Below are 121,896 nucleotides of genomic sequence, written 5' to 3'. Positions count from 1 at the left end.
ATTTAGCAAATGATATTAAAATTTCAAAAACACTGTTTTGTTCACAAAACAATATGGTAATACATATAAGTATCTCTTTAACCTCCCCTTTTTAGAGGGAAGACATTTTATTACCTCCCCCTGTATTGTGTTACATAAGGACCAGACAATTTCTGATAGTTAATCAAAGCCTAGGGTACAACAAATAAATTGTGTTTTGTCTTGGTGAAAAACTTCAATCATCATAAACAGCTCCATTAGGACATCAACCAAGATAAGCACTATATCCGTCTTTTGATCATCTGTCACTCAGGATACAGGACCTAGTATTTCACCTTTACAGAGACAATACAAGTTAAAACCCCACAGCAGGTTTCAACATAAATAATATTTTCAATTCATTTCAGTATTCTGACATTATCTTTGGAAGTCACATTTCTCATAAATTATTTGATTAATCAAAATATGCCACTTTTTCTAATTGAGGTCAATGCACCAAGAACTCCACCCCCTGAAGCTCCTCCAAATATGGAAGAAGATGACTTAGATTTGGAAGCCTCAGCTCCACCTTCTGATGCAGCAGCAATTGTCACAAGATTATCCACAGAAGATGATTGTGTTGGACCTGAACAAACAGACACTTTAGGAATCGCACCTTGCTGTGAATGTGAAGTGTTTGTATTCTCATGCAGTGTTGGCAAAGACACCACTGAGTCTGACCTTTGCTGACCTATTTTCCCAAGATAACCATACAAGGAAAAACCTGTGTTTTTGATACGATTGAGGAGGTTTGCCTCCTGATAATCTGCACCAGACAATGAGTTTGGTCTCTCCGGTGACGTTTTCGTTGGTGAACTCGTAGTCAAGGAAACCCCCGACCCGGGTGATGAGGTCACAGTATGGGCTTTTGACTTGGCTAGATCAAAATGAGACTCGGATACCAAACAACTAGACATTCTTGAGGGGTTGTTGGCCCCTGATGTTTGGGGTTTCTTGTCTGAGGGGCTGAGCAAGTCACGCTCATTCAAAATGGCTGCCAGTCCCAGAGACATGCTATATGTTGTAGTTCCGCTTGACTGAACCATAGAAGTAAGTCGAGGTGTTGAAGACTTTGTCGATGTTGATCTGCAAATACACAAAACAAACGGATACAATGCTATGTTTGCTATAAAGATACTTATCAGCATATCAGAACTAAGTTTCAAAAAGATCAAGACATCAGCTGTATTTCAAATAATTTTTTTTCTTTTAGTGAAAATCTGTGATTTGACCAGGACCAATTTTTCAACATTATAACCAGACAACCAATTATAGATTCACCACAGTACAATTTTTATTATTTCAAAGTTTCACTAACAGACAACAATGTAGCAGTATTAATATTTCATCTTTACATTTTGTAAATATTTGTAATTTCTTATTGAGAGATATCTCCACCAGCTAAGCTTCTTCATGCTGAAGCAAAGTTAAATCTCTGAGGATAGTAAATATGTATTATTTACCAGATACTTATCAAAGATTGTTGTTGTCGACTCAGAAATATGACTTAATACATTATGAATTTTATAAAAACAAATAAACTTAATATGACATTATTAACAGGTGATCAAACAATTTGATTTTAATAGGAAGGGTTCAAACTATTCCAATAGATTTATTATTTTATCAAAAACATCACATGTTTGAAATACCTGCCAATTCAAAATGACCAGAGGTTCACTGGACATAAATATTAGAATTGTTTGTCCTTGACCATAAAAACAAGCTATCATTTTGTTAATAGATTCACTTTTCAAAAAATATTAACACTGAAGGAACTTGACTATAAGATTATCAGTGAAAGTGAGGGATGCTCCTGAAAACAAATTTATTGGATACAAAATTTTAACAAAGGGCAATAACTCTGTAATTAAGGAGTTGTAAGCCCTGAGTTTAGAACACTTCACATCCTCTTCATATGATGAGTATATCAATTAAAGCAAAGTCATGCTCCAATCATTAAATTTAAACAAGGGGCACAAACTCTATAATTAAGGTGTTGGAAGCCACAAATTCAGTACACATGACATCTTTTTTATTATGAACAAGGTATACACCATGCAGTTTCATTACCATAGCTTAAATGCAAGCAAAGTTATGCTCCAGACACAGAAGTTTTAATAAAGGGCAATAACTCTGTAATTCAGAGGTGGCAAGCCCTGAATATGGTTAACTGCACATTGTCTTCAAACCAGTATAGCCTGTGTATACACCAAGTTTCCTAATCTTTGCTTAACTGTGTACAAAGTTCTGCTCCCGACATGCAATGATGAAAGGAAAGATGGACACAGTACAATCTATATGCTCCCTTGAAAATTTTCGTTCAGCATAAAAATAAGAGCAATTTACAAACAGTTTTTGTGAGAGTAACGCTGCTGGTTTCCTTAAATTGTGGATTGACAAAGTTCAAATTCAGCGAACAAGGGGTCACTCCAAAAAACTTTACATGCAGTGTAAACTTGACATCAGGAAACATTCTATTTCTTTGTGTGTGCTCAAAATATGGAACAATCTTCCGGAGTATATCGTATCGGCACCAACAGTTAACTCTTTCAAAAATAGATTAGATGAACAATGGGCAAATCAAGAACTGGTATATAATTATAAAGCAGAAGTTCTGTAGTTCCTGGATCTGACGTCTCAAATGACAATAATTATAAACATTATCATTGTATTACTGAGACCGATATAGAGGATCGTAACCATCCTGCACTGGTAATAAACTAAACTAAACTAAACTAAAGAGCAAATCAATCTATCATCATCGGCTACAACTACTAATCTATGCTTTATTGATGACATAACTATCACTTGATGTCTCCTTCCCAGAAACCAATGTTCTAATTACCATACTCCATTGGAATGATCTTATGATGATTCTGTAGCACTGAGGGATAAATCCTCTCTTGTTAGGATCATTAAGTTGAAATTTTCAATGGGAAAATGACCAAGCCAATCATGTTCAAAGCACAAAAGTCTGGTACCATGCATGCATTACCGATAATGACAGAATCGGACAAGGTAAGGATGGAGAGGTTTTGCAGATATTTAAAACTGAATTTCAGTGAAATTGTGATTAGAAATAACACAAATCATGTCTTTTTTTCCTCCTTTGAAAATTAGACATCAATCACTAGTGCCAAACAAAAGATGTGCACTATGACATCAAAAAAAAAAACCTCAAATCATTTTACTTTTCAACATTACTATGTAAAATCTGTGCATGCACTAAACTACAGCAAAGGCAACCGCTGTTAAATCAACAACTGTTAGATAATCTCAGCCCTAGTCATGATACTCAAGCTCACAGCTGCAAGATCCTTCATATTCATTCTCAGATAATACTACTGTACACTAGTCAATTGTAACACTATAAAAACATGCTATTGTCTGTGGAAAATTAAAATGGAAAAACAAAATGTTAACATTGTACATGACCTATACAAGACATAAAAATTTTCAATCACATGCAGACATTCTTTTGGTTTTTATATGATTCCCTGTAGTAGTTAAATATAGTGAAATTCTAGTGAAGGAATATTGGTATAGGAAGTAGGGCTGGAAAGAGTGTGCAGTGATCAGGGCCAAAAGGGAATACGGATCAGGAGAGTTACAATTGACTAGTTTTTGTTCATAATTTGAAAATCCAACCTAGCGAAACATTTGTTGCCATAGTAAACTTACTCTGTACAATCTACGTCAGAGTCAAGTTCCGATCCATCCTCGCTGTAAACAAATTGTGGCACATTAACACAAACTGCAGTGCTGCCATCTAGCTATCTTATAGCATCGGAAAAAAGGGAGATAACTAACATCAAATGAAAATTGCACAGAAAATTTTTTAAATCAATCATGCATGAAAAACTAAACTGTAAACATAAAGCAGAATATTTGATGTCTGTATAACAGCAAACACTCAAATATACTGTGCTCATGCATATTCATTATGTTTAATTAAACTCAATGTGATTGCTGAAATTCTGAATTAAAAGAGTAATCAACACTGCATAACTCAACCCTAGGATACTATGGAAACATATATATATATATACTTTTAAATAGTGGGATCACAAAAATACAACATGAGGAAACAAACAGCACAAAAAACTGAATTGGAGCAACTAATAGGGAAGAAGGTAGACAACTGAAGGAAACTTACCCTACAAGCTGGGTTGGGTGTTTGACTGTAGAGTTTGTGTATGTGTTTATTGTTGAACTCTCCTGGAATCTCTTGTAGCACTCTGTGTTATCCTCGTAATCATCTGTAAAATATCCAAATGCTTTAAGTTACGTAATGAATTCCTCTAATGTAGCATATAAAACGATGTCAGATATAAAATTAAAGAAATACTGGTTCCTGTCAAAATATACTTTTGTTCAGTCCAATCTCACCTGTGCCACCTGTGACTACATGTCCCTCTGTTGAGAGACCACCTGTGACTACATGTACCTCTGTTGAGAGACCACCTGTAACTACATGTCCCTCCATTGAGAGACTACCTGTGACAACATGTCCCTCCATTGAGAGACCACCTGTGACATGTCCCTCTGTTGAGAGACCACCTGTGACTACATGTCCCTCTGTTGAGAGACCATCTCCAACTACATGTCCCTCTATTGAGAGACCACCTGTGACTACATGTCCCTCTGTTGAGAGACCACCTGTGACTACATGTACCTCTGTTGAGAGACCACCTGTAACTACATGTCCCTCCATTGAGAGACTACCTGTGACAACATGTCCCTCCATTGAGAGACCACCTGTGACTACATGTCCCTATGTTGTGAGACCACCTGTGACTACATGTCCCTCTGTTGAGAGACCACCTGCGACTACATGTCCCTCTGTTGAGAGACCACCTGCGACTACATGTCCCTCTGTTGAGAGACCACCTGCGACTACATGTCCCTCTGTTGAGAGACCACCTGTGACTACATGTCCCTCTGTTGAGAGACCACCTGTGACTACATGTCCCTCTGTTGAGAGACCATCTCCAACTACATGTCCCTCTGTTGAGAGACCACCTGTGACTACATGTACCTCTGTTGAGAGACCACCTGTGACTACATGTACCTCTGTTGAGAGACCACCTGTAACTACATGTCCCTCCATTGAGAGACTACCTGTGACTACATGTCCCTATGTTGTGACACCACCTGTGACTACATGTCCCTATGTTGTGAGACCACCTGTGACTACATGTCCCTCTGTTGAGAGACCACCTGCGACTGTTGAGAGACCACCTGTGACTACCTCTGTTGAGAGACCACCTGTGACTACATGTCCCTCTGTTGAGAGACCACCTGTGACTACATGTCCCTATGTTGTGACACCACCTGTGACTACATGTCCCTATATATAGTTCTCAAAAACTAGAGTGCATGTTGATGAAATTTCAGGTGCTTCTTGTTTAAGTGACAGTATTTTTACATTTAAAGCATTGAATATGTCAATGGTCAATTCTTGACAACTATAAATGATTTACCATCTTCCTCTAAGTCACTCAGGTTGTAAACCTCTTCACTCATGTCCAGTTTCCTTTCCCCTTTAATTTGAACACCTGGGCGAGATTCAAAGATGCCTCCCAGGTGTGGAGTAGCAAGCTGCTGCCAATGGCGTAGAGTAACAGAACCTGAGAATCAAATAGTTAATAACATTTATATAGGACTTTTTAATCTGGGGTGCTTCACCTACAATATTAAAGCTGAACAGTCTGGCCTACCAAAACAGGGCTTTTCTGGGACCTTCAAATTTATCAATTGTAAAGGTCCAGGAACTCACATCGTATATGAGATTGAGTAAAACTTTGAAGGTCAGGGAAAATTCTGCCAATATTGATTTGAAAACTGTGGGCAACTCACAGCTTAAATAACTTGATTTGATCTTGAAAACCATAAACAAAAGAATTCTTTTTAAGAGAGAGAAATTTATTTATTTCATCCACTTTTCATAAGTTTAAACAATTTGTCATTCTAAAAATGTATTTCTAATGCTGATAAAGACCTTAGAGTTTAATTTTTGTCTGGTACTTACAAAAGTTATTTCCAGGAGACTTTCAAAAGTACGAAAGTACAAAGTGTAATAGTTATATATGTATTATATATATGAAGTCTTACCCTCAAGAGGTTTGATGATTTTCAGTTTTTCTGGAAGTCGATAGTGGGGGTTGTTACTGCCTGGGAGAGACAGCTGAGAGAATCCTGATCGGAAACTTCCTGTAGAGAGTGTACTATCTGGAGTTGGACACATGCCAGGCGTATCTGTGGATTCCTGACCATCAGATCTACTGGTATCCGACCTGTGAACACAGAAACAGATATATTCCCTATAGCAAGTAGTTCTTTAATACTTCACAAAATTTCAAAGTCCCCCCAAGATACATTACAAACAATGTTTTTACAGTCTGTGCATATACCTGTTCATATCATCTATAATAAATGGCCTGATATGTCATTGTCACACAAGTAGGAATAAATTCTCTACCTGTGTCTCTGTCTTTTCCGATTTTCTTCATCCTCAAAAAAGTCCTCCTCGTTCAGTTCATTAGCACGGCGAATGGACAACTTTCTCAGTGCTGTTTCCAGATCGTTAGAGCCAGGTATTCCGGGCCGTCCCAAGCTGTGCTTCTTTACATCACTGCAGTAAAACACAAACATCTAATATATTTTTGAGACCTGTGAAAATCCTGGGCATAATCTTGGTAAATCTTCATAAAATTCCTACCGGAGTTGAGCTTAATTAGAATATTTATGTAAACAAAATTAAGTTTCAGAAATGAAATGGGAAAATATCAATATACCATTACTTTTGTAGATATCAAACTTTAACGCCCATTTAATTAGAAATGGAGAGGAGAGCACCTGTCCAAAACCAGTAGCATTTTTGTAACCTAGTTTTGTATAATACACTATATGCCAAAATAGTGATATTCTAACTTTACTCATCTTACTTCATCTTAGAAGGGTAGAAACTAAGCAGAATGCAAATAATATTTCAGGAAGATCCCCTCTTCTTATACTGCCAGAATTGACTAGGTTATGATTGGGTAACTTAAATACAACAATCTTATGATCAATTCGAACAAAGTAAAGCACTGACCCATAGAGGCTGTCCAGATCAGCATTGTATCCGTCACTCTGGACAGACTCTGACTCGGAGAAATACATGGAGCTCCGGTTGGACATTCCAGCAGACAGAGCTCCGGCCCTTCCAATAGATGAGGCTGTTCCAGACATTGCTGGTGAACGAGCTCCTGAATCCTGGCTGCCATCGAGACTAAGCAAGGAGAGTCCAGAAAGACCAGACATTCCTGAAATTCCAGACGTCTTCTCTGTCCCAAAACTGTTACTATTACTAATGCCATTGTGCTTGTTGCTTGCTTTCTTCGCAGCCTTTGCCGTCTCAAAAATTCTCCAGTTATGTACTCTGAAAAACAAAGTTCAGATAAATTCTGTTAAAGTTATCTCCCTTTCAGTACTTCAATTTTGGTCCAATGATAAATCAGAAGAAACTTTGACTCCTAAAATATTTCTTTAAAAAAATTAAGTGCCAAAGTGGTAAATTCGTCAGCTTACATCCGAAATTTATTTGCATATCGAATTTCTAGAAAAAGATGTTTAGACAAGTATATAGACAATTCGATCATGTATCAAAGATGTCAAAAATGATATGCAACAAAAAGTGGAATGTTTGATTTTAGATAATTACAAAAAGATTCATGAAGTTACATTGAAGAGTTTCTGAGATAACAGCATAATGCAGAAAGTCAAATTCCACAATAACCACAGATACAACTAGACTTAATGGACTTAAATGTTTATACAGGTAGTGGGAAGGCCGTTTCTGGCTTGAGTATGATCAATGCTCACTTTCTCTCTGCTGGTGAGTACCCAAGTGGGAAATCTATTTCTGACTTGAGAGATGTCTCAAGTTCGGAGGCAATAGAGTCACTGGGAACACTTAATAGTGATGTAGACAGATAACTGTGTTTAGCTACGTTGGGTTTCTGTTTTCTTCGTAGCCTTCGTAATTCCTCCTGATTCTCCTCAAGTAATTCAAGGACCTCATCATGCTTGTCTTTGTATTCACTTAACTATAACAAACCAATCAAATACAAGTTTAGAAGAGTGACTGACCAATCAGATACAAGTTTAGAAGAATGACTGACCAATCAGATAAAAGATAATTAAATCAGTACTTCAGACAAACTATCTGATACATTCATTGTCAGCTTAAAGATTTCAATTTGCCAGCTTTTCTATATATCACTGAATGAGTAGTTATCTTAAAAATGAACATAGAACAGAAAACAAATTCAGATAATTAACTTTTTTAAAAGGTCACAATGAACGTTTTTTTCTTATTACTGTAAAAGTTGGTAATTCTGCAGGGTTCAATTTTTTTCTCTATTTTCTATGATGGAATAAAATCACCAGAAACAAGATACCTCAAAAATAAACAAAGAAAAGAAACCATAGGTTGTATCATACCAACTGGGAAAATATCACCATAAACTAGATAGCTCTAAAATAAACAAAGAAAAGAAACCATAGGTTGTATCATACCAACTTTTAGATTCTAAAATAAACAAAGAAAAGAAACCATAGGTTGTTCATACCAACTGGGAAAATATCACCATAAACTAGATAGCTCTAAAATAAACAAAGAAAAGAAACCATAGGTTGTATCATACCAACTGGGAAAATATCACCATAAACTAGATAGCTCTAAAATAAACAAAGAAAAGAAACCATAGGTTGTATCATACCAACTGGAAAAATATCACCAGAAACTAGATAGCTCTAAAATAAACAAAGAAAAGAAACCATAGGTTGTATCATACCAACTGGAAAAATATCACCAGAAACTAGATACCTCAAAAATAAACAAAGAAAAGAAACCATAGGTTGTATCATACCAACTGGAAAAAAAAAATCCTGATCACAAACAAAGAGTACGGTTAGCTATGTTTCAGAAAAACAGAAATGAACATTTTTCCTATTTCTCAGGTTGGCTGTGAAAGGTTGACCCTGACCTTGTACCAAGCTAACATTCTTACCTCCTTAGTCAGGTGTTTCTGTGCTGACTGTGACGCCTCAAGATGTTTCTGGAGCTCTAGATTCTCCGCTGTTAACTGGAAACCAAGACAAAATGAATTATTGTATATATGAACTCTCAGGATTCTATCTAATAAATTTCCCAATTACTTTCATTTGTCCCTATTTCTAGGCTAATTCTTGTCATTATGTTTGTCCCTCGGTCTTTGCGCATCAATATCACTAAAGTTTTGGACCCTACTCCCAATATTGTATCACTCACTTGAAACTAAAACTTTAGCTCCAGCCATGACAAGTCTGTGCTATCATCCCTTTACTTTTCATTAATTTTTTTCTAGATTAATACTTACAACTTTGCATTTTCTCTGGAGATCAACTAGCTGTGCTAAAAGGTTGGTGATCTCCTCCTTCTGTGTATGAGTTTCTTCTGTCTTTCGAGCAAGTTCTTGTGAATAAACTGAGACCTGATCTTTAACTTCCGCTGTAAATCAAATAAATGAAAAATTTGAATTGGAACCATATCACACAAAAACCTATTAGGAATATTTAATCTTGTTTTTAAATAACACACTTCATAAATCTTTCAATAACAGAGGAATGATTCACAATTAACACTAGCTTATTCATCTTTGGGGGTGGGGTAGAGGTGGGGGTGGGGTAGAGGTGGGGGAGGGGTAGAGGTGGGGGAGGGGTAGAGGTGGGGGTGGGGTAGAGGTGGGGGAGGGGTAGAGGTGGGGGAGGGGTAGAGGTGGGGGAGGGGTAGAGGTGGGGGAGGGGTAGAGGTGGGGGTGGGGTAGAGGTTGGGGGTGGGGTAGAGGGGGGGGTGGGGTAGAGGTGGGGAGGGGGAGACGTAGAGGTGGGGGTGGGGTAGAGGTGGGGGTGGGGTAGAGGTGGGGGAGGGGTAGAGGTGGGGGTGGGGTAGAGGTGAGGGAGGGGTAGAGGTGGGGGAGGGGTAGAGGTGGGGGTGGGGTAGAGGTGGGGGAGGGGGAGAGGTGGGGGAGGGGTAGAGGTGGGGGAGGGGTAGAGGTGGGGGAGGGGTAGAGGTGGGGGTGGGGTAGAGGGGGGAGGGGTAGAGGTGGGGGAGGGGTAGAGGTGGGGGAGGGGTAGAGGTGGGGGAGGGGTAGAGGTGGGGGTGGGGTAGAGGTGGGGGTGGGGTAGAGGTGGGGGAGGGGGAGACCATAAACACATAAACTCCAATATAAAGGAAGAAATATCCATATTACAGGCCAATGATAGCAGTGGGAGGTTTTTCCACTGAATCTGAAATAGCTGTTAGTGGGCTTATTATGGTATACGGCATTTGTTGACATTACTACTGTCTGCAACAGATGGTCATGGGATTAAGTTAGATATACACAGTAAATGTATCTTACCAAGTTGTTCTAGGCAGTCAGACACAAGTTTTTGTTCCTTTTCTTCAAAATCTGATGTTTCAGCGCTTAATTGTACTGTCTAAAATTATAAAAACAAAAACAATGTATAGAGATATGATTATATGACTTCTGGTTTTCCTTGATTTTGTAATAATTTACCGCAAATCACAAATTTAACCACACTTAGTCAACCACTAAGCATTTACACTGCTAAATATGTAATTAATGTTAATTTTAAAGAATTAATTCTAATTCATTGAAAGCAAAGATTTTTCATGGTACAAAAATTTGTAGTTTTACCCAAACTTTTTCTCTATTCATTTTTGTTCCAAATATTGATGTTAAGTGATATATTCTAGGCTAAGAGATAGTGAAAGAGAGCTACATAAAAATAAAGACGCTTTGATTTACTAAACAGCACATTACAAATATCAAAATTTTTATCTATTAATTAAGATTTACTATCATTTACTGAAACGATATTAAAATGACCGACTTTTATTAAAGGGAGATAATTATCAAAATAAATATCTGATGCACCTTTTCTCAGAAAGAAAGACAAACACATACAAGTACATCTGACCCTACTTCTATATTGATAGATATTAAAGTCCATTGTGGTCTCAACACTTCAACAGTAATTACAGTTCTATGATAACACTGGCACATTTTTTGTCATTACCAGTTCACTTCAATATGAAGTTTTATTTTTTCATTGTAAAACTACACACTGTTGCTATGAAAAACTCATCAATACAAAGTCTGATGTTTCTATGCAAAACCAAATATTGGCTCTATGACAACTCCCAACCTCAATACAAAGTTCAATATTTTCAAGGTAACACCACATATTAGCATTATGACAAATTCCCCTCAATACAAAGTGATGTTTTCATGGTAATACCACATATTGGCAATATGACAATCCCCATCTCAGTAAGAAGTTAGACGTTTTCATGGTAAGACCATATATAGCATTATGATAAAACTCACCTCAATACGGAGTTTGATGTTTTCCTCTTCCAAGGATTTAACTTTTTTCTGTAGACTTGCAGCCCCCAGGGCATAAAGACCCTCTGGGTTTCCACTGTAGAATTAAACACAACATTCTATTATAGGTATTTACAGGAGAACAAAAAGCCAAAATACACTGAACTCTCACAAAAGACTCTTCATAATGCTTCTTAATCATACATATCAAATAATGTAATATATCACCGAGATGCATTAACTTTCAAAGTCCATGCAGTATTTTCATTTGACAGACATGTCAATCATAATTCTGATGATGTTATGGACAACTTTTATCATCAGGGTGATGTTAAATAATATGTAACGCTAAAAGTGAAACAAGGGGAGATAATTCATGTATTTAGGATCTCACATGAATTTCCAAGAGTTTATGAATATTCCATCATACCAAGATTAAATACCTTGCTTCTGGTTAAATAAAAAAAATGTGACCTGTTTGTCTGTTACACTGGATCAGATAAACCCATGTATGGAACCTCATATATTACACAACCCAATAAACATGCAAAGTTATGAGCCCTTACTTTGGAGAGTCATCTGTTGGTGTGCTGTCAGACTCGGAGTGGGTCAAAGCTTGGAGAAGCTCATCCTTGCGTAGAATTTCATGTTTAAATTGGTTGAGCTGTTGGACACAACACAAAATAGAAACATGTACATCTGTATTTAGTAATTATATCTTTAATATTACGTAAGACAAAGAAATCTTTAACATTACATAAGACAAAGAAATCTTTAACATTACATAAGACAAAGAAATCTTTAACATTACATAAGACAAAGAAATCTTTAACATTACATAAGACAAAGGAATCTTTAACATTACATAAGACAAAGGAATCTTTAACATTACATAAGACAAAGGAATCTTTAACATTACATAAGACAAAGAAATCTTTAACATTACATAAGACAAAGAAATCTTTAACATTACATAAGACAAAGAAATCTTTAACATTACATAAGACAAAGGAATCTTTAACATTACATAAGACAAAGGAATCTTTAACATTACATAAGACAAAGGAATCTTTAACATTACATAAGACAAAGAAATCTTTAACATTACATAAGACAAAGAAATCTTTAACATTACATAAGACAAAGAAATCTTTAACATTACATAAGACAAAGAAATCTTTAACATTACATAAGACAAAGGAATCTTTAACATTACATAAGACAAAGGAATCTTTAACATTACATAAGACAAAGGAATCTTTAACATTACATAAGACAAAGAAATCTTTAACATTACGTAAGACAAAGAAATCTTTAACATTACATAAGACAAAGAAATCTTTAACATTACATAAGACAAAGGAATCTTTAACATTACATAAGATATTGAAATCTGTAAGTTTACATAGGACAAAGAAATCTTAACATTATGTAAGACAAAGAAATCTTTAAAATTACGTAAGACAAAGAAACCTTTAAGATTACATAGGACAAAGAAGAAAACATGAATTTACTTTACAGACCGATAACTTACAAAATAGTTTCACAATAATTGGCACCTAAACAGAAACCGGTTAATTATCAATATTTCTCATTGTATAATTTATTAGTATACAAGTGATATTATATCAAAGACACAACTTACCTTTTCTGTTGCCTGGGAAACTTGTTCCTCTAATGATTCATTTTTGTCTGTTAAGTCTTGATTTTTCTGGAGAAGTGTTTGACCGATACGAGCAGCAAGTTCAAGGTCACGTTCTTTCTGTAAACAGAACAAATATGGCTAGTACCAGTTGGAGACTGTAATCTTAATGGACTAGAACTGTTTTAACCAACTTTTGGAAGGACTAATTACCAAACTGATACATCAATGTACTTGGCAGTGTAGATTATCTTGACGTTAATGTAAAGGAATGAGTATTCTTATACAATTAATCCAGACATCTTCATTTAAAATGTCCAAGAAAAAGCAGGTTTTCTAGAAAATATGGGGTGTCAAATTTAATAATCGTTCAGTGTCCGATCAACCCTTGTAACAGAAAGTGGTTTTAATTTCTGTTCTGCAGTCATCATTTACTTTAATTATCTTACTTGAGAATCAATTACTGCTGGAGGATCAAAGTAATAAAGCAGAATATGCAAAGAGCCATTGTTACAATCCAAGGGTTTTATATACTCAATATACTTAACCTTCTCTGCACCTTTTTATAAATATGTCCAGAAAACATTAAAGGCTACTTAAACAGACAGTATGATTGGTTCCCATTAAGAACATTAAGTAATCACTTTAACCTTCCCAACTTCAAGAATAACACCCAAAGTTCAATCAAGCACAATGCTTTTGTCAGACAGGAAGCTAAAAATGTTCTGTGGACTAAACCAAGCATACCTAGAATCCTCAGCCATGTGTAAAAGTTTGGTAGATATGACAATTAAGGTGACCAGAAAGCTGTAGCCTGAGTGATATATCTCATAATTATCAAACAGATACAGTACAAGATTTCTGGTAACGATTACAGACACATTGAACATTGACCACATGACTTTGACCATTTTTCTGTCAACTTTTTGTTGAATTCCAATCTAATTAGCTTAAATTTAAGTCATAACAAAATGCATACCAGTTAAAAGTAAAGGAAATGAAATTTGACCATGAACTTTATGTCCTGTGTGTAAATTTGACCTTGAGCATTATGTCCTTTGTGTAAATCTGACCTTGAACATGATGTCCTTAATACCATTTTGAAGTTAATTTTAGGACCAATCAAATACATTAACTTTAATCCAATTCATCTATTACACCTTGTTAGTAACAGGATATTGGATTTGTCAATCAGCCTTATCATAATCTATTTCAGAACATTTTCGCAAATAAAGATCTGTTGAAAAATTCACAAGATTGAAATAGATATAGATTATAAAACAGAGTCAGAGAAGTTTAGCTGTTTGGTTCCTTTTTACAGGCTCCAGGTGTCTGCCTTATAAAGTAGATATTGGTTCCTTAATCTCAGTCCTGAATGCCCTAGAAACCATCTTATTACACAACTCTATATATTGATTTTCCTTCACCGCAGAAATTTTACCTGAAATAGTTTTGTTACTAGTGTCATGGAATTAGAAGTCAACGCTGTAATTATTTTTCTTATTAAAATCTAAATTGACTAATAGAATCTTCCTCATTATATCTATAAAGAAAATAAAAAAAAAAGATAAAAAATATTCATCTCAATTATTTTATGTACTATTTAAACAGTTAGCTACCACAGCATACGTGCAAAACCCAATATTGACAATGGCGACAAGTCAAGATAAATATGTGTTCCAAAAGCCGGATTTATGTTCTAGGGCAACCACAAGTACCTTGAAATTGTGCTAGCTGCTTCAAAAATACATTATAGACTAGGTTACAAAAAAGTTTGGGCTGATTTGCCTGGCAATACAACTACGAGACGTTCAAAATGTCAAAAATAAATTACCAAGTTATTGAGGTATGTTATGCAATATCTAACTATTAGGTAGGAGAAATAAAAAACAAAAAACAAAAACAAGTCTGTTTGGTTTTTAGGTAGATTTTAGGTAGATATATGAAATGTGCATAAAGACACACAAGATTATTCAAACAAAACAAAAGTGTTTTTTAGTTGTAGGATCAGAACAGCAATGCCAACAAGCAGGGCAAAAGTTAAAAAAAAAAAAACCCAGATTACTGGTATTGATCATTTTTTAAATGTTCTGTTTGTTTATTTTCCGAAGCAAGTTCTAGAAAATGACATTTACCTTGAAATACTTTAAGCCTCAAATTTCTTCAACAATTATACTACCATAATGAGACCTAGCTGTGACTACAGGTATCCTAAAATGATTTTGTTTATTGTCTTTGTGAGCCTGATTGAAGTATTTATTGTAAATTAGAACTAAAGCGATAATCATGTCTTGATTTACACTACACTGTCTTTATATTCCAAAACCTAGTGGTCTCCTCAAATTAGGAGAGCTTGGCTAGGGTGTCAGATAAATATTCTACATACACCTGATTGCTTCAACCAAAAACTCATATACAGTGTAGTAATTATCACAAAAGTAACAAGTACAAGCCAGTTTTCAGACTATATCTAGTCTTCTCCCAAATCATGTATTGTACAAATAATCACAAATTGGTATGGATTTACCAGTATGGCATTTACTTTTCAAAACATGACTACAAAGGTCAGAATGGCTTGTTGAGAATGCTGTTTTGATCCTGAGATTTTTAATGGATTCTTTACCTCTTCAAGTAATCTATTAACAGCCTCTATGTCATTGTATGTCCTAGTCATCTGTGTCACACGCTCAGCACATAGGACTGAAAAAGAAGTTTTACATTCAGCACATGTGACTGAAAAATAAATCAGGTTTTACACTAAGCACATGTGACTGAAAAACAATTTTTTTTCTTACAACTGAAATAGTAAATAGCTGTACCTACAATGGAAAACATTGCCTTTTTTAATCAATGGGCACTTGTACAACTGATACTGATTATGAAGAGAAAGACCTTGGATTAGGAGTGATCTGTCAGAAATTATTGTTAACATGTCAACATATAACTTATTGAAAAATAAAGTGTCAAGATAATGTAAAATATCTAAAATATATGTGTGTGTATTTGAATGGAATTGTCCTCCGCCATCTTGTGCACAACAAATACGAATTTTGATAATTTAATTACGTATACAATGTACTTGTAACTGTCGATTGTACAGCTAGTTCTGGTCTGACGATTGCTCAACAGTAACACAACAAGTTTTAATTATAACAAATCTAAATAACAAGCAACATATAAACAAGGTAATTAAGACAATGTTTCATTAACTCATTGTCAACCAATTGGTTTTCATGAAAATAAATAGAGCTTTCAGACTTGTTTTCAACTGAAATTTAAAAAATAGAACTGAAATTTAAAAATAGAAAGTCTGTAAGTATGCACAAAACCCTGGTACATGGTTGGTCCAATACTACCACCATCACCACTGCTTCAACTTAAAAGTGAATTACTTAATTGTAAACAGGCATAGTATCTTGAGAACGAGGGGGGGGGGGTGAAATGAACCTCGGTTCACTTAACCATGGGCTTTATTTTATCATACTTCACCAGTACAGACTAAATTCGATCACATGAATCTGCCACAAAAGTGTTTAATATATTGATAATACAGTATACACCGATAGTAAAATCAAAGTCTGATATAGTCGTATGTATACATAGTCTGTATCTATTAACACACAAACAAAGAGAATAATGAAATGAAAAAAAATTCACTTAATGAAGGACAATTAAATTGAAAATCATCTGAATATATATTTGAGAGGACATTTGTAAAAGCACTGTGTTTCTAATTAGCTATGTAGGTACTCCTAGATATTTAACCACTGACCATCATCAGGAACTGAAATAATGAAACATGAAACTTGTATTGATCTTAAACAAAAAATCATTTCTGTGGCAGTTTTATTCAATACTAAAGAGCTATTGATTAACTACGCTTTCTGTACAACTCTATGTAATTAATACCACAATATTTAATCAATAATGAATAAAGGCTTCGTGGAAATTATCCAGTCACTGAACTCATATTTACTGTAAAATATAGCAAGTAAATTTAAAAATCAAAATAAATCATACGCTAACTTGATTAGGATTTGTTTAGGCATCACCATCACCATCACCATCACCATTATCATCTCTTTTATTTTTTAATTTTTTTTTTCTTTTGCAACAATTTGAAACAAAAAGACACAACTCAAAACACTTCCAATTAAGTATACAAAAAACAAATTGAGATTAAAATATCAGAAATCAGTACAAATTGATCAACAAATTTCTAGCAAAAGAAATCATGAGCTGACACTGAGCTTAATGGAACCCTGAATTGATAAGTGGTCTCATATGTGATGACTTTGTGTGAAGTCTTTTTTATTCAAAACCTTCTCTAGACTGATGACATTGATTCACAAGGTGATACAAGCTGACGCTATTATAACCAACATAGGCACACCCACATATAAGGCACTGGCATAAAAGATATATAATATATAATGTAATAATATGAAAACAGAAAGGTCACCAGGCTGTAAAATTTCAATTTAGAATTTAAAATTCCCTTTTTTTTTGTTTTGGGAATTTCCAAAGTGATAAAGACTTACTTTTCTTCAAGACCTCATCAATATCGTCTATACTGAATTGTTCCAGACCCAAATGCCTACAATTGAAATATGGAGACCCATTGCACGGAGTCTGAATACCTGGCATCATCACCAATGAACCAGATACTGGACCCTCTAGAAGGTCGTCTTGTCCAAAATCACCAACACTTTCAAAATTTTTGTCCCTAGTACTCATCTCCTGACCAGACCCAGTCGGCTTAGACTTTGATTGCCTTTTTGATGAAGATAATGGAGATCCATTCTTTTGTCTGGAACCAGTTCTATATTTTCTTTTATTACTACTACAGAGGTAGTTAGAATTCTTGTTTCCATGAGACATTTCATACAATTTTGATCCAATGCTTGGTTTCCAGCGTCTTGCTGGTTTGTCTTGAATCATAAGGTTTAATTCAAACCGGTCATAGCACAACCGTTTCTGAATTTCCATTCGTTCGCTTGTATTTTTTCTGTTTCTACTTCTCTTTGAACGACAAACCAACCTGCGCCTTTTTCCTCGAAGAATAATGTCACTAGTATCGCAAACATATTGATTATCATTCACCATTTTGTCATTGCATTTCAACTCCATATTATGTTCTTGTGCTTCACAAAATTTTCTGTCTTTTTGATCAACACTGTCAAAGTCATTTTTATTATCAGTGATATTTAAAGCTTTATTGAAACTGGAGATATCAGAAATTTCAGACTGATTGTGCTCAGAATCCACAGCAGATACACTTTCACCCACAAGATCCCAGTCATCTGTCCTATCTAAAGATTGTTCTTTAAAGCCAGCTAAATGTGTACCTTCATTTTGTGTTTCCTCAATCAGTTTGCTGTGTGTACTTTGTACAATATCTGGCACCGGCAGAATGATGTTCCGATTTTCATCCATCTCTAACAAAAGTCAGCGAAAATTCCCAAAAGTCAGAACAATAGAAATCCAACACTATCAGGAAAGCAACACAGAGGATGCAATAACATTGAATTCCAAATTTCTATCTCAGACAGCTATCTGCATGCTTATCCATTGAGAGACTAAGGTGATATGAAACTATCTTGCAAAGCTCTTTAAAATCAAACAACATTGATTCCTCGATATTGTATTTCTGGTTCCATGCATATTCAATGCAGCACAGCAGTGAAAATTTCTGAAACCCTACCACATGTGTATATAAGTATACATACAGTTTCCACACTAGTTTTGCACACTGGAACACTGTTATATTACAAATGTGTTGATTATTTCACTGATGAATTATAGATAACAACAAGAAATGAAACGTAACCAGCCAAGTAGACCTTGTACATATACTTTTACCAACTCTACCGCTGCAGTAAGTACCTGTTCTCCAACTATACAAATATCAACACCAAGAATTCGGTAACAAATATCCATAGATACCACAGCACAAAAGATGTTTTTGAATATTTTTAAAGGACAGAAAATAAAATGACGATGTTACCACTTCCTGTAAAATCAATTTAAGAGTGCCTTTATCCACAGGTAGCTTCAGTACGGGTGATCAATACCTGTTTCAAACATTTTGTAAAAACAAACTGCTTGTTGGTGTTGTTTCACATTCATCAACCAGTAGTAATAGATTATCTGGATTGAGCACTGTCGTTTGTGTTGATGGTAACACGGATTCATACACAGTCTCCAATATATTGCCTAGAACAATGTAAACACTTAAAAAGTACTCCTGTTTATTACTGTTCACAGGAAATACTAAAACTGTATAGATTGTCAGTAAACACGATTTTTTTCCCCAAACTCAAATGACAGTTGATAATTTGCCATTGTCTGATTCTCTGTAAAAAAATTAACTGATCCAGTAAGTTTTATTTGTAGTTGGCCTGGAGGGAACTTTCTTCACCAAATACCAGATCATTTCTGGCGCGAATCGCAGTGAAAGCAGAAGTTACCAGCATGTATTTATATACACACTTTCTGCGGATAAGTAGTTTGCTTATAGGTCAATATGATGCCTCCGTTGTCATATCATGCACCTTTTCCCACTGTAAACAGTTACTGCACAAACACCAGATCAGCAGAACTGTAAGAGGTCTACACTTAATCACACAACTAAAACTCATCGCCTCCTTGTCTTTACTCAACTTTAAAACTATTTTGATATCTCTCCTTTCTCTGGATCATTCCATTTTTTTCCTCCATAAGGAAAACTTTCATAATACAAATATAAAATCTCTTCTGGGTGAATTTTGTTTCAATGGTTTAGAAAAATACTGTGTCAGTTCTGCAAGAGCGATAAAACTGTTACATAAAACAGTAGCCTGGTCAATAATTTATAGTCATTGTTTAAAGTAGGCAAATTTTTATTCAGGCCACATGTTTGTGCAAATTAATTTTTTTCAGAATTTGTTTGTTTTTTTTTTTTTTTGTCACATGAAACCACTGAATCCTCTAATCTTCCCTTAACATGGATATATAAATCCTTATATCGAATCGCACTTCAAAGAGTTTTCTTTCCTATGATAGACACAATAATAAATCTTCTGTGTTGACAAATATTTAAAATTAAAATCCTTGACAAATTATATCCAAGAATTTCCAATGGTAAAGTCAACATCAATAGTAATCCAACGAAATCAGCATGCACTACACGAGATGTTTGCAAACAGTTTTCATCTCTTCCTTAAGCACGCCCTACTGATAAGTCAATCCACACAATCGTCTAGAGATCAAAACAATGGTAAGGCTCTTATGTTCAATCACCACCATTCTACTTCTAAAAATCAACAGGCTCAGCTGTGCCCGTTACCAATACTCAGATCATCCATTACAGAAGTTCCAGGAACCAGCTGACTTGGATATAGAGCTGATAATACATGTATAGCTGATACACCAACAGAAATGACTGCGCAATTATAAACAAAACATTTCAGGTCGCATGCTCTAAAGTCAGCACATTCTGTCAATCATCCGACGTGTTCACCAATCAGCATAAAGTGTTGCTCTCCAAAAACGTATTTATACCGAGAGGCTTGATCAATACTCAATAAATTATCACTATGAGACCTCTTTAAGAGCTTGGAGGTCTCTGTCTGGTAAAAACCAGATCAGTTGTAAAATAAACTATATGGATGTCCTGTGGGAAATATCATTTCAGTTACAAATAGGAGCATGCTAAAACAGCAAATGTTCAACACAAGGACTTTACAACTTTGAGACAGACATCAGGAAAATCACATTACTAAAAAGTTTTCATAAGCAGAGTTGTTTTATGACCTTTTATAACAAATCAAAAAAAAAAAAAAAAAAACAAGAAGTGTTTATTAAACACTGTCCCTCCAGTTGCGACAAAATTCTGAAGTGGGACATTAAAACTATACTGTGTAAGACTAATTGCATGCACACCTTGTGAAACGCTTATGTCTTCATTTTGGTAATGACTTTTTATAAACCATCAAATGTAGGTCAAAGGTCACGGTCAAGATGACATGGTGAAAAGTTTTGGTACCAACAGAAAGGTCTTGTCACAAGAAACACACATGCCAAATATGACGGCCCTGCCACTTATGATGTAATAATTAAGGTAGATGTTGTAACTTTTCAAATGTAGGTCAAAGGACACAGTCAAGGTCACATGGTAAAAAATGTTGGTACCACTGGAAAGGTCTTGTCAAAAGGAACATGCACGCCACATATGGTGCAATAGTTATTGGCAAGGCTAAAGTTTACAACAGACAAAAAAACTGCACAAAAACAACTTGCCCCAGATTTTTCAACCCGAGGGCATAAGAAAAATACGTTCACAGCAATGATATTATTGATTCCGATTAGAGCCTTGATTTGATGTAATGGCTGCAGACAATTCACAGGTAATCCTATTTTTAGGTTCCACCCTCCCTCTGCCCTCCCTTGATCATCCAAACAGAAGGGGGATAAAAATGTCATCAAAATGTGGAGGTTAAAATTGTATTCTGAGAGAGTGAACACATCATTCATGTCCTGATTCTAATCATAATTTCATTATACAGTATGAATTTGATAAAGTTTGAAATGACATCATATTAACAACTTGCAATAAAAATTCATAAAAAATGACACATCCCTGCAGCTAATATAATCCTCAAATCATTTTCAAGAAGTAGGGATTTTGAGAAACAATATTTCATACTGTATGAAGTATTCAGTTTAAACTCTAAATTTGGACATAACACTCCTTGACATTAATTTACATTTACAAATCAATCAATATCTTGTTATCAGTAATGATGCAAACACGCCTAGAAACAGAATTTGTCATCATACCCCAGCTGTGACAAGTTGGATCACTTTCAACAGGTGGAATCCCAGTACATACAGCACTCCTAAACAAGAATGTCCCGTAATATTCACAACAAACTGCCTGGAGTATAAACCTGATCACTCTATATAATGCAAATCACCTAATCAGGATGATATTTGACAATATATATACCAGGGGTAACCTTACCTAAGTATCTTTCCTGCAATAAGCCTGCGTGGGAGCCATATGACATAAACTTTCTTTGAGGCAGGTGTCACACTTATTGCTGGACAAATACATATGTATCAGCAACATCAAGTGGACTTATTATATTAATACCAGGCATGAGCTTATTTATGATAATATAGTAATCTATCTAAGGGAGATAACTCTAAGGAAATAATCTCCAAGGATCAGTTACATGCTAAAATTGATTAATGGTAATTTGATATCAGATTAGTAGACATCCAAATCATGAAATAGCTTTACTGATATGTCTGGTAATCAGTTACAGTACAATTTGTAACTTCACTAAAGCTCACTGATAAGTTTGTAATCCTTGCTGAATATTATATATGTCCATCCATTTCATATCAGCAACCTAGCTAGGTCATGTACATATCATATGTAAAATATACCGTAAAAAGTACATAATTACATTTATTACATAATACCTACAGATCTTGTCCTTCATGATATACCAGTCTGTATCTTCCTAGTACTTCCTATGCTGCCAGAGTCATGTGAATCATTACACAAAATATTGATCTACAAGTCTATATCACGAGAACGTTTACATTGTGATATGTGTGTCTATTCAATGCTTATGATAATTGTATGTATCAACCTGTATACATGTGTAACATCTAGATAAACTGTAAACCTTGGCTTTAGGATGACATATAATTTACAATTTAACCTTCAGGATTCAGTTTTCCTATGGAGATAATTTCCTTTTATAACGTCTGACTTTTGAATTTAACATCACGTAATATAGTAATGCATTTGTAAAAGTTGAGTCACCTTATTAGACCTGATTAGAGGATTTTTCCCTTTAGTCAACAGCAGCATGTCCAACTATAGACCAAAGTCAAGTAGTAGATTGCCCAACTAGAGACCAAAGGGTCGCTAGTTCAAACCCCTGGGCCATGACAAGGTGGTTTCCATCACCCCTCCCTGTTACAGATTACATGAAGCCATGAAAGAATAATGAGAACCTGGGTTTTTGTTGTCTTCAGTTTCAAAGGCTTTGAGATAAAGAGAGTATAGTGTAAAAATTGCAAGTGCTGTACAGCAGGTCAACTGACCAGCCAAGACTAATGGGAAATTCCCTTCAATCAAGTAGTAGTGTCCATCCCCAGTGGTAGCATGCTTGTTTTCATTACTCCTTCTAATTACCCTACATTGATATACATATGAATGTCCAAAAATGGGTTTTGGAACAACTATCTATATAAAACAACATGTGTTTGTATATCTAAATAGGATTGCTTGTAATGTCAGTTACATCAATTAATAATGATTTAACAATATAGACTTTGTATCATGAAACTCTCTCTCTCCCCCCCCCCTCCCCCCCAAAAAAAAAAAAAAATTAAGTAGGCTTCTGTGTTAATCCTTTAAAGTGTGTCCCCAGCCCTCTCCCCTCTACTAATGCCACCCACTATTCACTGATCACAAATATTGGCACTTGTGCAGATCTAGGCCCTACAAAGCAATTCTCATATGCTGACCTTTGTAATCAATATGCAGTCTGCACAGTGTTTATTGTATATTGCCTAGGTGTATTATTATTATAATTCCAACATTTAATGTTGAACAAATGTAAACACATGATCTATCATAACCTCAGTGACTTGTTATCGACGATGAGATTATGATCTAAAACCAGTAAATCAAATACTCTTAATAACGAGATTAAATAAACTTCGTCATACACCTAAAAAAAAATCTCGTTTGAATAACTAACAAGGAACCAGGAACCATTAGAAAATGCCGGTCTATTGTATACATGATTATAATGTCTAGAATAAATTTCTTATCTGACAGATTAACTACATCGCTATAATCATTTATTGTTGGTTTTGTTTTCCTGAATTTTCTGCGCGGGATGAACTTCCGGTGGCGTTTCGGCCTCGTGGTTTCCATTGTGTCGACCTCTCTGTTTTGTTTCGATCCTCTTCAGATATCCGGGCGATCGATTGGTCAATAATCGCCAGAATATGGTCACCTATATCAGGTGATGTGTTTGAAGTGATTTTCCCTTTGACCAGTTCTATCTCACTCGCCAGACTGGTGATACGGTCCGACCAATAGTTCAATAGCAATTGTGTTAGTTTTACCCCAAAGTTGACATGACATGCATCCCATGCAATGCTAAATTCCATGTTTATGTTCGGAAGCTGCGGACTTACGTAGGTCTGTAATCCCTTTGGTACCACTCCGTCTTTAACACACTTCCTTAAGTACTCAGTGTGTTTCTGGCACTTATGTGCCTGTATTCTAAGTTTCCTAAGTGCTTTAAAATAGGGGACCACCGTCGCTGGGATGGTGATCCTATCCCTAGGTTCCTAGAAAACGCATAACAGTAACACCGAAAATACCATGTATCATTTGTGGTAAGACCTATGCTAGGCTGAAAGGTGTCAGGAGACACATGAGCACCGTACATGCGAGTGTAGCTACATGGTACCGTTGCAAGACTTGCAAGCGTACATACGGTAAAGAGGACAATTATGTGAGACACGTTAAAACCATACATCCAGGATATATAAAAAAAAAACCAGCAGGGAAGAGACCTTTTGAAGTTATGACTCAGTCACAACTTAAAAAAGCCAAATTCCGGGTCGTACCGGCTCAACGGGGAGCGGATGTGACCAAACCACAGGAACTGAGAACACTGGCAATCGATGAAGAGACCCTCCGCAAGGATCTAGCTCTCAGCGATAGTTCATCCAGCAATACATCACTACAGACTAACTATTTGGAACCCAGTAGCAGTACATTGGTGGATTATGAACAATTAGGATATGTGAGCATAGTTAGCTCAGGATCCACAATATGTATGGATGAACGCGTATAGACAATTTTATATAAATAACATAGACTTTAATTAATTATTTAACAATTACATACATTGTATATACTAGTAATGCCATGTCAATATGTCTATAATATATGTACAATCGCAAGGTAGTTATGCCACTTGAGCATACGTCATAATTGAATAATTGAAGAAGTCCCCTCATTTTATGTACTTTAGGTACCCAAAATTACTATTATGTTGTCCTGAAGAAGCCCCATAAAGGGGCGAAACCGGTCGACAATAAATTGATGAACCAAGCCTCTTCGCCTGTTGTGATTGACTACTACGCCCTTCAAGATAAACAATGTTTACATGATTACAATTTTGGATTTCTGATTCCTAATTACATTATCTGATAAAATGTGATGAAGAAAATCATATCCAAAATAATATTTTAACATGACAAATGTAAAATCTTTATATCTGATATGAAAGAAATTGATTAAAAGTCACATTTTTTACCTGCAAAATCATCCAGGATGGCCTCAACATTTGGCAGGGATAGAGATGACAGTGGGAATTTATCACCCATTTTCTAACTCCATTTTGTGAAATGCCATGTTAAGATTGTAATCCATTGCTAAAGGATTCACAAAAAATCATGAAGTTTGAACAAACGTCACAAAATAATTTCCATCTCTGTAATTTAAATGACAAAAAATCATAACTGAAATTTAATGTCAGATCGAACTTAAAATAGTTCTCTTTGTTGACCAAGCCAGCAATGATTATTCCAAGGTGTTTCCCTGTTGAATGTCCAGACAAGATGACAGTTGACTTAGAATTACTATATATATATTCTCATTACTTCGGCAAAATCATATCTGTCTTGTCTATAATCTCAGCACTAGAAACAAAACTTTTCAATTTTAAGATCCTGTGACTTGTAAGTGATAAATGATTCTTTAAAAGTTTAAATCAAAATTAAACCTTAAATAAGAATCTTTGAGTTCCACAAAGCTGAGATTTTGTGATCCTGTAACATGTAAACAATAAATAATTCTCTAAAAGTTAAAATCAAAATAAAACCTTTAAATGAAAATCTTTGAATTTCAAACACTTAATTCCATGTCATAGCAGATTACTGTTTCAACAAAGTATACAACTTCAACTATAAAAACACATGTACAATGTTATGAAGTCAGAACAAGAACAGGTCAAGTGACCCAATTTCAAGCGTAATTTAGAAAAAAAAAAACACAAACAGAATAATAACATATACATTTTAACAGTGAATACTTTCTAAAGATGATCAACATTTAATATTTGAGAAAGCTAGTACTTTCTGAAATCAGCATAAACTTTAACAGTCAAAATTAAGGATCACTGCCAACTTCACCCATGTTGCTTTTCTATTATAAGTCTGAAAATGACACATATTCAACTTTAGAAGTGGCAAGGGTAATTATGGATGAAACTTGAGAAGATCCATGCTGAGTGTTTTTTTTCAAAATTTTCTGAAACAGTCCAATGACCAACTGAATCTAAACCTAGTTTTTCAATATTTGTGAGAATGTAACATTTATTTAACAAGAGCAAACTTCTAAAAGCCTTCACAATTGCAGGATATTGGCAAAACATTCCACATTAATCTTAGCAATTACTTTTTTTAGATTTTCAAGTCAAAACAAGCTTATAAAACTGCTCACCTGACAATTTGAGTATTTGAATACGGCTGATCTGCAACCTAACATGACCATATATTATGTAAGTTTGTGAAAACTACTTCCTTGTATTTCACTGTTCAAACATTCTTCAGATAATAAATAGCTACAGTTACATAATGATAAACATGTATGTGCCTGCCATTTTGTCCGCAGAAGTCAGTTTTAGAAAATGTTTTCCAGTGTCCAAATAGACTTCGTTGTACCAAAATACAAAAAATACTTGCAAAAAATAATAGCTTATTACATGTTGTATATTTACCTTTTCTAAAGTCATTCATTTGTTTGAATAAGAAAATATCATGTATGATTTGGAGAATGTAACTGTCTGATTACACCTACTAGATATCAGCAAGACCATTTCTTTACATTTATTTTCAAATCTGTCACATATATCATTTCAACCTACACAGTTTGCTTTCAGCTTTTCTCATAATGTAATGAAATTGGTTAAAAACAAAATTCACGACACGGCTATCTTTATCACTTAAATCAATGTACTGAAATTATTGAAGGGCTTAACATGTTGATAACATTCATATTTGTAACTTTTAAATTCAAGATATAATCAATCACATGCAAAACAATCAAACACTTTTATACAAGATGACTATCCGGAGCCAAATTAAAAATTTTGGACACATTTTCCATTAAATCAGAAAAATTTGTGCGTTAAGGTAAAATCCACTGAAACAATATAAAGTTCCAAAACACGGAGATTTCCACTGAAATAGGTATTGGATATTTCACCTAGAATAACGTTAAAACTTTACAAAGATTATCAACGGTTTATCTAATTACGCCTTTTACTGTTGATTATTGCCACTTGTTGATCACTTTGATATACGATAATGAATAGGTATCAGAAATCCCATAATTCAATGGGTTCTGCCATCTTGTCCTGTCTCGGAGAATTAACTTCGAACCAAAACAAAGCTAGTCTGTGATTGATGTGATGTGATTATATAGTATTAAGAACAACTAGCAAGCCTGTCACTCGGAGTAAGTTTTTGAATTTTCTTTTGATCATTTTGGAGTTTTCTCAGTGGCCTCTTAGGCTTCAAATTTTAGGTCTTTAGCATCACGGACGAGTCTTAGAAGGACGAAACAGCTGTATGATGCAGTTTAATTATTTTTGTATCTACTGTACCTCACTCTATATTAAAAACTGGTGCTATTCACATGAGTGACTTTTGTAGAATCTTTTAGTGCAACATTTCCTTGTCTCATTGTGACTGTGCACATGCACAACTCTGATTTGAAACATGTTAGCATGCTGGAGGTTGCGGGAAACTCGTTGGAATACATGAACCAATCAGAAAGGTAACCCAGGTAATAACATATATTATACTTTCAGGGGCAGTTACAATAGGTTGAAACCCTCACTACATTACAATTAGTCTAATAACCTTTGACCCTTACACCACTTACTCCAGTAGAATTTGTGTTTCAGTCTTTGATATTTATATAAATGTAATATTTCAGATAATCTTCTCCAGGTATTGTTTTTTTCTAAGATTCTCTCTGAAATATTAGGATTGTCCACAATAATTCTAATTACTAAACACACAGTGGGAAATATTTGCATAGAGTTAAATAGCAAGTCCTAAAAGATGAAACAGATGTATGATGCAGTTTAATGCATGGATTGACTTTACTTCATCTAGCTCTAAATTTGTAGTAAAAGATGCTATGTACTAGTGTGTCTTTTGTAAATATTTAAATGATAATTCTAAGCAATTGAAGCGTATAACAGGATTTAAGACATTTCTACCTTATTTTTTTCCTATCAAATCATATAAAGGTGCCTTAATTATACTTACATATAAAATAGCACGAAGATGCCTTATTTAATTGACTTATCAAATATTTAAGACATTTCTACCTTATTTTTTTCCTATCAAATCATATAAAGGTGCCTTAATTATACTTACATATAAAATAGCACGAAGATGCCTTATTTAATTGACTTATCAAATATTTAAGACATTTCTACCTTATTTTTTTCCTATCAAATCATATAAAGGTGCCTTAATTATACTTACATATAAAATAGCACGAAGATGCCTTATTTAATTGACTTATCAAATATTTAAGACATTTCTACCTTATTTTTTTCCTATCAAATCATATAAAGGTGCCTTAATTATACTTACATATAAAATAGCACGAAGATGCCTTATTTAATTGACTTATCAAATATTTAAGACATTTCTACCTTATTTTTTTCCTATCAAATCATATAAAGGTGCCTTAATTATACTTACATATAAAATAGCACGAAGATGCCTTATTTAATTGACTTATCAAATATTTAAGACATTTCTACCTTATTTTTTTCCTATCAAATCATATAAAGGTGCCTTAATTATACTTACATATAAAATAGCACGAAGATGCATTATTTAATTGACTTATCAAATATCATATAGGTGCTTTATTATATTTTCCTAACAATTATTATAGGTGCCATAATTACACTTACATTTAAAATCAAGAGAAAACAATGTTGAAGAACCAACACATTATATATCTCAATTTGCAACTTTTAAAATTTAAAATATCATAATGATGCTGTAATTATACTTACATATCAAATATTACATTAAGTTACCTTGATTTTACTTATATATCAAATATTACATTAAGTTACCTTGATTTTGCTTATATATCAAATATTACATTAAGTTACCTTGATTTTACTTACATATCAAATATTACATTAAGTTACCTTGATTTTACTTACATATCAAATATTACATTAAGTTACCTTGATTTTACTTACATATCAAATATTACATTAAGTTACCTTGATTTTACTTACATATCAAATATTACATTAAGTTACCTTGATTTTACTTACATATCAAATATTACATTAAGTTACCTTGATTTTACTTACATATCAAATATTACATTAAGTTACCTTGATTTTACTTACATATCAAATATTACATTAAGTTACCTTGATTTTACTTACATAACAAATATTACATTAAGTTACCTTGATTTCACTTACATATCAAATATTACATTAAGTTACCTTGATTTCACTTATATATCAAATATTACATTAAGTTACCTTGATTTTACTTATATATCAAATATTACATTAAGTTACCTTGATTTTACTTACATATAAATATTACATTAAGTTACCTTGATTTCACTTACATATCAAATATTACATTAAGTTACCTTGATTTCACTTACATATCAAATATTACATTAAGTTACCTTGATTTCACTTACATATCAAATATTACATTAAGTTAGCTTGATTTCACTTATATATCAAATATTACATTAAGTTACCTTGATTTTACTTATATATCAAATATTACATTAAGTTACCTTGATTTTACTTACATATCAAATATTACAATGGGTCCTTCATTATAATCATATGGTTCCTTATATACATGTATATATTATGTTGCAGCAGTATTTAAGCTTAATAGACAGATTAAGTTTGAAGAATTCAATGTAGACTAAACTTTTATCTAAGCATATAAAAACAGGTATTTACATACATGTTTAGGTATAACTTCTGTCAATAACAAAAGATAGTTATGTCTATGTGACAAAATATATCTTAGATATTCAAATCCTTATACCATTTGATTCTTAATCATTTTTTAACCTGTGATCAATATAATCAATAACTCAGGTAAACACATATATTTATACCTGCCAGCTAATTAGGAATTGTAGAGTATAGTACTATTTATATATGAAGATCTATAAATACCATCTGCAAAACACACAGATAGGCCACACATTTGAATATACAAGATCAAACACACAAACAGGCCAAAAATTTGAAAACACAAAATCGAACAACAATGTGTACCTACTGTCTACCTGCTCTGTGGTAAATCTAGTTTCATTAGATGTTGACAATGTTTGTTCCTTAGAATTAGGTAAGTCAAGCCACTGAGCTATACAATAACCTGTCATGCTTAACTTTCATTATCATATCAGGCGAATCATCATCCAACTCCAATCCAAAAAACTCTGTTAAACTCCTCTCTGTTTGTCTCTTTACACCAATCCAATATCAGCCGGGAATAAATCCAATCTTCAAAATTTAATATTCCAGGGAGTAAAGTTGAATTCAATATGACTGCAGGTTATCCACTTCATAATAAAAGGTGAATGCGACCGGTCATTCTGATCAAACTATACCTGTCACTATAGAAACACCCAGAAATATAACTTAATTACAGAATACCTACAGAAGTGAATACATGCTCAGGTATCATCTTACATAATCCATGATAGTGCATGTATGATGATAAACAACATCACTAGCTTGTCTCCAATAATAATAAATTGCTTAAGCGTCTAGCTAATGAAAGAATATATACACATGCACAGTGTGTCAAATTCACAAATTCTCAGCCACATATGTATTACAGGTTGGTGCTCCTTAACTGGAATTTGAAATTCTACTGATGGAAACTCCAATACATGATGATGGTTATGTAATATAAACAGACACAAGATAACATCCATGAATAAACATGACGTTTTGATATGTCAGCTAATCTACATGAAGATTAGGAAAGATTTCAGACCAAGAATTGTTCCATACACGGTTAATGTCCTTATTTGCATACCCGAGTCACAGATATCGATGTTCCTCATTTATAGTAGTTTTGAAGCTCGTCCTGAAACACGGACAAATTTGTTTGCAATATTCTTCCACCATGGCCAGAGATAAAAGACAGAACCAAACTACATACATCCGAGCTTGTTGATGTTGACACAATATTGTACAGTAGTGACAGTGTGACAGTCTATGAAAGGCTGAGTCTGGTATTATCTGAACAATTTTCTGGAACCTGGGATGCATTGATTGTAACAGGCCATTGGCCTGGCACTTTATGTATATGGTTTGTTATGGTTGTCAGGACAACCAGGTGAGATGCTGGTGTGTAACAGGTATGACAATGATTGAGCTTACATCTATTAAGTATTTCCTAATACACATCATGGTCTCTATATATTAAGAGTATGATATCTGGGTCATTCGTCATTTGGTTTTAATGAAGGTTCTGTGTATGCTGATGTTCCAAATACCTTAAGTACAATACAGAAAGTTTGAAAATCCATTATGAAAAATTGTCAGATTACCTGTTTTCAGTAATGGCATTTCAACATCTATAGATCTAGATTGATTTGGATGAAACTAGAATTACAATTTAATGATGACAACATACCGGTAAATACAGTATAGATAAGGAATATTTTATCTCAGAAATTCTAACTCCAACCTTGACCATTGGACAATAGTAGTGATGTACAAGCAACTTATTTCTAAGAAATATTATATAAAGCTTCTTAATATACCAAACCTGTATCAACTGATGGTAAGCAAATCTGACCTCAAACAGTGACCTTGACCTGACTGATAAGAAAGTGGCATACAACATACTTTTTATAGATATGCAAAAAAATGTAATGCTTAATTCAAAGTCATATTTAACAAAAGGAGTTCAGTAGAAGTCTGTCTAATCTAAATAAAATTATATAATTACCAGCTGTGAAAAGGTCAGAGTTCAGGAAATTACCAGCTGTCAAAAGGTCAGAGCTCAGGAAAATTGGGATTCTTCATGCATGCAAACATCTTTCTCTATTCTGGTTAATGATCAGTCTATAATATGACATATCAACATAATGTTAAGTGAGGTCACCTGGTCTTACACAAGACAATGATTTCTATTGAATCTGGATAGATGTGGTCATGGCTTATTATTAACAGACATTATCTCAGTAATAAGATTAACATTAACCGGTAACATGGTCAGTATGAAGGCCTGCCAGACATTACCTAGGTAATATGATCAGTATGAAGGCCTGCCAGACATACCCAGGTAATATGGTCAGTATGAAGGCCTGCCAGACATTACCTAGGTAATATGGTCAGTATGAAGGCCTGTCAGACATTACCTAGGTAATATGGTCAGTATGAAGGCCTGCCAGACATAACCTAGGTCATATGGTCAGTATAAAGGCCTGTCAGACGTTACCCAGGTAATATGGTCAGTATGAAGGCCTGCCAGACATTACCCAGGTAATATGGTCAGTATGAAGGCCTGCCAGACATTACCTAGGTAATATGGTCGGTATGAAGGCCTGCCAGACATTACACAGGTAATATGGTCAGTATGAAGGCCTGCCAGACATAACCTAGGTAATATGGTCAGTATGAAGGCCTGCCAGACATTACACAGGTAATATGGTAAGTATGAAGGCCTGCCAGACATTACACAGGTAATATGGTAAGTATGAAGGCCTGCCAGACATTACCCAGGTAATATGGTCAGTATGAAGGCCTGCCAGACATTACACAGGTAATATGGTCAGTATGAAGGCCTGCCAGACATTACCTAGGTAATATGGTCAGTATGAAGGCCTGTCAGACATTAACCAGGTAATATGGTCAGTATGAAGGCCTGTCAGACATTACCCAGGTAATATGGTCAGTATGAAGGCCTGTCAGACATTACCCAGGTAATATGGTCAGTATGAAGGCCTGTCAGACATTACCTAGGTAATATGGTCAGTATGAAGGCCTGCCAGACATTACCTAGGTAATATGGTCAGTATGAAGGCCTGCCAGACATTACCTAGGTAATATGGTCAGTATGAAGGCCTGCCAGACATTACCCAGGTAATATGGTCAGTATGAAGGCCTGTCAGACATTACCCAGGTAATATGGTCAGTATGAAGGCCTGTCAGACATTACCTAGGTAATATGGTCAGTATGAAGGCCTGTCAGACATTACCCAGGTAATATGGTCAGTATGAAGGCCTGTAAGACATTACCAAGGTAATATGGTCAGTATGAAGGCCTGCCAGACATAACCTAGGTAATATGGTCAGTATGAAGGCCTGTCAGACATTACCTAGGTAATATGGTCAGTATGAAGGCCTGCCAGACATTACCTAGGTAATATGGTCAGTATGAAGGCCTGTCAGACATTACCTAGGTAATATGGTCAGTATGAAGGCCTGCCAGACATAACCTAGGTAATATGGTCAGTATGAAGGCCTGTCAGACATTACCCAGGTAATATGGTCAGTATGAAGGCCTGTCAGACATTACCTAGGTAATATGGTCAGTATGAAGGCCTGCCAGAAGTTACCCAGGGAATATGGTCAGTATGAAGGCCTGTCAGACGTTACCCAGGTAATATGGTAAGTATGAAGGCCTGCCAGACATTACCTAGGTAATATGGTCAGTATGAAGGCCTGCCAGACATTACCTAGGTAATATGGTCAGTATGAAGGCCTGCCAGAAGTTACCCAGGGAATATGGTCAGTATGAAGGCCTGCCAGACATTACCTAGGTAATTTGGTCAGTTTGAAGGCCTGTCAGACATTACCTAGGTAATATGGTCAGTATGAAGGCCTATCAGACATTACCTAGGTAACACGGTCAGTATGAAGGCCTGTCAGACATTACCTAGGTAATATGGTCAGTATGAAGGCCTGCCAGATATTACCTAGGTAACATGGTCAGTATGAAGGCCTGTCAGACATTACACAGGTAATATGGTCAGTATGAAGGCCTGTCAGACATTACCTAGGTAATATGGTCGGTATGAAGGACTGCCAGACATAAGCAGGAACTTATCTATAGTATCAGTATACGGAAATGATTGCCTTGTATATGTATTTATTCACAATATTGTTAAGCCTCTTAAAAACCATAATCCCTTGAAGTGCTATTTGATAACACCTAGTATAAAGGTACATATATGCCGATCATCACCTGTATCCAGGTATCACACAGATAACCTGTGATATTGACAAATAAGGTTATATAGAGATTAGATAATTGTTTTTAATCTCTATGACATTAACTAGTCTAACTTCAATGTACTGCCATCTTAATGTCAACCATAAAAGTCTTGTACAATTCACAGGAACCTTTATCATATCATAAACGCTCCTGATTAACAAAAAACAGTATAAATCATACCATATTTTGGATCAATATTTCATCAATGGCAGGTTATTTCAGGATAAGTATCTTAATCCCAGTTAAATTGAGAAGAGCATTTATATTCAGATATACAAGGAATTCATACATATATATCTTTAGATAGGAAATAGTCAAGTTGTCAAAATACCATTGCTGTGAATATGGTTTTGTTAATCATTTTCATATCACAATCATTTTTTTTATTAAATGCTACATCCCAAACTGTCACAAGATAATTTCTTCACAGACATATACAACCAATAACAGCTGTAGGTCAGGTGTTTTCATTACCTTCATCAATAAGGCACATAAGAAACATGTTTTGAGCAAATTTCCTTGATAAAGAACATGTAAATTGATAGTGTCACATATTTCTATCAATAAACTAGATATCTTAGTTTAATTCTTTGAGTACATGCAGCGTATTTAAAATATATATTGCAAGGACCCAGGGCATTAACTTATTAAAATCTTTATTAAAATATATAAGATTTTTTAAAACAGATAAACATGCATCAATGTTAATCTGGGATTAAATTTTGTAGAGAAACAAATTACTTGCACCTTTAAATCCTCCGAAAGTGTTACCCTTCATCCTACCCTACCCCTCACCCATTCAACATCACAATCTGTAGGTGTCACCCACCATTTTTTATCAAACCTATGTTGAAAAGAATTCAATCTTGTTTTGGACAAAAGACCTGAAGTCTATATGGCTTTGAATAATATGTAAATCAAGTGGATTAGATCATAAATATTTTGAGCATTTAAGATCTGTAACTAAATGGAAAGGAAAATATTGGTGAATATCATTTAAATCTTATATAATTTCAAATACAAGAGTCCATACTGGGTCTTTACATTCACCTGAATACACTCAGCTGAACTCAACTTACAAATGGACATGACTTTGAAAGTTACAATTGAATCTTCCCCATTGTAAAAATCCTCCGAAACCCTATAATAACACAAGGTTCCATGCTAAGTCTCATCAAATTCTGTTTATACAAAGTCGGGGAGGGCTTGCTGCGGTAGGTATTTCAAAACTAATTGGTTTGTAAATTTGCTAAACATTAATATACATGGGTGCAGGGCTAAAGTTACAATAAAATTATTCATTTCCTAGTTTCTAAATGGTGACTACCTCATATGCAAACATAAGGGAGGTCCAACACTGCAACTGTTGATTGAGTGTCTTGTATAACAACATACTAACATTGGGTCAGTATTGCAGCTTCCTGCAATGAACTACACAATACAGATCTCCACCTAAGGTCACTTAAGCCAAAGCTTTATCATCTCAACAATTGTGGCCGTTCTATTACAAGGAATGGTTATAAAACTGGTTTGTAATTTTACTTAGCAGCAATATAAATGAGTGAACTAATAAATTAATTGAATACTGTATACTGAACAGAGTTGACACAACAGAATTGTAACAACACTGAACAGAGTTGACACAACAGAATTGTAACAACACTGAACAGAGTTGACACAACAGAATTGTAACAACACTGAACAGAGTTGACACAACAGAATTGTAACGACACTGAACAGAGTTGACACAACAGAATTGTGACGATACTGAACAGAGTTGACACAACAGAATTGTAACAATACTGAACAGAGTTGACACAACAGAATTGTAACAATACTGAACAGAGCTGACACAACAGAATTGTGACAAACACTGAACAGATCAGCCACAACAGAATTGTAACAACACTGAACAGAGTTGACACAACAGAATTGTAACAACACTGAACAGATCAGCCACAACAGAATTGTAACAACACTGAACAGAGTTGACACAACAGAATTGTGACGATACTGAATTGTAACAATACTGAACAGAGTTGACACAACAGAATTGTAACAACACTGAACAGAGTTGACACAACAGAATTGTAACAACACTGAACAGAGTTGACACAACAGAATTGTGACGATACTGAACAGAGTTGACACAACAGAATTGTAACAACACTGAACAGAGTGGAAACAACAGAATTGTAACAATACTGAACAGAGTTGACACAACAGAATTGTAACAACACTGAACAGATCAGCCACAACAGAATTGTAACAATACTGAACAGAGTTGACACAACAGAATTGTAACAACACTGAACAGATCAGCCACAACAGAATTGTAACAACACTGAACAGAGTTGACACAACAGAATTGTGACGATACTGAATTGTAACAATACTGAACAGAGTTGACACAACAGAATTGTAACAACACTGAACAGAGTTGACACAACAGAATTGTAACAACACTGAACAGATCAGCCACAACAGAATTGTAACAACACTGAACAGAGTTGACACAACAGAATTGTAACAACACTGAACAGAGTTGACACAACAGAATTGTGACGATACTGAACAGAGTTGACACAACAGAATTGTAACAACACTGAACAGAGTGGAAACAACAGAATTGTAACAATACTGAACAGAGTTGACACAACAGAATTGTAACAACACTGAACAGATCAGCCACAACAGAATTGTAACAATACTGAACAGAGTTGACACAACAGAATTGTAACAACACTGAACAGATCAGCCACAACAGAATTGTAACAACACTGAACAGAGTTGACACAACAGAATTGTGACGATACTGAATTGTAACAATACTGAACAGAGTTGACACAACAGAATTGTAACAACACTGAACAGAGTTGACACAACAGAATTGTAACAACACTGAACAGAGTTGACACAACAGAATTGTAACAACACTGAACAGAGTTGACACAACAGAATTGTAACAACACTGAACAGAGTTGACACAACAGAATTGTGACGATACTGAACAGAGTTGACACAACAGAATTGTAACAACACTGAACAGAGTTGACACAACAGAATTGTAACAACACTGAACAGAGTTGACACAACAGAATTGTAACAACACTGAACAGAGTTGACACAACAGAATTGTAACAACACTGAACAGAGTTGACACAACAGAATTGTGACGATACTGAACAGAGTTGACACAACAGAATTGTGACGATACTGAACAGAGTTGACACAACAGAATTGTAACAATACTGAACAGAGTTGACACAACAGAATTGTAACAACACTGAACAGATCAGCCACAACAGAATTGTAACAACACTGAACAGAGTTGACACAACAGAATTGTGACGATACTGAATTGTAACAATACTGAACAGAGTTGACACAACAGAATTGTAACAACACTGAACAGAGTTGACACAACAGAATTGTAACAACACTGAACAGAGTTGACACAACAGAATTGTAACAACACTGAACAGAGTTGACACAACAGAATTGTGACGATACTGAATTGTAACAATACTGAACAGAGTTGACACAACAGAATTGTAACAACACTGAACAGAGTTGACACAACAGAATTGTAACAATACTGAACAGAGTTGACACAACAGAATTGTAACAATACTGAACAGAGTTGACACAACAGAATTGTAACAATACTGAACAGAGTTGACACAACAGAATTGTAACAACACTGAACAGAGTTGACACAACAGAATTGTGACGATACTGAACAGAGTTGACACAACAGAATTGTAACAACACTGAACAGAGTTGACACAACAGAATTGTAACAACACTGAACAGAGATGACACAACAGAATTGTAACAACACTGAACAGAGTTGACACAACAGAATTGTAACAACACTGAACAGAGTTGACACAACAGAATTGTAACAACACTGAACAGAGTTGACACAACAGAATTGTGACGATACTGAACAGAGTTGACACAACAGAATTGTAACAACACTGAACAGAGTGGAAACAACAGAATTGTAACAATACTGAACAGATCAGACACAACAGAATTGTCACAATACTGAACAGATCAGACACAACAGAATTGTGACAATACTGAACAGATCAGCCACAACAGAATTGTCACAATATTAGATATGTCCCCAGACAGATCTGTGGAGAAATTTCATTCCAAATATATGTATGACATTAATCAAACATCAAACAAGTTGACAAAATATACCTGGAAAATCCACCTTAGACATCAGATCTAATCCAACACTTCAAATCAGATCAGTTTGTCACTTATCCCTGGTTATTTCTCAATCTTCTAGGTGGCTTTTTGTGTCTCTTGAATCAATATTCATCTGCTGTGTGTCAGTTTTACTAACTATTGTCTGTGAATATTCACATCACAGGAGATCTGTCTCTGGAGAAATTATAACGTAGAGTTCCACTGGTGTTGAATAATAGCACTCTGAAGAAGTACTTATCCTCAATAATTTGCATAAATAATCACTATGGATAAAGTTACCAATGCAAGCGTAAAGAGATAATAAAAATATCTAAAATATGATAGAGGCTTTGGTTGACTCCACTTCTTATGCCAAACAATGCCTGCCTTCAGTTTGACTCAGTCAAAACATTTTCCTCTTGTCAACAAACACTGCCAGGTAAACATGCATGAGTTCTTCATGCATACTGTGTACATATGGCACCGATCAAGAAATACATGTTTGAATAGAGTTTGAAAATACGATATGGCCTTTTATTATTTGGATCACGGTTGAAATGAGGTTGCCCAGTCAGTGTACATGGTGTATTGGGTCAGCCGTATATACAATTTGTAAACTTTAGTCATAACGTGTACCCGTTAACATACCTGTATAACCAACATGACAGGCTTAACCTCTTACAACTTGTTAGCTTCAAATCTAAATTTATGATTTTTTAATCTATAATTTTACACAGTTTTATACAGTTTAAAACTTTTAAAAAAATTAACAATTTTTTTGCTTTATTTTATTTAATCTCTGATCTCTATAATTATGTTCACCTTGATATTTCTATAATTATGTCAGTGTATTAAGTGAACACTTTTAAAGCCAAGCAATCTTTGTCCCTTTGCTAAATATGTACAGAATACATGTATGCTACATCGTATCAGGGAATGACTAGCTGGCTTTGTGTGTTTTGGAAAATGAAAGATAACGATCAGTTTTGATACTTCATAAATCAAACTAGCTGTGATGTCACTACTTAATATTTTTTAGCTTTGGTAAGATATTGTTCTTAAATTAACCAATTCAATATTTTTTTTTCTCTGTGTATGTTTGCTTAACCCAAATTTTTATCGTAATGAAAACGTCACTATAACCGGTTACTGATAACAATGTCAGCAAGATATCGTGTATGAAAAGCTAAAGTCAGTGGAAGTGTCCAATCAAACAACCCATGGTAACAAAAATATTTCTGTTAAAACTATCTCGGTAAATTGTTTATCAAATTATACCATATAATAAAATGCTGATTCACCATTATCATTTAAATTGATAGAATCCAAAGTCCAATACCAATTTACTGACAGATCTAGTAAATGTTACAATAAATCCGACCTTCATTGGCTTCAGTCAAGGTCATAAAAGATTAAAGTCATTTCAAGGATCTTGATGCAGGTATGATGGAATATAATGGAAACTATTTTTTTCAATTAATAGCAGCTTTTTGTTTTTATCAGATCCTGAATAATAAATTTGTGTAGTTGGTTTTTCAATCATTACAACAAAGATGTATAGAATGAAAATTAAAACAAGACGCTCAAGGGCCTTAACAGTCATCTGACATAAAATAAAAGATTTCAAATTTTGAACTTGAGAAGAAGTCGAAAATGTGTTTTCAAGATGGTGGCCATGTTGGATTTCTGACCAACCCAAAATTAACAAACTTTGGTCAGGATCATGTCACGATCATTTCAGGTAAGTTTCAGCTCAATGAGACATGTAGAACTTGAGAAGAAGTTAAAAATGTTTACGATGTACGACGGACGGCGAATGACGAACGACGCCTGACAAAAGGTGATCGCAATAGGTCATCAGACCCTTTAGTTAGATGACCTAAAAAATCTGTTGGGTATTTTTAATTCACAGAAGGAAGTCGCTTTGCTTCTCATCAGTGAAAAGAAGACTATAATATCGGACCTTATACAAGAATAACATCAAATGGAAGAACAGTCTACTTACTGAAGTATTTGAGCGTCTCAGCAATTTGTTCTGTGGTCAATTCAATATCCTGATCAAGAGGGATCACTGGGGTCTGTATCCAGTCTTCATTCTCATAACCACAGAAATTTGTGATGGTATCAGCACGCAGACGATATTTAGGGATCTGTTCCTCGATCAAACTCAAGATCTCAACTTCTGGGAGATCGGCACTGTTACACACGTCTGAAATAAGATGTTATATTAACAATGAAATTCCAGATCTTGATTACTGTGTGATGTTACACACACCTGAAAAAAAATTTTCGTCACAAAATTGTAAAATTATGTTTAAATGTATCACAGAGAATTGAAAACCGACATACTTTGCTTTCTGTTAAGAAATTATTTACTTTTTTTCGTATATCAATAAAGACTGATAAATCAGTACAAACCTAGTTTTTGTCTCCCCTACCTGAGAAAAAGGGTTCTTCAGTGACATGTTTCACTTAAAACTTCAAATACCAACACTAAAACACCTAAAGTTAATCACATTCAAAGTAAGTTCTGCAAAACCTCTTAATTCTTTCTTCTGTTTTATTTTTATCCAAATCAATTCAAAAAACAATATATACAGTTCAAGCCCACTCCCCCACACAAAGACTACTTCCACCTTCAAATTTCAATGACAAATTTTAAAGGTCACAGATAGTGGAGGAAGATGTGGTCATGTTTCCTTTGTAGGCCTAGGTTTGTGATACATGTCCACAAAAAACATCCACAATGACAACAGTAAAAGTTGAGGCATGTTAAACTTGCAGACAGTTGACCTGAAGGATATGTACAGGACATGCAGCGCGAGTCTGAAAGTGTTACATCACTGTTTTGGTGTTATCAGTGACATTCCAGGTAACATAGGTAAATCATTAAGGTGTGTGAGGGTACAGTTATCTTTACGTAGTTGACTAATTCCTGAGGTAAACTGACGTGTACGTATATATATCTATGTCAACAGAGCTGAAAACCTACAGGTAACACGCTAAATCATCTAATTATCCGAAAAAAGATACTGAACAGAACTATCTACATATAACTAATTCACTTAAATACAACAAGCTAGATAATAAACATAAATCGGACAAAACATGATACACTACATGTGATACATGCCCTGTAATCATTTTTATGTATAAAAATTTTGAAAAGTCACTTTTTTAAAATATGTTATTATTGGAGTACCTCAGCAGATCTAAAGTTGGGAAATCATTTAAATCTTTTATTTCAAATATCAAAATAATAAAATATTCAAGATCCTTTCAAGTTTTAGCACGTAATCAAACAATTTTGCAGAAATCAAAACACGGACAGACACCTACACATATATATAAAGTTTGAAACATTAAAAATGATTTATAGTCAGAAGTGGGCGTCTATGTACCACTTGAAAACCCACCTGCCTAAATTAAATATTTAAATTGAATTTGTTTTTTTCAGTCTCTCTTGAATCTTGAAAATTAGTCAACAATCCTACAAGATATGCCAGTAAACAAGGGTGTACATGTAAATACTGATATCTATAGTATAGGTAGGGTGTTTACCTACAATAAATTCTCCAACCCCACACAAAATTACAGAGGAAGGGAAATAAATACAGAGACATAATAGACTATGCTCTGGACTACAGGATATGATTCCGTGAAAATTGATCTATGACAAATAATTTTTTTGTATTTGAAACTCTGTCTTTTAAAAATCAAACAGCTAGGTAAAACATACTCCCAACAGGTATAGATGTATACTATATAATTGTGATAGTCATTTTGTCTCATCTTGGCAGACTGATGAACTGGGAAGGAAATGTTCAGGAGTAATTCCTAATATTGGGAAATCAACTTGAATATGAAATAGTTTCAATTGGTAATGAGGCCCATTATAAGCCCCTAAAATCCTTCAAAAAGCCTTCATGAAAGCCCTGTTGGCATGAGAAATATTAATTTAGCTAACTGCCTGACTCTGACTTGAAAATGATACCCACAATAAACCTGTAAAGACTAGTAAGATTTTAATGTATGTTGTGCTCCGACTAGCTTCCCCTTCCGTCTTTTCTTATAAATTTGTAAGTATTTTTGGCTTTGAGTTATCTCCCCTACCAAAGTATCAAAGTATTTTAAGCTGTACTTTCAGTTTTCATTACAAATTTTAGTAATATAACTTAAGGACCCCATCTGCACATTTTGTGTTTTTTATAAGATTAAAAAAAAAAATTGCAACAATTAACAGGTACAACATATGGTTTTACGAATCATCTTGACTAGTTCAATGCAGGATGTTAATACTTGTCCATGTATATACGTACATGGAATATCTTTTCCTATAAAAACATTGACCAAAAATTTAGATCTTCCTCATCAATGTTTTAATGGTACAGCAACTAAAACTATGTACAAAATAGCCTAATATATAGCCATCTTTTGTTAAACAAATCTTTCAGTATCTGAGTAAAATTACAAACCTGTTTTCATTTCTTTTGTTACCTCCCCTTCCACCCTTTTCCTCTCCTTCTCCCACTTAGTCCTTAAATAACTCGTAGCTACTGTTCAGCTTGTCGTACAGCAAACATTAACTTTGAGTGATATATAGGTAAGACTTGTTTTTTGAAGTGTAGTTCTGAGTGGAAACGTAAACTTAAACAACATGTTGAAACTACGTCTGAATGATAGTTAAATATTTTTTGTTTGATTACAAAAAGGTATTGGATTGTAAATTTAATAAATAATCAATAGGATTATTAAAACATTTTTCCGTTGAGGTAATTATGACCTACTTCAGACCTGTTCATTCTAGACAAAAATTAGATGAGTAATATATGGCTAACTATCAATAATTCAATTGTAAGAAATGAGTTCTAGTATCTACAATATTGATGTGTAGATATGCTTTTGCCTGGTAATATCAGGAAATCAATGTTTACTGTTCAGTTCATACTGATCTACATGTCAGAGTTTTCTTCATTTCATCCCACCATCTTTGTCAATGTATTCTAAATATGATTTAAATAGTTAATCAGCTTCATATTATATAATCAAATCAGTCTGTATCTACTGTTACCACAGGTAATTAATCCTATATTTAATGGTTAATCAGTCTGTATCTACTGTTACCACAGGTAATTAATCCTATATTTAATGGTTAATCAGTCTGTATCTACTGTTACCACAGGTAATTAATCCTATATTTAATGGTTAATCAGTCTGTATCTACTGTTACCACAGGTAATTAATCCTATATTTAATGGTTAATCAGTCTGTATCTACTGTTACCACAGGTAATTAATCCTATATTTAATGGTTAATCAGTCTGTATCTACTGTTACCACAGGTAATTAATCCTATATTTAATGGTTAATCAGTCTGTATCTACTGTTACCACAGGTAATTAATCCTATATTTAATGGTTAATCAGTCTGTATCTACCGTTACCACAGGTAATTAATCCTATATTTAATGGTTAATCAGTCTGTATCTACCGTTACCACAGGTAATTAATCCTATATTTAATGGTTAATCAGTCTGTATCTACCGTTACCACAGGTAATTAATCCTATATTTAATGGTTAATCAGTCTGTATCTACTGTTACCACAGGTAATTAATCCTATATTTAATGGCTAATCAGTCTGTATCTACTGTTACCACAGGTAATTAATCCTATATTCAATGGTTAATTATTATACAAATTATCCTATTTCACAAGTATATATAATACTTATAAAACTTTTCATCAATATAAATTCTATATCCACCCATGTCGCATAATATCTCTCACAGTACCTTGCCAAAAATAACAAGGGTCTGACGAATGAGGTACTTCAATGACGAACAAGTAATTAGTAAAACTGTCGTGTGGATACATATAAACCTTCAATATAACTTGACTTTAAAAGTAGAATTACCAGAGATGCCTGTCATTCCCACATACTCCTTAATCCATCAGCAGAATTATAAAACACTGGTGTAATTATTTACAGTGACGCAATAGAATGGCAGTGTTGCACTAGCTGCTTCGGCTGCTGAGAAATACCCTGTGGATAACCAAACATTCATCTGACACAGAATCAGGAGAATCTGCATGTGTATAGCCTCTAGACTTCTAAACATTCATCTGACACAGAATCAGGAGAATCTGTGTGCATTCACCTGACACAGAATCAGAATAACATGTGTACAGCCTGTGGCTGGAACTGGTGGACTTCTAAACATTCAGGTGACATGGAATAACAATCCTGCGTTTAATAATGATTACGATAGGATTTCAATCAATACTCATTCATAATCATCGGAAAGCTTTATTAGAACTAAATGACTTGGACTTGACTCACGTGTGCTTCTTAACAACCAGCTAGGTGGATTTGTTGATCATCTCTAATAGTCTAACTGACAAAAAATGAAAGGATGTCAGGATTGACAAAAGGAGAGAGAGCGGGGAGTCATGAACACTGTTTATACACTACAGGTGTTGGCATCAGTTGGTGTATAATACACATGATGTTTGTAACTAACAAATCTTTACACATAAGTAATAAAGAGAAGCAGAAAATGTACAACTAGTACAAGCTAACAGAAAGGTCAATTCCAGGAATAAGGTTACCGTATGTACGGTCAACCATGGAAAAGGAAAAAATTTGAGTACCAAAAGAAAAGTGAAATTAAACCTCAGAACCACAAATACCAAAATAACAAAAGGAAAAAACCTGCTAACTTGTTACTACACAAATGCAGATAGTCTTATGAATAAACTGTATGAGCTGAAAACATGTACATAATTGGAATAACTGCAATGCTTCCAAAAAACTGTACGTACCCACCTAACAAAGCTGAATTTTGCATACCTGGTTATAGTCTGTTTATGACAGAGGAGACTAAAACAGTCACAGAGGTGTGGGACTGTATGACAAAGAGGAACAAAATGGACAGGAAGTCAGTGTGGGAAGCCAATTTAAAGACAGTATATAGGTAAAAATTAATCTGTCCAAAAGTAAGTGTCTGTTGATCAGACGCATTTACCAAAGCCCTAACTCTAATGGTGAAAACACTGAAGAACTTCACAAATTGATTTACAATATGGTATCTACTGCAGCACACAGTCAATTGTTGATTTTTGGTGATTTCAACCTCCAAAAGAATTGACTGGAATACTTGATCATCGAAAGGTGATAAAGAAAGTGATAATTTTATCAGATGTCTGATCATGAGAGACAATTACCTGTAATAAAAATGTATCAACATGTATTAAATCATACATGAGTAAAGAAAGGTAACGAGCCCAGTACCCTAGACTCTTCTAATGAAGGGGAGATAATAAAGAACATATAGTACAACAGCCAAGTTGGCAATAGTGATCATCTTCTGTTATGTGATTTTTATTGTCAAAAACTTTCTAAAGAAAATTCAATGCCTCGTTTAAGATATAATAAAGAAGATTATGCAAGGATAAAAGATGACTTTCTCGAGGACTGGACCGATTTGTTACCAGGCAGCATGGAAGAAATGTACAGTACATTCCCACAGATAAAAGAGATATCCATCATCAACAAAAAGAACAAAAATTACCATTGGAAGGTTCTGTCCGAATAAAAATATAAAAAAAGCACCGAGCATAGCAAAGTTATACGGAAACAAAAAGTAAAGAGAAGTATAGAGAGTATGCTAAAATAAGATACCAGCTGAAGAAGGAGATAAGGAAATCCAGACAGGAAAGAACAACACCAAAGATATAAAATCACAGCCAAAATGCTTTAAGAGAAGCACAAGAACAGGAATTTCTGACCTCATAGGAATAAACGGTGACAACCAGCAGCTGGCTGTAAACAATATCCATAACCAGAAGTTTTGGCATGCTTTTTCAGCAGTGTATTCACACAGGACCCAAAAAGGGATGGTAAATACACATGGTAAATCATCAGAAACATACACAGTATTGAGTGGAATTCCCAAAGGTAGTGTACTTGGCTCCATCCTCTTTGTAATATTTAATACTTGGCTCCATCCTCTTTGTAATATATATAAATGATCTACCAACTGCATATCAAACATACCTATTTGTGGATTATACTATACAGGCATATAAACATAAATGATACATTTATTCCAGGTTCTATTTTTAGTAACAGCAACCTTAGACCTTCACCTTCTGAACAGGTTTAACCCCTATTATACATCTGTAAACAACATAGTGAACCATATATAAACAAGTGCAATAGATAGATGTTTGGCCTTTTCGATTCTGAGAAAAGGAAAATCTTGATGGACAGATGAATGAACGGCCTCCGTGTTAACGGCACCTGTAATTCCATCTGGAGCCTTAATCAAACATCTTCAATATCCATGAATTGACTCATTTACTTGTGATCTATATAAATTTTTATCATCATAAATTTACATTACAGCTTGAATTAAATGATGGGAGTTTCATAATAAAAAAATTTAGAAATTAAATTATGTAATCTAAAAACTATCATTTCTATCAGTGATGCTTATGTTTTTTGATGTTTGAATGACACTTGAAGATTTATAATGTTGTAGTGAATATGACAATTAGTCACAATTGAAAACCAATGAATAATATTTTTTATGGTATTTTTCTAGGCATCAACTTCACTGAGATTTGGTAGAAAGTTCTCCCTTTCTTTAACAGTGAATATATAAACCTGTTAGTTAAGAACAGGACTTCAACTTTGTATCTGTCTAAAATTAACTTAGAGGAGTATGGGTAAAATGGTTTTTTTTTTAAAAAAATGACGGAAATAGATTATTGTAAATGGTGTCAAAAAAGGAAACGTGAAATAGATAATATGCAGGCCTGAGCTGATATTTCATTGCTTTTCCAGACAAAACTAAACAGGAACAATTATTGATCGTATAATTAGCGTAAGGTTACGTGCTGCAGTCTGAGGGGAGACTTAACTGTTGTAGATGTACATACTGAAGAGCTTAGAGTCTATAAGACTGACCTAACTGCTGTAAACTGATAGAGTTAGAGTACTACCGTAGTCTACTGCTATAAACAATGAGTACTATACAGCCTGGTACTATCCAGGAAATTTTACTCATTTGTGTCTGTCACGATCGGGATGACATCACCTCATATTACAGAATTAACCTGATATATACGTCTAATTGATTTCACAATTAATGAATTAATCAATCTAATAAACACCAGACCTACATAGTAATTAACTTATCATGAACACCGCTATATTGTCAATGATCCGACTTGTACTGTGACTATAAATCTACAATAGCTGTCCTTGGGAATCAGCCAAATTACTTACTGTATTATATACTGCACATATTGTGTTACATGCGTACAATGCACATGTCAACAGGTCTAGGCTTTCTGAATCTTCACATCTACATGTATATTACAATATAAGTATACATATACATGCAGAGTAATATATTTATATAAACATATATGTATGCAGGATATAGGTACCAGTTATGTAAGCAACAAATGTTAGGAAGTACTAGGCGATCATGAAAAAGTATAATATCCCAATAAGCAGATTACCCAAACAAAGATTCCAATAACAAGGTTGTATTCAATCATATCATTATTCATATTACTAATTTCTCTCATAGATTACATGTACATTAGTGTTGGAATCTGAATAAAAAAAAAAAAAAATAAGTCCTGGATTGCGAATGAAAAAGAAAAATGGATATATGTATACCAGTGAGTCTAGCCACAGTATGGCTGTGCTTGCTGCTGGTCCCTACTTAAGTTAGAAATTTATGGCTTTTTCAATAAATGAATCATTCTTATATCAAATATCCCAACTTAAATTTCAAGTACCACCTTAAAATGTAATGTGTAAAGTTATTTGTTTTTGTAAAGCAAATCTGTAAATGTAGTATAAATCGTCTGAAGTTCTTAACATGTACAATGTCCCTAAAGGTATTTAGGGGGTGTAATACAATATAATACTTTATTTCAATGAAGTTCAGAAGAGTTATTCCCCTTGTTTATTTCCAGACAATCTTTAAAATCCAGTTGTTAAAATACATTTTCATGTCCTGTTGTTTTCAATATCTTTTCAAATTATTACTCACTACTCCTTAAGTAACATATTCTCTTCAAGAAAGCAAAAGCATACGCTCATGATTTAGAATTTGGAAATCACGGACAGTCCTTAAGTTATCTATCAAACCTTGAACATATGATTTACAAAAACACTTTATTGTACAATATTTGAAAGTAAATTTTTGGTTAGCTGAAGCCAAATTTTCTGTCAAAATAAAGTGTTAATTACAAAACATTGTTAGCACTGATTATCTGATTAATTAATTAATCCAGATAAATTGCTCAAATTCTTAGTTTCAATAATCTAGTGTTATGTAAGATTTTCAGTACATGTTCAATCCCCTCCCAAAAAACTTAAAATCACTTCACCAATTTTACTGAATTCCTAGATTTCAAAAGAAGTTTCTAATGTAATTTAAACAGGGATAATGTTAAAAAACAGAACTGTATGTTTCATTGATCTTAGCAGATTAAATGACAAATTTTTCCACTGTTAGTAACATTAATCAGGTGTTACAGACAGGAGGTCTTGATAACCCTATTGTTAGACAGGAAATCTATACCCAACACCTATCAAAGCCTTAGGAAAAAGAGAATGTCCTAGCCTCTGTGTTGCCTCTAGTTTATATACCCAGTAAGGTTATAAATAAACCAGCTAGTGCATTTCCAGGAACTTTGCTATTTAATGTAAACACATGTTGTTAGTGTCTTGTAACAATGGAATATATTTCGACCAATATTATAAATCATTGTCGATTTTGCCTTCGTTGTCTGGATATAAGCCTGTACAGTGACTAGTAAGAAGCCCACACTGTGACGTTGAATCAGAGATAAAGTGAAGGCCACATAAGCTTTTCATCGTTTAATAATTTAGTACAATCTGACTTTTAATCAGAGGTAATAAGTTTGCCCCTGGGTGTTTATGCATGTAAAACCACCTCTACAGACCTGATTTTAAGTCAGAGGTAGTTAATGAGTTTGCCCCTGGGCTTTTATGCATGTAAACCAACCCCTCTACAGACCTGATTTTAAGTCAGAGGTAGTTAATGTGTTTGCCCCTGGGCTTTTATACATGTAAAACAACCCCTCTACAGACCTGATTTTAAGTCAGAGGTAGTTAATGTGTTTGTCCCCTGGTTATGTAAACCAACCCCTCTACAGGCCTGATTTTAAGTCAGAGGTAGTTAATGTGTTTGTCCCCTGGTTATGTAAACCAACCCCTCTACAAACCTGATTTTAAGTCAGAGGTAGTTAATGTGTTTGTCCCCTGTGCTTTTATGCATGTAAAACAACCCCTCTACAGACCTGATTTTAAGTCAGAGGTAGTTAATGTGTTTGTCCCCTGGTTATGTAAAACAACCCCTCTACAGACCTGATTTTAAGTCAGAGGTAGTTAATGTGTTTGTCCCCTGTGCTTTTATGCATGTAAAACAACCCCTCTACAGACCTGATTTTAAGTCAGAGGTAGTTAATGTGTTTGTCCCCTGGTTATGTAAAACAACCCCTCTACAAACCTGATTTTAAGTCAGAGGTAGTTAATGTGTTTGTCCCCTGGTTATGTAAAACAACCCCTCTACAGACCTGATTTTAAGTCAGAGGTAGTTAATGTGTTTGTCCCCTGGTTATGTAAAACAACCCCTCTACAGACCTGATTTTAAGTCAGAGGTAGTTAATGTGTTTGTCCCTGGGCTTTTATACATGTAAAACAACCCCTCTACAGACCTGATTTTAAGTCAGAGGTAGTTAATGTGTTTGTCCCCTGGTTATGTAAACCAACCCCTCTACAAACCTGATTTTAAGTCAGAGGTAGTTAATGTGTTTGTCCCTGGGCTTTTATACATGTAAAACAACCCCTCTACAGACCTGATTTTAAGTCAGAGGTAGTTAATGTGTTTGTCCCCTGGTTATGTAAAACAACCCCTCTACAGACCTGATTTTAAGTCAGAGGTAGTTAATGTGTCTGTCCCCTGTGCTTTTATACATGTAAAACAACCCCTCTACAGACCTGATTTTAAGTCAGAGGTAGTTAATGTGTTTGTACCCTGGGCTTTTATACATGTAAAACAACCCCTCTACAGACCTGATTTTAAGTCAGAGGTAGTTAATGTGTTTGTCCCCTGTGCTTTTATACATGTAAAACAACCCCTCTACAGACCTGATTTTAAGTCAGAGGTAGTTAATGTGTTTGTCCCTGGGCTTTTATGCATGTAAAACAACCCCTCTACAGACCTGATTTTAAGTCAGAGGTAGTTAATGTGTTTGTCCCCTGTGCTTTTATACATGTAAAACAACCCCTCTACAGACCTGATTTTAAGTCAGAGGTAGTTAATGTGTTTGTCCCTGGGCTTTTATGCATGTAAAACAACCCCTCTACAGACCTGATTTTAAGTCAGAGGTAGTTAATGTGTTTGTCCCCTGTGCTTTTATACATGTAAAACAACCCCTCTACAGACCTGATTTTAAGTCAGAGGTAGTTAATGTGTTTGTCCCCTGTGCTTTTATACATGTAAAACAACCCCTCTACAGACCTGATTTTAAGTCAGAGGTAGTTAATGTGTTTGTCCCTGGGCTTTTATGCATGTAAAACAACCCCTCTACAGACCTGATTTTAAGTCAGAGGTAGTTAATGTGTTTGTCCCCTGGTTATGTAAACCAACCCCTCTACAGACCTGATTTTAAGTCAGAGGTAGTTAATGTGTTTGTCCCCTGGTTATGTAAAACAACCCCTCTACAGACCTGATTTTAAGTCAGAGGTAGTTAATGTGTTTGTCCCCTGTGCTTTTATGCATGTAAAACAACCCCTCTACAGACCTGATTTTAAGTCAGAGGTAGTTAATGTGTTTGTTCCTGGGCTTTTATGCATGTAAAACAACCCCTCTACAGACCTGATTTTAAGTCAGAGGTAGTTAATGTGTTTGTCCCCTGTGCTTTTATACATGTAAAACAACCCCTCTACAAACCTGATTTTAAGTCAGAGGTAGTTAATGTGTCTGTCCCCTGTGCTTTTATACATGTAAAACAACCCCTCTACAGACCTGATTTTAAGTCAGAGGTAGTTAATGTGTCTGTCCCCTGTGCTTTTATACATGTAAAACAACCCCTCTACAGACCTGATTTTAAGTCAGAGGTAGTTAATGTGTTTGTCCCCTGTGCTTTTATGCATGTAAAACAACCCCTCTACAGACCTGATTTTAAGTCAGAGGTAGTTAATGTGTTTGTCCCCTGTGCTTTTATACATGTAAAACAACCCCTCTACAGACCTGATTTTAAGTCAGAGGTAGTTAATGTGTCTGTCCCCTGTGCTTTTATACATGTAAAACAACCCCTCTACAGACCTGATTTTAAGTCAGAGGTAGTTAATGTGTTTGTCCCCTGGTTATGTAAAACAACCCCTCTACAGACCTGATTTTAAGTCAGAGGTAGTTAATGTGTCTGTCCCCTGTGCTTTTATACATGTAAAACAACCCCTCTACAGACCTGATTTTAAGTCAGAGGTAGTTAATGTGTTTGTCCCCTGTGCTTTTATACATGTAAAACAACCCCTCTACAGACCTGATTTTAAGTCAGAGGTAGTTAATGTGTCTGTCCCCTGTGCTTTTATACATGTAAAACAACCCCTCTACAGACCTGATTTTAAGTCAGAGGTAGTTAATGTGTTTGTCCCCTGTGCTTTTATACATGTAAAACAACCCCTCTACAGACCTGATTTTAAGTCAGAGGTAGTTAATGTGTTTGTCCCCTGTGCTTATTTTCCTGTAAGAAGTCCATCCTCTGACTTCGAATTAGTGCAAATGTGTAGACCTCTTTGGATTATGGTCTTGTAAAAATCCCACAACTTGACTTTCAATTAGAGGTAATGTGTGTGGGCCTCCTTGTCTTACTTGGTGGTGAAAATGATACATTGTACTTATTGATGTCCATGTTACTGATTGTTTGATGGGATTTCCTCAGCTGAGTCAGTAGAAGGCTAGAGAGATTAAATATCCCTTGCCACTGATAACGGATTATATTTTCTATGACAATTCTCAAACTCTGGACCAAAAAAAGATAAATTAATTTATACAAGTACCTGTCAGAACACCTATTTCCTTCGTCTCTTCACTTTTTAACTCGTCACCATTTTCCTGGTTGCTGGTGGAGACAGGGTCACATGATAGTGATTGGTAGTGTGTCTCATCGCTTGGGTCCAGTTTGTCAGAGTGCTGGAAACATCTCACAACGTCCACACCCAGGACGTCACTCGCCACACGGAGTGGTGGAATGGTGACTGAGTCAATGGTCAAGGTCACATCAAAGCTTTTATCATATTCAATCCCACTACAAAACAAAGCAAAATGACCCATTTAAGATTAGCTTAGTCTTACTCAGACAAAACATAAAAATCATATCCGATAACTATGAAGCTAATATTTTTCGACAGTTTCTAATTTTCCTCATGAATGTTGAAATACAAATTGTAATAGAGAATCACATATGCTTTTAGTTTTTACTCTTTGATGGCAAAATATGACAAGGCTAAAATCAGAAATTTCAGTTTTGACACCAACTGAAGAAATTGGTACATAACCCTTTACACAGTATTATTAAGAAACATTTTTATGTTCTGTACCAGTTTCAAAGTGTAGTTACATTGGGGAAAATACAAACTGCTTGATGTACATTTAGTGTAGTGCTGATTATATCACAATCTTGTAATTGCACAAGCCTTATAATTTCCGTGCATCTGACAGATAAATACAAATATCAGGGTTTTCAGGTAGGTTCTGCATCGTTTGAATATTATTCCTGAGAAGCACTCAAATGTATTCTTCTGTTTTTTATGGCGTAGAGTGCAAGCCACCCCTGAACCATATATGGCATGTACTTCTTGGCAATATCTTTTTATTTTTGCAAGGATTTTTGTCAAGACTCTCCATTTAAAAAAAAAATCAAGTTTTTATTTCATCAATTATTATCAGGGCATAGATCCTTTGGTTGTGTTTTTTTTTCATTGTAATGCATGTATTACTAATACTAAAGTAGAAAAACTTCATTCTCCTGTTCCAGGGGAGACAATCCAATTAAATATGAAGTGAAGATAGGTACCAAGGTCCCATCTAAATGAACAATTGATTGTTATCGACAAAATTCTTTCAGACACTTTAAAGTTACGTAACATATCTACACGACTTAAATGGAAATATAGATTTGATTGGTTGCTCCGGGTTGTTGATCTAGCTATATAGTACGGTATATCAAATTGGAATATAGATCAGGAATTTTATATATACAGTTAAATCACATTTTCATCGGGCTTAAGGTTCAAAGTTTCAGGGACAATTGATTTTGTGGATAGATAGTGCTCAATAAATCTACTTTTACTTATTGTAAGAGCTTGTGGACATATGAATTCCTGGATTATGAGTGTCTATGATATGACTGAAAATAAATCCCCCATGTAAATTCATGATCTTAAAGTATCAATGAAGTTTTTAGGCAGGACCCAGATCAAACTAATATGTAAATATCTTAAATTAAAATATGAGACACAAACATGGAATTTGGACATTATACAATGAGATATTTGGCTCACTGTCATTACTTAACTGCTATATAACTGGACAATATATATAACTCTACTGATATATTTGTAATATATAACAGATCTACATACACTGAGGTATAATATTGTAGTATTAAAATTCAAATAGTATAGCTCCAGACTTAGGTATATTTTACTGTATTGTCTGAGAGAAATTTATATATAATATGCAAATTAGTGTGACTCAACACAGAGTTAATAGAAAATGATGACAGGTACAACGTGTTACTGTCCCCGTCATTCCTGTACAAACTAAAGCAGATGTATAAATTATAAAGTTGTCATATAGAAGAATACTTCTATACGTTATATAATTTGCAAACTCAAAGATTCTTAAAACTACAAGTACAACTACTGGCCAGATATATAGAGAATATAGGGTGTCTTAAAATATAAGCTGTATTTTGGAGACAACAAAAGTGGCCGTTCTTGTCTTTTTATCCTGAGCCAATTCAAAATGCAGCTTATATTTTAAGACACTGACCTTGCATGCTACTTATCCTGAAACATATATTGAAACTTCAATTTGTTGTTCAATCTTTGTTAAAGTGATGTTGACGTTACACTGAATAATGTTTGATGATGTGTACACTAAAATACTTTCTCTGCATGGAAACACACTCCCAAACTTCAACAGACATAGACAGCTACAAACTTAACAGACATACAACAAAACAGGAGTTTAAAGAATTTTCTAAAATAATTTTTTTGTAAAAATGAATAAAATCATTTATCAAAATGAAAAAGATATTTTCTTAAATTTTATACATGTATTTAAGCAATTGAAAAAAGTATATCTGTCAATCATGCACCTCAAAAATAAACCTGTTTGCTGTCATTGCAAATACAAGATAAATGGCAGGTCTAGTATAACAATGGCATTATCAGTAGTTGGATAAATACATGTAATGCACAGGAACACTAAATAACATAAATCTATTCACACTGGCACAAATATAATTGATAATTATCAGAAAATTTTGTGATGAAATCATCTGGTTCTTACTCAATAATATATATAACTGACAGGCAGGAGACTTTTATTTCGATGTTACAAAAACAAATTTTAGATAATCATTCAGTTTGCCAAATTATTTGAATGAGAAAACACCATAAATATTAGATAATCACTTTTAATAGTAATAACATTAATAATTTGAAAATCACTTAAATTTATATGTTATGTGACAAAATATATTCTGTAATGCGTTATCTGCTGAGATTTTTTAAAAGTTAAAGATATAAGTGCTTAATGTTCTAAATTTCACATCTGATTTTACAAATTATCATTAACTGTTGGCCTAAAACAATTTTTGTTAAATTCCCCATTAAATTATTCTAATAATAAGATTAAAGAATACCTACTTCTGTTGTGATTTTTTAAATTCTGGATGAAGCCCAGCAGCTGGAGCACCATGTACAATATCTGGAGTTTGTTGTATTTGAGGGCCATCTACCTCAATGTACATCAAATTACTAACGATATCGGGTGGTGGATCAACAGTAACAGAAAGACACTCCATATTGCTTTTATTGTCACCACAAAAATCACCCATAGTGTCTTTATAATATTGTCAGTGTCTTAAAATTCAGATATAAGATGTATCACATTTGTTACTTTTCAATTAGACTGAAATTTATATAAAATTTTCATTTTGTTATGATTATATTGTAATTACATCAAACATGGATATATTTCCATATATGGCTTGAATTTGAAATGTACAACCAATCATTAACATCACAAAAGCTACCTTCATACTCATGCATGTTTACTCTGTTTTTCATAAATGAAATATGAAATATGATGAATTCAATAATTTGTCAATTAATAGCTATTTTTGTCAACAGCCAATAATAATTGATTTTGAATCACAACAGTAAGTCCTTTCATTGCCACAACATGTATCAACAGAATTTGGATTTACACCATTGTTTTCTTCAAGATTAATTACAGATAAGACTTGGTATATATAACATTCCACAGAGAACCACTTCCTCGGAGACAGCTGTTCAGGATATGTCACAATATTTCAAATCTCCAGTGTATCCATTATCTTATCTTGCACACAAAAGAATAAAAGTCTTGAAATCTTTTGTTAAACTTTCATTTACAATTAATCCACCATTCACTCCAGGATCTTGCCAGTACAATGTAATGCAGGAGTACACAATATGTGTGTAAACCTATAATGAAGTCTATAATTAATGACATCAGCTGTACTTTCAATGTCAAACACTTGTGTCTATTAAAACTGGCTTGCTCCACTAATATTTCGTCAGCATATGAGATAAGTTACCTGTACAACGTGCTGCCTAGCATACATGTGGAAAATATCTATAAATAGGAACATTTCAGGTAATGTTGACCTACTGCAGACCAAGCTATAAATAAATCCTAACATACATATACATTGATTCTATCTTTAAAGTTGAGCAGATTTACCTCCCTTGAAACATGCAGAAGTAATTATAAAAACAAGACTATTTACATTCCTAATTTAAATATAAGTTGCTACAAAAGAATTCCTTGTGTTTCATTAAACATAACAATGAATCAGATGTAAGTCATATAAATAGCTTAACTAATGAAGTTTTTCTTTAATGTTTTTTTAATAAATCCTGGTATTTGGAAATCATGATGACTACATATGTTTAATTAGACTCTGTATATAAGTCAGAATCCAACGTCGTAATACATATATATATATATAGAAAAAACTTGATTTGACGAGATGCGAGTAAATTATAAATAAAAATGATTTTTGACAAAAGAAGAAAGAGTGCAAAATGTAACGTCTTTCTTCTTTTGTCAAAAATCATTTTTATTCATATATATATATATATATATATATATATGTTCACTCCTTTTAGATATATCTTCAAAAAAAGTTTCCCCAAAGAAACATCAATAAAATCAGGAGAAAGCTCCTAAAAACAAGGATATTTATATAACTACCAAAACAATCTATAACATTAAGAAATACTTACATGACAATTATTCTATTTCAACACTCAATTGGCATGCTATGCCATTTTGGTGTCCATAGTCAAGAGATGGTGTTTTCACAAGCAAAAACAACGTTGGCAAATTTGTTTTGTTCAATGATATGACACAAAGTGAATGGATTAAGATGGCAATAATTGATGAAATTTATTTACTTTACAGAAATGCACATCAAGTTACATTTACTTTTCGAAAAATTAGCACCTGGACATAACATTTCACGTCGTTTATTATACAGTGGAATTCTCCACACTGACCATACATGGGACATGAATATTTGGCCTGCTTAAAGAGAGTTCGGTTTGTAGAAGTGAAGCAAGTTGACTGGTACAACTCGGATACAATTAAACTGATTCCATACTGTAAGTTACATCAACATTCCTTTCCCTTTCAGCATTTACACTGCACATGTCCAACTGAATACAGTAAAAAGCTTTATAGAATGAAAATGTTTTGGTAAAGTGAAAAAAAAAAAAAAACAATAATACTTGTATACTATATCCGACTTTAGTCCAAAAGAAATATACACATTGCCCAGCGATCTGGAAAGTAATGTTATATATGGCCCAACGTTGACCTGGTCGCTTGATCAACTTGTCTGGAAGTGTTACCCACAATATATGTGATGAAAAGGTGTTGATAACTGTAAAAAAATTATCTTCTTAAACAACACTCAATTAATTTTCCCATCGTGTATGTATTAAAATAATATTATTTAATTACCCACGATTTGGATGTTAAACTGCAGCTTTCTAACTCTGCATCCATACCTATTTTCACTTTATTTGTAGCTTTTTCTTGCTTCCATGAAACAATGAACTTGTTTGATACGGTTTCCATCTGTCATTGGAGATAACTGTACATTATGTTTATTATAATCCTCTCAATCAGGGTATGTATGGTGTATAAAGCCAACAAGTGACAGGCGTATACACCAGGGGCAAAAAGCTTGCAACCGTAACTACAGCTGTTGATTTCATGGTCCCCTAATCAGAATTTGGGTCTTAAATCGTTCAGGTAAGGCCTGCTTTCAGAAATAATTTTTCAATATATAAATTAATCATATCGGAAATGAAATTAGTAAAGTATTCGAAATTGAGAGTGATCAGTATTGAGTTGGTTTTATTATAATAAAAAAGTGGATGTCATTCAGTACGGCACCTTTTTTTTGGTTTAAGAGGTGATCAGCTTCGAGAAGGATCCAGTTGGGGAAGATGTACTGAACTAAGAATGATGTTAATTTGTGTATTATTTCTGCCTTGTAGTCATTAATAAATGTAGTGAAAAAACATCTGAACATATGTCTTAAAGAAATAAAACCAGTAAGCAGTTGTGTAATTTGTGTCTTAATTTTACATCCCGGACATAATAACTACATGGCGATTTATCTCTTAGTATGCTGGCATATACGTTTTATGATATCATGACAGAGTCCCATACCTCTGATATGTGTCCAGCTGTTTGATGTGCATCTGCACTACCACAATGCTATATAGTGGAGTGGCTGTGATGCAAGACCAGTGTTACATCCCAAACATTAGATGTATATGTATTTCAACCATCAAAATTGTTTAAAATGACTGAATTCATCTGGAACAAATGTAATATTTCAAGTCATTGAATATTTGATATATCTTACTGCAAAATTGACAGATGAACATCGACCACCGCCAAAATATTGTGCAGTAATTTGACAAATTTTAGCAAAGTTTTACAGGATTGATTGATGCCATTTAGTGTCTAACATAACATCCTGGTGAATTACTCGCAAATGCAACTGATATGTTTGATTCTGAGCTGCCTATAAGACAAAAAAATTATACAAGAAAGACTATTTTATATTTACACACAGCGGGTAAGAAGCATGTAATGTATTTATATTGCCAGTTATTTTTAGGATGCACAGGACACAAAACACAATTTAATGTCTTTGTTACATTGAAATCCATAGAACATGTAATAAACTGAACATTCCTGCTTATATAACCTTTAACATTGGTGGGATTGTTAAGTTTTCTATCTGTCTATTTCATCCTCTTTTCCTTACTTGATTTTGTTAAAGGTAAAGTTGACTTACACATTGTAATTTGCTGAATAAAACATAATATTTTAACATTAAATTTCGTGAAAATTACGTTTACATAATACACCTTCAAAACGTTGGCCACTGATCATGATGAAAAGATTTCATAGAAAAGTAGCCACAGTTCCCTCTAGCCTCAACACATCTGACATCTATAGATCAAAATGTCTAACATCTGGTGTTAGAGACAGGGGAAACTCTGGCCTGGTGACTGATTAATCACCAGTAGAAACTTAACAGGGAAAGATGATCTGTTGAAAAATAAAGATTTGTTAATAGTTAACAATCCCGTAATAAAATGAAACTGAATTAAATATAAAATATTATTAATATTTTCCCAGCGAATACTGAGCTAAAATAGTTAATCACAGGAAGCAATCTGTCCAATGTTTTCAATGTAATCGAAGTCTGTTACGTAATTTTCTCTGCGGCCATGCATACCATATTTGGAACTCGTGTATGCGTAATACGTGATGTTTACATTTCTCTGTGACGAGTTTCCATTTGCACCGTCCATCGGAATATTCCATATTCATCGATCGCGAGCTAGGACAGCATTGAAGAAAGATTCGATCATGACTTAACAGAATTATTGGTCATCTGTTATGAAACTTTGGTGATATATTATTTGTTCAAGCATAGAGTTGCTATCGCGGAAAGCAGCTTGCACAGAGGTCAAAAGTGAGACACGAATTTCCTTGATTTCACTTCTAAACATGAATTAAAAGTCTCAATTATGAATACTGATAATCTATTTATAAATACTTACCTAACCGTTTAGTTGCTTCACTCAAATCACGATAAATTCAGAGAAATATTGTGATAACATTTGGTTAGTACTATATAAGACAAGTTATTTCCATCGGCTACGCCATGACACATGTCGTCTTCCTTTCACTGGCTACAAGCGTAATTTTCATTGGTTGAAAGGCCGTTTCCCGACAAATAGGATGCCATGTAACAAATTATGACCTATAACATTAAACGCTATATGTTGACTCACCCCTCGATCTGTTATTGGAGATCAAAAGCTTTAGCAACTCGGGTAGCAGTAGATGCATAGGATTTGTAGAAATCAGAATTCTTTGACAGAATTTCTGACGTCTATACATGTTGATTCATGAAAAATTTCCAAAACTATTAGAAATATCCTATATTTCTGCGTGTACATTTATTTTAGACTCGACAGATATGTTTGATTCTATGAAGCATTTTTATATATAATTTAATCAATAAGAATATGGTTATAGCACGATTTAAAATGTTTTAAGTACGTGAATATAGTGTTGAATTTCCGAAATTTTGAAAAAGGCAAGAGTTGGCTTTATCTATGATCTTTAGCACCCAGTTTAACACGTGTTCACGTTTTGCCAAAAACCATATTTCCTTTAAAAGGCCTATTGTCATATTTGCCTATACATTGTAAGTAACTCAAAATACGGAATTACTGAATTCACGCGAATATAGATATACAGGTCTCGGCTGGGAAAATGATATCGAAAAAAAACTAACGGGGAATAGGGAATATATTTCATCCTGTTACGAGACTGACGGACATTATTTAGACAAAAATGTATTTTTACCGTTTCTGAGCAAGTGCGCAAAATATACTTCCAATTTATTCTTGTTTAATTATTTTTTTTTAAAAAGTTAACAAGGGTACAGTCAGATCTTGTCTACAGGTCAACATGTAATTTATAAAGAGAAAATAGACAGATTTAGATCTTTCCAAATGGTGGACCGCAATATCCTTCTTGGATCTTGTGTTAAACGATCACCTGATGGCTTGTTATATAAATGCATTCAAAGGAACATGACATTATAGCAATAAGGACGTGATGTTTATCTATATACAAAGTAAAAAATCACGTTCTCCAATAACTCAACTGCATTTATTTGGCATCAAAATTTATACAGAATGTACATGCCCTTGTCTTGTTAGTTCAAGAATACGAATACTTCCGATGGTTACCAATGTCCGCAAATGGTCATAATGATATGATAGAAGATATAGCTTGTGTCGTATAGTAAATTTAAGGAGAATCTCTTACCTCGCAACTTTCTTATATTTACCATTTCTTTTCATATATATGTCAGAGAGAGCGACAGACAGACAGACGAACAGACAGACAGAGGGAGAGAGAGAGAGAGCGGTGGAGGGGGGGAGAGAGAGAGAGACAGAGGGAGAGAGAGAGAGCGGTGGAGGGGGGAGAGAGAGAGAGAGAGAGAGAGAGAGGGAGAGAGAGAGAGAGAGAGAGAGAGAGAGAGAGAGAGAGAGAGAGAGAGAGAGAGAGAGAGAGAGAGAGAGAGAGAGAGAGAGAGAGAGAGAGAGCTACACTGACGTTTTTTATGATAGGAGACGATGTAAGAATTATTAGACTGATATTGACACTCCAATTCACATCTCAAACAACCAACGATTTCTTTGTTTCATACTTATTTTTTTCCTTTCGTACAAAATAGAAAATTACCATGTGATCTCCCTACAGTAAAAGATAAAACCCGACAGGAGCATTTGCTGCGAGAACTTTGGAGCTGAGAGTAGGTATCTTGGCACTGTGCTACCGGTACGTTATTGATTCTAGACTTATGAACTGTAGAGCTTCAAAAAAGGAAAATCGAACCCTGTTTGTGTCTTAAACTGATTATTGATGCTAATAAAATTTATCCTGAACAGAAGAGGCGATCGTCCAGTGTCTTTCAATCACTGTCGATTTGCTTTAGTCCACTCTTAGGACTCTACTTTTTATTTAAGGAAATAGTGACTTTTGAAAACTTCCCTTTTGGATCAGGAAAACCCCCAATACCACTTTCTGCCTCGGTCTGGTTATAGCCGATTCTAGGGCACTCCCACCGTCCACCCTTTTGTATATATGTTATATGGGGTCCATAAAGTCGTATGTGTTGGTGAGCACTCATTTGCATACATGGTACACAGTTTCACTTAAATTTCAATGCACCTGATAAAACTTATCTGTCGAGAGGTATTCGTGCTTAAAATAACAAATTTCGTAGCAATATTTTCACGAAAAGGCTGAAATATGGTGAGATGTTTAAGCTATTGGGTTCATTTTCAATTGTACTTATTTTTACGGGATACCATGGGTTACGTCCCCTTAGCGCTTATCGAGTCGTAAGCTCGTGAGCGCACAGGAGGAATCGGGACAGTCATGGATGAGTGATTTTATCAGAGTTAGACTCGGAGACCCGCGCAGTCATGGTTGTATAGGTATCTGTTCAATCCTACATATAGGTTACACATCTACTACTCCGTAATAGTACGGTACGTAACATGTCGGACTTATTTCGAATTTGAATCCGTGATAGAATAAATATCAATGCTCAAAATCACAATTAAATATAACCACTTTCAATGGTTATTATAAAAATCAGAGTGTTACAATTCAGGTCAATAATATCTGTTGAATAAAACATCATATTTTATTATATGAGTGAATATGGTCAGTTATTTTATAGAACGCGCCAGTAAAACCCCAACTGGGAAGTCACGTGGTTTGCCTGGACACGTGTGAACTATAACCATCTCTTTCATGTGCTGCTTTCCCATCGTCTGACTCTACGTCTTATATGATTTCACACATTGCTACAGTCAATATATGTAAGAAATCATCTGATTTGGTCAGGGGCGTATGATAAAGTCATCCGTGGAGTGAGAACTCTTGTACACAATTTATGTTTGGTTCAATTTTCAGAGCACTGTGTTACAAAATCACAAGAGAAACATTATGTAGAAAACAAAGAATTAATGGAACGTTCACATTAACTAGTTTCAATATAGTAATCATCAAAAATTAGGACAATAGATGTAAGTAGATAACAAACTTGTCATTTAATTGATTTAAACACATTTTATTAAATTACACGGAGAGAGAGAGAGAGAGAGAGAGAGAGAGAGAGAGAGAGAGAGAGAGAGAGAGAGAGAGAGAGAGAGAGAGAGAGAGAGAGAGAGAGAGAGAGAGAGAGAGAGAGATTGGGAGGGACAAAGACGGAGAGAGAGAGGGGTGATGGAAGGAGAGAGATATCGAATTTAGGCAGTCTTATAAACACAATATTTACCACTTCATGGTATTTCCACAATATTACCATAACAACTGTAGTTGCGCAATATCACTTCATAACTCCCAACTGGCGTATGAATTTAACAGTAACGGAAACGAATTGAGGTTGCCTCCCATTGTACAGTTAAAGTACAAAATCACAACGTAGCACTCATCTCAAACAGCCAAGTGAATGTCAACACAAATAACATAAATGTCGACACCAGGTTTCTTCACCAGTTCTTCGTTGAACACTGTGTTTTAAACTTCCACAGCTAGTTAACATGTGGAAGGCTTAGACTTGGGCTACCTCCGTTGTAACGTTACACAATAGCAGAGTGCACTTTTCCACGACTTTGACAAAATTATAAGATTGTAATATTACCTTTTGTAGATGACAATTGAATTAAACATTGAAATATGTATTATCCGTTTATTCACGTGTATTAAACTTTGTTAGTACATTGAATATTTTTTATGTGTATTTTTTATCCTGCGCACTACTTCTTTACGCAGAAGCACACGGTGAATCTGCTAACAGGTCTCTAGACAATTATGGAGAGAAATTTTGATTTTTTTTATAAATTAAGTGTACTTGGATCATAAATCACAAGTGATAAATATAAGCATTGAACTGCTTTCAATTGGCATTCATAAGCCTATAAATGCCAATTGAAAGCAGTTCAATGCTTAAATGGCCACCGTTCATTTCACTTCCTTAAAGGAAAAACTTCAATATGGGGCAGGAAATTGGAAGATAAGGCGAAACCAGGAATAAGTGGGAGAAAATCATAATATATCTTAACTGCTAAATTATAGAAGGGAATGTCATTAAAAAAGATGTTGCCACTGGTTAACTTTATAAAGAATTTCTGCATTGACAAAATGGGTCGCCAATTATGCTTTATTTTCCTCTATTACGGGAAGTCGGGAAGCCGTGAATTCGGAACTGAAAATATCTATTATCTGTAAAGGAATATTATCCTGATAACTAAGATTGATGTTTTTTTAAATCCTGGAGCATATTACATAACAAAACAATTGGTAGAAAGGTGTTAATGTTGATCACTATTGTTGGCTCAGAAGGGGAGCACACGAGAGGTCTTACTGTGGGAGGAAACCGGAGAGCCGGAGGAAACTGGTCGGGCAGATAACCCCATGCCTGTTCACGTTCATTCTGGGAACTGAATCCCGGACGGCTTAGTGAAAGGCGAGTCCGTTACCACTGCCCCACCAACAAAACATGGTATGGTTGACGAATTTGTTTTCTTTCTGAAATATTCAATCTACTATTTGGTTTCATTGTCCCAATGGTTTTTATTTTGCGTGGAAACTTTTTAGTTTATCCGCATTATATTCTACATCATCTATGGTACTCTCTACGAAACGAATTCGAATAAGTCTAACGTGATGGTCTTCTTGGAAATATTAAATATAGGACCTTGGATTAGTGAATGTTTTGCTATTTTTACCCAGTGTGACATAAAGTTTTGAAGTTCGCATGGAGATTTTATTCGGTTTCTTATTCGTGCACCAATCGTGTTTGAAAGCTGGAAAGCTTCATCAGTATTGTTCTCAGAGGGTAAAGTATAAATATTCAACAAAAATGAGACGTCATGAATCACACTATGCGATTTCTTTATAAAATGTGAATATATACTGACACCTCATATATCCTTTGTTATCCTCTAAGTTACCTTTTTAATAAATTCATTAACACTAGCGAACTTCCTACTGAATGGAAAATGGCTAATGTTACCCCAGTTTACGAAACAGATAACAAGTCTATACTAACCAATTATAGGCCCATCTCTCTTTTATCAACAGAAGAAAAATTAATAGAACGATATGTTTTAAATATGCGTATGACTTCATGCTTACCCATTCATTATTATCATCTTTCCAGTCCGGTGTTAGGCATGGCAACTCACAAACCGACAAACTTCATATCTATCGTTATTGATAATTATTCTCCACTTGATCAAGGCAAGGAAATACGAATGGTCTTTGCGACATTAGCAAAGCATTCAATCATGTTTGGCACAAAAGTCTTCTGTGTAAATTATCCAATTTTGGAATTCGTGGTCCACTTCTTTTGTGGTTCGAGCACTATCTTCTCAACAGGTAACAAATAGTTGTTATTAATGGTACACATTCTAACTGGTCTTGTATGAAAGCCGATGGGCCACAAGGCTCTATTCTTGGACCTCTTCTTTTTCTTATATTTATAAATGATATTGTGGAAAACATCAACTCCATTGTTAAATCATTTGCAGACGACGCATCGCTGTATGTCATTATTGATATACTATGATAAGTGTAGATATTTTAAACCATGATCTCCAAAATGTCCATGAATGGTCATAAGATTGGTAAGTGGATCCTACTGAAACAGTTTACTTCGAAAATGTGAGCATTATTCATTGCTAATGATGGATGGTTAGGAGTGACAGTTTTCCAGCTTATTAAAAATGCTCCAAACCATCCATCACTAGCAATGAATAATACTCACATTTCCGAAGTAACATTTCACAAACACTTTGGCGTATTTCTTTTTAATAATGGGAGTTGGAATATTCACAATAACTACTTACGAACAAAGGTTTCGCCATATTTTACGGAAATATAAGTTAAATTTAGACCTCTCTTGCCTTCAAACCTTGTATTTATCTCTAATTCGGCCATTTTTAGAATACGGAAACATTATCTGGGACAGTCTCACCCAAACACAATCCGATCTTCTGGAAAATATTCAGTTAGAAGCTGCAGGCATTGACACTGGTGCAACAAGACTAACACGTAGATCCAAAATTTATGCAGAAACTGGCTGGCTTCCACTTAACCGAAGACGCACACATCACAAGACAATTCAATTGCACAAAATGGTTCATGGATTAATACCCAAATACCTCCAATATCTGCTTCCTGCACGTAACAATTTGTCAGGCAAAACACTCCCACTGTCAATTACTTCCATTCTATCTACTGTCATTCAAGCTTATATAAAAAGTCTGTCTTGGTCCATGGAATATGCTGCCAAATCGTTTAAAATGTGGTCCATCAATACGTAGACTCAAAAAACATCTAAACCAGCCTAACATTAGGATGCCACCTTTTATTATACTGTTAGCAGAATGGGTCAGATTCTCCACGCCAGAATTGAATATAGTTTATATCATATACTGAGGAGAAAAATAGTATAACAATATGTAGACAAAATATTAACAAAAAATATTAAAGAAAAAGGAAATTTCAATGTTACTTGATTGTTTTATCTAATGTGGTTCCTATTAATTACTCGCATAGTTCACATAACTTTTCAGTCTATCACGGATAATTTAAAACTGCTTTCTCACCTCACTGTTTATAATAATAAATGTTATTTAAATGGCCCCATGCCAAATTTTAATTCATTCGAATAGTGGCATCGTTCAGCATATACATACATGTATGTACTCGAAGCTGTTCTAAAATTTTCTATATTAATATTACAAAATTGAATAAATTAGGTGTCTAGTGCACCTCCCCATCTATATTTTGATTCCTCAGTGAGTTCTTGAAGGACGAAACAGCCGGATGATGCAGTTTAATTCATTGTTTGGCTCTACTGTATATAATTCTACAACTGTACAAAAGACAGAATAGCACATTTCAGATCAACATCAGATTTAAATACACTAAAGCTTCGTTCTACACGGTTATGGCAGTCACTGCTGTTCGAGAATACAGCATACTTCAAAGCTAGACATGGTTCAGAGTTGGGCTGCCCTTTCCGTCACCAACCGCTGCTTGGTTGGGGAAGCAGGGTTTTAAATCCTTACGACGGATCACCTCGATGTTGCATTTTTTTACTTCGAAAACATTGTGGAAACGAAATTCGTATTATTATCTGGTCAAAACATTGACCCGTGAGACCATCGCCAACTGCAAAGCATATTTCATATAAATGCAGAGCGCTTGATTTAGAGTGGTCAGAAACAGCAAAGTATTTATTGAAAACATTTTTAAAGAAGTTCAGGCCAGGAAAACTTGGTTTACTTGTAATGAATCTCTCTACAGGTTGTTTATCTACAACAAAATAACATCCATGAACCTCATATAAAGCTTTTTATTGTCTAATGCAAATCCTACTGCTTGGAAACCTACATGTACACAATTTATTCAGATATACATATCGACATGACGTTTTAAAGACACAAATCTTTGACACGTTATTTGCTGGTTATTCCGAGTTCCGACTTCAATAGCACATTTTTTTGCCTATGAAAGTTGACCTAGACGGCTAATCAATATTTCATTTTCCAACAAAAAAATAATATGATTTGAAGTCTTGGAATTGTGCATCAACTGGTGTTCCTTGAATTTGATCGGATGCTATGATCTCGTACCCTGATTCCTTCATAGCCTTATCGACCTGCTCCTTTGTGATATTCATAGTAGGGTATGCGAATTCTCCAACTTGATAAGTATCTCCCTCCAAACAGACACCTATAATAAGATAGCCACCCTTCTTTAGAAGACGGGATACATTCTCGATACATCTTTTATACCCAGGAACGTCAGTCACTGCTGCTTCGAAACAGTAACTCGTAATTATGACATCAAAAAGTTCACCGTCATAGTCTCTTCCTAGTGGCTGTTCTGAAGTGATATCTATGTGAAGAATTCCTTTAACTTTTTGTCGTATTTCGTTTTCTTTTTCTTCAGCAGTCACCCTGAATTGAGAAGAAATTTTAGCATAATAATCAGCCTAACACGTCATCAAAACATGTATAGTATAACACACTTGAATGATTTTATTTGTCAATGTCTACGATTATGTTTGAAACGGAACAACAATTAAGCACAGCAGAAAACATCGAAAATGTAACCTAGCGAGATTTTATTCTCTTACGCTAAGGTACCAAAATTCTGTAATCAAATCCAGAGGAGACGTAAGCCGCTGTTGATATGTTAAGAAAAAGAATCTTATCTGAGAGTAAAAGGACCTGTTCACGTCTAGTCACGGCCCGGATATACGGTGAAACCTCATTATCTCAAAATCTTATAACTCGAAGACCTGTTTAATTCGAAGTATTCCATCGGTTCCAAACTTCACACTAAACATTTAAACTAACTTATATCGAATATTAAGTTAAGTTTTATAAACCACCGTGCCGCCGAATTCGAGATAACAAGGTTCGACTGTATAAATAGCCCTGCTTTGGGAAAAACAAAACACTTAAATTTAGGTTAAACTGTGGATGTCGCTGTCTGAGCGAGAGTAACAGGTTACTCTAGGTTAATGGAATGACTGAGTATTTCAAAAGGATTATAGATTGAAGAAGGTATGAAATGGACAATAACATTTCTTTATCAACTTCATTTTAGCAATTACCACGGAATGGCGAACCTTATAAACGAACAAATACCTTGAAAACTGTGATACCATTTTGTAGGTATCATGTTTAACATGTAATAAATTAACGCTAAAACTCACAGGTAGATTATTCCAAATAACAATTCATTGTATAAACGTGATAGCGCTTTACGCTAGGACAGAAAAGACAGCAATTGTCGGTTTATTTTCCTGTAATAACTGTTCGTTGACTGATCAAAAAAATTGGATTCACCAAAAACCTATACCTTTGAAGTTGTATGCAGCGTTAAACTCAACTGAATTCCACAAAAATTAAAACAAAGATGTGAAGCATTTCTCCTGGTTTTGAAAAGCTTAATATATGCTCACGTGCGACCCTCCAGACTTGTGACAAAGTCAACCATCATCTTCGGATGGGATGTCTTTCCATTTAGCCAGTTTTCCAAATATTGGCGATTCTGCGGTGTGTAATCGGACAAGATAATCTCGTCCACGTGATTACTAGCGGAGAGCAAGGTGTGTATAGAAGGGCCAGTTCCCACATCCAGGAGGCGCTTACCACGGATATTGTCTGCAAGAAAACACGAAGACTAACTTACGAAGAATTAAAATATAATATGACATCCGCAATACGGATGATATTCCAAATATGAAAAAAGTCAGTTAACTGAAACCATAATTACGAGAGCCACGCTGACAATATTTCACGATATCAACGAGGATATTGTGTATTTCAAACCTCGATTGTTTTGATTAAAGCATTGTGCTGAACTAAATAGACAACAATAAACAGGATGCCGACTGGGTCTGTACTATAGCATACCGTATAACTAGCTATTTTTCAAAAGTTTCGCGGCACATCAACGTGACATAATATACCGCGGAATAATGACACACGTGTGTATTCAATGTCGTTTTAAAGTCAGACAGCAATCTTTTAAAATTCGATCGTTTTAAAAGGAAATCGCAAAACTTTCGGCTAGCTATACAGTATATTTCTACGTCTTCAGATTCATTAAAAAACACATCCTTGTGTATTTTATGTTTTTGTTAGCCGTCTTGTGAGAGTGCGGAACTGGTGACTTTGTAAGAAGGCTATTGCTATTGCATAAGACTGCTTATTTGTCAAATGGAAACCGAGTATAGGTCATGCACTTGAAAAAAGAGGATTAAATCATATGGCATGTTTTATAACTATGATACTGAAAGTAAATATAAAGTAATCAGTTAAATAATTATTCCAAGCAGATTGTTCCTGACAATTTATCCCTGCAATCCGCCTTTTAGTTAATCTGGTATTGAAATTAGAAGTCGTACTTTGGGTGAAGAATTGGTGGTAGATTGTGAGGTCAGTTCTCATATTGATGGATGCCTCTTCTGTTCCTACATAGTTTGTAAGGTACCACTCGGGATCAAATTTAGCATAGTCGTCAGTTGGCTGTAGTTTCTCCATCTCGGAATATCTTTTATCTGTAAGGAAGGTACATTCAAATGGGTGTTACATTATAAACTACATCGAGATAAGTTCAGTGTGTGATGTAAGTCGAATTCATTTCTTCGTCATCTTTGCTCAACAATTTGAATATCTCTTCTCCTGCACGCTAACTATAACAATGATAACTACTTGAATGTAATGTAGAGCCACAATTCAAAGTAACACACCCATTTGATGTGTCACTCCAGTTACTGTAGTTGTTGCGCTTTTTTGAGGATCGGAGAACGTTTGAAGAATAAATACAAAGAAACTGAAGTAAATAATGCGTTGGTCCTTTTTATGATATCTATAAAAATGAGTTTGAACCACTCGTTTTCAGCTTATCTACATCACAAATTATCAAGTTATCTTATTTGTATACCAAATACTCGTTAATGTAGTCTTTAGATTAACCAGCATTTCAATAAAATAACATCTTGTACATTGTGTGAACCGGTTTAAGAGAAATTGTCGGTCTATCATTTTGATAGCAGGGTTTATCGCTCTTTGAATAGCCAATGTCATGTATAGGCAATGTTTCCTTAGCGCAGCTGGTGGCTAAAACATACTCATGTCATCCAGACCTATCCCCAATGTTCCAGAAAATGATATAGTATGCATACACATTTAAGTTGCAGATACAATGTATTAATATTTTTTTCTAATAATGAAAATGTTAACCTTTCCCTCTTTTGAATGCCATTCATTAGCCCTACAATGAATATAGTCAATGTAAACTATGTATTTATGAAATCATTAAAAATCCAATTTACGGGAAATTCGAACGATGGCATATATCTAAGCATATTATACAAATCTTAACATACATTGTTCACATTAAAATCTCTCTACACATACGTGGAGTCCTGTTTTGTCCTAAAGAGTCCATATCTCATATTCTCATCACTATCAGTGTATAATGATAATTTGATACCTTGTCTGGAAAGTAGTATTCCAATGACAGACTAATCCCCAACTCGTGTCTGATAATGCAATCTAATCGCCGAGAAATGTTTTTTCCCTATGATAACGCAATATGTCCAATTCGCAAGAATTGCTCACCTGTTCTGCAGTTAAAATAAGAGACTTTGTCAGTTCAGCCAATTTCTGCAAACCTTTAAGCCCAAGAGAGGGACCTTCCCAAATGATAACGGGATCTCCTGTATACGTGTGTAATTAAGCATTGTATTATGAGGCTTGGAAAACCTCTCCGATCGTCAGAAACCAAAATAAAACTTGTTTTTATAAAATGATCTTTTAAACCGAAATCTACCACAGACTGTTGTAGAAAATGCTCTTCGAAATAACAATAGCTATAAAGTCTTCTTTCATGCCATCCATGATTAACTGTCGGAATACATTAGATAATACACTATAGTCTCTAAGTCCTTTTACAAATCCTTATCTGACATGCATATTACTCCTCCTATGTATTGCGGACGAAAAAACAAAATATTCTGTACAAAAAAACTTGGACATCAATATAGTTCTCTTAATTATGATCCCTTCAAAGTTAACCTTATCAATAACGCGGCCTGTAGTTGTGGTAATACGTGAGAGAATGCCGTTCACCATTTTGTAGAATGTCATTATTTTCGAAATGAGACACATTCTAATACAACAATTTAAGTAGTTATATGTGGTACTGAATTTAGAAACCATTTTGTTCAGAATTCAACCCTTGGAGCATAACATAGATATATTTAAGTACGTGCATACTTTCATAAAATCCAGCAAAATATTTTGATGATGTTTACAATAAATCAACCTTATCTGATATCTTTGTTATTAATTATATGACCATAAAGTAATTCATACTTATATTCATTATTGTAATACATATGAATTGTTTATCTGTCAGGAAATGGATTGTTATAACTTGTGTCTGATCTTATTATGTCTTCACATGACATTAAAATATGTTTGAATTAATATGGACAAAGTCAAGATTATTACTTAATTCTCAAGGAAAAGATCGTTCAGACCTCATTTAAATGAGGAACAACAGAGGTTACACTTTCTCATTAAAGTATACTTTGTCTTTGGTTGAATGAATTGATGGGCATGAAATATACAGCAAATAGACAAGCTTTATATACCACTACAGTCAATGCTGCAGGAGGTTTGTAGTTTAAGGTTTGTGAAAAAAGTATTGTTGCCGGTATTATTCTGTTGATCAACTATCCAGGTAACCAATATTCAGAACAAAATCGTACTAGTTTGTATTTCCTAGGTGTAAGCAAAATGCTATATAAGTCGCTCTCCATGTCTCAATTTATTCGATGTTCCCAATATTACAATTTTTCCTGACATCGGCTTATGTCGCGTGAATATTTTGTTAACCTTGTTACAGCCAGGTGTTACACGGGGACATCTTTATTTACATTTTATATATACATTTATTATTGTTTACTTCAAATCGATAAATATAATTATACCATACGTTTATAACATCGTGATGTGAATCAAATTGGAATTGATGTTAAAACGATAAGGTGCTTACTACTTTATATATTGCAAATGATATGTTACTTTACTAGTCCCGTCATTTACATTTGAATGTTAATTTTTTGAAGTCTAATGACCGATTAATTTTACATCAGATCGTTGTAATCACTATAATTTATCTACATTGTGGACATTTGATCATTCGTCACTATTCCTCTGTACAGTTTTGTTTAACGCTTACTGCACCTGCAACATCTAACGTCAAATAGATTTTATTTGAAATGTAATTTATGTACGAGGGTGTGTGTTGCCGATGATTACAAGATATTTTGTTGATAAGATCAATGTAATTAATAAAACTTAAAAGAAAAAACGTGTCACTGATTATCTTGTTATCTCAAACATAGATTATAAAAACTTGACATGGTATTTGTTAGTAGTCCCGGTAAGCTAACCGATAAATAAGTCTTTCTACGTCATTAAAAAAAAAAATCTTAAGGGAAATGGCAATTTGTTTATCTTGCCAAAGACATCACGATCATTAACTCGCTCCTTTCAGTATGTTTTATCTCAGCTTTTGTCACGTTTTCGAAGTCCTGCGTTCTGTCTTCCTGATATGATTTCCCTGGTTTAAACAGCTAGTCAAGTGTTCGCACAAACGTTGTTTTCCGTGTTTCAATGTTCTTGTAACTATAGTATAGCTTCACCATGTCTGTATATTTCATTGATGCTTTCAAAAAAACCTCATTTTATCGAAAGAATAATCAAGTAGAACATGTGTTTCCTTTTCTCAATCGACTATAATTCTAAAACATCATAATGGAAAACAATTAGATAAATATCACCTTCACAAAAGAGTAAAATATTCTGCTTGGTTTGGTTGCAACTGTGCGAAATCAAGTCAGTAGCAGAGTCGACGGAGTCAAAACCAAGAAATTTTATAATATTTCACAATGTTTTGCTCTGGTCAGGTACGTGTATGTCTACTCTCAAAAAATATCGAAACGATGTAATGGAGTTTAACGCCCTCGATCAGAAGACGGATATCAAGAGGGATAACAAGTGCGGAAAATAAAGCAGAGAAAGTAAAAACAGGATGACACTGAGATTGAAGAATGGTAAAAAGATTGGCTTGTGGCTTTCAATTCGCAAGACAAAAATGGGAACAGTGAATGTTTCTTACTCGCAGCTATTGATATACCAACGATCGGAGTTAACTGAAGAGTTAATATCCTGGTTCATTATTCATACCTCTGTTATGATATCCCGGTAAATATTATTATAATCCTTGGTTTCCACATTGCTAATTAAGTATTCATGTTCGAAAGCTATCTCATTGTCAGCTCAACGTAGTATAAATTCGTGACCAACAGATGCTGACCTTCACACAGCGCGATCTACTTCGTGTGTCAAGTGCATGCATTTATCTGTGAAACATAATACTCAACACGAGATATAGCCTAAATCATGGGAAAATGACGCGGTCGACGATCTTTAAGTAGGACAACTTGACAGAGATTGTGATATATCATTGTCTCGCGTGCTTACTTTTTCACCAGCTACGCCTGTGTATGAGCAATACGCCTAACTATGATATGCAAGAGTTAGATTTGAATATTGGATCATCCGTCTTTCAATTTTCGGAGATTTTAAACAAATGCACTCAAAGTTGAAATAACGGCAGTTGTCAGATCGATTCCTAATATCGTGTGTGCCCTCCCTAATCAGATGTAGCGTCTATAATTCTACGTGACATAAGTACATAAGGGCACTGACTGTCCGTAGAGGAATGCTTTTCTATTTCGCATTAAGTGCTATGGCCATTAGGCGGAAGTTGTTGGGGATGTTTGGTGATGATTCCGAACTCTTCTAATTCATCCCACAAGTATTAGATTGAGGCAAAATCGGGGATATATGGAGGTCAGTCAATTGGGACGATGTTCTTGGTTGAAGAAAGTCCCTTTAAACTCTTGCAATGTGTGGTCCAGCGTTATCATGCTGAAAGCGTACAGATGTTAAATTTCCGTTAATGATAACTAAAGATGTCTTTACACAATGAAAAATTCCATCCCATAATATGACGTGAACCAAAACAAAAGAGTCTGCAAGACGCTGGTACACATTTGGACGACCATCTGTTAATTCTGTTACTGAACATGTTGATGATAAATATCTTTGTTATTTTATGTGTGAGATATGATATATGACCTGAATAACAATTAAACACTTTCACAGAAGATGACTATCAACAGTCAAATTTGAAATTATCAATACATTTTCCATCCAATAAATGAAATTCACTGAAACAATTTTAAGTTTCAAATCAAGAGATTGGCATTGGCAATGGATACCGAACGTAGAACAACACTTTACAACAGATCGTCAAGGGTTCGAAATAACGTCAATCGAGAGCGCCATCCATGAAGAACATGAATCTCCAACATCTCATAGGAAACGTCTTGGTACGAGTTTCTTCAAACATCGCTTACGACTTGCTCGACGTTGAGATGTCAGTCGCAAACCATCGTATTAGCGACATGGGAGTAAATTTGAATCTCGCAGTCTTTTTTTCTCTGTTTATTTGGCGGATTCGTCGGTTGCCGTTACCAATGGTATTCCGTGCCATTAATCTCCTGGCAATGAAGTGGACATGCCTTCTGGACCGATCTTGACGTCACCAAGTTACACGTGCACGTTCGGATCTCTGTTTGTCATCAAATATTCCCGTTGCGTTAAGACACCAATAATGTGAACTCTAAAGTGAGTGGCGACCTGCTGCTAATTGCTAACTCCCATGAGCATTTACAAGAGACCGTCCTCTATCAGATTGGGATAGCCTTGGCATATTTACAAAAAAAACCCCATTTAATTAATTACAATTATGTTGGAGACCACGCGTCGACATTAGTTAGAATAGAAAAGAACACACGCATTTGTACAGTCACGGTACATGGATAATTGTTTTGTCACGGATGGTGGATTGTTAACATTTATTAGGGGATTAGGTAAGATGCCATAATATTCCCCAATCTTGATATGGCTATACACATTCAATACAAAATATAGAGAAGAGGGGACACACGGGAAATATAAATACAAATAATTTTTATATAATCCTAATATGGAGAAATGGGCACACGTGATATATGATCACGTGTAATTCTTATTTTCCTATAGAATTCACATGTCCAATAAGGAGCACCTATGCAGCAGGTATAGACAGCGAATAAACATAAAATGATTCTCATATTTGTTTATAATGTAAAATCAGTCCAAACATCGATTTGTAGTAACAGATAAACCGTTCACTGCTGTCAAAAGTAACCGTTGTTTCTCCGTGCGCAACACTGAGTTCAAAACAGAGATAACTCGCGGAATGATAAACGATTATCAACATGGCAATTAAAATCATAATTCGAACTCTAAAACATGAAACGAAGGCAACACATATAGGGAAGAAAGTTTTTTTCTTCATAAAGAACCCTTGTATAGTTACATGGGTAGAAAAATCAGATGTTATGTAAGAATAAGCGGTTCTTCAGCACCTATTATGTAAATCTTTGCAAATTTAAGTCTTTAAATAAGTAAATATACAAATTCATAACATCTTTAACGTTATATTGGTATATGTATATTGGAATGCTTTATCATCTGCAACCCCCCCCCCCCAAAAAAAAAAAAAAAAGAAAAAGAAAAAAAAAAAAAAAAAAATAACCAGAATTGAACATTAACAAAATTTTTCTAGTAAAAGAACAAACTTCATAGAAGTAAATTCATATTTCATAATAAGCAACACGCATATCTATATTCTCAAACTAATGTTACTATTCTTCAAAAATGAATTATGGCTTGCTGACTAAGAGACGGGACGGGGGAGGTTGGATGGCAGTTACGACATGCGTTATTCCGTAGTTGAATGTGCTAAGGTATTGCTGAAAAGAGAAGCGCTCGTACCAGCTATCATATCCAAGATTTCATACAAATAAAGAAAATTGATATTCACCAATAAATACAAACCGAATAAAGCAAGAACTCAATCATTCATTGAGTTGATATTTTACTATTGGTTAAAATGGCATTTTTCCTATGGATAACAGATACCGTGCTTGTAAATATATTTTCGAGCGGTTCAATTTTTGTATTTTTCCGTACATTGCTTTTTCGTGGACATTTAATTTCGTGTATAAATCTATTCCAATAAAACTTACTATACTATGGTATAGGAAAACACGGATAAGTCGAAGTCGATGAAAATGAAATATTCGACTTCTTCGATGTTTCGACTTATGTATATGATTTTACGTTTCACTGTAGTGAATATTGAATATTGCATTACAGAATATCAAGTTTGATTATTAGCGTAAAACACTTTGTAAACGTTAGTCTATACGTTGGATGTGGCTTTTGAACATTAATCTAAAACCTCGCATTAAACACATGATAATTAAGAGTAACGCACAAACTATAACAATAGCAAACGTAATAGATCCCTAAACATTCAAAACATTCTTTCTTTGCAATCTGTCGTACGAGATATGTTCAGAAATGCTAAATATATTCATGGTGACTTACTGGACGGCGGTGTGTGATGTTATCAGTTGAAAGCCGGTTTTCAATGTGAAAGGCGACAACTCACTGCATGTAGGATGACCGTAGTGATCTCATTATCTGAAGGGGAGATAACTGGCAGTAAGGAAGATACCTGTACCTATTTAAGACCTGCAAAATCTAAACGTGCGAGAACAAAACCTGTTTATATTAACTTTGTTCAAGTTATGAGTTTGCATTCACAAATACGATTTTTTAACAAAACTATGTTGATTAAACGAGAGATTGAAAAGTTCCGCAAACCATCACAGGTGTCTAATTGGGCGTTCTCTGTCATCGCAACAAGGACAAAGAATTGCATTCCCTCCTGCTTCACCAGGCATCCATTTGTCCTTGTTTGACAAGGCAGGATGCCATATCATTTCTTCATTTGTTAAAGAGAACCAAAGAGATATTTTATGAAAACATGGATTCAGGTACAGATAAATGTAATAAAAATACTAAGGTATAGTGGTAGCTTTTACGAAATATACTTAAAGTAGGAGCAAATATATATCTCCATTAGTGAGCTTTTGAACAATTATTTCAGCTCTGTATGTGATTTATCGGACATTGATCTAGATAAAGAACTTTTTGAGAGACGTACTGACTCTGTTATTCTCGGAAATAACCATTTTATCTAGTGAAGTTACAGATTTTATAAGATATACTGAATGTTAAGAAGGCGTCTGGCCCTGATGGTATAAGTCATAAAATGTTTACACTTGTATCCAATGAAAGTTCGTGTCATTATCTTTCATCATTCTCTATTGTCTGGCGTATATCCCGATTCATGGAAACTGGCTTATGTCAGATCTGTCTTTAAACCCACCGACCCTAGTGTTACTTCTAATTACAGACCAATATCGCTCCTTAGCTGTCTAGGTGAACTATTTGAACGTGTTGTGTATAAGTATATATATAACTTTTTAAAATTTAAAACGACCTGATATACAAGTATCAGAATTGTCTCTTACCTAGCTATTCTAATACACACCAACTTATTGAGATGCATCACTCAATGATTACTACTCTGGAAAAGTAGGAACATACCATTTTCATATTTCGTGATTTCTCTAAGGCCTTTGACCTAGTATGACATGAAGGTCTTATTTATAAATTGAATAATTATGGTATATCTCGTCAACTTCTTAGATGGATAAGTGATTATCTAATCAACAGGAGGTAAACAGTTTTCATTGAGGATTCCCTGTCTTCTTCCAAAACTATAAATGCAGGCGTTCCGCAAGGTTCTGTCCTCGTGCCCTTATTTTTCTTGTAATCTCGCTTCCCTATCTAGACTTTTTGCTGACGATACTTCCCTCTCTTTCTCATCCTATGACTTAAACGTTATTGAAAATAAAGCACAATCTGATTTGAGTTTTGCCAAAAGACTGGTTTGATGCCATTTAATACCAATAAAACTGAGGCTCAGGTCGAAACACATCGTCATCTACAGTTTAATCCATCACTTAGGTTTAACAACGCTCTAATCCGTGTTACTAATCATCATAAACACTTAGGAGTCCTCCTTACTAACAACTACAAGTGAAATATTCATATTCAGTACATCGTAAGCAAAATAATTAAATATATAGCTACCCTTCGTAAACGTCAACTCATCTTAAAGAGGAATAATCTCGAGAAAACGTATCTTACCTATATTAGACCTATGCTTGAATGATATGCTTGTCAGGTATGGGACAACTGCGGGGCAATACATTCTGTGATAGCAGAACATATTCATATAGACGCTGCAAGAATAGTCACAGGGCTGCTCATATTCACAGTACTGAATTCTCGAAAAACTGGCTGATTGCCACTTTCAAGACGTGAATCCCGCAAGCTTTCTTTATCTCATTCCATAGTTCACAATTTGGCACCCGAATTCCTCACTGATCTATTGTCGGATGAAATAGGTAACTTAGGACCATAAATGAAGGACTCAAGGCAATCAGCATCTGTCAAAAAAGAGATTTCTAAAGTATTTTTTTCGGGGTATAAAATACAAGAGCCTATGTATACTAGTCAACAGTCTGACAAATTTTATCTATGTATTAAAAAGATCTGATATATATCTTTATTAACAATCATCATACTTAGAAAACTAATGAACGACTGCTTAGAATTACGACGGAACTATATCAGAATATCATATATCCTAATGAAGAATGAAAAGATAACTTGAGTATAGGGTGTAACTCTAACCCCGATTGTCGGTACATTTCAGTTTTTAGGCTAAACGTACTCAGTACGCATAGCCTAATGCTACGGCCTTTCAGACAAAATTTACCGATCCTGGCCTTCTCATTGGTTGGAATATCGAAAAGAGTTAGAGCCCTCTAGCGGCAATTTTCTTCGTAAATAATGCCGCGATCTTTCAAATCGCTATTTTAAAAGCATCCAATTTTTTTTAATAACAATATGATTACTATATATTTCAAAAAACAAGCACAGTGTGGTTGAACTATTGATAACTTTTGAACAATATATTTTACGGAATTCTCGACATGACGTAAGCGTACAGAACACTGTACGTGCGAGTTGATAAGAAGCTAGTCTAATTTAATTCTTTATTTGTTTAAAGAGGATTGCAAACAGCCCTGGGGCTACTAGTTGCTCTCCTCGACATGAAACACATTACATAGTACAATACAAGAAAACATATTCGAAACTGACAAAACTTACTTACATTTACTCACTCCTTTCATTCATTAAATTGATACTCGCGCACTCATCCACGCACACAGCACACGCCTGCTCGCACACCAGACAGACAGACAGAGAGAGAGAGAGAGAGAGAGAGAGAGAGAGAGAGAGAGAGAGAGAGAGAGAGAGAGAGAGAGAGAGAGAGAGAGAGAGAGAGAGAGAGAGATATGATTAGAATCGGTTTGAATTGATTATGAAATCGAAAACTTGATCAAATATAACTTTGTTTGATTGGCAGTCTAAAGTTTCACATCCATGTAGTAATATATTTACTAGAACACCAGGTATTAGCTCAACAACAAGAATCGGATTGACATTTGGAGCAATTTCATTACATACCAGACGCAACATCTTAATATGGGATCCGTTATATATAGGGCAATATAAGGAGAATGTATACAGAAGTCACAAAATTTATTTACAGTTAGGTTATAAGAAAATCTATGTTTGTTAAGGGCACTAAGTCCCATTCGTATTCTACAATGATTCACTTTGCCCTTTCCATGTCCATATGTATACAGAGATTTAGACAGAGGAGTCGTACTATTATACAAAGCTTTTGAGAAAGATGCTAATGTAGAACTACAGCGAAAATGTACAGGCAGATTATTCCAGTCTCTTATTGACTTGGGAAAGAAAGATTGGTGGAAGAAGGATTTCCTATATGTTATGGGAAGAATAGTATCAGAATTTCGAAAGCCATAATTTTGAGTGCGATGGTTAAGTAGGGGACATGCAGATTTAAGATATGAAGGACAAAGATCATGCTTAATTTTATACAACATTTTTAGTCTACAATTTCTTCTTCGGTCACTAAGAGATTCCCATCCTAATTCATTTAACAGTTTAGTATATTTAGTTACCTTGTAATCACCAGTGCATATCAAAGCTGCTCTTCTCTGTACACTGATCAATGAGGTCGGATTCAAATTGACTACAATTATCAAATAATACATTACCATATTCTAAGATAGATCTAACCATTGATTTATAGAGAGTTTCAAGACAGGCTCGTGGGATTATATACGATAGTGACTGAAGTATGTTTAAAATTTTATTAGCTTTACCGACAATTTCTGACACATGAGAATGCCAGCTCAGATTCCCAGACAAGAAAACTCCGAGATGTTTATGTGTATTAACATGTTTTATAACAACATTATCAAGAATTAAGTTAGGTATAACCAATGCTCGTTTTTTAGTAAAAAGAACAAGTTCGGTCTTCAAAGCATTAAAAGAAACTAGCCATCGTTTCGCCCACTGAGACAATATAGATAAATCATTGTTCAGTCTTTCTACAGAGGCCTGGCCAGATATTGCAAAAGAAAGTGACGTATCGTCAGCGAATAAGTTGATATCCGACGAAATACCCTCGCTGATGTCGTTAACGTTAATTAAGAATAATAGAGGCCCTAATATAGATCCTTGAGGAACCCCAGAGTTAATCGAACGTTTTTCAGAAGCTTGGCCATTCAAGGCAACAAATTGATTTCGTTCAGATAAGTAACTTTTAAGCCAAGAAAGTAGATTACCTTTGATTCCAACATTTTCTAGTTTATAAAGGAGACCGGCGTGCCACACTTTATCAAAAGCCTTGGAAACGTCTAAAAAACTGTACATACATCTTTACCATCATCTATACATTGATATATATTATGAATTATTTTCAACAATTGATTTACAGTAGAATCATTTTCCTTAAACCCGGAATTCTCCTTAATAAGAATGTCATTTTCTGTAAGGAATTTATACATTCTCTTGTATACAATTTTTTCAAGACATTTAGAAACAGTAGAAAGGAGAGAAATGGGTCGATAGTTACTGACAATATTTTTATTACCTTTTTTGTGAATAGGACAAACTTGAGCTGTTTTCCACATAGATGGAAAAATACCTGAGCTGAGAGAGAGATTAAAAATATGGGACCAAATGAAGCATAAAGATTGACAGCAGTTCTTAAGGATAAAATTAGATATACCGTCGGGACCTGATGCCTTGCTAGTCTGGGGGCTTGGTTTGAATCATCAACTAACAGCACTTATAAACAAACAAAACTTACAAACAGAACATCAATTTTGCTTTAATCCTTGTCGTTGTGGCAAGATCGTCTTAATATATAACATCACTTTACCTCATTAGACGTTACCGAATTGGACTGTTCGTCCCACGCGCACACCAGCCGATGTGACACTTTTTCAGGTTTTTCAAAAAAGTTTGCGCTTCGTAGGCAAGGTACATTTGGTGCTCATGATTTATGAATAATATATTTTTGATACTGTAGTGATAATGATGTTGACTCTGTTATAACTTATATTTTTTGTCTTTTAGTTTTATTTGATGAAGGTTGATTGTGCTGATTTCTCAAGGTTTGTTAATGTGTATCAAAGTTCCTTGAATTGAAAACATTCCTTCAAACAACGCGCGTATAAAAAAACCAAAATATTCCCGTTTATAATTATCAATTAACTAGAACGAAATATTTCCATAACATATTTATTCATTTAGCGTGTCATGGTGACATTATCTAATGCATTGGAGATCAGAAATAGTAGTAGCTATAGTGAAAATATTGTAAATTTTGTATATATATGGAAGTCTGGTTTAATCTCATAGAACTATGTCTTTATAGACATAATTACTGGAAGAAAAGTCTAACCATGATACTTCAAGAAAGATGTAAATACATTTAATGTAATTACTTACACTTTAATCTATCTGAAATGCTGTGTACACCTTATCTACTTTCCTCAACTACAAACATAATTATAATAAGTAAGGACTATTACTTTGCAGTACATTCAAAATAAAGAGGTAGGTATAAAGTCCTTTCGATTTGTCTAAATCCTCATATTGATAGGATAGTAATTGCAACATCTTGGGTATTTCAAAGGTTTTATTTAGTCAACTTCATCATAGAGCTATTAATCATTTGGCTTGTTGGCGATAAATATATGGTTGTGTGTATTTTGTTATTTATTTTTACCTATTTTGATTTGTTCACATTATTGTCGTCAAATTTGAAATAAGAATTAAGATATAAAATCGCTCAAAATTAAGAAAAATAGCCTCTGGTTCTCTTATTTTAGTAATTTTTGCATTCCAAATTGCAGGAGTATGGGGAAAGTAATAAAGCTTTGCGGTTATTTGTGAACATTTTTCAATACGTTTAGCCTTTCAGTACTTTCAGTACTTTGATTATTATAGAGCCGATAGAAAAATTGCTTGGGTTCAAAAATTGTGTCCATGACGATAACGTGATCTGTCATTGAGCTTGCTATTTGTCTATCTTTCATCAATAGTATAATATCTCGTTCTAAGATCACGATAACGCGGGTTATATATTGTGAGAAAGGTCACAATGTGTGACACCATTATATGGCATTTATCTCTCGATCTCGGAACTTTATATCCGCAGACCCTCTCTTGTCTTACTCTTGGCCTTGACTGTCTCCGGCGTTCTCCAATAACTGCTGTCTGAGTTGTCACCAAGGGTCGAACTATGTTGCACGCTCTTTAAATTATGGTTTTTATATTGGTCAATGATCAGTTACTCAAAGACATGGTGTCATCGTATGTATTCCTAAGGGAGACAAGCCACGCCACTTCTTAAAAAAATGGAGGCCAATAACACCTTTGAATATTACCTATAAAATTGCCTCCGGGGTAATTACACAAAGAATAAAAACAGTTTTGAGCAAAATTATTAATGAAGATCAGACTGGGTTTTTATCAGGTAGGTATATAGGTGAAAATATCCGTACAGTGTGTGATGTAATGCATTATGTAGAAGAACTCCATATTCCAGGTATGTTAATGTAAGTAGATTTTGAAAAAAGCATTTGATAGTGTTTCATGGGGGTTTATAGATAAAGTTTTAAAATATTCTAACTTTGGGGAAGATATACGCAAGTGGATAAAATTACTTAATAATAATGTATATGCTTCTATTAATCAATGTGGGAATCTTTCAAAACGTATTAACATTGAAAGAGGTTGTCGTCAAGGTGACCCAATATCTCCTTATATCTTTATTTTATGTGCTGAAGTTCTAGCAGCAAGAATTAGAAAGAATGAGTTTATTAAAGGCATTGATGTAGATAATGTACCAATTCTAAATGTGCAATATGCAGATGACACTGGTTTAATATTAAGATGGCTCAGAGAGGTCGCTTAATGAGTCTATCTCAGAGTTAGATAACTATGCAAAGATTTCTGGTTTAAACATTAATACTAATAAAACTCAAATTATATGGTTAGGGAGTTGTAAATACAGTGATGTAACATATCGGCCAGATTTGAATCTGCAGTGGGGGAAAAATAGATTTACATTTCTGGGTATCAATTTTTCGGTTGATTTGGATCAAATACCTAGATTAAATTTTGACAAAAAAATTGTAAAACTTAAAGCACCTCTTACTTCTTGGAAGCGACGGAGCTTGATTCCAATTGGCAAAATTAATGTTATTAAGTCTCTCTTGATTTCACAACTCAATTATTTATTTATTACCTTGCCAAACCCATCAGAAAAATATATTGCTACAATAAATTCTTTATTATTTGATTTTTTGTGGAATGGTAAGTGCAATAATATTAAAACAGATGTCATTATTCAAAATAATAATAATGGTGGGCTAAATATGATTGACTTATATTCTTTCATTCATTCTTTAAAATTAGGCTGGATAAGAAAATTATCTATGTTATCAGGCAAATGGTATCTGATCCTTAAGTCAACAATAGATCTAAATAAGTTGTTTAAATGTGGAAAGGATTATGTATATTTATGTGGATCAATTCAATTCAATCAATTCTGGAAAGATGTTTTCAAAGCATGGGATAAACTTAACAAATCTAAGGATATATTGCTAAATAGACAAAATTGCATTCTCAAAACACCCCTTTGGTATAACAATGATATTAAAGTTAATAATAAATTTGTCTTTTATCCAAACTGGTTTATGGCAGGTATCTTGACATTGAATGATCTGATGAAAAATTCTGAAAACTTGACATTTCTTTCTTTTGAAGAGTTTCTACAAAAGTTTAGAATTAACACTAACTTTCTAGAATTTCGTGGATTAATAGTTGCAATTAAACGCTATTTAAGAAATCTCGAGTTCAAATCAGAAAGACTTTCGCATCCTTTCATACCACAAATATTAGAAATATTCTTCAAGATTAAAAAAGGCGTGAAAGATTTCTACAAGCATATCATAATTCCAGCGACTATGCCTACTGGCACCAAAAAATGGAATTTGCAGTTAAACTTTGATTTTGAAAAGTGGTCAAAAGTATATAATCTTCCCTTTACAGTTACCAAAATTCCTAAATTAATAATGAAACTGGAATCATCACGTTTATCTTACAGCTTTGTGAAAAGTTATGGGGAAAGATCGAAATCACACCTAATTAGTATTTCGGAACATTTTCTTTAGGTTGGTAAAGTCAATAGAACAGAAGTTCTTCTAACAAATCTAGCATAAGATTTGAATGTACACTTCCGATGACTACACAATCATCTTCATCAGACAAATGACCAATGTGGAGCGTACTAGCACCGACGTCCGTAGTGCACGAGATCGAAAGGAATTGGCCATTTTTTACTGGAAGTACTTTAATGATAATTAGTACACTAAGGTCGAAAGTAGTATGACGAGAGGGTAAAGAGTTCATAGACAAAAACAACACAATCTACTGTAGTCAATTCGGCTACGCTTTGTTTAACGCTATGGCGTAAACATGAGAGAGTCAGTTCCCATGAATCCATCGTGTGAGCGTGTCTGTGAGGGAGGTGTGGGTGTGTCTGTGTGGGAGGTGTGGGTGTGTGGGTGTGTCTGTGTGGGAGGTGTGAGTGTGTGGGTGTGTCTGTGTGGGAGGTGTGGGTGTGTGGGTGTGTCTGTGTGGGAGGTGTGAGTGTGTGGGTGTCTGTGAGTGAGGTGTGAGTGTGTCTGTGTGGGAGGTGTGAGTGTGTGGGTGTGTCTGTGTGGGAGGTTTGAGTGTGTGGGTGTGTCTGTGTGGGAGGTGTGGGTGTGTGGGTGTGTCTGTGTGGGAGGTGTGAGTGTGTGGGTGTGTCTGTGTGGGAGGTGTGAGTGTGTGGGTGTGTCTGTGTGGGAGGTGTGAGTGTGTGGGTGTCTGTGAGGGAGGTGTGAGTGTGTGGGTGTGTCTGTGTGGGAGGTGTGAGTGTGTGGGTGTGAGGGAGGTGTGAGTGTGTGGGTGTGAGTGTGTGGGTGTGTCTGTGTGTGGGAGGTGTGAGTGTGTGGTGTGTGTGGTGTGTGTGTGGTGTGTCTGTGAGGTGTGAGTGTGTGTGTGTGTGTGGGAGGTGTGGTGTGTGTGTGTGAGTGTGGTGTGGTGTGTCTGTGTGGGAGGTGTGAGTGTGGGTGTGTGTCTGTGAGGGAAGTGTGAGTGATGTGTGTCTGTGTGTGAGGTGTGTCTGTGTGGGAGGTGTGTGTGTGTGTGTGTGGGTGGTGTGTGTGTGTCTGTGTGGGAGGTGTGAGTGTGTGGGTGTGTCTGTGAGGGAGGTGTGAGTGTGTGGTGTGTGTGTGAGGTGAGTGTGTGTGTGTGTGGGTGTGTGTGTGTGTGTGTGTGTGTGTGGGTGTGTGTGAGTGTGTGGGTGTCTGTGAGTGAGGTGTGAGTGTGTCTGTGTGGGAGGTGTGAGTGTGTGGGTGTCTGTGAGTGAGGTGTGAGTGTGTCTGTGTGGGAGGTGTGAGTGTGTCTGTGTGGGAGGTGTGAGTGTGTCTGTGTGGGAGGTGTGAGTGTGTGGGTGTCTGTGAGTGTGAGGTGTGTGAAGTGTGTGAGTGAGGTGTGTGTGTCTGTGTGGGAGGTGTGAGTGTGTGGGTGTCTGTGAGGGAGGTGTGAGTGTGTGGGTGTGTCTGTGTGAGTGTGTGGGTGTCTGTGAGGGAGGTGTGAGTGTGTCTGTGTGTGTCTGTGTGGGAGGTGTGAGTGTGTGGGTGTCTGTGAGGGAGGTGTGAGTGTGTGGGTGTCTGTGAGTGAGGTGTGAGTGTGTCTGTGTGGGAGGTGTGAGTGTGTGGGTGTCTGTGAGGGAGGTGTGAGTGTGTGGGTGTCTGTGAGTGAGGTGTGAGTGTGTCTGTGTGGGAGGTGTGTGTGTGTGTGCGTGTGTGAGTGAGGGTGTGTGTGTGTGGGAGGGTGTGTCTGTGAGTGAGGTGTGAGTGTGTCTGTGTGGGAGGTGTGAGTGTGTGTGTGTGTCTGTGAGGGTGTGTGTGTGAGTGTGGGTGTGTGTGTGTGTGTGTGGGTGTGTCTGTGATGAGGATGTGAGTGTGTGGTGTGTGTCTGTGAGGGAGTGTGTGGTGTGTGTGTGTGAGGGTGTCTGTGAGTGAGGTGTGTGTGTCTGTGAGGGTGTGTGTGTGTGTCTGTGAGTGAGGGTGTGTCTGTGAGTGAGGGTGTGTCTGTGATGACGGTGTGAGTGTGGCTGTGTGTCTGTGAGGGAGGTGTGAGTGAGGGTGTGTCTGTGAGGGAGGTGTGAGTGAGGTTGTGTTGGTGTCTGTGAGGGAGGTATGATTGAGGTGTGTGGGTGTCTGTGAGGGAAGTGTGTGTGAGGGTGTGTGGGTGAGTATGTGAGTGAGGGTGTGTGGGAAGTGTGAGTGAGGATGTGTGTATGTGAGGGTGTGTGGGTGTAAGGAAGGTTTGAGTGAGGGTGTGTGTCTGTGGGAAGTGTGAGTGAGGGTGTGTGGGTGTATGTCTGTGAGGGAGGTGTGGGTGAGGGTGTGGGTGTGTGAGGTGTGAGTGAGGGTGTGGGTGTATGTCTGTGAGGAAGGTTTGGGTGAGGGTGTGTGGGTGTATGTCTGTGAGGGAGGTGTAAGTGAGGGTGTGGGTGTATGTCTGTGAGGAAGGTTTGAGTGAGGGTGTGAGGTGTGAGTGTGAGTGAGGGTGTGTGAAGTGTGAGTGAGGGTGTGGGTGTTTATCTGTGAGGAAGGTTTGAGTGAGGGTGTGTGGGTTAATGTCTGTGAGGGAGGTGTGAGTGAGGGTGTGGGTGTGTGAGGTGTGAGTGTGAGTGAGGGTGTATGTCTGTGAGGGAGGTGTGAGTGAGGGTGTGTGTCTGAGGGAAGTGTGAGTGTGAGGGAGGTGTGTCTGTTAGGGTGTGCGTCTGTGAGTGAGGGTGTGTGTCTGTGAGTGAGGGTGTGTCTGTGATGACGGTGTGAGTGTGGGTGTGTGTCTGTGAGGGAGGTGCGAGTGAGGGTGTGTGTCTGTGAGGGTGTGTGTCTGTGAGTGAGGGTGCGTCTGTGATGACGATGTGAGTGTGGGTGTGTGTCTGTGAGGGAAGTGTGAGTGATGGTGTGTGTCTGTGAGGGTGTGTGTCTGTGAGTGAGGGTGTGAGGGTGTGTGTGTGTCTGTGAGTGAGGGTGTGAGTGTGGCTGTGTGTCTGAGGGAGGTGTGAGTGAGGGTGTGTGTGTGTCTGTGAGTGAGGGTGTGTGTGTGAGTGAGAGTGTCTGTGATTGAGGGTGTGCGTCTGTGAGGGTGTGTCTGTGAGTGAGGGTGTGTGTGTGAGTGAGTGTGTGTCTGTGTGTGAGTGAGTGTGTGTGTGTCTGTGTGTGTGTGTGTGTCTGTGAGTGAGGGTGTGTCTGTGAGTGAGGGTGTGTCTGTGAGTGAGGGTGTGTCTGTGAGTGTGGGTGTGTCTGTGAGTGAGGGTGTGTCTGTGAGTGAGGGTGTGTGAGTGTGTGAGGGTGTGTGTGAGTGAGGGTGTGTGAGTGAGGGTGTGAGTGATGGTGTGTGTCTGTGAGGGTGTCTGTGAGTGAGGGTGTGAGGGTGTGTGTGTGTCTGTGAGTGAGGGTGTCTGTGAGTGAGGGTGTGTCTGTGATGACGGTGTGAGTGTGGCTGCGTGTCTGTGAGGGAGGTGTGAGTGAGGGTGTGTCTGTGAGGGAGGTGTGAGTGAGGGTTTGTAGGTGTGTGTCTGTAGGGAGGTGTGAGTGAGGGTGTGTGGGTGTGTGTCTGAGAGGAAAGTGTGAGTGAGGTTGTGTTGGTGTCTGTAAGGGAGGTGTGAGTGAGGGTGTGTGGGTGTCTGTGAGAGAGGTGTGAGTGAGGGTATGTGTCTGTGAGGGAGGGTGTGAGTGTGGCTGTGTGTCTGAGGGAGGTGTGAGTGAGGGTGTGTGTGTGTCTGTGAGTGAGGGTGTGTGTGTGAGTGAGAGTGTCTGTGATTGAGGGTGTGCGTCTGTGAGGGTGTGTCTGTGAGTGAGGGTGTGTGTCTGTGAGTGAGGGTGTGTCTGTGAGTGAGGGTGTGTGTCTGTGAGGGTGTGTGTCTGTGAGTGAGGGTGTGTCTGTGAGTGAGGGTGTGTCTGTGAGTGAGGGTGTGTCTGTGAGTGTGAGTGTGTCTGTGAGTGAGGGTGTGTCTGTGAGTGAGGGTGTGTCTGTGAGTGAGGGTGTGTCTGTGAGTGAGGGTGTGTGTCTGTGAGGGTGTGTGTCTGTGAGTGAGGGTGTGTCTGTGAGTGAGGGTGTGTCTGTGAGTAAGGGTGTGTCTGTGAGTGAGGGTGTGTCTGTGAGTGAAGGTGTGTCTGTGATGGTGGTGTGAGTGTGGGTGTGTGTCTGTGAGGGAGGTGTGAGTGAGGGTGTGTGTCTGTGAGGGAGGTGTGAGTGAGGGTTTGTAGGTGTGTGTCTGTAGGGAGGTGTGAGTGAGGGTGTGTGGGTGTGTGTCTGAGAGGAAAGTGTGAGTGAGGTTGTGTTGGTGTCTGTAAGGGAGGTGTGAGTGAGGGTGTGTGGGTGTCTGTGAGAGAGGTGTGAGTGAGGGTATGTGTCTGTGAGGGAGGTGTGAGTGAGGGTGCGTGGGTGGTGGTGGTGAATGTATCTTTGTGGGTTTTGCGAAGTTAACTCCCATCTCTGTCAGTATTGGTGTATTTGTTAAATCCCTTGCATTGCATGTTGAATTACTTTCCTATGCATGAATGGCACATAATGTATTCTGTGTGCTTGTTATGAGAGATCACTATCCAAATATATTTAAGTACATGTATGTTTGTAGTATTCATTTGCTGTATCCATGTGTATAATTTTGGGGTTCAAATACTTGCGATTTGCACATGTATTCATGTCCCATGCTGCAGAACGTGTATGGTATCCCCATAGGGGATTCCCTTCTGCCTGTATTTTTCAATGTTTTGAATGGCTAATGTTTTCGCGATGCATGTTTATTTCTAACACAACTTTATTATTGTACACAACTGTATGCTCGGGTGTCATTGTGCGTCACAAGGCATGTGTATTTCGATGCACATTATTAAATTTTAATTATAACGCAGTATATTTGTGTATTATATGACAGTCTGGCAGAGGCGTATATGTTATATGATTAATTCCATATATGACATTAATCAATATGTATACCTTTGGACCCTTAGGCTCTTGGAATGAAAAAAACTGAATAGAATTGATTTGAACAACTTCCATCTCGCAGATACGGTCAAAATTATTAAGTCCAATCTGTACTGTTCATTTGTTGTCCGATATTAGAAGATTTATGCGGACAATGCATTTCTCTATTTTCATACCTAGTGTACAAAATACAAGTAAAATATTTGTGCGAGAATGTATTTTAAATGTCAAGAATATGTGGCATATGTGGTTTGAGAGTATTTGTGTATTTTGGAAGTATTGTAAGTTGTAGTATTTTGGTTGAAAGTGTTGAGAAAATTATTTTATACAAATCTGTATGTACCATTGTGCTTTTGAATGTGTGATCGTATACATGTGAAAATGTTCCGACAACTGTAGAGAAGCTGAGAAACTATACAGATTCCATCGACTGGTATTTCCCGATGTTGTATATATGTTGTAACTCCCAAGCTATTTACTTGTTGTTTTGGTTAGTCTTTGCTGGTTTTACTTTGTGTTACCAGAAGTTGTATTGAGTAAATAAAGTGGGAGTTGCATACGTCCTGTGTTGTTGCGTACGTCCAGTGTTGTTGCATACGTCCTGTGTTGTTGCGTAATTCCTGTGTTGTGTACGTCTGTTATTTAATGCACAGATGCTTAAAAGACCAACTTGAACCTGGGTTTCTCTAGGTTGGTTGATAGACTCCAAAAAACAAACTGTTACAAAAATAAATAATTTGATTCCTTACTTCTCTTGAATTTAAGATATTACATATAAATGTGAAGAATGATTTTATGTTAACAGGAAGAACAACCTTAGACCGCCTGACCAGAATATCAATATCAAGCATTTTATTTCCAAAAGAAATTTCTGTGGCCAGTCCTAATAGCTAAGTATGATTTAAGTTACCACATCAAAACATTAATTCTCCGAAGACACATCAATCTTTAGTCTTTTTATTTTTTTACATGAAGATGAAATAGCTATAAACATTAATGAAGGCAGTTAAATCAGTCATGACATTAAGACAAGGTAATCATTGTAATAGAAATTTACATATTAAGTTGGTCTCAAAATGTGCTATTCACCCGAGTTTCCTTTGTATTTATTCCACTCTGCTTAACATTGAAGACATACAGGTCATAGGGGCTATAATAGTTCAGTTGGTTAGCGTGTTGCCCTATGTAACCTTAGATGATGATCCGATGTGTGTGACTTGCACTCCCTACTTGTGGTGGCACAAGTTTCTCAGGAAGCTGAGAAATGAACTAGACTGATTTCGTTGTTGTGTCCATCTTTTTATGTAATGGTTATTGTGTGCGTAAGACACTTTACCTTTATCATTCTGAATTGCATGTGACGAGCCTCCTGTATACTGTTCAGCTAGATAGCAACCGGCTGCTACAATAAGACCCCACCTCAAAGAGACCTTGTGGTGATTGGAGTATCTCAGGAAGCTATGAAATGGACCAGACTGATTTCATGGTTGTGTGCAGAACACTTTACCTTTATTATTCTGAATTGCATGTGACGAGACTCCTGTATACTGTTCAGCTAGATAGCAACCGGCTGCTACAATAAGACCCCACCTCAAACGGACCTTGGCTGTTCACATGACAATAAACAAACAAAGATATTGATCATCATTAAGTTACAAATATGTGAAACTACATTTTATACAAATAGATCAGCATCTTTATTACAAAATTAACACTATTCACAAATAACTGAAGGATTACTATTCCCTGAATCCAAAAATCTGAAATGATTGTCTTCATAAGAATTTTATTCTCCTTCCTCCCAGTCTATATATCTTCGTCCAAGAGGTTTCAAATCATTATAACAGTAGTTCCATGATGCCTTCATGGCAGAAGTCGCTTTTTCCTTGTCAAAATTTTCAGTTCCCATCAAGGCCTTGAGAGCTGTTTGCCATACACAATTCTGTTCAAATAAACAGGAAAACAAGCATCAGGATATTCAATACTACTAACTATACTGGGAATCTTTGGTGGTTGATAATAATTCACTCATTTCACCTGTTCCTGATAGGGTGAGTCAATAGTGCAAAAATGAAAGCTGGAACAAAGTTTGATGTGCAATCTAATGACAACATATAAAATAAAAATGTAATGACATTTTTATACATATTTAGTGTGAATATAACACTAACTATATATGTATACAATATATATACAAATGCACATGGAAATCATATTTGATTCTTCAATATGATGACAGTAACAATACATTTATCATGAGGAAATACAAGAGATCCAGTTCACAAAACATATGGAAAAGAACAAGAGGGCCATACGGCCATTAAAAGGTTATTCTATTAGAAATTTGTTGAAATTCATTAGAGCATTGAGAAATATATCAATTGGAACCAAAATTTGTGTTGAGGAGTAGACCTGTTCCTAAGAGTCAAAATCATCCTCATGAATTTAAGACTAGATTGTTCTAATCTAACTTTATTCAATTCCAATACTTCAAGGCATGTGGGAGGAATAGCGCGGTGGAATCTTATCTTAAGTTGTCCTTTCAGGGTCGTGAATCTATCACTGGAGGTGTCATCAGGAACTAATTAAAGGCATGATTGCCCTGACCAAATGATGCACCAAACCAAATTTTGTTGAACTCCATCAAAGCATAGATCAAAGGAAGAGTAATGTTTAAAGCTAATTGCAGCTAACTCTCTGTTTTAGGGCCCCACCCCTTAACCTCACTAGTGTGAAATCAAAATTATGAATTTAAGAAATGATTACCAACTCTAATTGATAAATAAATTCAAAACTGGTTGGAATCCACTGAGACCTAGAGGAGTGACATAAAGCAAAATATTGGGCTAATTTCTACTTTGGGGCCCTGTTTCTTTGTCCTTTGAGGTCAAATTAACTTTCTGAGTTTTGAATAATTGCCCACCCCTACAAATGTTTCGGACAGAATTTGAATGAAATCAATTGAAGCAGTAAGTAAGAGTAGCATTGTGAAGAACAAGAGGCCCCTAGGCTTTAATGGTCATCTGAGTTGATTTTTATTTTATTTTAACAAATGACATGCACAAACTTTACAAAACTGACTTATCCAATATCTAGTACACAGATTTAAGCCTGCACAGTATTATAATATTTATTTATAATAAGTGTGGATTTAAAGGACATTGCAGAAATTTGAACAAATCCAACTCTTAGGGCCCTGCACTAAAGTTTTCAAAACATTGAACCTCCTTGGCAACGGAATTCCTCACTACCGTAAATCATTTGACCCATGTGACCTTGAAAGTTGGTCAAGGTCATTCACTTGAACAAACTTGGTAGCCCTTCGTACCACCGTGCTACAGGCCCAAAACAAGATCTCTGTACCTTTTGGTTATTGAGAAGAAGTCCTTTCAAAATTTTAACACATTTGACCACTTTGACCTTCAAAGTGTGTCAAACTCATTAATTTTAACAAGCAAAGGTTCAGTTTGACCCCTGTGATCTTGAAAAGTTATCCAAGGTCAATAATTTGAACAATCTTGGTAGTCCTTCATCAAAACATGCTAAAGTTCCAATATAATTTTATAGAGAAGAAGCCAAAAATGTAAATTGTTTATGAATAAGGATGAACAATGACAGACAAAAGGGGATCAAAATAGGTCACTTTTCAAGATGTCATGAGTACTAAAAGAGTTAATATGTCCTTGAGTAAAACCTTTATCTCCCTGAGGGAAGTAAAACCTGTCTCCTTGTGGCAAGTAAAACCCATCTCTCCGTGTGGCAAATAAAATACATATCTCCCAGAGGCATGTAAAACCCATCTCTCCCTCTCCCAGAGGCATGTAAAACCCATCTCTCCCTGTGGCAAGTAAAACCTTTATCTCCCTGAGGGAAGTAAAACCTATATCTCCCTGAGGCAAGTAAAACCCTTATCTCCCTGAGGCAAGTAAAACCTTTATCTCCCTGAGGGAAGTAAAACCTATATCTCCCTGAGGTAAGTAAAATCTATATCTCCCTGAGGCAAGTAAAACCCTTATCTCCCTGAGGCAAGCAAAACAAGTTTCTCCTTGAGGCAAGTAAAACCCTTATCTCCCTGAGGCAAGTAAAAACCCTTATCTCCCCGAGGCAAGTAAAACCCTTATCTCCCTGAGGGAAGTAAAACCCTTATCTCCTTGAGGCAAATAAAACACATCTCTCCCTTGGGGAAGTAAAACATGTTTCCTGAAGGCAAGTAAAACCTACCGGGGTATATCTCCCTGAGGTAAGTAAAACCTTTATCTCTCTGAGGTAAGTAAAACCTATATCTCCCTGAGGTAAGTAAAACCTTTATCTCTCTGAGGTAAGTAAAACCTTTATCTCTCTGAGGTAAGTAAAACCTATATCTCCCTGAGGTAAGTAAAACCTTTATCTCTCTGAGGTAAGTAAAACCTATATCTCCCTGAGGTAAGTAAAACCTTTATCTCTCTGAGGTAAGTAAAACCTATATCTCCCTGAGGTAAGTAAAACCTTTATCTCTCTGAGGTAAGTAAAACCTATATCTCCCTGAGGGAAGCAAAATCTATATCTCCCTGAGGGAAGTAAAATCTATATCTCCCTGAGGCAAGTAAAACCCATATCTCCTAAGTGCAAATAAAACCCATTTCTGCCTGAAGAAATTAAAACCTATGTCTCCTTGAGGTAAGAAAACCTATATCTCCTTGAGGCAAGTAAAACCCTTATCTTCCTGAGGGAAGTAAAAGCCATATATCTCTAAACCAAAGAGAACAAATGTATCTCTAAACAAACTAAATCTAATATATTCCTTAACATACTAAAATCCATATCTCTCTTAACAAAGTTCAACATAACATATTCCTTAGCCAAGTAATACCCATATCACATAACTGAACCAGTAGTGTGAATAAGGTCGTCATAGACACTTGTTACCCTCTAGCGAAAGAAGTCAACAGCAAATCAAATATCACTGTAAACAAGTTAGTGTAAATAACATCTAGTATATTCAAACCAAACAAAATACAAAAAATTTTTTGGTCTTTACAGATTTACGTAATGTATCAGAGCTAACAGCACAGTACTAATTAACCCTGACTTCATATCTCCGGCACATCATATTGGCTATGAAAGTAAAATAAGCTGTCGATAAAATGTGCAATATACACGATGATATCATTAAATATTTAAAAGCAAACAAATGAATGTGAACGTGCACAATAATGCTAGAAAATATGGACCAGACACACAGATTTTATCAATACGTGACTTGTCTTTAATATTAATGTGTCTCACCCCATTGGTTGATTTAGACAGTACTGGTAATGTTTTTTAGCAATTTTCCTTTCATATAATTGAATTATATAAGTAACAAATTAAAATTTCACGTAAATGACAACTTATAAACAAGTGTCTCATTATTTCACAGACTAAATTTTTGCGGCCACTTTATTGTACCATGAAATGGCGAAAATATACAGTATTAATCTATGTACATCTATCATCAATTATGTGAAAAGGGTTATCTGTTTCCATGGTAACAGCGAATGTATGAATAAAGTCTTTGACTACATATTTAGACTATAAAAATTGATTAAAAAAGTCTTCAAAATGAATGCACAAGAGTTTCCCTTTCAGAGTTACAGATGCTTTCTCTTAGATAACCCAAAACATTGTCTATCATCCTTTTTTGGGCCAAACATCTAAGTCCCTTGAAGTCAAATCAATTTCCTAAATATTAGAAGTTATTTCCCTTGTCCAATGATGCATCAGACCAAATCCATTCAGACATTAAGGATGAGTAGCATTTTGGAGCAAAACAATGTCCTTTTTGGTGCCAATCCCAGGTAATTAGGGTCGGAATCAACTTTCTGAATTTAAGAATTGATTCCCCACAGCAAATAATTTTTCAGACAAAATTTGTTTGAAATCTACCCTGGCAGTAAGATGGAGTAGCATTTTGAGCAAAATATTGTCTAACTTGCCCTTCTGGGGCCCTGTCCCTATGTCCCTTGGGATCGAATCAACTTTCTGAACATATGCGATAATTTCCCTCACCCAATGATGCATCAGACAAATTTTGTTGAAATCCATCAAGGCATTAAGGAGTAGCAGCATATTAAAAAAAATATTATCAAACTTTTGGGGCCCTGTCCCTGTTTTCCTAGGGGTAGAATCAATTTTCTGAACCTAAGAAATGATTGTCCTCAGCCAATGATGCATCAGACCAAATTTGGTTAGAATCCATAAAAGGCATGAAGGTGGAGTAGCATAAGGAAAAGTTTACAGATGGTGGAATGCGGACGAAAAACTGACGACTGACAATAGAAATAGGTCCTCTTGACCCTTGACAAAAAAAAATTGATAAGTAAAGTTAAATTGAATTAATGAAAAATTCGAAATTTGCTTGAATTTAAAATTTGACATAAGATCTTTCACACACTTAAATAGCAGTAATACACAATTCATGCTCAAAGTTTGTTATGTATGTCTTCAATCCAAACTAAACATGTCAACTGTAGCAGAGATATAGTCAAATATGGATAAGTTAAGGTAGCAGTACACAGTGTCTTGGTGTTGCCATGGGTGATATGTTTGTTCCTTAGATTACCCCATTATAAAGGTTTCGATTAATATTTTCTAAAAAGCCTTATTTAAATCGGTCTTGTCCTGTTGAAGTGGACAATGTGGGGTTTCATTTTTTTTCAGAATAATATTTTAGTTTTGTGTTAGGGATTACTATTCGGGTAGTCTCAAATCTGTGTATATGCACCAAAAACTATCTTTTCATAGTGTTTACATGTGGTCATGTTGTGAAGGATTGCTGAGTTGAAATTTGTTACCATGACAGTGTTATTGATTTTGAGAAAGGTGTTCAGAGATAAAATTTCTTCTATAAAGTTGTAGTGTTAGGTTGGAATTAACAGTATTTTTGCAGTTTTTGCATGTTTTCAGTAGGTAACCATGGCAATCACATGTCAGAAATTAGAGGAAATGTTTGATTTACACAAATTTCATCTCTCTACTATTAATGTAATTGTTATGTAGTTTATAAATATATATGCATGTAAGGATATGTTTTCATAACCAAACACCTATACCTGTCTATCTCAAACATGATCAATAATTTCAGGATAAATGCAAATTTATTGTTTCCTGCTACCAAATGAGACCAAATGAAATATTCAACCTATCTGATGGTTCCACACAGTGATGTTTCTATGAACAACGTCATTGGAGATCGATCCTATTTTCATTGGCGGTTTACCGGATACGTGTCTCACAGGAAGTTGTGACAGCAATGAATAAGTAATAAACAGTGAAAAATATTACATAAAATCGCAATAAGGCTTGTTATCGTCATTCAGATCGAAGCTAGGTAATTTTTACCCGAGACAAGGTGATGTCTGAATGTTCAAAAAAAAAAGAAAAAATTTTGATAGAATTTTGAAGGAATGGATTAAAAAATACAGTTGACACAAATGCAGTATTTGATTCATCAGTTTTAGAATCATCCATGTTTAACTTACTAAGATAAAGAAGACATAAAATAAGGACCAAACAAAACATCGAACTCATCCAAAGTATTCTATTCAAGCCTGTTTGACACTGGAAAGTTTTACTGTAGTGTGATATTTTTTTCCTATTACAAAATGCCAGAGAAGCCATTGCTTTTATCAATTTTTTTTAATTATTCATTAAGAATCACTTAATTCCACGGACAATATATTTCTATATATTGACTCAACATTTTTCTAAACTAGAAGAAAACGGATGGAGTCAAATTCAATATCCCCTACCCACTGATCTTTACTAAACAGGAGATAGTTACTGTCAAATCTGTCACATATGTTGCCATGTCTGTGAATTTCTCACAGTTCACAGGCCACAAAGTTTCATATAGAGATGATATAATATCATACTTACCATGTGTAGTTGTTCTGGGTCACGGGCTCTTGATCGCTAAAAATAATAATAAGTATATTTTAAAAAGTGTTTCTGTTAAAAAGTTATGAGGAGTTATGTTGTCTAAAAGATGAAATAAACATGGATTAACAAGAGGCATACAACATGATGATATATAACTGTAATTGGCCCTGCTGTATTGCGACGTTGGCACAAGGATCTTGCTGGTCATTCCATGTTCATGCATAGGGACAAATTTGTAATCTAGTAAATTTAAGAACAAGAAGCCTTGCAGCTTTGACGGTCACCTGAGGTATGTAATATTGATTGCAAAATGTTAACGGGTAAGTACCTTTCAAGTGTCACTAAAAAGGACTTGAAACATCAATGAAAGTAAGCCAGTGTCAATGTACGGAAATCATCAAAACTGTCATTTGTAATAAATTTTACCGGTTTATTTCCAGTGACAAATGTACAACTTCATGCTTGAAAATCCAATTTTCCTATAAACACTACAGTAACCTTCATCAAATTCCCAGAAGAAATTCTTAGGCCCAAGGGTCAAGAAATTTAAAAGCTTGCTATAGCACCTTAACACAACAATGAAGAGCATTTGATTCTACCATGTCTGGGTTTTAAAATTTTGAAATTTGAGTCAATTTGACCCTTTTTGGCCCTGCCCATCAGCCCCTAGGGGTCAGCCAAGATCAATATGTGCTTATCATCAATCTATCATCCTTTGCTAATAATTCTAGCCAAGTTTGAAATATTTTCAATGGAAATTAAATAAATTTTGCGCAAAATTATACTTAAAGGAGGGACAGATGGAGCACTACTGGAGCAATTTAAACAGGTAAAACCTGCATGTGTTCTTATTGTTCAAAACTAGAAAAAAACATTTTTTTAAAAGATTTTTTTTCTTGTGATGATGATCATGTTACTTACCTCCTTATAGCTAGCTTTTCCATCTAATGTTGGAGCACAACTTTCAACATCATCTTTATTACAGGAAAGTAAGTTTTTGGAACGTATCTGAAAATTTGAAATTCATTCAAATACATTTCAACATAACAATCGCTTGACATTTTTCACTTGTTATGATCCATATTGCTCTAGTGCTACTTTAAGAACTAAATATGTACAGTTTTGATAATGTCCCTTTGATATATCTAAATTTAATTTAGCTCTGTAATTTGATACATGGGCCAAATTCCATTGTTCCTGAAAGAGATCCTTTGCTTGCATTTCATGACATTGACCATAAGCTAATTTGTTACAAAACTGGCGTTTCTGCCTGTTTTCATGAAATCATTAGATCTATCAACTGTAGTTTCATTGGTTCCATTTTGATATCAATTATAAAGTAAATTATGATTCTAATGATAATTTATACACATATGTCTGACCCTTGGGTCTCGCAACAAGTTTTATTTGCAAGAATTGTCTGCAGGTCATGGCAAGCGAACTTAGTGTCTTCTCAATCAACAACTGAAATATGGCTGATCACCTGAAGTTATTTTTATTTTGACTACTTTGGACCCAATCAGTTCAGAATCAAATTTTGATGGATTAAATTTGTAAAAAGGGACGATTTTCTTTACTAGTATTACTTTAAGTGTGGTTTGATGGGAAAGTGGTAACACACTTGCCTTTGATCTAAGCCAACAAGAGTGGTACCTTGTTTCACAATGTTTGTAAAATAAATAATGTTACCAGGTAATAGGAGTGCTATAAATTGCAAAAGGAAACAATTCTGTACATATTATTATAGTTTTTTAAAATTCTATCAGGAGGAGGTCATTGGTTTTGTGAATGATTACAATTTTGGGGAGATTCTTCTGTAAGTAGAAAAGAAACTCACTGCTGTGCAAGCTAAAAAAGAATCATTTCCAGACATACTTCCAGCTTTACAAGCATCAAGTGCATGTAACAGCACATTTCGCATTACATGAAGTGTTACTTTCTTTTGTTCCTTTATGTCTTCATAGTTGACAAAGACCTGTTCAAAAAAAAAAAAATACAGATAACAAGTTTACAATCATTTCATTTTTGGATGACAATATTCTTGATACCTTTAATTCTTAGTAAATTACATTTTCATCAGAAAAACACATTTATCACTAAACATGGATAATATTGCAAACTTTCATAAAAATAGTGTTTTATAAGGCTTACACATAATCTTAATAGGCAGTATTCTCATTTTCTATCTCTTTCTTTGGAGACATCTTAATATATCCAACACCATGAAGTTATAATTTCACAATAAAAACATTCCAACTTCAGTCAATCACAGCTCGCCTAGGTCATATTACACAAGTGTAACAACAAAATAAATGATATAGTTATATGATAGATTAGACAATGGTTTTGTTGTTATTACCCCTTTCGAACGCGATGATTTGTTTGGATTTAAGTTGCCACATATTGTCTCTACTATCTGGTACTTTTCTTTCATGGGGCTAAAAAACAGATAGAAATTACATGTACGTGTAGTTCAATTATAAACAAGAGACCTAGTGGCCTTAAAGGTCACCAGAGATAAGCAATATTGAATGATAAGGTTAAAGAGTAAGTAACTTTCAAGTGTCATGGACAAGAAATTCAGCGTCAATACATGTAAATTGTCAAAACTGTCATCCTATACTTATAATTCTTACAAAGTTATTTCCAATGGGAAATAAACGTTATGCTCAAAAATACAATATTTCTATGAAAGTTAGAGTAAAGTTAACATCCTCCCCCGGAAGAAATGTTGAACTCATTATGGTTAAGCTCCTTAATACGCTTCTATCCATAAAGCCCATATGATTCTACCTTGACTGGATGTTGAAAAGAAGATTTTTGAAGTCGGAGTCAGTATGACTCCTTTTGGCCCCACCCATCAACTCAACCAAGCCATCATCCTTTGCTCATTATTCTAACCAATTTTTAAATATTTCCAATGGCAATTATTTAACAAATTATGCTCCAAAACCTATTTTTTCTACTTAAACTATACTAAAATTTACCCCCTCCCCACGGAGAAATGAGAAACCCTGGGGTCATGAAATTCACAATTTTCGTAAAACACCTCATGACGCTTACATCCATGAAAAGCCTTTTATTCTACCGTGCTTAGATTATCAATTTGGTTCTTTATGGCAACTATAAGACGTTGTAATGTGGTAAAAAAATCATTTGGAAAATTGTACAAAAGACACAAAAGTGAAAAGCGTCTTTTAGTAGTTAGTGTTAAATACAGTAGAGCCAAACAATGAATTATACTGCATCATACAGCTGTTTAATCATTCTTGGACTCATCACTGATGCTACATCATACATCTGTTTTGTCCATCTAGATTCTTCACTGACACTAAAGGGCCTTAATATTAAACAAACAATGATGCTAAAGTTAATACAAAACTACAGCAGATATCTTAAAAAAATCAAACCAAGTCATTGTGATGTATATGACATTCACATCATACTTGATTTCATTTCAATAGCCCTCAAAATTTATCACAGTGAAATTAAAAGATGTTAAACCTACAAATTTAATTTGCACAATAAACAGATTTCAGCTGACATGTTAAAATATCAGAAATATTGAGAAAACAAAATTTACTTAAATGGGTACTTGGCCATTCTGATGTAATGGTTTTCATCTGATGCAAGGCCTCCATTTTTGGTCAATATTTTTAGATTTATAATTCTATAGAAGAAGTTGTTAAAGGGAAAGACCACACCAAGATATAATCGATTAACAGGCACTTCCTCAGGTAATTGCAGCCAAAGAGTTACTATCTACAAATGTGATAAAAGCAACATACCAATTATTTTTTATTAACTCCTTATGGATGAGGCCAATAGCTTTATCTGAAAGACAAGAAGTCAGTATTCATCACAATTATGATACATGTATAGCATGAGAGAAATTTCAATTACCAATTAACAAGCCTGTTATTGGTGTAATAACACCACTGCATATATATATATATTTCTTTAATTTCACAGGTGCATCAGCACGAGACTGACATTGGTGACATTTGTGAGACTACTAAAAGAAGAGGTGAAACTCACTAGATTGTAATGCGTTTGTCCTGAACTTGAGAGCTCTCTAGAAAACACAATATATCATTATGTGTCAAGAGTGATGACAACACGAGCAGCTCCTTTTCAATTCACGATTTATTCGTGCAACAGTTGCTTACATGTTTCGAGTCCAAGTGACCCGTCTTCAGAACTCGATACATGTAAGCAACTATTGCACAAATAAATCATGAATTGGAAAGGAGCTGCTTGTGTTGTCATCATTCTTGACACGCATTTTACCTTTATCTAGTGAGGACTCTTGTATACCTTTCGGTTTCCACGGCAGCCCCAGGGAGAAAACGTTGAACTTTTTGATTGTGGGACGTTGTGCCTCCACCCCCCTGTGTTGACAATATATTATTGTCATCAAGATTATCACTGTAGGTAGGCTTATTGTATGCCATGCCAAGTTGTGCAGTGAAAAAAGTGCAAAGATGAATATCTTACCTTCTCCTATGCATTCCGTAACATTTTTTTCACAACTTCTGAATATCTCAACACGTCCTCTTTGAATTTTCTTTGTCATGATTGCACCTTCATCCAACTGGAACGTGCTTGATAATATAAAGACAGAGTATGCTATGCAGCATTAACCATTGAAAATATACAATCTACATGTGAATAACAAATAATTTTAATGAGAGTTTCATATTTCATATACTCTCAAATATTTGAAGCAATTTCAAGTATATGGTCCTAATTCTGTGTTTTGTGTATTAACAATAATGAAATGACAAACCAACCAAATGTAACACGATGTCCATGCTTTTCATAGATATTTCATCATCACCAGTCTGATCAATCATTTATAAAACAAGAGACTCATAGGCCTCAACAGTCATCTGACAATAAAATGATTAATTTAAAAGAATTATTGCTGTTGAAATCCAATTACATATTTACAGGAATACTGACATTAGAAAGTAAAATCTCAGCCAAATTTCTGACTTGGGTCTCTTGGGGGCTAATCAATTTTCTGATCTCCCATGTCATTATTCAGACTTACATTAATTATATATGAGGCATTTAGGAAGAGCAGGGTTTTTAAAGCAAACTTCTTGTCAAATTCCCCATTTGCCCTCCCCCACCTTCACACCCCAGTCACAAGGGTCAAACTGCAAAACCCTAACAATGTTTCAGACACAATTAGCTGGAATCCACTCAGGCATTTAGGAGAAGATTTTAGCATTTTAAAGGAAAAATTAATGAACAGTCAAATAATGACAAATCAAACACAATGGCTATATGTCATCTTCATCCTTTAAGTCAGATGACTGGATTTCCCAGGATAGAAAGCAATTTTCCATTTCATCTCCCAGAGGTTTAGCTGATCAAAATATCTTTGCAAGGAGTGGGAATCTCTTTGTGACATTACTGTTAAATACATGGTAATATTGTAAAGAATCTGATAGAGGATGTAATACCCTTGGTGATATCATTAATGTTGTATATAACAAGAAAAGACTTGGCCCAAGGACCAAGCCGTGGGGGATTCCTCATCTTACAGGTGAACAATCATACATGTCCCTCTCTACTATAACAGTCCAAGTTCTGTCACTTTGGAAGCTGGCTACCCAGCTGTTGACTGTTCAAGTGATTCAATATCCTCTAATTTTATAGAGAAGGAGGGCATATGACTCGCCTAATCAAAAGCCTTACTAAAAATCCATAATCTATATATCTACCACTCTGCCTTTATATCAATATCAACATGCTCATGTACCAATATCGTGTATTATTATTGACTATTGATTAAGTATTTGAAAATGAACGATGCTATTTCAGTATAAAAAATAATTCTTTTCACATACAAAACATGGTATTCATGTTTGTGACACTAAAAACATCACCTTGCAAGTAATAAATTGCTTTTATAGAGCTGTAGATTACAGCTGGACCCAAAATTTCTGTCTCCAAGAAGTTTATTGATTGTAATCAGTAACAAGAGGCCTATTGGGCCTGCATCAACAACTTGGCTAATCAACCAAAAATGAGAAGAATTTCTGAAATAATTTCCCTATGGGACCCAGCACAGAATCAAGACATTCAAATTTTTGCAAAAAAAAGAATTTTTAAGAATTTCCTTTCTTTCCCCTATTGGACCTGCCCCTTGCACCCCTTGGGATTGATAGAATAGAATCCTGACATTCTACAAAAGATTTCTTAATGAATTTGCTCTATTTCACCTCTTGGACCCTACCATTCCCACTCTAAGGTACTGAGAACTACATTCTATACAAAATTGATTCCACTTTACCACAGGATGCCTCAGACCAAATTTTGGCAACATCCAATCTTTCCTGTAGGAGGAGTAGGATTTTAAATAATTTGTTCTATTTCCCCCATAATGGGCCCACCCTGAGGGGCCTGAAATCCATCATTTATACAAAATTGAATCTCCTTCACAACAATGCTTTAGATCCAGTTTGGACAAAATCCAATCAATCCTACAGGAAGAGTAGAATTTTACAGAATTTGCTCTATTTCCCCAATTTGCTTCACGCCTTCCGTCCCAAGGTTGTCAGAAACCACAAAATTGATTCCCATAAGTATGTTTAAAGACCAAATTTGTGCAAAATCAAATCAATCCTACAAGTGAAGTATATGCAAGATCTCATTTTTAGCCTCATCTCTCAGACCTCTGGGTGCCATGTCTCATAATTAATACAAAAATTCATTGTCTTTCCCCAGTGGTACCTCTGAAAAAATTTGGTCAGAATCCACTAAGTTTTTTATGAGTAGTGGCAGATAAAAGTTGAGGGACGACGAATGACGGACGGACACGCTGGTATGACATAAGCTCACCAGACTGTGAGGCATGGAACAAATGGTTTTAGGCATCTTGCTGCAAGTATCTGGAATTCCCTACTTGATCACTTGAGCAAAATTATTTCAAAATGGTGAACAGGCATTGGAATAGAAAGACTTGCAGATGTGCAGCTTGCAAATGATATTATCTTCTACTTGCTTGTTTTTTTGTCATCTTTTTTAATATATGTCAGATATGTTTGTATTATAGCTTTGTTTTGTTTTATAGCTCTTATTCTGAAGTCAAAATTGTCTTTAGTGCTTCTTAGTAGATTTTTTGTGGATTAGCACAAGTAACATCTACTGTTTTAGTACTATTATGTAATAAATTTTGCTGAAATTAATTCACATTTATGAAATTTCAATTTGTTTTGCTTATCTAAATAAATATTTAACTTTTGCTAAAATTATGTGTCTGCTTATTTAAACAAACTTGATGGAGTTATACGTTTAACTTAACCCAGCTTCATGTATGTCTTATATTATTAACATCTTTAGTAGTCTGTGTTGCATTGAGTATATATGGATTGTTTTGTAGCTTTTTTAATATAATGCCATCTTGTGTGGTTTTATATGTATGCATGCTGTTTTGAAATATTTTACGTATATTCATAGCCTTTAAGTTGTGCTATTGTGTTATATATATGTGTGTGTGAGTTTGTGTGTACCGACTTAAAATAAAATTTACTTACTTATTACTAGACCTGGTTCTTCCGCTGAACGGCCAAATGGCTGTAATAGTGGACGTAAAATCCGTTAAATAAATCAATAAATAAATTAGACCGGGTTAGCTAAAAGTATTTGTGCATACAGCATACTAAATGTGAATATTGACATTAAATCATCATTTTAGAGATAGAAATTTTCAGTCTAAATGACAGTCTACTCGGGGATTAACCGAAACATAAAGTTTCTCGATATACATATGACTTGAACAAATTACGATAGAGGTTCCCCGACGATCAAACAGTCTATATACTGGTGTATCGTGACATAAACTCACCTGTTTCTCTGGTCAATTATTAGCTATAATGCATAGTAAATAAAGTGTTTTATGTAAGTGTTGGGTTTAGGAGTGCTGAACGTTGCCGGTCAGTAGCATTCGGAATACCTCGCTTCGATTACGGTAATGCATACGATCTCTAAACTAGTTGGCGTTCTTCGGCAGTCACAATATTTCTTATCATTTTTTTTTGTGTACAACAATGCACTTTGGAGGAGATTGTAACGGATAATGCTATAATTGTCACATTTCAAGGGATAATCGAGTGTTCCGATTCGGTAGTTAGAGGACACATGCGTTTGTTGTCTGAAGAGCTGCATCGAAGGGACGTAACTCCAGTTCATAAGGGTTTTTTTTGTTGTAAATACATCGAGTTTGGTCAATTTAGGAATTAGTAATAATAAACCCCATGTATTGGCCATATGTTGTAAACGGATATATTTGAAGCCAGAAAAATAGGTATAGTATGTAAATAGGTTTGTACATGGTTGAGTGCCTCATCTAGGTGTTCCAAGCTGAACTTTCCAACAGTATCAAACAGCTCTGTGTCAAGTATACTATACATAAGTGACTTAACGATAATTTCTGGTACAAGATTTTTAGTCCTCTACACCAGACTCCTTATTTGTTTGATCTGGCTGTCTTTCTCTTACGCCACCTCCGATGTTCCGATGTCTCTATAGTTATCATAAAGGAGTTCTTGGTCTTCCCAATACTTGTCCAGTCTGTTCTTGAATGCATTTATAGATGGTGCTGTTGTAACGTGCAGCCTAGCTTTGCACACGGTGGGTAAGTCTCTGATTCCTTGCAGAGATACTAGCTAACAAATGCCGATATATACATATAGCGTGGAACAGCAAACTCTACCTGAGTTAACAATAAAACTAACGAACGAACTAGTATTCACATGGACTGCTGTCCCGACACAGACTGTTCTGACTAGCATGTGAGCGTGAGTGCAAGCTCGACACCCAGTGACTTCACCTAACCCTAGTTCCAACTACTGAACTAGTCGCCGAGCAATACCACTTAGTCGGTCCTGACTAAGCACTAGGTTGTCCTACCAAGTAAGTCAACCCTTGTTCGTGTTCCTAGCTCGGGTTCTAACCTAACCCTATAGCTAGCTACCCACAGTCAAAAGTCCAAGCTTCGGTGAGAGCTAAACAGCTCTCGCACCAGCTTGACAAGCGGTTTCGGAAAAGCCAATATTTCAGACTTTCACCCACCACCTGTTACAAATGACTGTGTTACTTGCTTAGTAAGAAGTCTTTCGTCGTCTGTGTATCTTTTTTTTTCTTTTTCATAAAAAATTTATTTACAAATACATTAAAAGATGGTAACATCACAGTATAGCGGCAAATTTGAAGTAACAATGAATATATGTCATTCCTGGTTATACCTGGATGAAATCTGAGAAGAAAAGAAAGTATTGCATTGAATGCATAGATTTGTAATATGTAAATGAGAAATTCGATATAAGCACACATCATTGCATTGACTACTAAAACAATGAACCTGAAATGTACGTTAATTTACCGAAATGTTCGAAAACATTAAAAACTAATTTCACATGTTTTTTTATCTACATCTACAAGGGGAGATTAATAATAAGAACATCTTCTTTCACATTACAGAAGATTTGTGTGGTACACCAGTACTCAGAAAAGAGATTTTTGGGGAAACGGGCAAAATCGGACCTTATACGCAATACTACATTATTTAGGAAATGACAAACAAGAGAATCGGGAGTAGGAGATTTCTGGTGAATTTTTTTGGAACAACGAATCTGCCAAATAGTTGATAGAGATTCTGCAACTAGATACAAGATAAGAGATTTTAGTTTCAGAGTTAGATTGACAGGAGCATGAAAACGCCACAGTGCCGAATCAGTAGGGACCTTCTTGTCCGAGATCTGGTGTATCCAAGAGTTCACTAAATTTAAAAGAGACTGAATGAAATAACACTCATAGAACAAATGTGATATAGTTTCAAAGCCATCACAAAATATACAATATTTTGAGGGATCAATCCCAAACTTATACATTCGAAAATTGACTGGTAGTATGTCATGAACTATTTTGAAAACGACATCCCGGGCTCGGGTATCTAAAAACTTATTTGAAACATTACGAAATACCGGCACAAAATCCACCGCAGGAAAGACTTTCAGGACACGAGGTGGCTTAATAATTTTAGACAATAAAGAGGTGTAAAAACACTTGGTAGTAAAGGACTCAAAATTAGAGTCGGAGAAATGATCACGATATTTCTTAAATACTTTATATACAGTAGAATAAAATGCCGGGCAACAATCACTGTGAGGAGAGTTATTATTAACAAATTTGAGAAAATCACGAAACTGCAAAGAAAGCCAATACATTGTAAACCCTCTCCATTTTGCATCGGAAGCATTATAGATAAAGTTCTGACAATGTTTCAGATAAAATGAGTGTAATTTGACCTTGATATTAACAATAGCAAGACCACCACTGGTGGGGAGGCGTAGGCCGAGGAGCGCGCAAGTGGCTCCCATTTTGAATCCCAAAGGAATCGAAACAGAGTTCTCTGGAAAAGTTCCAAATAATGCTGAGGCATTATGAAAACAGTACCTGTATACCAGATCCTGCTGCATGCAAGGACCTTTATAATAATAGATTTTTGCATCAAAGATAATTTGCGCATTTTCCATAAATCTAAGGTCCAAGAGAATTTTTTGAAAACCGGCTGCCAAATATCGTCAGGGGAAATACCATTACCAACCCAAACTCCACAAATTTTATGCTTTTCTACCCATGTTATACCAAAAGGATGATCGGAACGGGATTTCCATTTGCCCAGCCAAATACCCTTAGTTTTCTGCCTATTTAATTTAGCCCCTGACGCTTTGCCGTACAAATCACACCAGTAGAACAATTTTTGAATAGATAAATCGCTGCAGCAGATACCGGTACTGTCATCTGCATATAGGGAAAGTTTTGCTGATTGTGTGGAACCCGGAATCTTTACACCTATAATTTCAGGGTCATCACGAATCTTTTTAGCAAAGGGTTCCAAAACCAAAACGTATAACAGGGGAGATAAACTACAGCCTTGCCTTACACCACGAGTGATGGGAAAGGGGTCAGAAATAAAACCATTAACAATTACAGAAGAAAAAACATCCTTGTATAAGATACCAACCCATTTGATAAAATCGGGGCCAAAATTGAAGGCTTTTAGTACTTTAAATAAAAATTGGTAATTTACTCTGTCAAAGGTCTTCTCTTGATCTAACGATATAAAAGAACACTTTAAATCTTTTTGATTTACATAATCTACAATATTACGCAATAAATGACAATTCTCAAAAATGGACCTCCCCTTTATAGAACATGTTTGGTCAATGCCAACAAGTTTGCCAATCACTTTACTTAACCTATTAGTTATGACTTTAGACAGAATTTTATAATCGATATTCAAAAGAGAAATAGGTCTCCAATATTTCATATTAGAAGAATTTCTTGGATCCTTACACAACAAAGAAATAAAAGACATTTTCTGGGAGGAACATAACTCCCCCTTTTTGAATATCTCATTATATAAAGACACTAATTTATCTCTAAAAATATAAAAAAAAAAAACATCACATAAAATTCTTTAGTTAAACCATCAGAACCTGGAGATTTATTATTTTTCATATGCTTAAGAGCTGCTAATACCTCATCTTTCCCTATCGGCCCTTCACACATAATATTATCAAAACTAGATAAACTGGGAAGGTCTTTACATAACGAATCAGCTAATTTAAAATCAATTGGTTCTTCTGTGAAAAGATTGGAATAAAAATCCCGGAAAGCTGATAAAATACCTTTGGAATCTGAAACAGAGGATGAATCAGTTATATCAACTTTCTCAATAAACTTTCTTTTACCTCTATCATTCTCCATTTTGAAAAAATAGCGAGACGGTTTCTCAGAAAAATCTAAAAAATTGGCTCTCGACCTTATCATCGAACTGCGAAAACTATCATAATGAAAATCAGATATTTGTTTTTTAATAGCAAAAACTTGGTCAATAAAACAACCAGGTGATTGTCTCTCTGAGTTTAATAAGATGTTATATTTACATTGCAGGGATTTTAAAACACTGTGCCTTACCCTTGCTTTCTTCTTACAATATTCCATGATAAAATATTTGATAACAGACTTGCAATTGTCCCAGTTATTCAAAGAAACAGTGTCTTTATTAGACAAATCGAGCCAAAACTTTCTAAAACAAATTTGAAATGCCCTATCATTCAAAACACTATTGTTAAGTTTCCAGTAAAAAGGGCCGAACTTAGCCTCAGAAAACAATCTACATTTTAAAAGCACAAAATCATGATCAGACCCACCGGATGGAAAAACGGTATTCTGTATGAGATATTCTTTCAACATAAAAGACACATAAAAACGATCTAGTCTACAAGACACCCCATTACCATGCCATGTAGTAGCTACAGATTTTGGGTTCAGTGACCGAAAAGTATCAAATAGTTTAAAATCACGACAAATGCTTTTGATTGAATTAATACCACCTAAACCGCGTTTCGGATTCCCACCAATCTTATCAAGAGCGATATTCTCAATACAGTTAAAATCACCAGCAAAAATTACAGGTCTCAGACACGAAAAATGGGGTATAATATCATCAAAAAACAATCTACGTTCCGCTTCATCATTAGGAGCATATATATTAATAACCCTATACTCGCTGTCAAAATATTTAAAATCAACAAACATCACTCTACCATCTTCGTCAAACTCAAACTTTTGTAAATCAATATCAATAAAAAACAAGACAGCTGTACCTCTACTATTATAGGTACCAAAATTCCATAAAGCCTTACACTTTAAAAATCTTTCAATCTTAGTACCAACAGCCAAGTTAGAAACATGGGTCTCCTGTAACATTACAATATCAATATGATGATTATGTACAAAATCACTTAACTCGTACTGTTTAGACCGAGATAAAAAGCCATTACAATTCCAAGATATAATATTTATTGTATTATTTGTTTTATTAACCATCTTATTTTATATCTCAGACAATTACATAAAGGGTACGGAAATAAAAACATGACGGCAAAAACGACAGAGATAAATGCAGAGGCCGGCAAACACCGTGGATAAAACATGAGATAAACAGACAAACGCGAGAAGTATATTATTATATGAGCTATGATACGAACTACGAATATCGACGCGTTACCTGTTATACACCTACAGGTAAAATCAACCTCGCACGCGCACAGGTAAGCGAACTCGTGACCATCGAACAGGGACACAGGTAAACAACACTCAATGCATTCGACCAGAACCCACCGAACCAGTTTATGGATTGTCAGCTTCATTTCGAAACATAAAAAAAGTATAATAGGTTGCAAAAATACTACAAGAAACAATATGCGAGAAAATTCCAAAGATAAACTACGAGTACGAGAACATGTAAGAATAAAGAAGTTTAAGAATATGGGATTCGCCGAAACCAACGTGGACAATACTGACATAAGAAAGCTAGTTGTACTGTGCCAACCAACAAAGCTATTCACAACATTGTGAAATACGTAACACAATGAACTATTCTGAAAAGATGGCAGTAATAAGTAATAACACATACATGTAATACAAAACAAAATGAACAAAACTATATACAGCAAAAAGTACAAATCGTTATAACACACACTGAATATGTAAATAGAAGAACAAACTGAGGAACAGAATAAATAAAGTATATAAAACGTAAAAGTAATATATACAGATATGTAAGCTAACAATGCATGGCAAAGAGAAAACAGGTAAACTAGAATGGTAGAAGTTATATAGCAAAAGAAAAAGTTCAAACTGGGGTTAAGATGACAATACATGGAGCAGCCAGACTGCTGTTGCAGTATATAAAAACGAAATAAATCTTTATTGAAATTAATATCATGGGGGACCCACATTAACTCGTACGTATGATTACTAAAAATAAATCGGCTATAATTACAACGTTTACCAAAAGCCATGTCAACACTACTAAAACAAATTATAATTACGGGCAACACCTTATAGGTGAGAATAACAAAGTCCAGGGACTCGCCAAGGTCAAATAAGCTTCACTGTACAGCCGCCATTGTCAATAGGATTATAAAAGTTTCGTTAACGGAAAAGCACTCACTGAATCGATTCCGCCTCATCTTCATCGATCACTAGACGGTAATCTGAGTCCTTGTCACTATCGTCACCTTCACTCATATCCATGTAGACAGACCTAAAACGCTGCCCAGGAACAAGATCTCCATTGGATAGCACCTCAGGTGACCTGTTGGAGTGCCTTCCCCTCTTCGTTCGCTGAAATCCTTCCTCGTCAATCTCGGGCTATTACGTTTCCCACTGTCGGAGACACCACTCCCTCCGGGCGAGGGGCTCGCGGTTTCCTCCTGGTTAGGCGGCGTCGGCCCTTTCTCGTCCTGCGTCGGTAGAACGATCGGTTCAGCAGTCGCCGTCGACGGGACCAAAGGCTGTGCCACCTTAGCAGCATATGTGAGCTTTGTTGTCTCCACCGGTCTCCCCGGACACTTAGACCGAACATGGCCGACCTGCTGGCAGCGCAAGCATATCGGTGGCCTTCCTGGAACCATGATTAGGGCTGTCTTCCCAAAAATCCGTATCCTGTGAGGAATATCATCCTGATCACCCTCCCGAATAACCATAGTTATCACTCGTGTGCCAGGCTCTAGAGTCACACCACTAATGTCAGTCTCCTCTCGGTGCACATTAATGACCTTTCCATAGCCCTCAAAGTAACTGGCAATGGCATTATCAGCAATCCACGAGGGAAGCCACTGGACCCTAATAGTTAGACGCCGCTGGTCACAAGGCTCAGGGTGTAGCACGAATTGCTCACAGGAAATGGGTCCGGCAGCTACTGTTCTGTCCACAAGATCAATATTGGAAAGCGTCGCAAACCATGTGTTCGGAGCCTCGCACCGGAAAACTGATGCCATGTCCTTCCCAGGGACGCCACCATCCAGCAACGCCTTCACGATTTCAAAGCGGGTGACAGTATTCCTCCTCGGACCGGACACATGCAGCCTCACCGTACTCCTCAGGACATCAAGATCGATGTGATCTTCAGACATTGCGAAACAAAACGAACCAACCAAAAATAATCACGCTTGGCTTCGTTTTGCAGAGATACTAGCTAACAAATGCCGATATATACATATAGCGTGGAACAGCAAACTCTACCTGAGTTAACAATAAAACTAACGAACGAACTAGTATTCACATGGACTGCTGTCCCGACACAGACTGTTCTGACTAGCATGTGAGCGTGAGTGCAAGCTCGACACCCAGTGACTTCACCTAACCCTAGTTCCAACTACTGAACTAGTCGCCGAGCAATACCACTTAGTCGGTCCTGACTAAGCACTAGGTTGTCCTACCAAGTAAGTCAACCCTTGTTCGTGTTCCTAGCTCGGGTTCTAACCTAACCCTATAGCTAGCTACCCACAGTCAAAAGTCCAAGCTTCGGTGAGAACTAAACAGCTCTCGCACCAGCTTGACAAGCGGTTTCGGAAAAGCCACTATTTCAGACTTTCACCCACCACCTGTTACAAATGACTGTGTTACTTGCTTAGTAAGAAGTCTTTCGTCGTCTGTGTATCTCTGAAAGCTTCGCCAACAGTCAGTATAACAGCGCTCGCAATAATTCAAAGTAATTTCTATTTACATGTATAATAAACTCTTTCATTAGGTGTGACAATTGTTGATATTTAATTTACCATAAATGATGCATACTAAAATATTAACATAGTACAAAACACCTTTCCATATCTTACTACATAAATATAAACATTTGTATTAATCGACGAAAATCATTAGATGAACAAATTAACCAATATGTAATTAGCTATAATCATATTCAAGGGACATAAATCTTATACTTCAATTTCCATTACACAACTCATATTCAAGGGACATAACTCTTATACTTCAATTTTCATTACACTGTCACAATATGTTCGGGTAGGTTATTCCATACTGGCGCACTTCAGAGAGTGAAGTAGTTCCTCCTCATTTCTGAATTGCTTTGCTGGGGGTATATTTTCAGTGAGTTCCCTCTTCTCCCTTGGCGTAGTGTCTGATCTTTCCATATTTTCACACATTTTGTGGCTTTGGGGTCATAGTACTCGTGTATGATCTTGTAAAGCTCTATCATATCTCCCCTTACTCTTCTGTAGGCCAGTGTTGGTAGCTTTATGGTCTTTAAACGACCTGGATAGGTCATTCCTTTTAGACTAGGTATCTGCTTGGTTGCTCTCCTCTGTACTCCCTTTTTCTTATCTATATATTTCAGCTTGTATGGATACCATATTGTACTTGCAAAGTCAAGGTACGTCCTAACTAAACTTTTATAGAGTGGAATGAATAGTTCTCTTTCTAGGTGCTGCAAGGCTCTTCTGATGATGGCGAACATTGAATTTGCTTTGTTTATTTTTTCACGTGATTTTCAAAAGATAATTTGTTGTCTATTGTTACTCCTATGTCTTGTTCTGCTACTTGTAGTACTACATTGCCAAGTGTGTATCTCTGGATGCTTTGTTGTGATGATTTCTTTAGGTGCATGTGGGTACATTTATCTGGATGGAATTTAAGGAGCCATTTGTCACTCCATTCTGCCATTATGTCCAAGTCTTTCTGAAGTATGTCGTAGTCCTCTGTACTCGATATTGGTCTGAAAATTTTGGTGTCATCTGCAAACAGAAATATCTGCGAACTATCTATATCTGGGAGGTCATTTATAAATATCACGAATAATATAGGCCCGAGCACTGAGCCTTGGGGAATCCCCGAGGTCACATCTGCCCATTCAGAATTACTCCCGTTTATTGTTACTCTTTGACTTCTACCAGTTAAGAAACTTTCTATCCATAAATTCAGTTCTGAGCTTAATCCATATGATTGTAGTTTGCTTAGTAGCCTTTTGTGTGGTACAGTGTCGAAAGCTTTTTGGTAGTCCATATAGATGCAGTCGATGGGGTTTCCGCTATCAAAAGCATTGGTCCATTCATCTAGTACCTCCAGGAGCTGCAAGCTAGTCGACCTTCCGGATATGAAACCAAATTGTTTGTCAGAGAAGAAATTGTTGGTTTTCATGTGGGTTATAATATGGTCTCTGATGAGCGATTCCAGTGTTTTACAAATGATGGATGTTAGACTGACAGGTCTATAATTCCCAGCTTTTCTCTTATCTCCTTTCTTGTAAATGGCACTTATTTGGGCTCTTTTCCAGTCTTTTGGTATTTCCTGGTCCCTCAGTGATTGTTTAAATAAGATTGTCAATGGGTAACTTATACTTTCTGCTGTCTCCTTCAGGAATCGAGGATGCATTTCGTCTAACCCTGGTGATTTATCCGTTTTCAATTTATATAGTTTCTGCTTCACCTCCTGCCGTGATATTTCAATGTTTGACATTTTATTTATGACTTGCTTTTCCTCAAGGCTTGGTATACTTCCTCCTTGTTCACAAACAAACACTTTCTTGAAGAATTTTGATAGTACTTCTGCTTTTTCCTGGTCTTTTTCTGCCAGTTGCGAATTTGGGTCTTCACTGTCTATATACAGTGAAACCTCACCTAACGACCACCTCAAAATTACGACCACCCCGCTCCTACGGGCACTTTTTTTCAGTCCCGTTTTTTTCCACTATATATCTTCGTATTGGTCGCTTCAGTATTACGACCACACCGCTATTCCGTATTACGACCACTTCTTACAGTCCCAACGACCACTTATTAACGATAATTGACCTCACAATTACGACCACGGTCTGACCAGTGATTAAAGTTTATCTTGTGGGCAGTGAACCGCGAACATGTGAGTCGTTCACGACCATTGTTTTCGTCACGGGTTACCGACCCTGTCACCAGGTGGCGTTAAACATCATTATCGGATTAACTTGGCCTACCCGTCCGAAACCGCGTGCTAGACACGTTTTAATAGTGATCTGTTGTTTGTTAATTATATATTGATAGATCGGTAGGTATGCTGTTAAACACCTTAGAAGCCCTGCATACCCAAAAGTGAATTATGTAGTCGTTTCGGCCGATATTCCTTGGCTTGCACGCGCACACGTTGTCGAGGGTTTTTAACTGTTTTTGTAGCAATGTTACACTCTCGATATCGTTTGAACAATAAAAAAACGTGTATGTGTTCCAGTTTTTAACGACACATTTTCTCTGTCACAAAACTCCGATGAACTTTATCACGCAATGACGAAACCACGGAAACGAAACGAGCTATCGCGATCGGTAAAAAGGACGTATGAAAGCGGAGGCTGTCCAGATCCGTAGCTCTTCGCAATATTGTGCACTGGACTCTTTTTTTTTAAATAAAAAGAAAAATGTGTTGTATTGAGTGATACACTGATAAAGATAATGTGTTTGCGAATTTAAATGAAAAATGAAGCGTTGAAAGACTTTATAGTGACTTCATTAAAGTTGTTACAAATACTGAGTAAATGTGTTCGTAAATTTATGTGAAATAGTTGCAAAATTAACGTTAAATTCCAATTGAACTTAAAATGGATTGTTTGTTTCCTTTTCTTCAATGTTTACAATAGTAAATATATATGTATATTATGATATATAACTAAGGAATATATACATAATTATTCTTCTGTCAATTCAGCAATTTTGTCTTTTTTACATGCATTTCATTAAATTCAACATTTTAGTTTATTATCATTAGTTATTATTGTTGAATAATATACATGTACATTACTTAATGATATATATACTCTTTATTTCAAACAGAGTTACGGTTCTTTGTGGTCAATCTGACCCACCTCACTATTAAGACCACCCGCTATTAAGACCACTTTTGTCCAGTCCCCAAAGTGGTCTTAATAGCGAGGTTTCACTGTACAAGTCTCCGATACCCTCTTTAGTCTTCCCTTTTGATTAAGTATGTTTTAAGGACTTCAACCAAAGAGTACAATACCGTTTTCACTTGTCCCCCCATTCTGCAGTCGGTTTAGACGTTTTCAAGTTCTGCAAATCGAACTTCAAATCCAATGGATTCCCTGCAAGACATCATGAAATCTGTTTGCAGACGACCAAGCCGTTTGTGTGCGAAATGTGCTAAAGAGCATTTTCCCGTAAACATATACGAGATGAACACATGAGAGGGAAACATGACCAGAAGATATATTGATGTAAAGGTTGTGGGAAACTATTTGGATGGTGGTCTAGCCTTAGAGTATATTGAATACAATGTGGATTACATCACTAAATGTTCTTTTGGTCCATAACGAGTACCTCACTCGGGAAATGATATGTACATTAGGTACATCTACGCATTTGTCCGCCCGTCTGCCTAGCTGTCCATTCGTCTGTTGATCTGGGATTGTTTTTCGACCATTGACGTGATGAAACGTTTACATCCGTGAAAAATTCAGTTTATACCACTAAGTTATACTAACTGAATTCAGCTATGAAATAAAATAATGCTACCTTTAACAATACTTGACCTTACTTAACGGAATTTAATACTTGTTTTGGCTTGCGCGAATTTGGTCAGATTTTCGATTTAGCTTCAGTTCTGTTAGGTGAAGTATATGATTTGGATATTTAAATTTTATCTAGTTATGTTATATATAGAGGAAGTTTTCACACATATCCTGTTTTTATTTGATCACCTATATCAGGCCCAATAGACGTACGATCTCAATTTTCCTTTCATGTCTGGTTTACCGGCACATTATGGCATGTATTTTTTTTTATCTTATTTAAGTTACATTGATAATTCTTGTTAAAGACAACTAAGCCGATCATCAAAGTGTACATGTCATTATATTGTATTCCAGTTTCTATAAACGATGAGGCTGATTTTAGCTCACATAGGTTTTATGATCAGCAATCTGTCGCTATCGTACTTCGGGCAATTGGATATCTCATGGAATCAACTACAAAAATGGTATTCGTCACGATCACAGAACCCGTGATGTCTCCCGTGGTCTGTGACATTTTGAATTCATCTTTATAAAACAAATAAAAATATTGACTTCTGCAATACGAGTATGTCCCGCGGTTGATGAGGCGAGATAGTGTATAGTGTAAACCTTGTTCGTACATGTTGTAATGCCTTATATTTGTATCATACTCGGGCCCGTTAGATCGATGAAATCGTGACTCAAGCGTTTGTTGAACGATACATAGGTTGATAGATATGTGTTTGAAATATTTCTATTAAAAAAAATCATTCTGCTGTTTGATTTTTCAGAATTACAACATAAAAATAATTCATACTGGGATGATACTTAACTTTGCGGTGAAATATTAGTGTTTCCTTCACGGTGTACATTGCATATGTTTTCAGTATCATAATATCAAACATGGTGTTACTTTAATGATCGACATGAAAATGCATCGATATTCACTTCAATTAGTTTTTTTAATGGAACATACAGCTGGTATGTACAGTCTCTGGAATTGAAAATATTTCATTACATGAGACTCATACAAAAATGTCACACAGGAACTGTTGGTGAAGACAACGTCAAGCGAGTCTTATCATTATTCATTATACTTCATGTGGGCCCGTATTCATGAAACCGTTCTCATGCTCAAGCATGAATTTTGTGCTCAAGCCTTATGTCTTATTTAAGTTAAAAATTAATGATTTTGCCGAAGATTAAAAAAAAAAGGACTTCAAGTCAAAGCTATATTCAAGGTTTAAAGGCATTTGTATTACTTTATATGAATTAGGTGAATTATAAAAAGGCTTGCTTGAGCACAAAATCTATGCTTAAGCATGATAATGGTGTTATGAATACGAGCCGTGATATCGTTATATACTTAATATTATATCACTTGATGAGCGTTAGCTAGAGAACATGAATCGACTACCCAGAATGGAGTCTTGGGTACTGTATTGTTGCTCATGTTTAAATATCACGGAAATTACTATTACGCACGTAGACGGCAGCAAACCATAATGTATTGAAGTTCCACACATCTGAGAGACAAGAAACAAAATTATCTAACTCTAACTCTATCTAATAAATTTAGAGTAAAACATCTCTACACAAACACAACTACTGTCCGTTGTTTATACTGCATCAATCCAATTTGATTCCTAGACGTTTATAGGAAAATATCTTAGTCACGCCTCATTTGTGATGTTGACGTACAAGTGTCACACCCTCACTGCAGAATCCAGTTTAGAAGTGCCAGACATATGATACCGATATTGTACATAGGTAAACACACACTCATTGTGTTACATTGAATCAAGCGACATTGGAAACTACTGCCATTAGAGAACACTGTCTCAACTGGAATAAGAGAACACTGTCTCAACTGGAATAAGAGAACGATGTCTGAACTGGAATTAGAGAACGATGTCTGAACTGGAATTAGAGAAGGATGTCTGAACTGGAATTAGAGAAGGATGTCTGAACTGGAATTAGAGAAGGATGTCTGAACTGGAATTAGAGAACGATGTCTGAACTGGAATTAGAGAACGATGTCTGAACTGGAATTAGAGAACGATGTCTGAATTGGAATTAGAGAACGATGTCTGAACTGGAATTAGAGAACGATGTCTGAACTGGAATTAGAGAACGATGTCTGAATTGGAATTAGAGAAGGATGTCTGAATTGAGAATTAGAGAAGGATGTCTGAAATTAGAGAACTGGAACTGGAATTAGAGAACGGATGTCTGAACTGGATGAGAAGGATCTGAACTGGAATTAGAGAAGGATGTCTGAACTGGAATTAGAGAAGAAGGATGTCTGAACTGGAATTAGAGAAACTGGAATAAACTGGAATTAGAGAAGGATGTCTGAACTGGATGTCTGAACTGGAATTAGAGAAGGATGTCTGAACTGGAATAAGAGAACGATGTCTGAACTGGAATTAGAGAAGGATGTCTTAACTGGAATTAGAGAAGGATGTCTGAACTGGAATTAGAGAAGGATGTCTGAACTGGAATTAGAGAAGGATGTCTGAACTGGAATTAGAGAAGGATGTCTGAACTGGAATTAGAGAAGGATGTCTGAACTTGAATTAGAGAAGGATGTCTGAACTTGAATTAGAGAAGGATGTCTGAACTTGAATTAGAGAAGGATGTCTGAACTGGAATTAGAGAAGGATGTCTGAACTGGAATTAGAGAAGGATGTCTTAACTGGAATTAGAGAACGATGTCTGAACTGGAATTAGAGAAGGATGTCTGAACTGGAATAAGAGAAGGATGTCTGAACTGGATTTAGAGAAGGGTGTCTGAACTGGAATTAGAGAAGGATGTCTGAACTGGAATTAGAGAAGGATGTCTTAACTGGAATTAGAGAACGATGTCTGAACTGGAATTAGAGAAGGATGTCTTAACTGGAATTAGAGAAGGATGTCTGAACTGGAATTAGAGAAGGATGTCTGAACTGGAATAAGAGAACGATGTCTGAACTGGAATTAGAGAAGGATGTCTGAACTGGAATTAGAGAAGGATGTCTGAACTGGAATTAGAGAACGATGTCTGAACTGGAATTAGAGAACGATGTCTGAACTGGAATTAGAGAACGATGTCTGAACTGGAATTAGAGAAGGATGTCTGAACTGGAATTAGAGAAGGGTGTCTGAACTGGAATAAGAGAACGATGTCTGAACTGGAATTAGAGAAGGATGTCTGAACTGGAATTAGAGAACGATGTCTGAACTGGAATTAGAGAAGGATGTCTTAACTGGAATTAGAGAAGGATGTCTGAACTGGAATAAGAGAACGATATCTGAACTGGAATAAGAGAACGATGTCTGAACTGGAATTAGAGAAGGATGTCTGAACTGGAATTAGAGAAGGATGTCTGAACTGGAATAAGAGAACGATGTCTGAACTGGTATAAGAGAATGATGTCTGAACTGGAATTAGAGAAGGGTGTCTGAACTGGAATTAGAGAAGGGTGTCTGAACTGGAATTAGAGAAGGATGTCTGAACTGGAATTAGAGAACGATGTCTGAACTGGAATTAGAGAACGATGTCTGAACTGGAATTAGAGAAGGATGTCTGAACTGGAATTAGAGAACGATGTCTTAACTGGAATTAGAGAAGGATGTCTGAACTGAAATTAGAGAACGATGTCTGAACTGGAATTAGAGAACGATGTCTGAACTGGAATTAGAGAAGGATGTCTGAACTGGAATTAGAGAACGATGTCTGAACTGGAATTAGAGAAGGATGTCTGAACTGGAATTAGAGAAGGATGTCTGAACTGGAATTAGAGAAGGATGTCTGAACTGGAATTAGAGAAGGATGTCTGAACTGGAATTAGAGAAGGGTGTCTGAACTGGAATAAGAGAAGGGTGTCTGAACTGGATTTAGAGAAGGGTGTCTGAACTGGAATTAGAGAAGGATGTCTGAACTGGAATTAGAGAAGGATGTCTGAACTGGAATTAGAGAACATGTCTGAACTGGAATGTCTGAACTAGAGAAAACTGGAATAGAGAGAACGATGTCTGAACTGGAATTAAACTGGAATAAGAGAATAAGAGAACGATGTCTGAACTGGAATTAGAGAAGGATGTCTGAACTGGAATAAGAGAAGGATGTCTGAACTGGATTTAGAGAAGGGTGTCTGAACTGGAATTAGAGAACGATGTCTGAACTGGAATAAGAGAACGATGTCTGAACTGGAATTAGAGAACGATGTCTGAACTGGAATAAGAGAACGATGTCTGAACTGGAATTGTCTGAACTGGAATTAGAGAACGATGTCTGAACTGGAATAAGAGAACGATGTCTGAACTGGAATTAGAGAAGGAT

At 35.6% G+C, this 121,896-nt stretch overlaps 3 protein-coding genes and 1 pseudogene across 5 annotated transcripts; all 4 read right to left on the bottom strand.

Annotated features, from left to right (window-relative positions):
- Positions 1-437: 437 nt before the first annotated feature.
- Positions 438-44,635, bottom strand: LOC132545941 (trafficking kinesin-binding protein 1-like). Its single transcript, XM_060209623.1, has 17 exons — positions 44,561-44,635; positions 40,652-40,855; positions 15,704-15,780; positions 13,084-13,200; positions 12,005-12,102; positions 11,442-11,535; positions 10,449-10,527; positions 9,426-9,556; positions 9,078-9,152; positions 7,888-8,111; positions 7,118-7,444; positions 6,503-6,655; positions 6,136-6,317; positions 5,505-5,651; positions 4,178-4,280; positions 3,703-3,744; positions 438-1,104 (listed from the first exon to the last, which is right to left on the bottom strand). Exons 1-17 carry the CDS (start codon positions 44,574-44,576, stop codon positions 438-440), a joined length of 2,736 nt encoding a protein of 911 aa, XP_060065606.1. The 5' UTR covers positions 44,577-44,635.
- Positions 44,636-67,713: 23,078 nt separating this feature from the next.
- LOC132545950 (nicotinamide N-methyltransferase-like) lies at positions 67,714-70,231 on the bottom strand. The gene is made up of 3 exons (XM_060209632.1): positions 70,096-70,231; positions 69,148-69,349; positions 67,714-68,134 (listed from the first exon to the last, which is right to left on the bottom strand). Exons 1-3 carry the CDS (start codon positions 70,229-70,231, stop codon positions 67,714-67,716), a joined length of 759 nt encoding a protein of 252 aa, XP_060065615.1.
- Positions 70,232-91,439: 21,208 nt separating this feature from the next.
- On the bottom strand, positions 91,440-106,371 carry LOC132545940 (uncharacterized). 3 transcript variants are annotated; one of them, XM_060209621.1, is made up of 9 exons: positions 106,074-106,369; positions 105,759-105,802; positions 102,710-102,816; positions 102,001-102,046; positions 100,572-100,650; positions 100,050-100,187; positions 99,134-99,220; positions 98,210-98,245; positions 91,440-92,255 (listed from the first exon to the last, which is right to left on the bottom strand). In XM_060209621.1, exons 3-9 carry the CDS (start codon positions 102,786-102,788, stop codon positions 92,100-92,102), a joined length of 621 nt encoding a protein of 206 aa, XP_060065604.1. In that variant the 5' UTR covers positions 102,789-102,816; positions 105,759-105,802; positions 106,074-106,369; the 3' UTR covers positions 91,440-92,099. The 3 variants fall into 3 exon arrangements, with proteins under 3 accessions (XP_060065604.1, XP_060065603.1, XP_060065605.1); XM_060209620.1 differs by having other exon boundaries at positions 105,763-105,802; positions 106,074-106,368; XM_060209622.1 differs by lacking the exon at positions 102,001-102,046 and having other exon boundaries at positions 105,763-105,802; positions 106,074-106,371.
- A 5,878-nt stretch (positions 106,372-112,249) lies between these two features.
- On the bottom strand, positions 112,250-113,217 carry LOC132545949 (uncharacterized; annotated as a pseudogene).
- Positions 113,218-121,896: the final 8,679 nt, after the last annotated feature.

Source organism: Ylistrum balloti, unplaced genomic scaffold, assembly GCF_031769215.1.
Source record: "Ylistrum balloti isolate Yb309-2 unplaced genomic scaffold, AGI_CSIRO_Ybal_v1 Utg369868, whole genome shotgun sequence".
Lineage (NCBI taxonomy): Eukaryota > Metazoa > Mollusca > Bivalvia > Pectinida > Pectinidae > Ylistrum > Ylistrum balloti.
The sequence above is the reverse complement of the archived record's forward strand: the minus strand, read 5'-3'. Positions and strand labels throughout refer to the sequence as shown.

Bases quoted from the DNA above. Each gene is read 5' to 3' on its own strand.
- LOC132545940 (XM_060209621.1), bottom strand. From the start codon at position 102,788: ATGACAAAGAAAATTCAAAGAGGACGTGTTGAGATATTCAGAAGTTGT. The intron at 100,188-100,571 runs GTAATAACAACA...TTTTTTGAACAG, and splicing joins AATCATCGCGTTCGAAAGGG to GTCTTTGTCAACTATGAAGA. The intron at 99,221-100,049 runs GTGAGTTTCTTT...TCAAATTTTCAG, and splicing joins CTTTTTTAGCTTGCACAGCA to ATACGTTCCAAAAACTTACT.
- LOC132545941 (XM_060209623.1), bottom strand. The intron at 15,781-40,651 runs GTAAGTAGACTG...CTTCTTTTTCAG, and splicing joins TGAGACGCTCAAATACTTCA to TCCTATGTGCTGAGCGTGTG. The intron at 12,103-13,083 runs GTAAGTTGTGTC...TGTGTCCAACAG, and splicing joins TTTCCCAGGCAACAGAAAAG to CTCAACCAATTTAAACATGA.
- LOC132545950 (XM_060209632.1), bottom strand. From the start codon at position 70,231: ATGGAGAAACTACAGCCAACTGACGACTATGCTAAATTTGATCCCGAG. The intron at 69,350-70,095 runs GTACGACTTCTA...GTTTTCTTGCAG, and splicing joins CCACCAATTCTTCACCCAAA to ACAATATCCGTGGTAAGCGC. The intron at 68,135-69,147 runs GTGAGCATATAT...TTCTCAATTCAG, and splicing joins ACAAGTCTGGAGGGTCGCAC to GGTGACTGCTGAAGAAAAAG.